Source organism: Amblyomma mixtum, chromosome 8 (genome assembly GCF_055824585.1).
Source record: "Amblyomma mixtum isolate Tamu chromosome 8, ASM5582458v1, whole genome shotgun sequence".
Taxonomy (NCBI): Eukaryota; Metazoa; Arthropoda; class Arachnida; order Ixodida; family Ixodidae; genus Amblyomma; species Amblyomma mixtum.
Window position 1 is genome coordinate 123,753,065 of NC_143019.1, and position 144,179 is coordinate 123,897,243.

General features: G+C 47.0%; 1 protein-coding gene and 2 pseudogenes across 2 annotated transcripts; all 3 read right to left on the reverse strand.

Moving 5' to 3' along the window:
- Positions 1-5,926: 5,926 nt before the first annotated feature.
- Positions 5,927-26,019, reverse strand: LOC149334206 (uncharacterized). Its single transcript, XM_089555078.1, has 6 exons — positions 25,590-26,019; positions 16,282-16,429; positions 13,052-13,185; positions 10,461-10,569; positions 7,959-8,087; positions 5,927-6,343 (listed from the first exon to the last, which is right to left on the reverse strand). The coding sequence occupies exons 1-6, from the start codon at positions 25,678-25,680 to the stop codon at positions 6,025-6,027; spliced, it is 930 nt and encodes a 309-aa protein (XP_089411204.1). The 5' UTR covers positions 25,681-26,019; the 3' UTR covers positions 5,927-6,024.
- Positions 26,020-33,618: 7,599 nt separating this feature from the next.
- LOC149334207 (cytochrome P450 4c3-like) lies at positions 33,619-111,973 on the reverse strand (annotated as a pseudogene). The gene is made up of 12 exons (XR_016284731.1): positions 111,788-111,973; positions 109,807-110,095; positions 88,856-88,968; positions 84,469-84,554; positions 73,752-73,945; positions 73,613-73,682; positions 71,287-71,413; positions 57,952-58,140; positions 51,152-51,325; positions 48,181-48,247; positions 37,809-37,988; positions 33,619-33,912 (listed from the first exon to the last, which is right to left on the reverse strand). The product of XR_016284731.1 is annotated as a cytochrome P450 4c3-like (transcript).
- LOC149334208 (uncharacterized) lies at positions 40,294-41,827 on the reverse strand (annotated as a pseudogene).
- Positions 111,974-144,179: the final 32,206 nt, after the last annotated feature.

Genomic DNA, 144,179 nt, shown 5'->3' on the forward strand with positions numbered 1-144,179 from the left:
GAAGAGAACCACGAGTGCGGCCGAAAGCTTGAGCGAAACAGTTCTGTTCCGAACCCACTGTGTAGGACGAACGTGGAAGTATAGGCGAAAGTATGCCTCATAATTGTGTGAATCCTGTTTCTAATGTTGTGTTAATGTACTGCCCAATCGCGGTGTGTTTTTATGTGCATTGTGAACATTTCATTGAGTTTCGTATGTGGAAACATCATTGCATTTATATATATATCTGGGCATTCGCCATTGCAATTGTGAGCGCATGCATGTGCGCGTGAATTGTACCGCCGAACTGCGGCGTGTTTTGAAGTGCAGTCTGCCCATTGCACTGTGTTATGTATGTGAAAAGCATCATGGTATTGTAGTATGTATTTTGGCATTCGCCACGAACTTTGTGAGCGCATGCATGAGCGCGCGAATTTTGTGATTTGTGAATATTGTTAAACAATATTTTTAAAGGAAGGGGCAGTGTCACAAAATTCGGCGAATTTTAGAAACAAAGAAAAACCGCCGCGCACACGGCGTCTCGCCGGCGCGAGCCGAACGGGAGAGAAGGAAAACCCCCGCTCTGCGCGTGGCTACCTCTCCCCTCCACCACCGCTTACCGACACGGCGTGCGCCGAGGGAATGAGTCATCCATGCCGAAGATTTCTCTGGAACATCCGAGTTGCTTCTACAGCTCACGGGGGGAAAAGGGCGTAGCCTTGCGTGCGCTAAGACACGTCGCTCTCGCCCGTCGGCGACGGCGCCACGCCAGAACACGCTAGAAACTTCGAGATGCGACCCCCGTACTCTGACCAATAGGGACGCGCGGCCGGTGAGAAGAGGGAAGGGAGACTGCTCAGGCGATGCTGAGTGTATGTGCGCGCCTACTCTGGCGCGTAGAACAAACAGACGTGGAAGCGAGCCTATAAAAGAAGGCGTTGACCGGTATCAGATTAGTCAGTCCGGACCGCCGTTTAAGCTTCATCGAAGCGCGCCCGTTCGACTCCCGGGAAAATACCACTCGGCCAGCATCGGACCAACGAGGCAACGTTCGCCAGTCTGCGGGACGGCATCGTCGTGGAACTCTGGTCGTCGGACTGCCACAGTGCCCGGTGAACAAATTATGTTTTGCTTGTTTAGCTCTCTCTCGTGTGTCAGTGCACTTTAGGTGCAATATTGCCTTTGTATTGCATTCTCTCTCGAGTTTAACCTGGCACGAGTTGCATTGATTTGTTAATCACTTAGTATGTATTTGTACTAGTGATTGTGTAATCCTCTGTATCGTCTCATTGCTGTATAATCATTGTTTTGTTTGTGAACCTTTGGCTCCGACCAATTCTCTGGCTTGCGACCAGTGAAAGCTGGGCACCGAACGCCCAAAAACCTCTTGTCACTTGGTGGCTGGTCTCCGCTGAGTTTGCAACGCTGAGTAGAGGGCATCTCCTTCGAGTCCGAGATTGCTACCCCCACACGCTCTAAGGGTGTCTGGGAGCTTCCCACGTAAAAGTGCGCGAAGTGTGGGTGACACTTGGCCAGCTTCAATTCTTCGGACAGGCAGCAAGAGCGCTTTCAATGTTTCCCTTTCAGTTGCATTCATAGGCACAGAATTGCTTTCGATGTCACGCGACGGTGAGAGCAGCATACCGTAAAAGATATGTAAAGGCGAGAAGCCAAAGACAATACACGCTTCAGTGCATCAATACACTCTCCAGGGCACGACACCGTAAATAGGCAATAATCACTGCTCTTCACACAGGCAGCGCCTTCCAAATAACTAACCCGCAAAATCCGCAACGGTGAGATTTCCATGGCGTTCACGTTGCTGTGCATGAGGTAGGCGTTTGCAGGCTTGCTCTTATATGCGTCGCCGATGTCGGAGATAGTAGCTGAAGACCCATGTTGCCAGATGAAAAATCGGTCGCCAACTACGTATGGCCAAAAAGCAGGCGAGAGCGAAGGTCGCTCAGTGGCACCGGATGGCGATGAAGCAGCGGGATCCGGGAAACAACAGGAACTTCATAAGAACGCGGCCTGCAAAATCCGCACCAGTAGGATTTCTAGGGCGTTCACGGTGCCGTGCTCCTAATATTTAATAATTACCGTTTAACTATTAGAGCAAGGTGCCTAGTTGCATTTAGATATTTGTAACCGATGGTTGTTAATAGTTATATCAGGTTTAGAATTTCAAAAACTCTATTATCCTTGGCGCTGTGGTTTGACAAAATTTGGCTTCTTCGACTAGTTACGTGCAATGGAGGGGTTGCTTTGCCAGCATGCTTTCGATAGCGCAAGTATCTTTCACAACATGCAGCCAGATTTTGTCGAGCTGCAGCAGCGAGAATAATAGCGTTTCCGAAATTCTAAAAGCAGACATGGCTCTTACCAATGACCGGCTACAAATGTCTAATTGCAACTAAGCGCCGAACTGTAGTCGTTAAATACTTCATTATTAAAAATTACTTAACCAGCTTGCCACTTAAGACGATTCACCTGTTTTCTCGTGTCCGCCAACAGCAGTAATGTTAGGCTGCAAATGCCGTATTTTTACTCCAAAAAGCATATTCTTGAAAATTTTGGGAAACTGTTCGCTGAAACACCCGGTACATGACCGTCAGTATGCCCGGTTTTCGCACGCATCATAATATCCTCTCAGAGCACAGGGCGCAGGCGGACGGTGCACTGATATTTTTTCTTTCACACGGAACGCAGCTTCATTACCCAACGCTGGACAACGCATTTTTTTCTGGACAAAATCAGCCCAGCATGTATAGTTCGTGGAGCGCGAAGAGATGGCGCTGCGCTTAACGCGCATCATCTTTTGGGCGACGTTTTCTCTCTAGTTTCACCCTTGTTTGCGAGACGGCAGTCAGTGAACGACGATAAAGCGGAACTTGCTCAGGCAGCAGAAAATAAACTGTCGAGGTAAAGCCACTCAAGCCAACACTAGCCGACCATGTGCGCGCAAGTTCTACGCTTCATACACAGCAGACAGCGCAACGCCGCACTCCAGCGACGCTTAAAGTCATCAACGCAGCACTATCAACCGCAAAGTAGTGACTTCAGGGCGATCGATCTGTGCACTCTCCAGAAGCCGTTCGACACGACTTTTCCGGGCGCATCGAGGGCGTGTCTCCTCTTTCTGGTCCTATCTATCTTTCCACATTCGAAGGTGAGCAGTGCGCAACCGGTGCACTCGTGTTTCAACTCTTTCTCATGTTTAGAATACGTTAAAAGATAGCATATACCATCAGTAACCATTCGTTTATTCGCGTTGTGTTTTTAAGTTTGAAAGCAATAAAGCTTTGGTGAAGAGCGCAGCTAGAAGCAATTACCCAAAACTTTGATACCTTTTGCCGCGAGTGGTGACAGTGAGGCAGCGCTTCGCAGAATGGCTTGCAGCCTTGCAGATGGACGAGCCGAACACAGCAGGGGTCAGATACACTGAAATGCCTCCGGAGGCGCTGTTGTGCCATTATATGTTCGATCAAGAAAACATTTTCAGACTGAATCGTTAGCTCTTTCGCCGCGAAGCTGCACACACAATTGGAATTGAGTCGAGAGAATTATTTGTTAACACGTTTTGTGTAACAGTTGCCTCAGGTTTCTGCAATTCAGCCTGTTTTCCCATGTCGGCTTGTGAGTAAAAAGAGAAAAACAGGCAAGTACTGCACGACAACGTGTTAAGTAAGCATTCTAACGACTCAGTTATAGCTATGTACCTATTTTGACGCAAACAGGCGTGTGTTTTAGGCAGAAAATAGCTTTAGATCGAAAGTATGTCGATGCTTCTAAAAGTATAACTGCGTTGACAGTTATCCATCTACGAACAAGACGACGGAAGAAGCGCCGAAATACAAAGAATTGTATAAAGAATGTAATTATCGCGTTGTATTGCAAAATACAAAAAGTCGCCTCCTAGCTTGCATAACGCACAAACAATAAAAATTGAACTGCGTAGGAGACACCCACCAGTTCTCGCGCGCCCTTCCCCCGCGGCTACTACAGCGCTGCATCACGGCTTCCCACCGCAGAACCTTCAGATGGAATCCACCGCAGCTACGGCCGCTACCGCACGCCGCTATTGCTTACAGTTACTTTTAGGACGCTCTCGGTCACATTACTTTGACTTGGAGATAGGAGCAATGGCTTTTCAAGCGGCTGCAGAATACCGCTGCGGTGAGAACAAATTTAGCTGTTTGTATCAAATAACTCAATAAACGTGTCTTAAATATGCATTAAATATGCACTCAACGCACTGCGGAAAAAAGAGCCTGCTGCCCAGCGGGGCAACTAATGTGTTGTCTTCAAACGCTGACGTAAAACAGTAAATGTGCTGCTCTGCGTTTCTCACGAGGTATTTGTTTGAGTTGCACACTTCAAGGCTCTTGTAGGGTGCTTCTGCCGCTGGCTAACAGTGATCGTAGGCGGATATTGTAGTAAGGGCGCCTGTTTGTAAAGATGATATTCGACCTCGAATAGAGGAAGGTGTTGCGGCTGTAAGTGCGCAGTGTTTGTGCGATGAAAACTGGAAACTCGCATTGCACTGGGTCTAGAGAAGCGACCGCTTGTCGACGCCGTATGCGTTTGAAACACTGGTGCTCAGAATCATCATCGATGACAGAACAGCAAGATCAACTGCAGGTGTGATGTGATAATGTTGGAGAATGGCGCGTGATCTATCGCACCGCTTCGTCGGCCTCCCTGGCTACCGCCTTTGAAACAGCCTACTGTAGCTTTAGTCCTGGATAATATTTCAGTTACATATTGGCCTGTGTTTGTTTTGCATGTATCTACAGCGGCACAAACTGCTTTCGGTGCCGCTCTTGCAGCTGAGCCTAATACGCTGCATCTACTCTCTGAAAAAAGTAGTTTTAACCAGCATGCGCCTAAATCAACAAAATTACTCTAATGTAAAATCCCACGAATTACATTCTCCACTTCGTCATAATGCCATATGATGTGGCTCCACTTTCGCTGCCTTTCCCTCAGTTCCTTCTCTTCAAGATGCACTTTCTTCTGAACAGCATGGTACTAATAAAAAAAAAGAGTAGGTGTCATGAGGCTTATTCTCTGCTTCTTTCGGAGGAGACCAAAAGAAGGGATTGGACAATGCTCCGTTCCATCCACAACTTTACAGTCTTCTTCTTCACTACTCCGCCGTACATCACGGCGCTGCTAACTTAAAATCCGAGAACTTGGTCCTCCTTGTTTGCTGAAGTGATTTGCTGTGCACTTCTTTCCTCCGACTGTTACAGCAAAGTCCCTTCTACGGTGGTGTTCGGAGCCCTGGTGCACTGGCTTGACAAAGGAAGACGCTGGGGATTCTCGGCGATGGGGAGAATCGAGGTTGGTCACCGCTATTTACACACGTACACACAACTGTCGGCAAAAGAAAAGATCTGCAGCCGGTCTAGCAGACCGCCTTCAACTTCACGCCTGGGACGCCATGTCTCCACCACGGAGCCTAGCACTCCTTGCTTGCGCCAGCCCTCGGCAAGCAAGGGAATCCCCGCGCTCGGGCTTACCGAACGCGTGACAGTGAGATAGCCTTCCTCGAAATTGCGCGGAGCTTAAATAGCCTCCCGACCCTCTCGGGAAAATAACATAAACCAAAAGAGAAAACAGAGCGGTTCTTTCGATTGGCGAGTCTTGAGCTGATCGGAGACCGCTGGGTTTTCAGAAATAAGTATGTGCGTTTCAAATGAGCGCGCTGACGAGCGTGGTAAACAGAGACTATGAGGCATGCTCTGCGCTCTTTCACCTCAGCATACTAACATTACATTTACTTCTAGCCGGAGCTGCCACAGCGTCCAATGGAATCCCGGAAGAGGGCGTCCGACCACTAAAGTCCCCTTCAATAAAAGGCTTTCTTTTCCGCTACCTCCACTTGTGGTCGGAGAAACGCAAAACTGCTTATCAGAAAAGTAGGGTGAGAGACAAAAGGATTTCAGACAGCACTGTTTATTAGTAAAATGTTCAGCTGTCAAGCAGATGGTTGAAGAACATCGGCCTGTGCGCCTCTGCTACCTAAGTCAGACAGGCGTTTCAAAAGAGTCCACGCGATTTCTCGTCGGGCGACTCAGACTTGCATCGCTGAGCGAAGTCTTTCTGCAGTCCCTGTACAACTCCTTCGAGAGCTTGGATGGACTTCAATTGCTGATGGACAACGTGGGCATTTTCAATCCGCTCTCGTTTTCCTGCCTCCTCCATGCTCTCCACCTTCTCTAAGAGGGTATAAAGTGTCTGAAGTGCCTTCCGCTGAAGAGTTCGCAGCTCGGCTACCTCGGCACCAAGTTTTTCAAGGGCTGCAGGATCGCCAGTGGTGATATTGCTATGGTGTATCATCGGTGCGCGCTGATACATCCTGCAAAACACGCGTGGAAGTGCAAGTGAAAACAACTCTTCGAAGTCGTTCATATTGGTTTCTATGGGCTACGATTCTCACATTGAAAAATCATTAACTTCTCTGAAGAGGATGGGGAGGGAGAGGCTTCTGGGTTCAAAGCATCATTGCCAATGAACCACTGCGCCACTGAAGCGCGTGAAAGCAACTCTCTCTCCGATACGCCCTTTAGCAGCCGCGACAGATAGAGATGCTGAAATTAATAACGAAAATATTAGTCCTAAAAGTAGCTTCTGGCTACATTTGATTGCACTAAAACAAGACACATTTTCAAGGAACTGGTCAGCTTCGCTAGGAACTGCACGAAATGAAATTGGTTGGTTTTTGGACAGAAGGAAATGAGCAGTAACAGTCTGACTTATTTTGGTGGACACCCGAACCCCCCTGTAAAGGAATGAATGGTAAAGGAAGGGGTGAAAGAAGAAAGAGGTTGTGTAGTGGAGGTTTCCTGAACAATTTCGATCCCCTGGGGATCTTTAACGTGCTCTGACATCGCACTGCACACGGGCGTCTTTTGCGAATTCGGTCTGCATCAAAACGAGGCCGCCGCGGGGTGGTGGTGGTGAAAACCTTCTTAATAGTTAAAGAGAGTTCGGGGGTCAGAAGACCCCGCTACATGGTTGGTATCCCTAGTCCCGGAGATCGCACGATGAGGCCGTGTCTCACGCCCGCTTTAGTAGAGCCCTTTGGGACTCCAGCGTGGAGCAGTTGAGGAGGGCAGTCTCCCATGCCTCTAGGGTTCGAACGGGGGAAGAGAGAAGGTGAGGATTCTGAGAAAAAGCCCACACCATATGAAAGATCGCAGCTCTCTCAACAGTACGGGCAGCGCTCATCTGCGTTTGGATCAAAGTGTTTGGCTCAGATCGAACCCGGATTCTCCTGCCAAGTAGACGAGCAACCACTGCACGAAAACTCTATAGCATCTCCGTAGCCGATCAGGCCTCATCTTAAACTGCTCGAGCTGCATTGTACGTTATCGTCTTCGTCAACGTTCAGTTCTGCGCAAGTCACAAGAGGAAAGGAAACGAGCTTTCTATCGCGCTTTCAGGTATATAGCGTTGGCGCCCACCTGCAAAACCCTGCTTTCGCACATTATTTCGTGATTAGCAACGCTAAACCGCCAGCAGATTTTCATCTTGTCGCCAAGTGAAACACATACTAATATACTAGGGGACAGTTTAATGCTGCTGTGAAGCAGAAGTTACGAGCCTGACACGCTGGTTTGCAAGAGGGCGCGGTTTTCTGACGCGCTCATGAGCCAGCGATGCAAGTCTGCGAGAAGGCGGCGCCCCCTCATCGCTTCCACTGCAAAACCCCAGAAAGGTGTCCCCGAGTTTAGCCAGCTGCGCTCTGATGCTCCAGTCAAAGAGGCTGACTTTTTGGTTAAAAGCCGTCTCAATTAAAAAGTCAGCTGTACTTGATCATTTTTTGTTTCCTGCCTACACGAAAAAACTGAAGCTCTAGTTTAAATATATGTGCAACAAGGACCGAAGGAAATTCATTTCTTTGGTGAAACATAACAAGATGGACAGTAGCCCCAACAGCCATTGCAGAAAACCGCGGACAGTGTTCATACCTTCCGCAGTCGTGTATCAACTCTGCAGCGGCCGTAATTCTGGTAACAGCTCTTTGTCTGGACTCTGGAGACAATGGACATGATGAATTCCATGTCTTATCAAAGCACATCTTCTGGGTCGGACCGTATCTGGAACAATAACAGTCGGCAGTTTTTCTTGAGCAAGCATACAAAGCTTGCGGAGTAGCAATCGCGATGTAGAAGCCACGCTCTCATCTGCGTCATATTTTTGCGAAATCATAGTTACTTTCTGGTTCATTTCGGTGTCACAGCACCTCCGAAATTATCGTATACCTATTCCAAAACTGCCGCTAGCACCAAACACGAAACCGGCATGGCAGCATTCCATTTATCGCACTCAGTTTAGCAGTAACTGTTTTAGCCTGACGCAAACGTATGGCGCTGAAGAGAGGCCTTCGTGGCCAGCACGAAGCCCACGGACCCGTGCGGAGGACTATGACACGCAAGGCAAAGCTGTAACGCACTTCACTGGTGCTTTTTATACAGGGCGTTTCGCCAACCCACTTTACTCAATTTTGAAAAAGAGGCTTTTTGAGACGGAAAAGCGTTTTCACCGGCCCCGTTTATTCCAGGCGTTCGCGAGGACGACGAAGTTGGCTCTGCCGACCACGAATGGATTACCGATCCACCTTTAACAATGGCTATGCAATGGAAGATCAGCAGGAGGCCAACAAGGTGACTTCTGTGCTGGCAACGGTACGCAGCGACAGCCTCATACTTTCTAAATATGGACGCGTCGAGAAGAGGAATTTAATGCTCTCAAATTTTATTTTCAGCTCACTGTATCGCGTCCAGCCAACGAAGCAAGAGTCTAAAAAGGGCAAGCATCGAGGCAAACACGGTATCTGCCGTGAAGCACTGCTCTACACGGATCACCGTCACTAAAACACGTGAAGGCGAGGGTAGCGTATGTAGGGTTCTTTGCTTCGAGCTGCTCGGATTGTGCGCTTGTTCTAGCATCGAACTACATACGCAACATCCTTGGACATGAACTTTGATTCCTGGAATATATTCATGTAATGTTATGAAAATACTCCATGTGATAGTGCATTCTTCTGTTGCGTAGCAAAACCATTCTTTTAAAGTTTCTCCGCCGATCGCATTGAGCAGTTGAGATTGCCATAGAAAACTAATGGGAAGCTACTTTTAAATTGGTGCCAATTGGTTCATACTACTCACCAGTAGCGCAACATGTCAAGCGAGACGGTGTGTGTTTACTCGTTCGCCGATCCCTTATCTTGCTGCGCTACTAGCCAGAAGTAATGGGGAGTGTTTTTGCCGATAACAAAAACGTTACTAACAAACATACACGAGATCTGCAGATATATTGTTTGTTATAGTGAAGTTTTAAAATGTGCAAAAAAATTGCATTCACAAACTATTTCCTACTGATTAATTCTTTTATCCAGAATTTTTGGGTAAGCGTGCATAGGGGGCTTACACGCCAGCGCAATTTTGCCCTAACGGGAGAGAACGGCAATGTTCACAGTACCGCTGCTGCATTGTTCGACTGACTATTGTCCCTGTTGTGTCGTTGCTAGATATTAACCCTCAGTAAAGCGGTAAATCAGCTCATTTCCGAGAGTGTCACTTGTGAGGCTCGTCCGCGATTCGCGAGCCTCCTCAACTCAAACTACGAAGTAAAGGCTTAAGTTATCATTACGCAGAATCAGGCCTCCTCGATGTTACTGCAACGATAATATGTGTAATATTTTCTAGCAACGAACTTTACCGTGCCATTCTAGATGACACTGCTATTTTATTGGCTGCAACCATTCGAAATCTGCAAAACAACAGAGGACAGGCTCCTACGCTGAACATCAATGGGACTGGCCGAAATTTTGCAACAACTCTTTGAAGGTAACCGGCTTGAGCATCATAACAGATGCATTGAGTATAGGAACGTCAAGTGGTTACCGCCAGGAATGAGAACGTGAAAGTAAGAACAGTTGCAGAATCCCTAAAGAAAGACATTGTAAAAACAGCACAACTTAGCGTAAATTTTACGGCTGTCTTGTGATAAGTCGTGTGAAATGTTTTCAGTTTCTTGGCTTGCACTTCAGACACTGCAACAACTGGTTTCCGCACACTTCACTAAGATATAGCCCCTCATAATTTGCTTTTATAGATTATATATCGGTGCGGGACTCTCTTATTGTTTGGGGCTAACTTCGAGAAATCTTTCTTGCGTTTTTGGCAGTTTTTTTATGATCATGACCACTTCATGAAGCTATATCCTCTTCATCAAACTTCGAGGAGCTGAGTGCCATGCATATGACATTGTACATTTATAAATGCTACCCGAGAAGTTTCACCAAATCGCTCTTGTCGCCGGATAATTACGGATAATTATCGCCTTGTGCACTCCGCTGCTCTAAACACTGAAAACTACTCTGCAAATGCCAGACTAAGAAAAAACGATATCATTGGAGAAATGAGGTCCTTAAAACTTGTTTTCGTGAAGTTCGTTGCAGTACTCACCTACAGAAAACTTTCTCGTAGTCTCTGTCAAGCTCAAGTTCTCCATGTTCTTCCTCTAAGCAGCCACGCATTTTCCGCGGGTCAGAACATTCCATTATTGTGATCGCACCTGCAAACATGAATTAAAATAAATCTTTTGGGTTATTTATGATGCGAGAAGGACACTATCAATGCTGCGATGGAGACAGCGTTGCAATATTAGATAGAGAGGTTTCGCAAGTCCTGTAAAATGGACCACTCCACAAAGCGCGGAATGCGAATGCAACTTAGTAGAAAGCAATAAGTGCCGCCACGCTTTCCGTGATGCAATTTCATTTTACCGTTTGTGTTAGAGATTTGCCCAGAGGTAGCGCCCTCTCAAGGGTGCACGAAAATTATCCGTCTGCTACAGGGTAAGTTGGTTGAAAACACAAACAGCGATTCGATACCATGACCACGGCATCGGCAGTAGAATTCGTCACCGTGGCAGGTTGAAAGCAATTCCCGGTCTCTCAAGCTGCATGACTCAATAAAGCTAGCATCCTGACTCGAACCCGAACCTTGCCACTGCACTCCCACGCTCTAATGCACACGTTGTCCGCATTCTTTATAACCGCGATGACAGCCACTGCCGTAATTCCACTGCATAGCCGGCCATTTCACCGTAGAGAAAATACAGTGTGTACTAATCTGGCAGCAATCTTCTTGCACCACGTGGTCCTAACCTGCCCCATGACAGCCGCTGCAAACAGCATTACCGCGAAGATTTTATGAGGCCAGAGTGCGCACAAGTAGAAACATTTCTTCGTTAAACAGATTTCGACAGTTGCTCTGCAATGGGTCGTTCAATTTTGGCCTCTTTTTCTGCAAATAATCTTGGAAGTGTGTGGATGACCCGATTGGGCCCTTAAGAATCACAATTTTTTTAGAGGAGGACGTAACTCCTTCCTTTTACTCGGGATTAGCGCGGGAAAATATTCAGTCGGATATTTAGTGCAGTGGCAGTCAAACATATTTCCCCAATTTTGAAATTATTGTTTGAGAAAGGAAGTTTCTCGAGCAAGAGGCTTATCTCTAGCATATAAGCTGTAGATTTAGAATGAGGATAAAAAGTTGGAACGGGCACCCGTCATTTGCCGCCATTTAATCCTTCTGTGCATGTTACAGAGTAAACCACCTCAGATAGTACCGAATGCTCTCAATAACAGTGTGAATTGTTTTTAAAGAGAATCAGAGCATCAGCTAAATTTTGAAGCCCGTCAGCTGTCTTTTTTGACTGCTGGTTACACTGACATTAAGGAAACCTACAATTTGGCAAGCATGCGTGCGATTTTCTCGGCGGATGCATGTGCGCACAAAAGCAGCTGGCACGCAAACTTCAAAATCATTTTCAAACACAGGCCGTCGTTTCATTGATGATTAAAAAAATTCACCACTCATTTAAATACCCGCGTTTACTGCTACACCCTCATGCCGAAAACCTGTTTTTTTTTTAGCACAAAGCCCAGTCGCGAGCGACATTGCAACGGACGCTCCAAGAGGTGGCTCAATCATTGCACAGTTATCACATTTCCAAAGAAAACTTTCATCGCACCTTGGCCTACAAAATTCACCGTGATATTTTCAGTATTGTCGAAGAATTAAGTCTTATACGCCCATTTGTGACGGAACAGCTCAACCTATGTATCTCAACCTATGTATCTTTCAGCGACAGCAGTGATGTGTACATGCAATTTGTATATATAGTTATTCTTTGTATTTGTTAACCACTGTGTGCCAGTAATCTGTATTGTGTTGTTTTTATGCCCTCCCCCCCTATGTAATGCCCACTCGGGCCTTTAGGGTATTTAAATGAAGTAAAAATAAATAAATACCCTTCACCGTGTCCTTACCTTTACGTTTAGCAGTTTTTCAACCTTCAAAAAGAGCTGTATTGAAGTTTACACTTTCTTAAAACCAGCATGCATTGCACTTAGGCTGCAGCTTCTGAGTTTGACGGCTAACCTTCTGTATTCAATCTCCGGCTCTGGTTTTATGCCATTAGTATCGGCAGCCGCACTCGAACATAATGGACGGTGCATATCCCTACCTGCGCCAACGCCATTCGCACAGCATACGCCTCGACCTCCGCACTGCGCACTTTGCAGCGAAACGCTATTGTTGGAAATACCATCCCGGAAAAGTAGGCGTGGAATGAGCTTCAACAATTACGGCATCAAAACTAAAATGAGCCGCCGACGGTGAAGCGGCCAGTTGAGAGGGAACCGATGTGCGGCGCGCGTGAGGTAGGAGCGCAGATACAGCGACTTTTTGGAGAACTACAGAGAGTGTACTAAACGCTCGCCTTGAAGCTAGGCGTGGTTTACCAGACGGCGGAAGCTTCGTGTAATGTACTTCGAATGCAAGATAATAGCAAACATCAGAACGCAGACAAATCATATAAAACGTTTGTTTCTGCTGGCAATACTTGAAATAAATTTTGGGCATTATCCAAGCGTCGGGGCCCGACGATAAGGCAAAGTCGCTATGCAGTCCGGTTGTCGACCAGGCCCAGCACTCGTGCATGGAGCAAACGTGGTAAGAATTATGCGGCAATGTCGCCTTATTCTCACCTTTATACGCCTCTTTATCACAGGCCACAGCGCGATAGGCTCTGTAACCTTCCTCTCTTCGAGTGAAGTTGGCTTTCATAGAGTCGGGACAACGGTCGAAACCAATGTAGCATGAAGATGTCTCGTTGAAGGCACTGTAATCGCACAAGATGCAACTATAAAGTCGTGCACTTTTCAAGCCGGCTTCACGATCATCACATTACAAGTGAGATGCAGTGAGAAAAAAGGACCTCGATAGTTATCTGTCATCAGCCCTTTATTCCACAAGCGATAATATTCTCGGAACTCTTACAGTCATCTCAATCCATGACACCTCCAACAACCCATAATGGGATCACTAGCTGACTAAGTTCGCACAAATCGCGCGTTACCCTTGCAGGCTGTCATATTGAACCGTCAGATGCAGGTATTCTTCTAATAATCTGGACCGAAAACGAAATGTTCACTGTTTTAACCAGGAACGCTGGTAATTGCTTGGCGTATAGACATCTACGTCTATTGCGCGTAGCACACCGTGCAGCTGGGCGACACATGTTGCACGCTGTCCTCCCCGGGTGTCACCCATTGGAACACATAACACTTACGCCGCCGAGCGACGTGATCTCTTGTGCGTACTTTGTACCCCCCTTCGGCCGCTCAGCTTTTGTTTTCGACCAGCACAGTCCACCCCACACGTACGTATTCTAACAAACTAGCACCATTCCGGAAATGTGTAGCGGGTGATGACTATTGCGTCTAGACCCGCCGGTCCTCAATCCTAAGCACGTACCACCTTGGAGCGACATTCTTGATAACTTTTTCTATGCGCGACCAGTTTTTTCTCTGGAACATGAACCGTCATCACCCTTAGAGCCTAGGCTGTTGGCAACGAGCGTGAGACTCCCTCGCCCTGGCGACAATTTCAAGGGCAGCGGGGCATTGATGAAGCTACGTCGCTAGGTAATCCGGTTGTCGAACGGGCTCGGTGTTCGTGCTTTGAGCACACAGGATTTGTGCTTCAGATCTATATTTTTTTGACGCTACTTTTGCTACTTCCTTTTTTCTTGCTTTTGTGTTGCGCTTCTGAATCCCACCTTGTTCTGAATTTATACAGGGTCTGTTCTGAAAGTAGTAGGACTCAATTTTTTTAATACAATTTATTCATGAGAGTAGTAAATACGATTAGAATTTTTCAACGGAGCACCCTTCCAAACCTACACGCTGCTGCTAATGAGTTTTCGAGTTTTCATACGCCTTCAGGAACGCCTTGACCGGAATGCTGTTTAGCTCCCTCGTCACGACCTGTTGAACCGCCTCTACCGATCCGTGATGTTTCCCCTTGAGCGTCGATTTTATTTTCGGGAATAGAAAAAAGTCTGGCGGGGCCAAGTCGGGGCTGTAGTGGGGCTGAGGCAGCGTTACCGCCTTGTGCTGGGCAAAAAATCGGGGTCCTCATTCCCATGACCAAGAAGATCTTGGCAGATCGCTTTCCGGTTGGCCTTTTTCTCCTCTGACAACACTCCCGGCACCAACTTCGCGCACACTTTCCTCATGCCTATGTTTTCTGTCACGATCTCAAAAACTCGGGTTTGAGGAATGCTCAAGTCATCAGCAATCATTCTGATACTCATCCTACAATCACTGTACAATAAATGTTTCACTCGCTACGCATTTTCGATGGTCTTGCTGGTCGAAAGGCGTCCGGAGCGGTCGTCGTCTTCAACTCTTTCCTTACTTTCTCGGAGCAGCTTGCGCCACTCAAAAAACACCTGGTCTACCCATGGCGGCGTTACCGTAGGCCTCCTTAATCATGCCGTGAGTCTATTTGCCCATTTTACCAAGGTTTACACAGAATTTGATCGCGTATAGCTGATCCGGTAAATGCTCCATGATTCTACGCGACGAGACGTTTCGACGGGGGTTCACAGTACAAGCGACCTGCTCTCTTCAAAGGCCGAGAGCCGCCTGGCGATTTTTCCCAGCATTCCCAATATCCCCCTTCAACGATCCTGCACGCGCAGACCGCCTCTCGTCCGCCCGTTCGCCCAGGAAAAAACCAGTCCTACTGCTTTCAGAATAGACTCTATAAATACTATCGGCTTTATGCTCGTCGTGATTAGTGTTTATTTGTTTACGAAATATTTTATGTGTTCTTGTTAGTTCGCTATGACTACAGTTTTCATGTACTGATTTCATATTTCTTCTGTGTTTAGTACTCATCCGTTTTTTAGTGTATTAATCTCTTGTGGCCTTCGTTTTGCTTACTGACTGTTGTACTTGTATTTTGATTTCTGCATTGCCACGGAGCGCTAATCTCCTCTTGGAATTAAATATATCAGCATGCAAAGCCAATAGGGAGCCATTTCCATGATATTTTCCACAGCTCACATTACAACCTGAAGCTGGAAGCGTTGAGATTTTGGCTGTTCTCCAAGGTGAATAAACACTCTTCGTAGCAGAACGTTCTTGGGGGCTAGTTGATTTTTTTCATTAAAAGGTAGGGCTGCGCGAATACGACATGGGCAGCTGACATATAAGCGAAAACGGCACCACAGGCGCACACTTCCAGAAAAGTCTGAGAGGCTGCAATTACAATTAGCCCTTGCAGGTGCAATGTGACAACGCTGTGTACATAGCGAATTCACACCTCTTCCGGGGCCGGAAGGGGGAAGAGGAGGGAAAAAGTTTATTTGGGCCACCTCTGAGGCGCAGTAAAGAGCGCCTACTCCGCCAGGCCCGCTGATCATCTGTCGAGCCCGAGTGAAGCTTAGCGCTCAAGGAAGGAGGGGAGGCTAAAGATTGTGCTGCACCTAGCAGTGATGTCGTCGAGGAGAGTTGCGCACAATCTGCGCAAAAAAGTCTGAGTTCGCTACTTACAAAACGCTCACATTGCGGCGGCAAGGTTAAACCAGACACGAACAGCGTTCCGTCACCTAGTGGAACAGTCTCTATGGCACCTTTTGAGGGTGCTTACGTCACCGAGACCAAGGTTACATAGATAATATAAACAGCAAGCAAATAGGCGCATAACCCGGCAGTAATAGCGAATAGGTAAATAGGCAAATAAATAATACTTGTATTTGTCAACAGAGTGAAATTGGGAGTGACGGCACTACCGTACAGTGTGTTTTTTCAATCGTTTCCGTGACTCAAAGTTGGTTCATTATGCGGGTATGGCAAGAGAGACTAAATTTTTATGCACTTTTAACTCATAGGCAACAATGGAGGCCAAAGTGAAGAGGAAGGCTCACCTGCAGACCCTGTTGTATACGTCGTCGCTCCATGCGCTCCCACTGCCATACGGAGGCGCGTAGCGGGAGAAAATCTCGACGTACTCTGTGTAGCAGAGGGTAATTCCTCTTTGTGTGCATTCTGTCAGCTCCGGAGTGCCTGGGATGCCTGCAGGAATCAATTATTGTTGGTGTACGTCGCCATTCGCAGTAAATATTTTCAAGTATGCAAGACGTTAGTAGAGGTATGTTTGTGTGACGGCCGAAGGAGCGGCCGGCACTTTGTTTGAAAAAAACGCTCTCGCGTGTTACCAACACATAACTTGTATTGCGAAATTGTGCTGCTATGCTGGCGAATTTTCCTAGTGTTTGCACGAGCCGATATATTTTGTCATAATCATACATTATGCGGCGTAATTGTTTTTTTTTTAACTTTTCTGTTGTTCCTAAATAATAGCTAGATTTTACTGAAGCATTACGATATGCATATACCTGGTGCCCCTTGCCGAAAAAGGGAATAAGTTGTCTTTGATAGCATGTCCCATTCTCCCTTCGGTGCATATGTGTTGTGCATCGCGTATCTGCCAAGCTGTACACCCCCCTTTCCCCTGTTTGCGTTTCGTCGATGGCTCTAGCGATAGCCATTCTACTCTCCTCTTTCCCCGAAACCCCATTTCCACCTTTCGCTATATATTGGCCAGTGCTCCCAGAATAAACGGCTCATTTCCCGCCAGCCGTGTCTGCGTCTGCTTGCCTCCGGCTGGGCGCTGGCGGTATAACAATATGTATAACCGATTTCATGAGGTCTAAAATTATCTGCATGATGAATATATTTTCTGCCACAAACAAAATTTACTTCGTATCCTTACTCATCCACCGGAAACCAATTTGTGATAACGTTCGTGGTTTCGGAGTTTTTAAAGCCTGTCTGGCTTTCGCCGTTCATGAAACGAATAAAAATGTGCTAGGTGCAAGCTGTATTATACAAATATTAATCTATACACTCTTAAAAGGCACATCATCGCTTTAATTTGGTTAAACAAGGCGTAGCAAAAGGACTCTTCGGAACTTCTGATTCATACTGGCGCGCAAGCGCTGTTTCACTTTATTTCGAAGACATCGATTAAAGGTGCACTGAAGAGGAATCTGAACTCTTCTTTTTGCCACGGGAACTCAATCTACACGTTCCGAGCATTCTTAGAAACTTCGATTTATTGCCCTGTGTGGCCGATTTCCCTAATTAAATCGAATTAACGTCCGGCTCCCGCCTTTTTTTTTAATTCTCCCTCGTACGGTGGGCGGAGTCGACCAATGCGGGGAGTGCCTTTCACCCAGTCCCGTGGCGGCATGGAGGAAAAAAAAGCTAAGGAGGGAGCGTGACGTCACGCGGCCAGTGTTCGCAAGCCGAGTGTTTACGAAGCCGTTTTGTCCCTCTGTTTTTCGCTCTCCGAGTTTGTCCTTTATGTTTTGATTCTGGTATGTTTTAGTGCGCGCGTATGTGCGACCCGCGGCGCGGGCGTCTACAGCAAGGAGGTTGATCTACAGTCAGTCTGCCGCGCTGATCTGCGCATGCGCGCGCGCAGCGGGGCTAGATTTTACCGCACGCTATCACGTGGTGTGATCACGGGGGGACACACTCTCTCTTTTTTTACTATATCTTTACTTGTTAAGACTAGGCTTCAAGGTTGTCGCCGGCCGCTCCCTCCTCAGTTTTTTTTCCTCCATGCGTGGCGGCTTGCCGCTCTGCCATCGGCGGAGTAATGCGTAGTAGTCCATAGAAGCAAATAGTCCGCGCGTATTTTTATTTTTGCGGGATTATTTTGCAGTTATATTATCTGCAAATGAAACTTTATTCATGGAAACCTAAAAAACAAAATGAAGCGAAAGCCATCCTCCACAGAGCTGGCTGAAAGGCACCACGCGTTGGTCGACTCCGCCCACCGTACGAGGGAGAATTAAAAAAAAAAGGCGGGAGCCGGACGTTAATTCGATTTAATTAGGGAAATCGGCCACACAGGGCAAGAAGTCGCAGTTTCTAAGAACACTAGGAACGTGTAGATCGAGTTCCCGCGGCAAAAAGACGGGTTGAGATTCCTCTTCAGTGCACCTTTAAACGAAAAAAAATTATTATAGCCGAACGGCAAGGAAACATCAAATATGGGCATATGATTACCAGGCGTTACAACGGTACAGTTGCACTGATTCAATTTCGTACAGAGGCTACATTACTGGACACTTTCGATCTGTTCTTGAGGTCAAACAAACACAAGCTTCATGCCAACATTCAGGCAGTCATGGATTTAAAACTCTGTATTGATAGCACTAATAGATTCAAGGTTTAAAGAGCAGTGCAGCTTCTCAAACCTCCGAAATTCTGTCTCCTAGCTACACACCACTCCAATCCTCATCAACTGAAGGCCGCCATCCACGGAATCATATTCGAACACTAGGCACATCACTCACGTATTACAGATACATAGGTGATTTGATATGTTATAAAATAAATAAATTCAAAGGGTGCCCGTACGTGCTATGTGTTACTAAACTTTTAGCAAGAACGATGAAGCGTTATCAGCTGAGCTTAATTATTAAACAAATCGCTGTTTCAACAAAGAAGGTTTTCAGAATGCATTTAAACTTTGCCTTATTTAAGGATGTGATCTTGAGCAGTTTACACAGACTAGTACAATTTTTTTTCTACACTCAGACATTATATCCTTTTTCGGCCGGCTAATAGACCTGGCAATGCAACCTAGAGGTAAATATAAGCCATTTTCACTAACCACTGCTGTATCTCGCCACAGAAAATGAAGAACCGGAGCACATAATTCATGCAATCCTGCTACGAAGATTTCTTCAGATTAATGTAGAGAGGCTACCCCTTAAACCAAGTAGGAAGAAAGTGAATAAGACATGATGCACCTCTTCTTTTTTGATTATTCCTCGTTTGAAGCGCTATTATTTTATGCGATATTTAACCAATGACTAGACCACTCAATTGCGCAGCGTTGTAAAAACAAGTCTTGGCTTGTTTGTACAATGCTTCGCAACTGGGTTTCTTTAAGAATATCTTGTTCTCGTAGATTCCCGTGAGTATTTAACTAATGTATTTCAGAATATTATGCATTACTTCGCACGTGTATTGACCTCAAAAATTCATTCCTCAGCAATGACCATGGTGTATAAGTTAATTCTTCTTGGTATTCTTGGTTTCCTGCTCTGCAAGTAGGGCTTTCTTGCAGCGCCCTTCGGGAGCCTTGTGTATTAAGAAAAACAAAGCTCTTGATAGCCCGCTTTACAAATGATTTCCAGGCAAACAGCAAAAGGCAGCTTTCGAAAATTCATCATTTGAGACCATAACAAATATTGCTGTGGCACTCTTCTACAGTTACTGGTGACCGCTTCAGGGAGGAGTTAATCACTTGTTCCTACCGCTAGACGCTGGTAGAGCAGCCTGCATCGGTATTGAGCATGCGCAGCTGTTTGTATGATGTTCTAGATTCGTTCCGGAGTTTCTTTAAGTTGCTTCACATGAAACTTCGCTGCCACCGTTAAATTCAGCACGGGAGAGAACCTCAGGTATTGTCACCTCTGCGACCGACATCTCCCTTGGCCGCAAGTTTGACCGATAAGCAGAGTGAGTTTTACGCTATGTTCCAGGGTTTGAAAAAGGGGGGGGGGGTGAGGAGGGGCCCATGTTGCAGCGCGATCTCCTCATAGAATTTGTGGAGGGATCAAACGAACAAATAATAACTGCATTGCCATTGACAATGCCATTGTGTATTAGATAACGCTGCGCAGTGTCTAGACAAGTGAAATATGTATTTTTAAAATATGTCTTAAAAATCATGGCAGATAACTGATACCAGTGGCTCCATGTTTTTGTGTATATAATTTGTAAAGAAAATATCGCACGAAGTCTACAACTATCTGTATGTCAGTCGGAAACCAGCAAAGCAGTGCATGCCGCTGATAACAAAAACGTACAGGCCATGAAATGAATCTTTGTCGGTCAAGAACCTTTACATTTTTGTACATATGCAACGGCCAGGGAAAAATCTCTTTGACGCTGTCCTTCATTCCAGCGTGCTGCGCAGCAGCAGCTGTCACCGGTCATGCATTGCAAGTAATTGCTCCGAAATTTTAGTCGCAACAAGAGCACATGTGGAGTTCAGCAAAATATAGATTAGAAATGCGCAGATAAAATGGATAATAATCTCCTGGACTCCTCGGCCGCCACAAAACGCCGCGGTGAGCCCGCTTGCCGTTGATAGGTCCTTGACAGTTTGTGCTGGGATGGGGCTGCTTGCGTTACGTGACTCCAGGTGCAAGGGCGTTGCCACGAAATCCAATTCGAGTTTGCAGTGTTCGCGCCAAAATGTATTTTCTAGTCAGAAAAACACATTGTAGGTGGCAAAATCCAGAATGACTTCCGGCGCCAGTATCGTGAGAAGATCTTGTTGGAGAGTCCTGAATACGGCTAATTTCTTTTGCCCTCAAGACCACTTGAGTGCACGAAACATGCAATTCCCCTTGCCCTAAATCCTTAAAGCCAGCCCTAAACTGCCAGCAAACACGTTAAAGAAAATTGTAGTCTCGAAGTCCCCTACACATTAATTCGCTTTCAGACAAGGCTTCGTGGTAACATCACCATCATCATTCGAATAATCTTGATTTTATTTAGCCCACGGCATGGAAAAGACCTCTTCCAGATCTCTCCCATGAAACACGTCGAGTGCAAGCTGCGGCCACTTTACCCCCACAACCTTTTTAATCTCATCTAACCTCGTGACTTTTGGCCGCCCCTGATACGCTTGCCTTCTCTTGGAATCCAGCCTGTTAGCCATTGCGGAGCCCTTGCGCCTTGTTGTTGCCTTGCGGACGAGTTGGTTGTATCGTTTGCAATTATATGTAAATTCATTAAAAGTGCGGGTAGGATCATTGGCCTTCGCGAAAACCTGATTGACTACTTGACTGATTGAAGTCCGCAGCTATCCTGATTCTAGTAGGCATTACCTTACAAATGCTTTGTAGGATACGGACAGTAACCTGACCGGTAAGCAATTTTTACTCCTTGACGTCCCCATTCCTCAGCTTAATATAACGTTGGCGTTATTCCAAGGTTCCTGGAAATCCAAGGTCAGCCGACAATGCGTGTCCAGGGAGGCTAGTTTTTGCACCACAGTTTTCTCGATGTACAAAAAATCTGTTGCCTGTTCTTCACCACCTGCTTGCCTTGTGTGCATTGATTGGCAATTCTGAGTTTTTTCAGTGGCGGGATTCCAATCCTTCTGCACTCGTACCTCCGTCAGTATCGTCTTCATTATCTTGGATTCTGTATAAATTGGTGAAAAAATTTCCGGCTACCTTATTATCTGATCAGTATGAATAATGACATTGCCCTCCTCCTTTTTTAGCCCATACATCTTACTTTATCTGTTCCTAATTACCTGTTCACCATACTAAGGCCTCGCCCATTCTTTAGCGCATGCTCGGTGCTCTGCCTTTTATACTTCCTAATGAAGGTTATTTATTCTGGCAGTGCTTGTCGGTACCCTGTGTAGCTACCCTACCTCCAAAGTACAGTGTGCACTCGGTAATGGTATCTATAAACTTCAGACGTCAAGAACGTTAACGAAATTTCTGCAGTCTAGCAGAGTCATGGCCTCTTATTTTGACGAAGACCTCTTCAATAACGTTACAAGTAGGAGCAATTATCCCCTTCATCGAACACTTTCATCGTACCTTTATTGCGCAAAACCTTACAAACTAAACTGAAGAAATCGAAAGGAATCTGCGAAAAGTCAAATGTCGCTTTGACATTTTTGGCTTCACAGGGGCAGGGTACAAATCTGATACACATATCAGGCACCTTTTGAATACAGCATTTTGGTGAACCGTGAGAATGAACGTGGAGGCGCTGTCGCTCTCGATATAAAGAACCTAGTTTTTGAACTTATTCATGTGTACGCACTTGTAAATAAGGCCTTCAAAGCTCTCTGTCTTGTCACCGAAAAAGTTACTGTTCCTTGGTTATATTGTCACCCCCCCCCCCCCCACAGCACGACCAGTTTTTTATTTGTTGATTCTTTTCTCGAATTTGCCACTCTCAGCAGATGACATGCAGAATATTTGGTGATCTAAATATAGATCACTTTGCAAGTAGGAACATAAAGAGAAATCTAATTGATGCAATGTCGTCATATTGGTGTGAAAATATCGTTGATCAACCCACCAGGGCAACAGAACACCCTCAAACTTTAATTAATGAATCCTTCGGAAGTGTTCGTTCTCAAAATATTCATCGGAGAGTGTTTTCTTCTGCAATATGTGACCGTATGCCTTTTTTGCTCTATTCCCATTTAAAAAAAAAGAAGTCTAAGAATAGCTGATTGTAAATTCTGACAGCATTGACCGCTTTTGCTCCTTAAGGAGTGAAGCTGATTTGGAGGAGCTGTATCACGAGACCGATCCTTCAAAAGCGTATGATAATTCTGAGAATTCAGAATTACAATTGTGCATTGCCTTATGTTACAGATTAAGAAGCACAGGAAGAAAAAGAAGAGAATGGATCACACCATCACTGTTCAAACGAATTATAGGAAAAAAAGCGCGTGTTCTCCCGATTGCTAGAAACAAAGAATTAGGCTTACATAAGAGGATTTACGAGGTATAGAAACAAATTAAGCCTGGACCTCCAGATTCCTAATGCATATTATGGAAACGAAGTCACTTCTATAATTAATAACTCGAAACTTCCTTGGGGAACTCCTAACAAAATTATGGGAAGTGAACAACCACGTATACCTACCGAGCTAGACATATATGGACCAATCCACCCCGGCACTTTGGCATGACCTCTCTTTATTGGCACACGAACAGCAGAAGGATCAAAATCTGCTATTTCATAATTCCGTCGGCTTACAGCGATTCTTTGTTCTTGGCGCGAAGAAATAGCATTGATTCTAAAAGCGTTGAAAGAAACGTGTTACCCGGCAACTATGAAATGAACGTTCTTCTTGTCGAGGCAGTTATCTCTGCTTTAAATCCGGCCCCAAAAATTGCCTCAATAACTACAGACGAATATCAGTATTCCCGCTTCCTTATAAAGAGCAAAGCCTGTTATTTATAAAAAAAGTTGTAGCACTTTATACAAGCTAAAAACAATCTCTAAACAACAGTGTGGATTTCAGTCCGTGAAATCGACTGTATCGGCATTAGAGCAAATTAAAAACTTTGCAACATTCTTCGGCCGCCAGCAAAGCCCTGGACTAGGGGCCCCGAACACCCGGCTCCTGTGAATCAATCTATGACTTCAATCGATCGACTTCTCTTTCTCTTGCCCCCCCCCCCCCCCCCCCCCCCCGCTCCTAAAAAGCCCCAACCACATCCCCTGACGACAAGAACAAGACACTGATGGACCACAGAGACCAGGTATTGACGCGACGTCCACACGGACTATGATGGTACCCACGCTCTGCCGTTGGGATCCTCAACGGGCCTCGGCGTTCGATTCTGGCGACCGGCTGCGCGGCTAGTTTCGTAGACCAAGGTTCATCTGCTGAGCTCTTTCATGGTGGCGGCAAGCGGTTCTCCTTTTCCTCTTTTACAAGCAGGGAGTCACACCCATCTTCACGCTTTCCATCTCATCGGCTGTGAAATTCTTTCTAGGTTTCGATCGGGCCGATCATTCTCTGGTCCCGGGTCGCGTTGCCAGCAGTGCGCCGGCAGTGCCAGCAGTACGCCAGCAGTGCGCTGGCGTAGCGCTCGCGCAACGAAAGCAGCCAATAAGTCATCTAAATCAACTTATAGCCATTTGTCATCATGTCTCTCTCGTCCTTCTGCTTGCCTTCACGTAACAATATCTTCGACGAAGAAGCCCTCTATGAAGCGCGAACATCCCAAAACAATGAGATTCCAGACCCATAATCCAATTTCCGCCAACGGTGATACAAAAGAAAAAAAAACACCATGACGATATTGCCACAAATATTTGTACTGTTGGTGTCTTTCATAGCCAGAGTCGCTTTGGGACGTTAAACTCCATCAACCAAACCAAACCTTTGTACTCTTCGTTCACGCTCAAAGCCCGTTCGTTCGTTCACGCGCACCTGCTTCCAATTTGACACCGATTGTTACAGTTCCTCTGGGGCCTTGTCTCGATGGTTCCTTGTCCCTCTTCAATTCAGCGCGGCACAGAGCGACTGGCGTTCTGTTCGGCGACCGCAGAGTGCGCGTGTGGCTCTCGCCGCCGCCGAGTTATTCAACCCTTTTTTGGCGGTGTTCAATGGAATAAAGTTTCTTTGGGAAGCCCTTTTGGCTGTCTTCTTGACTGTACAACTGCCGTCACCGCTATGTGGCGATATTACTACAGCGCTTGACTCTGCACGAATCCGCAGGCTAGTCCAGAACTGATCTAACCACGAAACAATAGGGTGTGCGAAAATAAGTACCACCTAAAGCAGAGTTAATATCTTTAAATAGGATATATTTGATAGCAGCAGACGACAGAAAGTTAGGTGAGCGGGTGAGATTAAGAAGTCTACAGGGATACAGTGGCCGCAGGTGGTAAAAGAGAGGGGTAATTGAAGAGTCTTGGGAGAGGCCTTTGCCCTGCAGTGAGCGTAGTTAGGCTGATCATGGTAAGATGACGGTTTGGTAATCCCTTACTTCACTTGCCTTTTTATACCCTTTCATCCTGTCCTGAAAGCCATTGAGCGGACAGTGTGGAAGGTCGTGAATGCTGATATCGTTTAGGTTTCTTTCAGCGCGTCAGCGTGGCCACCATTTCCTATGGAGTGCACGTTGCTCAGTGTTTGTTAACTAACTCACCATTGCCGTTGCACGCACTTTTTCTTTAACAAGGAACCGTAAACTCTGGCTTGATATTTGCCATTAATTGTTTTGGGTGCTCGTCAAACCCATATTTCATTCCAACTTGCGATTCAATACTCCGAATTTGAACAAATCCCAAATCGATGTTTTCCGCCTGTTTTGATATTGAATACTGGAAACAGAAAAATGCTCATCAGACCTAGCTTGTGACTCTTCTCGAACGCACTCATACAATAGCGCGGATTTCTTAGAACATGTAAAATATGAGTTATCATGCTCACGTCAGTTTTTGATACCGGTTATTATGTTTTCATACTGTGAAGAATAAACGGCAGGTTATATTGTTTTGTCGCGCCTTTTTTCGTTATCGTCGTTCGACTTAGCTGCATCAGGTTCTTGTCCCAAAAAACGTTCTCCGCTGTTAGAATAAAACAGCTCCTGAACCAAACTGCAGTACACAGCCGTCTCACGCCAGTCCTTTCAAAAGCACTTACCTTCGTGAGAAGCGATGACGATATGGAAGCTCTGCACCAGAGCAGCGGCAAAAAATATCGCCTTGAAGCTGACGAACTCCCCTGCAGACATGTCTATTTGCTGAGCGAAGAGCTTTCCAGGGTCGAAATGTACTGCTTTAGTAACAGCAGCTTGGAAGCAACGAGTGACGAGAATGTTCTACTGCGCACACTCTTCGCAAGTTTTCCCGAAGCCTTGAAGGCGCCCCTCGCTATCATCAGCACCTCAAGCTTGTTACGGGTGCCGCCCACATCCGCCTAGGCGAGCGGTATCATTTTGTGTCCCCGCACTTGCGTGTGCTTTTAGCCGAAAAATAATGAGCATCCCTGAACCAAGGGAAAACGCAGAATCCAATACGCTGTGCCCTTGCGATAGAGATATAAGGACTAATATTTCCGACGAAGAATAAGAAAAGATTGCGCATTGTTGATTCGTATGGAAAGGCGTACGCAGTTGTATGAAAATCGTAAACAACTCAGCCAAGGAAATCACAACCTAAGGCCCAATTAAGCGCGGTTTGCAAGAGGCCGTGAGGCCATTTCCGGCAGGGTGCGCGGAACGAGTGGCTTTCTTAGAAAAGAAATTACCTTCCGTACTTTCCGCCCAGATAATGGCCACACATCCTCCTACAAGTGAACCTTAACTGTGACTTTAATTCTCAGACTTCGCCATTCGCTGCTAAATTAATGAGAGCTCCTCTTTGCGGCCGGTCTGTGTTCTTGAACAATACGGGCGAACGCTAGCTAGAGAAAATTATCTGATCTGTTTTGTCTTTGAAGTTGATGTCGACATAATCACGTCCGACTGACTATGCGCGACCGCAGAGTTGTTAGATGCACGAAATCGGCTCCTCAATATGCTCTCAGACAATAAAGAGTCCTGGACATCTTAATATGAAAACAAATCACCTCTCAAGCTTAAAATCAGCGCAGAAACCGAAAGCTGCAAACGTGTAATTTGGATTAAATTTGAACAAATACCTCAGATTGCAATTGTATTATCAAAACATTTCCTCAAAAAAAAAAGAAAGTTAAGGCGCACTTATATAAACCATGTTGTGTATGCGATAGCATGCACGACGTTTTCTCACTAGTTTCCCCAGAGTTTGCGAGACGGCAGTCAGAGAACGATGATAGCGCGGAACGTGCGTTGGCTGCAAACAGTAAACTGTCGAGAGAGAGACGCGCGCAAGTCGACACGAGCCTACCATGTTCGCGCCAGTTCTACGCTGCGAACAGAGCAGACAGCGCAATGCCGTGCCACAGCTATGTTTAAAGTCATAAACGCAGTATTATTAACCGCAACGTACTGACTTCTCGGCTACCTATCTGTACACTCACCGGAAGCCGTTTGACTTGATCTTTCGGGCACATCAAGGGCGTGTCTCGTCTTTCTGGTTTTATCTATCTATCCAAATGCCAAGGCGAACAGTGTGCAATCGTGCGCTCTTGAATCAACAATTTCTCATCTTGCGATTACGTTAAAAAGTAGCATATAACATCATTGGCAGCAGCAGTCACGGCGGCTCACTTGGCAGCAGCAGTCACGGCGATCGCACTGTTTTTCTAAGCGCCTACGTATACTTTCACAGGTTGCTGTCCGTACATATCAACGCAGCACATATCATCGAGTGGTGTGATCTTGGCAGCCGCTGAAAACGACGAACATCACCTGTAGCAGCGTGCTTCGCCAGCATTCGTCGGCAGCGAGCACTGCGCCTGCGTGGATTCCTGGCTGAAGAACTTAAAAGCCCACGGAGACCCCATCGCTGCCTCACTTGGCAGCAGCAGTCACGGCGATCGCACTGTTTTTCTAAGCGCCTACGTATACTTTCACAGGTTGCTGTCCGTACATATCAACGCAGCACATATCATCGAGTGGTGTGATCTTGGCAGCCGCTGAAAACGACGAACATCACCTGTAGCAGCGTGCTTCGCCAGCATTCGTCGGCAGCGAGCACTGCGCCTGCGTGGATTCCTGGCTGAAGAACTTAAAAGCCCACGGAGACCCCATCGCTGCCTCACTTGGCAGCAGCAGTCACGGCGATCGCACTGTTTTTCTAAGCGCCTACGTATACTTTCACAGGTTAGTGAAATGTTTCACTACTAGTGGCATTGATTTCACTTTCGCTGTGACTGCTGCTGCTACACACTGTGATCTGTTGATTGCGCTTGTTTTCACTGGGGCTGTTCTTGCTGTAGCGCGATTTCAAACTGCATGTTTTTTTTTTTCTTTCTTCTTCATAAGTGGCAATGTCGAAAGAACTTATTAAACTATTTGATGAGCTGAAACGAGAACTTAAACAAGAGTTCCGTGAACTACGCGAAAGTCTCGAACGGGACTTAAGAAAGGACATACGCGAGATAAAAGCTAGCCTAGCATTTATAAATGACAACTACGAAGAAATGAAAACGTCTGTGAACCGCGTTGAGACAGAGAATGAGGAACTGAAGGCATCTGTAAACGAACTACAGGAGGAACGCGACGCTTTACGAGCGGAGCTGAAAGATCATGAAGTAAGACTTTTACAAAACGAGCAACACACGCGATGTCACAACGTTGAATTGAAGGGTGTACCAATGAAGCAGACTGAAGACATCACAGAGATTGCCGATAGGATAGCTAGAGCGGTTGAGTTTCCACTTGAAAGGGGAGACATTGAGGTTTGTCACCGCGTTCGAACTGCGGGAAATGCAGATGCTCCAAACATAGTGTTGCAATTTGCCCGCAGATCCGTTCGTGATGCCTTCCTTGAGAAAGCTCGAAAGCAGAGGATAACGTCAGAGGACATTGAACTTGAACCGAAGACACAAATCTTCATCAATGAGCACTTGAGTCCTTCAATGAAAAAACTGTTTGGTGCAGCAAATGCTAAAAAGAAAGAACTGAAGTGGAAGTATGCATGGACTCGGAATGGCAAAATATATGTGCGCAAAACTGACACGTCAAATGTCATTGCGATCACCCACCAGGATGATCTGCGCAAAATTGCGTAGTTGTACCTGCTGGCATCCAACCTAAGTACTAGTTCCGTGACATGGGTTATGAGCCACATGAGGTTACGCATTTGGTTAAACCTCAAACTACTGCTTTGTCTTTTTTCCACTTAAACATTAGATCCTTAATAAACAAAGAAGATGAATTAACTATTCTACTGGATACTCTCGAAGTTCCACTCACAGCAATAATGTTGACTGAAACATGGTACACTTCAGCATCGAATGTGTATCACCGTCCTGGATATCAGTGCTTTTATCAAAACCGAAACGATAAAAGAGGAGGCGGCGTCGCGCTTCTACTTAAAGATACAATATCGTGTGAAATGGTCGAGGAATACACGGCAACAACTGCTGATTACGAAGTGCTCACTCTGCGAAGCTCAAACCAACTTTTTTGTGTCATGTACAGGCCACCGTCTGGCGCCATAAGTCATTTCTTAGCATTTCTCGGAAATATCTTTAGCTATGCATCATACGAATCTATAGATATGGTTTTAGGTGGTGACATCAACATAAATATGCTTTCAACTTCACAATCACAAAAAGAACTCCATTCTTTAATTGCAGTGAATGGATTCTTTAGCTTAATAACAAAGCCCACACGAGTGACTTTAGAAAGTACGTCTTTATTAGATGTCTTCATTACAAATATTGACACTAACTTAATAACCGCAGACGTTGTTTACACAGATATTAGTGATCACCTTGGAATCTTTATGCTAGTTAACAAGCCCGTGCGTTTTAATAAAAGGAAAAAGCGAATAATTTATACACAGTCTATAACTAACAAAAACCTTGATTCCTTTTGTCATGCTATTAGCCAACAGACTTGGAATAATGTTTTTGAGGCGGATAGTAGCGATACTGCTTACTACAATTTCATCACATCATTTAAAACTGTATATGACGCGCACTTTCCACTAAAAAAAGTAAACGCGCCATCTAGGGCTAGGAAACCTTGGGTAACGTCTGAGTTGCTCCAAATGATAAAACATAAAAATAAGTTGTACGCACAGTTTGTAAAAACTAAAGATGCAAATTTGTTTAGCCAATTCAAGAAGTACAGAAATAATCTTACATCAAAACTGAAGATCGCTCGAGAAGCTTATTTTACAAATATATTTTGGAGCTCGACTGAACAAAGATCGGATCTTATGTGGAGGAAATTAAATTCCTTATTACGGCCATCTAACCCTGATCTTCCTGATAACTTTCAGCATGAGGGAAAGCGTATTTGTGACACTGGCTTAGCTGATACTTTTAACAACTTTTTTATCCAGCAAGCTTCTCAGAATCAAATGGGCAGCAGTCAAGATTACACTGCATTCTTGAAAGGATGCAACAGTTCATCATCACTTTTCTTTGCTCCGACAAACTGCGCAGAAGTTTTCTCGTGTATAAGCACAATTAAAAATAGCAAGTCAGTGGACACAAATGGCCTCCAAATAGCGCCCGTTAAACATGTTCTTCACCTTATATGCCCAGCCATTACGCACATTTACAATTTAATATTATCTACCGCTGTATTTCCGAAAGAACTCCAAACTGCTCGAGTGATACCGGTTTTTAAAAGTGGCGACAAATCTTTGATCCAAAATTACCGCCCTATATCTATATTACCGGTATTCTCTAAAGGTATAGAGAAGTTACTACATGGCAGAGTCCTGTCATTTTTTAACAAGCATGATCTCCTCCTTGACTTTCAGCACGGTTTTCGAAAGAATCGATCCACAGAAACAGCGCTACTTACACAAAAAGAAATAATAATAGATAAATTTCAAAATAAGGAAATAGTTGCAGGTATCTACATAGATTTCACAAAAGCGTTTGATTTATTAAGTCACAAAATTCTCTTACATAAAATGGAAACCTACGGTATCCGTGGAAAAGCACTAGACTTAATGGAATCATACCTCTCCCATAGAACACAGTATGTAGACTTTAAAAGCTCCTTGTCCTCAGTACAGAATATCTGCACAGGAGTTCCCCAGGGAAGCATATTGGGTCCGCTTTTATTTTTAATTTATCTAAATGATATTGTGCATTGTGAACCTGATAGTACATTTGTATCTTACGCCGATGATACTTCAGTGTTCATTTCTGGGAAATCAGAAGATGATATTGAAGAAAAAGCAGGTAGAACAATTAATGCATTAAATACATGGGCACAAGCAAATTTTTTGAAGATTAATCCTAAAAAGACTAAAATAGTGTTGTACTTGCCGAAAGGGAAGGTATTGTTTAGGCCACTCAATGTATGTTTAAACCATGATCCTGTGGAGATAGTGGATTCTGTCAAAATCCTTGGTGTCGTGTTTTCAAAACACTTGACTTGGAATGATCATGTGGATTATATCAGATCCAAAATATCTTCAACTGTCGGAGTTTTGTCGCGCCTGCGCACCATTCTTCCTGTCAAAATTAGGCTGTTGCTGTATAACTCCTTAATTCTATCTCTCTTACAATACTGCATTATCGTTTGGGGTACCACTGGTATCACGAACATGACCAAGTTACATCTTCTCCAAAAAAGAGCTGTGAGATGCATTGCTGGTGTTCCGTATTGTTTCCCTACGAGTGACCTCTTTTTAAAATATGAAATCCTGCCAGTCTTAGCTTTACACGAACACAGACTTTTAATGAGTTTCAAAAGTGCTTCGCGGAGCAATGAAAATTATGTTGGTAATTTGGCAGAACTTGCAAAAAACACCCATATTCCACAAACCAGAAATAAAGAAATGTGGCTAGTTCCTACACCTAGAGCATATTACTCACAACAATCTATCTCGTATACGCTGCCAGTGCTATTAAATAACTTAAACAAAGAAATGTTTGACCCTTTCCAGCATTCAAATATCGTTATTAAGAAATTTTTTCTGAACAAGTTTGTGTCATGACGCTGCATGTATTTTTATGTCGGTACTTTTTGCTTTTTTTTCAAGGTGTGTTATTTTCTTTTGTGCTATAATGTATAGCGCAGAATTTATTGCCGCTTGTCTGTTGCAATGCCAGCGTGAAAAAAGGGGGCAGGACCTCTGTCAAGCTTTCGAGCTTTTAGTCCTGTCTCCTTCTCTAATATAGAGAAAATAAAAGGCTGATTGATTGATTGATTAACCCTTGGCTTATTCGCATCCTGTTTTTAAGTTTGAAAGCAATAAAGCTTCGATGTAAAGCGCAGCTTAAAGCAATTACTAAAAATTTGACATTTTCTGCTGCGAGTGGCGGCAGTGAGGCCACTGTTTCGAGTATGGATTGCAGATGGACCAGAGCAAAGATGAAAGTGCAGAACACAGTAGGGGTCACCTACACTGAAATGCCTCCGGAGGCGCTGTGGTGCCATTATACGCTCGATCGAGAAAACACTTTCAGACTGAATCGTTAGCTCTTTCGCCTCGAAGCTGCACACACAGTTGGAATTGAGTCGTCAGAATTATCGTGTAGCACTTGCCCCTGGTTACTGCAATCCAGCCTAGTTGCCCATTTCGGCTTTAGTGTAAAAAGAGAAAAGCATGAAAACTGCATGAAAACGTGCTAATTAAGCATTTTGACGACCCAGTTCTACATATGTACCTATTTTAATGCGAACAAGTGTGTGGTTTAGGCAGGAAATAGTTTTAGATCGAACGTATCGCGAGTCTGTACTAATGCACTCCATCTCTGTACTCCATGAAGCAAATTAAGAAGCCTGAAATGCGCTGATCTCTTTACATCACTTCTTACAAATGAACTCAGTCCCAAAATTTCTATTCCAGATCCTCAAAGCAGTTTTTTTTTACGGTATGGATACACGAGCACCAGACAAAAAAATTTGTATTCTTCTATAAAAAAATTGGTACTTTGCGGTTTCGGTTGAAATGTAGGAATGCCTAACGTTGCTACAATTAAGGCGCAGCAACGAAAAAAAATGGGTCAAGAACGAGGATGAAAGAGGAAAAACATGGACGTAACCTGGCTCCAGAAACTTTTATTCAGCGTTAATGCATACACGACCACGTGTCTCGTGCGGCCGCCAATCAGCTTCTGCCTACTCTGGCAAGCAGTGCTTATGAAGTGGGTCTCAACACAATACGTACCGTATGCAGGCTGGTTTTTTTTGGCTTCCTTTTCCCTCCCTCTCCCTCTGCCATTGGTTTGGTTTGGTTTATGGGGTTTAATGTCCCAAAGCGACTGAGGCTATGCGAGACGCCATAGCGAAGGGCTCCGTAAACTTCAACTACCTGGTTCTTTAACGTGCACCGACATCACACAGTACACGGGCCTTCGGAATTTTGCCTCCCTCGAAGTTCGGCAGCCGCGGCCGAGATCGAACCCGCGTCTTTTGGGTCAGCAGCCGAGCACCATAACCACTGAGCCACCGCGGCGGCTGCCTCCCCCTGCCATTGCCGCTGCATTAAATACCAGCTTGTCCTAATATTATACCCTTAGTTTCGAGGTGGAGGTGAAAAAAAAGCTTCGCCTGTAAGCATTCAGGCATGAACCACGAGCGCAGTTGTTAAGTGCCTCTTAGAATCTGTTGCCGGGTCCCGATGTCGAGCAGCAAAGTATCTGCATTTCCTTGAGGCAAGATAATAACGGACAGCCGCGGCTCCTCGACACGAAAAGCTGGTGTCGGTCAAAAAGTGGCGACGTTATAAAACATGCGACTCTTCAAAACGGTATGACTTCGTCAAAAGTCTGAAAAAGAAATGTTACCTTGCAATAGTTTATTCTAGTGCTTACAACTGCGCAAACTACAATGGAATAGAATAGGATCTTTATCGAATTTGAATAGGCTGAGACTTCAATCAAAACGAAATAGCGGCAATGCTTTCCAATAGCTCGCATGTTCCTTAGGTCGTTCTTTGATTATCTAAACCATACGTTCTTTCAGGGTGTCTCGTGCACATGGTGCACCAGTTTTCAACCCCGAAAAGAAAGGAGCTGCAGTATAGCTGCAAACGATTTGCTTACGAAGCAGTAACAAGATAGTTAACAATTCAGGCCTAGTCGTGATTTCCGAACACAAAGCAGCTGAGGATAAGGCACCATGTTTATTGTCTTCTTTCATGCTACTCTTCCGTTCCTCCAAAACAGTTCTCGAACTGATGCATCTACTAAGTCAGGAGTAAGTTCAAGACGCGCTTCCAAGTGCTGCTTCCGCTGTTGCGTCACCGCGGCGTGAATTTGATCCTGAGGCCCGTGCGAGGCCGCAGGACAATTTCGGAGACGAGCGCCACCTGGTCCCGCTGATCAAGGGACTGTACACTAAAGCGACGGAGGATGTTGGCCACCACGATCTTCTCCTCGGCCAGCGCGAACCTCTGACCTGGAACACGGAACGCATGAAAAAATTCACAGACAAACAATGTAAACCAAATATTTTAGGGGAATCCCCCAAGGTGGAGTAGATTTGTAATAAGGGAGTAATTACTCATTGACGTCCACCCGAGCGCAGCCATACGGCCACTAAGGAAAGCTATACAGCTTTCACAGAAACTTCGTAGTTAAAGAAAAATTCGTCCTGGTCCGGGGTTCGAACCCGGGACCACCCCCACACCGGAGCAGTCGCTCTACCAATTGAGCTAACCGGGACGGCAAGCTTATGGTAGGGCGAGAGCGAATTGATCTATAACTCGAAGTGGGAACAGTGTTGACCAAATATTTTAGGGGAATCCCCCCCAAGGTGGAGTAGATTTGTAATAAGGGAGTAATTACTCATTGACGTCCACCCGAGCGCAGCCATACGGCCACAAATGAAAGCTATACAGCTTTCATAGAAACTTCGTAGTTAAAGAAAAATTCGTCCTGGTTCGGGGTTCGAACCCGGGACCACCGCCACACCGGAGCAGTCGCTCTACCAATTGAGCTAACCGGGACGGCAAGCTTATGGTAGGGCGAGAGCGAATTGATCTATAACTAGTTATAGGTCCCGGGTTCGAACCCCGGACCAGGACGAATTTTTCTTTAACTACGAAGTTTCTGTGAAAGCTGTATAGCTTTCCTTTGTGGCCGTATGGCTGCGCTCGGGTGGACGTCAATGAGTAATTACTCCCTTATTACAAACAATGTAAGTGATGCTGTAAAGCATGCGCTAGAATTAGTGACCCCACTGTTCACTCTTAGAAAAAAAGGTAGTGAAACGCAGTAACGGCTGCTGATACACCATTTTTTTAGCCCTTACTAACTGTGTACTCTGTTCCTACGAGCTTGTTATACCTCAAGAGAAAATTAAGTAGTAACAAGGTAGTGACTTCTGCGGTTGCTACGTTTTTGGCAGTTACTACACTTTTACTACCTCATTGTAACCCTGGTAGTAACCATTACTACCTTGATCTGGATATGGATGATCGTAATATGCAAATGCATGTATACTAACATTCCTGGTGACACTCCTACTGAATGGCCCATGTTTTTATATAATGAAAAAGGTTTCCTGAATGGCAGCAAATCTAACAATCTAGGACATCTAGCAAATGTCCCGGCAGGTAGTTACTGTTGCTACCTCTCTAGTGGTAGTAAACGTTACTACCTTGCCGTTACTACGTACAGTTACTACATAGTTAGTCATATATGTGATGGTTGTTGCTACCCCAAAATGTAGTAACCTCAACTACTTTCTTTTAGCGTGTGGGGAAGATTTGTGTGGATCGGCGGACTGCCGTACCGCCGATCGAAGGGGCAGAATCTGTGAGTGGCTGCCTGCATATTGCTGCTGGTTTCAACTAGGAACAATCAGTGGACACATTTGCAACCACTCGGGAGGCGGGAGGAGGGCACTGAGTACACGACCGACAGCTTCAAGGAGCAATTGATAATGGAAGGTGTTACATTAACACGCATGAAATTTTGTTTTGACCAAAATTTGGCACACCAGCATTATGCCGATATCTTCGGTTAAAGTACACGAGTTCAACGTTCTGTGGTTTGAAATGGGCTGAGAGGTGCTCTTAGGAGCCAGTAAAATACTCGCGATCTGTATCAACCTTAGCGCGGCCATATGGTAGACAAGTAAAGCTGTGCAGTTTCGTGCTACTACTGCGCTGACAGTTTGATGTTTGGTTCCAGCCATGGAGGACGACGATTTTTATTTTTATTGAAGGAAACCAGCAGACCTTTCTGGGGTTCCTGTATATACGTGGTCACGTGGCACTAATCATTTACCTCATGACAATTTTTTAAGACAAAGGAGATTTCACCAGATGCGTTTGTCTTCCCGCCATGCTTTTACGTAGACAGGATATTACGTCCGGCTCGAAAAATCTATTCACGTAAAGAAAAATATTTGTCCTGGTGAGAACAAGGCGATTTACGCTCCATTTTATTTTCCACATACGTTTTGCACGAAAAACATACTTTTGTCACGTCTCCGATAATAATGTTTTTGTGTTCATTTCTTGGTTCACTAAACTAAAATTCAAGCCAAATGTATTTCTATCGTCTACAGCATAGAAAGCTAGCTAGTCAGTATCCCATTTCTCAAAGACGATCACTCATTAGAACTGTGTGTTATTAGTGTGCGCTTAGCCGACACGTCTGCCTCTGACGCGTTCGTAGTGACCAGTCATTGTACACAAAATGCTTGAACACTTCGGCTCCCGCTTTGCTAAAGGAAGCTGTTGTTCCCCTTTAGCGCCAAGAAAGTCTAGTGGAGAGCAGAGATTTCTGAGAGTCTTCTTTCTCTAAACACAACTCATGTTGCGACTTAAAAAAACCACAAACACTGTTGGAACACATCAGTAACATTGATAACAGATACAGACACAGGAAAACATTTCCGCATAGAAAACGTCACTGAGTGCCTGCTGCTGGGAGGGCATAAAGCCAATTCAGTGGCGAATCACTAACTGCGGCAGCGTACAAAAATCCTTTAAAACGGTGTGACACATGTACTTAGAAAAACAATAAAAAGAGAAATACACGCAAACAGAGAAATATAGCAATTAATTAAGCCCACTAGAGCTACAAAACGTGCGCGCCTGTATTTAAATTAAGCTTTATTTGGAAATTCTGGTGACTAAGTACAGTTCAAGGGGAAAAATATAACCAGCAGTTCTTGCATTGTAATTTGTATTCAAGCATTTAGGTCTTTTGTATACATGTTCGACTGTACATACGTCAGGCGACGAATATATTTATTCTTGAATTGATTTGTAATACGTTTCCGAGCCTTTGTATAATACACCAGCCACAAGAAGTGTCAAAACACACGTTAGAGCTAACATATATAGTTAGTGAATGATCATGGGAAGAAGATGCAGAAAAATTTGAACTCCGCTCCGATGCCCCTTGAATGTAGGCTGTTTTTCATAGAAGCCCGTATGGCTTTTTCTGAACACTAAATTTCTGGCGACATCTTCTTAATGCATTGTGAAGTAAGCATCGAGAATCCGGCAAGCGGGATGAAGGATGTGAAAAATTTCGACCTGTTTTTGATAAAGTTTTCCACCCGATTATATTCTTCCGCGGGCGGCATACGCCAGGTAGAGCGATGGACGCATATTTGGTGGAAAGAACACCGGTGCTCTTTGAACGCCGCGCTTTCCCGCACTTCGGGAGGACCGGAATGTCTCCGCCTCAATTTGGTTTATTGGTTTATTGGGGTTTAACGTGCCAAAGCGACTAAGGCTATCAGGGACGCCGTAGTCAAGGGCTCCGGAAATTTCGACCACCTGGGGTTCTTTAACGTGCACTGACATCTCACAGTGCACGGGCCTCTAGAATTTCACCTCCATCGAAATTCGGCCGCCGCAGCCAGGATCGAACCCGCGTCTTTCGGGCCACCGGCCGAGCGCCGTAACCATTTAGCCACCGCGGCGGGGTGAATTTAAACCTTCAATAGAACATATTTCCTTCTCAAACAGGAGGGTGAAAAGACGAGGAAGATAATTCCAGATAGGGAAGCAAGAGCCACGTGAAAGTAGGCGCAATCTCGGTTTTTCTGAAGCAGTATTGTTTTGTCTGTGAGAAAATTCCGCAGTGTTTCGTTGTGTAAAGAAAGCGCACGTGCCTCAAGCGTTAATACAAAGTACGCATCCAATAAATGGTAGTCTGCGCTGGTGTCCATTTCTCGCCTTCCCTGAAAAAAAGAAACCTGGCAGTTTTGCACCGCTACTGCAGATTGTAGCGCTTACCGGTATCTAAAGTGCCAGCTCTAGTTCAGAGTGAAGAGCCCCACAAATGCGCTTCAGCTGAGAAAGCCAACGACTGGAGTGCCCCACCTACCGATGCAATTCCTCGGACCGGCCGAGAAAGGGATGTAGGCGTACGGGTGGCGTCCCTTGGCGCTCTCCGGGAAGAAGCGTTCAGGGTGGAACTCCTCGGGCTTCGGAAATACTTCAGGGTCCCGGTGCAAAAAGTACGTATCTACGTTGATGATGGAGCCCTTGGGCAGCGTTGTTCCGCCTGGAAACACGAAAGCAGCGACTTTGGGGTCATATAGTTCAAACAGAAAGTATAAGGAAGCAAGTGCGGAGGCAATAATATATGCGGCCCTGTGTATGCCGTGACGATAGCCATATTAGCCTCGAGAATAGATTTAAAAAGACTGCAAGCATATCTGTACAAGGTAAATGAACTCGCTTTAAGCAGTACTGTTTACCAATTATATTTTACAGCGACAGGTGTTAAACGCACATTTCTCAGCTTCTGCGTCGTCGCAGTTGTACTAGTTAGCATTGCCGGAGGCTGAAGACCTAGGGAAAGGAGGAGAAGGAATTCTATGGAAAGAAAAGGCGATCGCAAGAGTTCAGGATTGCGCAACTGGAAGGCGGTTTATACGGGAACGATAGGAACGTAGGTTCCCGTGTAAGATTGAGTTAGAAGGTTGCCGCAGAAAGAGAGCACAGAGAGGGCGGAAGAATGCGTAACCGGAAGATGGCTGCGCCGGCTGGTAACGCGGAAGCCACCTTTGTTATTAGCTAGTTATCTCTAGTGTACGAAATTTTAGGTTCGTTCTAGGTGTATTGCGTATGAGTGCTAGGAATTCTGCACCACTGCACGAGGCGGCAGTATCATTAATCGCTTGCTTGTTCGGCACGATGTAGCCCTTTCGACCCCGGTCGCAGTGGCCGAATGTCTAGAAAGGTAAATATAAAAACTCTCATGCACTGAGATTTCTATGTGTCTCCTCTATCTTGCAGGCTGGCAAAAGCGACGTGAATCAACTTCGCCGAGTCTCCTGTGGTTTGGCGTTGCTTTCAGAAACCACGGAGCATCTCGCTCAGATTTATTCAGTGCTTCAGTGCTTGTTCCTCAGAGGTACGGCTGACACCCCTGCCCACACCAGCTGCGGCTGCGATGAATTGATGAAACAATATGTGCGTACGTTTGTAGTTAGCCCTCAGAAAGAATGAGTACGCTGTACATGAAACCCTTACGATCTCTGCCACCTGAATAGACATGAAATTATTTTAAAGGCGGCTTCAAAGACTGTGAAATTGAAAAGATTCCGGGTGCCAGTTCACTTCCAGAAGTCGTCTTGCTGTGCGATAGGTTACAACTTTGCTACCCACACATTCTCAACAGCCGCTCTTCGTTTTCCATTCTCCGCTCTATCAGTACATATGCCCTGTTGTCTCTGTCTCACTAGAGGGTGCATAACCGATACGTGATTTCGTTAAACGGCTAATTTAGTTAAAACCCTCATGGAATAAATACAAGTAACAAGTGGAAATGAGGAATACAACAGAAATGCAGACGTCATACTCTACAAAAAAATTATTCCCTTGAAATTGCGAAGCATAAAATTTTGAATGAAACTACAATAAGCAAAAACACAACAAATAGAACAATGCAGCTCACTGCTGTCTAAAAGACAATGCACAAAAATAGTTATAGAAACAGTCATCGTGGATCTCAACTCCACCGAATGTAACCATGCTGTGTAATGATATCCTAAAGCTGGCAACACTACTTAAGCCAGACAGTGGCGCGTGCAAATCATTAAATTGCAGCTACGCCGGAAAACAGTAGTCCACTGAGTCCGTGGCAACCGGAATCTTCAGGGACCATTAAGAGCGCCGCTGTAGCACGGCAAAGATTGATCCTCATTGAGAGGTGAGCATGCGTCATGCGATCGAAAGGGTTTCGTTTCCGACAGAGGCCAGCGCGTGATCCGACAGATGGCGTTAGGCGTGGCAACATTTAGTACAAAAAGTTTGGCTGCAGCATGAAGCCAAACTATCATATTGAAGTTGCCGTCATTTTCAAGTAAACCGCGATTGGGAAACACTTATCCAGCACATTCCAATTTACTACAACACTTAGAAAATGAGCGTGAAGCGGCGATAGGCCACGGCTGCTGCCTATCAGAAGCCACCTTCATAACTGCCTTCGCATTCACGTCAGGCATTAGCGCAGTCTACTATGTTATTTTATACATTATGGTTTGGGATCTTCATAGAACATATCGACTGCCCCGTGGCCAATGTCAGGTCAGAGGCCTGGGATATTTCTCGCTGGCATCTTTTATTAATCTTAATAGCTATAATTGCCATTTATTTGCCATTGCTGAAGAATTCGTTGCTGTCATTTATGATATCCTTAATAACAAGGTAACCTGCATCTATTTCTTCCCTCTTTCGTAATCCAAAATATTGCAGTATGTACCCGCCCTTGGCGTGCTACTTATATGTGCTCCTTCTATGATCCTAGGCGTGGGAAGCTCTATGATATCTAATATTACTCCATCTATTCTCCAAAAGCGCTGCTATACGGTACTTCACTTGCGGATCCTTTGAGATTTCATGAAAAACATTGTGCTAACAAAACGGGCACAAAATGGAGTAGAGACATGGACGTACGCTCGTCCGTGTCCCTCCTTCTCCATTTTGTTCGAGTAAAATTTTCTTAGAACTAGTCCATCATGTTGCAACCCGCTAGGGAGCTTCAAACCGGGAAATTCGGCGAGGATGGCGTGGTACGGTGATTGATTTTCGACACCGAGTACTTTGATGCTTGGCTGGTGGGTAGTAGTTCGCTGTCCTGGTGAAGAATGCCCTGTTGTCGCGTCGATGAGATGGTCGTGGAGACAGTCCGGAAGGAGGTTGTAGTGCGCCAAAAAGTATGAGCCGATGACTAGCTCGATGACGTCGGCGATGACAAAATTCCAATGAAGGCCACGGCATAGGTTTTTAAACTGGACGTGCAGGTGGAGCGAGCCGTAAATCTTGATTGTGGACTGGTTTGCTGCGTTGAGCTCGAAAGACGTAGGAGGACGGGTACCTTGAAGGTGGGCTTGTAGGTAGCAGCAGATGTCGGAACCGCTGTCTATAAGGAATCGCTGCTTTGTAATTTGGTCGGTGACGAAGATGCGACGGCCTCCAGGCTGGCAGCTCGCAGCCGTGTCTGGGAGCTGCCGTTGGCGTTTCCCTGATGTCCAGCGGAGCAGGGTGGTCGACATTGTCCTGCTCTGTCCCCGAAGCGTCGATGATAGTAGCACCAGTCGTCGTCACCAGGCTGCTGCGACGGGGTGGTGTCACGGCTTTGCGGGGGCGCGTCGGCAAGTGTTGATCTAGGCGTCGTTGAAGGGAGCTGAGCTGTCGATTGATATTGTCGATGCGGGGCGTACGCTGTCTGGTTTTCAGCGGTTGGGCGACATCCTGGACGGCGGGCGACAACAAGTTGGTGGAGAGGTAGCGTCAGAATTGCCTGGACGTGCGGTACTCGCAGTGCTCGCAGTAACAAAATCTGGACTGCTACGTTGCCCGCGGGAGCACGCATGTGGCGGAGGAGCTGCGAAGGCTACCCTTCGGCAAGTTCTGCGGACTGTAGTTGTCACACCTTCTGGTCTTCCGAAAGTGACAGGCGGCGGATGAGTTCCCTGTTTACGTGTCGGTAAAGGTTGGCCGTTGGTGGGTTGCCAAGGATATCCCGGACCTCATCTGCGTAGCGGGCATCGAGGTGGGGACGACATGATTGCAGCGGGTCCGGTCTTGCGTGGCGTGTGCGAGGGAGAACTGGGCCTCGACTTGGGCGAACCATACCTCGGGCGAGTCAGCCCAAAACGGCGGAAGCTTGACAGCGACCTACCAGACGCCGTGCGGGGCAGCGTGCAGGATGCCGTCTACCGAGGTTGTGACGTCCTCGGCGGAGCCGGCGGAATGCTGCTGCACGGCATCATTGATTTGGCCATGCCGTTCCGGAAGCTGTTGCTCTTGCACGTTCATGGCGATGCGTTCTTGTTCGTTGTCCGGGTCATCAGATGTGGGATGTCGTTTCTGCTGAAGGACGAATCCCAACATAAAAACGTAAAAACTGTTTATTCGATTTGTGGTGGCAGCGGAGGAGCCTACCAACGCTACTCTCGTCTCGTTAGCGGAAGGAAAAATCCGCCCTTCCCAGCCGGGCAGCCTGTTTTGTACCCACTGTCAGCAGCCTGTTTTTGTAGACTCGGGTGACGCAGCAGTGACACTGTGTTTTATCGGTAACGCGCTCCGGCCTGTAGCCGTGTTATGCTGGGCCGGATGATAACAAAGCGGAGTCTGCGCGGAAATATGCGCGGAGTGTGTCGCCACATACTCATGAAACAAGCAAAAAATGATTATTCATTTGCGTAGTGAGGCCAAATGCGAAGTGCGCTTGCTAGGGTTGGGATAGCGATGACAGGTTAATATTTATATATGCGGGATTGGTCATTCCCTCCTTTACCTTTACCGATCCCTGGGAGTCATCATACCACTTGCCACCATGCTCAGCTTTTCTTTCTTTATTATTTTTGTTTACTGTGTTGGCAATTCTCATTAAGATTCTCCATCACCTTTGCCTACGGTTTCCTACAATTCTAACCTTATGCCACATCTCTGCTTTTCAGCCACCGATCCTCCAATCGCTTTTTGCTCACCTCCACTGCAGATTTATTTACATGACCATTGTTATCTTTAAACCCTAGGGCCTCAGAAAGAGTGACTGTGCCTGCATCGACATCCGGATGGATACCATCACATTTGATTATGAGGTGTTCAATTGTTTCCACAGATCTACCACGCACTGCACATGTGTCATCTTCTTCGTTAAATTTCTTTTTGTAGCTGCGCGTTCTAAGACACCCTGATCTAGCTTCAAAAAGTAGGGCACTACCTCTTGAGTTATCACAGAAAAATTCTTTCCTGGTCTGCCTTTTCCAGAATCGATATAGTTCTACACTATGTTTTTTTTCCATTGAATTTATCCAATTTCGAACTTCCGCGTTTTTAACCTTTCGTTTAATGCTCTTTCTTTCTCCGTCCTCATGACCGGCATACTTACTGGTTAGTTTTCTAGTTCTTTTCCGCCACTGTGAGTCAACGTTCTTTCTGTATAAATATTTAAATACCTTAGCTGCCCATCTGTTATCGTCCAATTTCCTCAGGCGTTCTTCATATAGTATTTTACTCTTAGCATCGCGTGCTTCGAACGATGCCCAACCCAGATAAATGTAGTAAGTAGCGCCATCTACACACATGCCCGTGTACTAAATAATCACAGTTAAAAAAAATAACGAGTGTGGCGCTGCTAAATATTTACAATCAGGAGGTGTTCACGAGAGGGAACGATAGATCTACGATGTTTGCACGGTTCCCTTGATTTTGCCCTATGTAGTGTGTGTCGAACTTCCAAGCAGATTTCCGCCATATTGCTTTGCTGGATTGTTTTGTAGCGTAAAGCTAGTAAAGCCACACTACGCGGGTCAGAGCCGAGTTTTGCGCGAGTGTGCGCCGCCTGTTATGCGCATGCGCGAGAACCGCGTGACGCCACGAGAGGCGCAGGTCCGCAGGTGCGTCGCCTCCTTGCCACAGCCGGTGCGAGCTCCTCGCTGCCGGCGCCGCAGGCGTGCGCTCCTCTCCGACGCGTGACCTCGTGTTTACGACAGTTGCGCCGCGCGCTACTGCGCATGCGCGAGGAGGGTGCGCGGAGAAATGACGGTTGCGCTCAACATCTAAGCTCTGGTAAGCTAAGGAGAGTCGAGCCGCTGCCAAACGCCGCAGAAAACTGGAAAATGTAAATTCTTCCGATCCCGAGGTTGTCGCCTGGCAGTTCGCCGTTGAGCAGCCAAGGCGAGACGTGCGGCCGAAACACCGGAGCGCTTTACACTACGTATATCCAGGCATAGCAGAGCTAAGCCACTGGCAATTTTTTTCACCTGACGCTACGAAACGCATTCTGGGCGTCGTATTATTTTTCGAGGACAGCTTTGGGATTGCTAAAGCGACAGGAAAGGGAAGAGACAGGCTTTCGCTTCGTGCTGCCGGTTGTTCGTTGTTCCGGCTAGCGCTGTGGAGCGGAAGTTGGAGAGCGCTCGATTCGCCTGTACTCAATGCACCAGTTCGGCAAAGTTCTGCGGCAGCGGCGGTGCGGCGGGTGTGTACCTCTAGTTCCGGCCCTTTGAACGCAGTTTGGCACTGTTTGCTTCCAAAACGGATGGTCGATTGCAGGCCTGGTCGTCGCTAGGCTTTGCGATGCCAATGAATTGCAGCCAACTGTTTACAGCCTACATCAGCGGCAGCCAACATCTCGTATCTCATGAAGAAATGTGCAAACAGCACACCAAAATAACATGTTGCCATGAACCAGCCTCGATCCGTTTCTTTGGAGAACTCGAGCAGCGTTCTAGCTTGTCGACGAGTGAAAGTTACTTGAGTCTCCGCCGTTTATCACAACCCGCAAACCATCATCTGCTTCCATGGCGGCTGCAGCTGCACTATTTCAGCACTAACCATGGAGCAGGTGCAGTTTTCCTGAACTAGACTCGCACTTCTTTCAAACGAATGCCGTGGTTCAGAGGGCGCCATGTTCCACCGCTGAAACGAATCCATGTGGTATATAAGTCGGGTAGAACTCAAGAACGAAACAGCACATGCCCTTCAAAGGAGACCACCCAGCCAAGCGCGTCGACCGAGAAGTTTTCTGTTCGGTCTCCAAAGGTGCGCCGCGACAGCACCGGTGGAGACCGAACAGCACCGGTGGAGACTGATGCTGCCACGACCGTCTGTTGCCGAATATGACCCCACCTGTAACATTCAGCGCTTTTGCGCAAAAGACGCTCTTGCGCGGACATATGCGAAAGGTGAGCAGCCCAGCCCTCTCCCCCCACCCTTCCCCTTTAGTGGCCAGTGCAGCTGAGACAATAAACGGGGGCACCACACCGACTAGTACCTTCGCCTTTCTCCCTGTCTTTTCCCCTGCTCCAGCTCAGGTGCTCCTAGAGACGATGGCGGATGCCGGGGCAGCAAAATCTTTTCCTTTCTTTTTGCGTTATTATTCTTTTAGCCTTATCCCGAACAAAGGACATCCACCCTCGGCGACACGGGGACAAAGCGCCGACTCCTTCGCACTCTTTCGCAGGCTTGGCTGCATGCACAGCCACACAAATCGACGTGATTGGCTGGAGAGCTCCCTTTGAGTTGCGTGTGCCGCTTCGTTCTTTAGTTGTAACCGACTATAGTGCTGAGAAGTCCCCTTTTCGGGAACTGGCACAAAGGACCGCCCGCTCCCCTTGCTGCGCGCCCCTCCTGCAGGCGGGGTAGACTACCGCCGCAGGAAAAGGAATTCTCGGAAAATGATTACAAGCACGTTATAAGCGCTGTTTACATGACGGGTTGAGTTGAAGATTTGAGCTGAAAACCGGTTACTGGGTTCATGTAAACACCTAAGAGTCGGGTCCGGGAGTCGAGGGAGCGAGTCAACTCCGCTGCAGGGGGTGGGTTGACTCACTCGACCCCAACAGCAGATAGCAAGTAAACCGGTCTGAGTCGAGTTAGTGGAAGGAGAGGTGATAAATGCGAACTAGGGGTGTGCGAATATTCGAAATTTTCGAATATAATTCGAATATTATATTTTTAGTATTCGTATTCGATTCGAAATCCAGGTATTCGTGTTGTCTCGAATATTCGACCCGACGCGAATAATCGTATCTAGCCGAATATTAATTGTGAGCACCGGCGTTCATTTCGGTCCGCAAGCCCTATTGACAGAGACATAACAACAAGGCGGCGCCCACAGCAATGCGCATTCCTTCCTCCAAGGGCCATGCCGTAGCTGACTGCGCTGGTGAGCTTCTTTGTGGCTATACCTGCGAAGCTGGTATAGCCAGAGCTGTGCACGAAGTACCTTGCAATACGTGCCAGTTCAGTGCCATGTGAGAGGGCATTTTCTGTGGCTGGAGGAGTCGTTTCAGCTAGAAGGGAACTACTTCTGCCTGACCATGTGGAGCAGCGGGTTTTCCTTCACGACAACCTTTTATGTTCATCCCAGCAACGCGCGTTCGTGCTGATGGCAAGCTAGCCTTAATCAATGCTGTGTACCAGCCATCTTCTCTGATACTTCCACTCTTCTAAGAATAATGTTCGAGACTGATACTTTTGTGCAGCCACACGTACCTTTTGTGTTCATTTAATTATCGATAGTTTAACTGTGATGTTCTTGAGTGCTCAAATAAATGTTTTGTAGTGGTTAAATGTGTCTGTCCTTGATTATTCGATATTCGATTCGATATTCGGAGCCAAGTATTCGTATTCGATTCGTATTCGAAGAAATTGATATTCGCACACCCCTAATGCGAACGTGTTATTCGCTTGCGCCGTAGCGCCTCCGAGGCAGCCGTGCATGCCGCAATCTTCCAAGCTGCCACTGCCCTTTCCCGCTGCGCCGCTCTACGCTTTGTGCCGCTGCTGTTGAAGCGGTCGCGACTCGCTAAAATCGAGTTCATGTAAACATGCAGTCAAGTTGGGCTGACCTTGCTCAACTCGATCTCCTGGCTCGACCCGCCGAAGTCGGGTTCATGTAAACGAGCCTATAGTTTCCTGACAATAGACGGTGTGAAAATAGCAGCTGTTCCTTCAGTTTCCAGGTACGCGCGCGTGGACACGCACGCATACACACACACATACGCGGGCGCACTTTTTCAATCTTTGATCCAACCAAATCGAGGCAAATCGACGCAAGGCAAGAAAGATATACATTTCAGCACGCGATGGAAAATTCTGGAGGGTATAAGCAACCTAATGATGCAAACTGGATGCAAGAAAGACGTACGTCTAAAATGAATAAGAGCACGCAGTTGAGGGTCCAAACGAGAGAGGAGAAGGGGTCGCCCTAAGTGCCTACAGAACTATCGCTTTGTAGCCGACCCCTTTTTTTTTGGCAGCGTTCCTGCACACCTCGCCCCCCCCCCCCCCCCCCGTCCCCCCCCGCTTCTTCTTCGTACAATGTCTATAAAAAAGTCTCGAGTCCGCCTCGTGAATGGTATGCCTCTGTATACTGCATTTTTGTGAACCTTGGCAAAATTCCGTCTAAGTTGATCGGAATTGGTGGCAAGGTGCCGCCGCATGTACAACGAATATTCTGAGCTAAACACGTTTCGACACCCTGCAATGCTAACCCTCTCAATAACAATTTCACGTCTCTTGCGCAATGTCGATTCATCTCAAGGGTAAACAGAAATTGACAATTGCCCAGTTCTCTCTGCCTTTTTCTTTACAAACCATAGTTTATAAAGTTGTACAGGCATCCGCTGAGCGTTGACGAAATTGTATAGCTGTCTTTGTTATAATTTTCTTAACATAGATCAATACCATTTGATAAAAAAATATTTTTTTTCAGCGCTAGAGTTTGCAGGTTACACTCTAGACCAGGAGTGTTCCGACTACTACTAATATTACTATGCATCAACAGTGACGAAATGATTGCACGCGCACAAGACGAGGGCAGAAGGAAGGACACAAGAAAGGCACCGATTTCAACTATAAGGTTCATTGAAAAAAAAAAACACTAGAAATATATACATGGGACATAAACATAAATAATTTGCTTTATATCACACCTTCCTTGTTTTTGTAATTTGCGCTGTGCAATTATGTCGACCATTATCACTAACTCTCCCAAGTTTCCACTGTATTGACGTTGTGTCTTTTGCGATGCGGACTGGGCGGCATTATTTTTTTTCTTTTTCTTTGCTCCCACTAATATAAGCCACGACATTGAAAACAGTAAAGTCTGTAGTCGGGTAAAAGTCAAGAACGAAACGGCACATTCCCTCAAAGGAGGCCGTCCAGATAGTAACATCGACGGTACAGCTTTCTGTGGCTACTCAGCCAAGGCTAAACAAGAGATGGAAGGAAACGGTCCTCTGTTCCCGTGCTGGGCATCCTTATTCGGAACAAGGATCATTCCACCTCTGACGCCGTTTGGACAAAGACGGTACCTTTTTGCCCCGGCTCTCCTACTTTTTCCCTTCACCCTTCCGGAACCATAGACCGAATAAAGGAAGCCCCACTCTCTTTGGCTTTGGCAAGGGACAGGCAGAGAAAGAAGCATGCGGAACCACCCCAGCCAACACCTCCCCCCACGCACGACGGGGACTAGCAGCCGGATTTGCCCTGGTTCGTTTGTAGTCCTCTTAAGGCAGGCGCAGGAGCTAAAGAAAAGCCTTCACGCAGCACGGGTCAAGAAAGGACCGGACACGTATCTCAACATCTCAACCAAAACCAGTCTCGGGTCGCTGGGGGCAAGACGGGTAGACACTTTCTCAGTGATGGATCAGTGTCGTAGCCTGGTGGCAGAATATGAACTAATTGCAAGATGGCACTAAAAATATGAATGGCAGAAATACGTCTCTTACCCACTGTGAAAGGTTGTTTGCAGGCTCTAGTAATGAGCGGCACGGACGGGTAAATGCGCTGGCATTCCTGCGAGGAGAACGGGCATAAATGAAGAAAAACACAGGAGATTAACAAGATCATTGGGTGAGATGGACGTATTAACTGCCTGGAAGAAAGCAAGGTTCACGCTGAGCAGAGCAAAATATGGTGTCTTCGACAGATGAAGAAACCTATTAACAACACGAAGATACGAGAAATTGCTGAGCAACGGCAGAGCGCTATTTCGAAGTCGGCAGCCAACCTGAACAGTCAAGGGTACTGGCTCAGATGTGAAGCCAACGTTCGCCACCAGGTTGGGCGGAAGCTGGCCACCACACACGGCTTAATCGCGTGCTTAAGACTGAGCGCATACTGTTCTCTAAATGCGGCTTCGGAAATGGGCAGATACAACGTGAAGTCCTTCTCAGGAGAAATCAGGCCATAGCTGAAGGCTGCACGAAAATTCAGCGTTAACAGCCCGTCTGTGTCTACTGTAGGATATGGGCCTCTCCCATATCCCTCCAATTAACTCTGTCCTGTGCCAGTTGCGCCGCATATCATCGCGGCAAACTTCCTAATCTCCTCTGTCCACATCACATTCTGCCGTGTACTGCCAGCGCTTTTCAGCAAGGATAGGTGGCTGCGTTGCTGAGAAAATCGAGAGTGAAACTCGCGGTGTGCCCTCATATTCCCGGACCCCCGAACCCAGTGAGGGTAACATCATGATTGTAAATCGTGTATCCAGAGCTTTCGGCCAGTTAGAGGCACCGTTTCCGAGCATGAAAGCCATTCAGAGCTTCCGGGTCGCAGCCTTCTGCGTACAACGACTACACGCGGGCTTAATGGAGAAAAAATTAACGAGAGCACCTGACTACTTGCGTGCTCTGAAAGCGATAACATTGTTTATTTATTTCCTTTTATTTTATTTTTATTTAAACGTTTTACTCTTGCTTTCTAATCACACACATACTCATTAGCATACAGTCGTAAGGCAAATCATATACCATGTTAACCATTGTTTCCCATGAAGCAAAGCAGTTTTGTGGCCTGCTTGCTTCGGAGACTGAAAGTTCTGCGATGACTTCCCCGCACCCCCAAAGAAATTTCATTTTTCTTTGATACCGCTGTGACGTCAACTGGGATTCCTCTGGCTCCTGCTGCCAGTTCACGCCAACGCCGTTCCGTTGCCGATGAGAAATATAATGATTTCGCACTTTTATAAAATACAAGACCAAATTCTGTGCACTGACTGGCAGAACCACACGCCCTTGCCAGTTATGGCCCAAGTCACCCCACTGGGCGACGCCGGCTCCAATCTCATCGGCGCTCCAATTTCAATGGACACGAAATTCTACACGCCCGTACTGTGCCATGTCAGTGCACGCTAAAGAACCTCAGGTGGTCGAAATTTCTGCAGCCCTTCACTACGGCGTCTCTCATAGCCTTAGTCGCTTTGGGACGTTAAACCTCATAAACGAAACGAAATAAATCCAAACCAATGTCATTGGCAGCTAAAGCGTGCAAGTTATCCCTTGTCGCCAGCGATCAGCTAAGACCTCTTTCTGCCATTTATGTCCAACACTGGCCCTCTAGCAATTAGCAAGTTCTCGTCATTCAGTGCTTTCAAGCATTTAGGCCCATAACGGGAACGCTAGCCCAAGCAGGATCAGTTCCCGAGCTCTCTGCTTCCGTCGTGTTCCTCACGCGGTTAATAAATTTCGGCGCAAGGAGGATTGTCAGTAGAAGTAATGTTCCAGTCGTAGCTGGGGATCGAGCCTACTGAGGTAGGCTAGGCCCGACGCAACTTTCCCAATACATCCAGTGCAGCACTTGTGGAGAACCTCTGATGGCGGGCCAATTAGGTAGCTCACCAGCGTCAAGTTGCCTTCACGTGCGTCGAGTGGTGGTGCAGTTAGGTGTAGCTCCAGATGTGAGCGTTTGGAATTGTTTAGGTTAATTTCTTTTTAGTCCCTCATTTATGTTCCCATCATTTAATAAATCATTTTATGTGTTAGGGCTCTTTGACGGTCATTTCTGTCAACTAAAAATCATTTTCTGCGCTGTTAAACTGTATTTTGCGTTGCTCCTAGCAACGTTATAATGCACACAAGGTTTTTCTATAATTAACGCTCCCGAACAATCTCTGCATGCACATGAGCATTTAAGGCACGAATAAAAATATAGTTGAGTACGGCAGTTTGAAGACAGTGTGTCTCCGTGTGCTCGCGCAATTCCTGAACACACTGTGTACGTGCGATTATATACCACTGTGGTTTAACATGATATCATAAAACATTATTTATTTCTGTTTTCGAACATCTAGTACTAAAGTTATATATCTTACACACTTCATTAACCAGTCTGCGTTGCCGCATTGCACTGTCTTTCGTACATTTTAGTGGTCAAGAAATTCTACCAAAGAAATGACGCCATTCAACCTGTTTCATCTAAAGCCACTGACATGCTAAGACACCTACGCCAAAACTAATTTTTTCTTTGTACCAGTATTAAGACTAGGGCCTCTGCACACAAGCTACCTCCGTTCATATCTTGAATACGCATCAGCAGCATAAGACCCTCATCATTCAATACAAAGTGTTGCTTTAAAGCCAGGCGTTGAAATGCTGTACGGCGTCGCAGCATCAGCGCAAGTAGGCGAACCCGACGCTAATAAAAATTAGCAACAACGCGAAAGAAGAATAGCTGCCAGTTACTTGAGATCTGAAGACGAAGGAATTGATTTTTCCTGGTAAATGTAGCAGGAGAGTCACACTATTCAAGAAATGAAGGCCCTCGGAAGTGGCTCAGAGCCTCGCGAGGAAGAGCCAACTTACCCACATCACAACGCCCGCTATTTTCACCCTTTCTTGTTTATATTTTTGAGAATCTCTCTTCGGCGCACTCTGAACATTATTGTCTTTTTAGAATTCATCTGGAACCGCAATCTCTCACCTTGAGCGCGCACTCGAGGTACGTCATCTGCTTCAGGTCCTCGGAGGTGACGTGGCGCTCTCTGTCCTCTCCGAAGATTAGGTCCAGCTCCTCGTGTATGAGTTGCTGCTCCTTCGGATGGTGTCCAATGAGGAACAGCGCCCAGCTGATTCCCATCGCAGTCGTGTCGTGGCCCTGGAACGGGAGGTGCAGAGAACTGTTACGGCTGCCTCATAATCATGTTTATTATCATAAGCTTAACTACTCCCATTGAAGAACAAAGGCCTCGCACAGATCTCTAAAATTATCCTGGTGAATTTCTAGCTGCGGCCCGCAAACATTCTGTCGCCACCTGCTACGCTTTCCTTTTCGGCTACATTGCCTTCGCCTTGCATGCCCTGCCCATTTTTTTTTATTTTGACATGAATTGCATGAACTTGCGTTTCTTCTCAGACGCACCCCGCTCACTTCATGTGTCCTAACGCTGCATCAGTCTCTTTCCTCTCCATAGGTCGCTCCTTTGTCCTGAATTGAATGGCAAGCCTCTTCGTTAGCCTCCGCATTTCACCCCATTCCTCAGTACCGGTAGTATATCTTGCAATAAACAAGTGAAAAGCTAAAAAAATAACAATGTATTCATCGAAGGATAACAATAATTTCGCAATAGAAATTGTAGACTTTAAAATAGTTGGTGTCGACTTCAGAAAAAAATTTTCATGGGAGGCCCAAGTTGATGGTATCATAGAGAAATTTTTCTCGAGTCGCTGACTTCCCTAATATAAAGAAACATATAATCCCTACCAAGATTAAAATCCGCACACACTATCCACTGTTCCACTCACACATAAAATACTGTTACTTGGACTGGAAAACGACCATCCTAAATAAAATGCATCAAATATATCCAAAGCAGAAAAAAAAAGCTAAGAAATATTGCTAACGTGCTTTAGTATAACCGTACGCCGCTTCCGCTTTTTCAGAAACATAACGTAATGGCCATATACGATACGTGCACTTACCACTTAGGTACAGCCTATAAAAAGGAAATAAAAACAATGACAGTTTCTTCAGCGAACCAGCTTCCGTATAGAAAATAGTAGCACATCAATCTGCCCTTAACTCACACATGTGGAATCCGGTGCTCTGTAGCGCAAATTATGGCAGGCAAATGATACTGTATCACCTTTCAAAGTTGTTGAATTCACTTAATAGGCATGGCCTTCAACTCGCATGAACATTGAAAGATGATATCAGAGTAGTTTGATCCGCGACTGAACATCTTTCTTCTTGATACGCTCTTTTTCAGGCTGCATTTTCGCACTCTTGATATATTTACTCTCTACGAGGAAATGCTTTGTTCGTTTTACTTGCCGTGATCGTGATTCTTTTCCCTTTCTGTCAAACCTGAATTTTATTGCTTAATATGTGGCATTTTGTTGTATTTTCTTATTTTCTGATTGCAAACATTTCCCACGTGTTCAGAGCTTTGCACTTTTACCTTAAGTCTCCATATTTTGCTGCAGCTAGGAACAAAATCGTTTTTTTTTTCCGCAAAGAAAGTGTGATTTCAATTTCTCTTTAAACTGGCAAATTTCTGCGCTTGTTCATGGCCAATGTTGCCGTTTTGGTCTGTGATTGTTGAAGGCCCATGATTGTGATCTGTCGTTAAGTGCACCTTTATCTTCCACCGGTGCTACGCTGTTCTGCTGATGGGGGGAGGCAGCTCGTCAAGCCCATCACTCGGCTTTTCTCCCTGCCTTCCCCAATCAATAAGACAGAGAAAAATTATTGATGTTGTTGTTATAATTATTATTATTATTATTATTATTATTATTATTATTATTATTATTATTATTATTATTATTATTATTATTATTATTCATGATGGTTTTATGATTCCAGAAATGACTCTGCTAAAACGTGGCAGCTGGTAAATGAACTGCGCGGTTACAAGCCTCGTGACACACAAGGGATTATCGAGCGAAATTTTGGCCCTGTAAGCAAGGATCTTGCAGATGGATTTAACCTGCATTTTTCATCCGTGCGTACTCTTGAATCCCTGAGTGTTTCTTCATCGGCGCGCATGCGTAATGTCGCAATCTCTGAGTCAGCTTTTCTGCCTGAAATGAGCGAAACTGATATGCGGGAAATTTTGATGTCGTTCAAAAAAAGAAAGTCCGCTGGCATCGACGGCATTCGTATGGATGATATTGTTAGAAATTTCGAGGTCCTGAAAAACGTGCTTCTCTGTACGTTAAACACTATCATTGCGACCGGCAAAGTCCCCGACTCTATGAAACGTGCAAGAGTTATCCCTGTGCCTAAAAAGGGTGATTCATCAGAAATTAAAAACTATCGTCCGATATCTGTGTTGCCTTGTTTAGCGCAAATTTTAGAAAAACATGCGTCCAGAGTTATGCACAGTTTCCTGGATTCACATCAAACGATTGCAGACAATCAGTACGGATTTGTGGCAGGAAAGGGCACACTGAGCCTGCTGGAAGACGTCTCGGACCTGTTGCACTCTACTCTTGAACTGAATCAGGTTGCCTGTGGTCTGTTCTTAGATGTGTCCAAAGCATTCGATTCAATAGACCATCAAATACTGCTTCAAAAATTGCATATTTATGGTTTCCGTGGTCATTTCCTTGACTTTTTGAAGAGTTACTTGTGTCATCGTACTCAACTTGTTTGTATAGGAAAAAAGAGGAGCTCCCCCGTAGAACTTAGGTGGGGTGTTCCGCAGGGGTCTATTCTATCACCTTTGTTATTCAATATTTTTGTGAATGACTTGAAACAAAGCATTACTTCATCTAACCCGTACCAATATGCAGACGACACACTTCTTATTTCTCGCCACAAAGACTATTACGCCTGTGTTGAGCTGCTCCAAAAAGATGCGACTGCCGTATTAGACTGGTATGACTCAAACCTAATCAGTATAAATAACACAAAGACCCAACTAGTATGTTTTAGAAGCCCTCCGAAGATTCTCAACTTAGATGCTCCTCTAAGGCTACATTCCTCTAACTGCTGTTCCTGTCAATGTTCACCGGTTCCCTATGAAGAAATGGTAAAGTACATGGGTATTTATCTAGACTGTGACTTAAGTTGGCGCTCTCACCTATCTTATGTTTGTAAACAGCTGAGAAGTGTGTCTTGCCTTTTATACAATGTCAAATTATACACGCCTGTCTCGGTTAGAAGGGTGATACTTCACTCATTAGGCTACTCAGTGTTGCGATATGGTATTTGCTGTTTTTTTAACTGTGCGGAATTTTGGAAAACGCGGGTAAATAATTTGTTAAAGAGTGCGTTAAAAAGTGTAGCGTACAACACTTCTGTGCCTAAGGAGGATTTGGTCCTTAGCTTTAGTTTCCCAAAATTTAACAATGTCTTTCTTCAGTATGCTGCCGTCAGACATATGTGGACTAACGAATTCAAAGTTGCTCGGTCATCTGGTCATAACCTCCGTTCTGTCTCCACCTATGAACTACCAATTACTAGAACTAAATACGGAGAAAGCCAGCGCTGCTTTTATGTCCCCGCAATATTTAACAGTCTACCTAATGAAATAAAGGTACTGAAGAATAAGAAGGCAATAAAGAAAGCCCTCATAACCTACACTGTCTTAAAGGAAAAGACAGTATAAAGGAAGAAGTGCTCCAGATTTGTTTTCTTGTGTTCTTAGGGTATAACGCTCTCATCACCTTCTTTTTTTTTTTTCGGTTTTAGTAAGTAACCTAAAGCAAACCACTTGATCATTTCCTGTTGTTAATGACTTTATTGTGTTTCCTTGAAGTGTTTTTTTCTTTTCCTTGTGCATTGTCAATTTGAAATGTTTTTCCTGAGTAGGAAAAAAAGAGATTTGCCGCCTGCTGCCGGGTTTTGCCCAACAAGCCACTGATGGCTTTGGCATGCCCGGAATTGTATTGTATTGCCTGACAGGAAATAAAATTATTATTATTATTATTATTATTATTATGATTAATATTATTATTATTATTATTATTATTATTATTATTATTATATAGCTGTTATTTTCTTCGTGAAGGGTACTGGTAAGTTGCTTTTTCTTCCCGTTACTGTTGAACTTTACTTTGGCTTCCTGCATAATGTTTCAGCCCCACCGTGCTGCATTCCCTGCCTAGGTCACTGGTCATGCTGTAAGGCCGCCGCTCATTTCCAGCTACAACCACTTTGCAGGGCGCTGCCCCCGCGGAAGTGGCGGTCCATTATAAACGGCAGCCGTCCCAAGCACAGTGCAGGTGGGGAGTTAGACATGCTCTTTTGAGGCACCGCACCGCTGCTATCTTCACGTGGCGGCCCCCTCACGCCGGAGGTCATTGTCAGAAAGGCACCCAAGGTCGCACAAGTGCCTACGCTGCCGCGGGGCCTAGCCGAGGAGTCTTTGAGGGACGGTGATTCCAACTACGGTGTCTCTATCAATGTGTGGGGAAAACAGGAACCCTTCGGTAGCTGGTTTGCCGAGCCGACAAAGAGCGCCCAGGAAAGGACGATGAGAGCGTTTTTTTTGGCGATATGGGGAACGATATCCACTCCTCACTCTTATCCGCCCGCTCATCGATCACTCTTGTCCGAGCGTCCCACCGTTTGTGCCGTACCGGCTTCTCTCTCATCTATTGTTTGCATATGACACGCACTGATGACAGGGGGTACGCATCTGTGCCAAGAACTTAACTTGCAGTGCGAATGGAGAGGGGGGCGGCGGTGTGCCTGGGACAGGTCGGAAGGAGAGACCCAACGGGAGAGGATGTGCATGCTCTTACCGAAGAGAGAGTGGTGTTGAGTTTGTTTTTGATATTGTTTTCTTAGCGAGACCCTGGGTTTGAGGCTGATCCCAACCCATGGGGTAGGTCTCTGTTTGATTGGAGAATTGATGCTTGGGGCGGGCCACTGGAAATGACCGCCCCTATTTCTTTGTTTGTTACGGTTATAAAAGCCGAACCGAACGAATGGAGTCCAGCCTGAGCTGGGGCTCCGTGCTTAGCATGTAACATTCTGCTACTTAGGCTCTAACCTGTAGTAAAGTAGCGCAAAGTTTGTATTTCTTGTAAATTCATTTCTGCTGTTCCCAGTTTTAATCTCTGTACCTGTTTGTTGTAAATATATGCTCTTCTATCTGTCATCATCCACAAGAATGTCTCCTGGTCTTCCCCAACGCCCAATTCACTAGAGGAAGGATCTGGGAACCTTCCTTCGAAGTAACGAACAAAAGAAGATCTATAAAATCTTTACTCGTGCTTCGCAACTCGTCCCTGCAGATACTTAGTGGGGCAGTACTTAGGAAAGCGAAAGAATATTGACAAGGCAGTCACCGCTAACTTTCTGTATACTACCTTTCGCCATGTGATCAAAAGTGCCAGCGAGATCGTGTCTCTCTGCTCGATATCCTTCATGAGTGGAATTTTGCCGCTTTTTCTATGAATACTATTTTGCTGTGCTGCCTCTGTAGATATTTTCCAGTACATTGACTCTTCTGCACCGCGTTTCCCCAATGCCTGCATGATTTCCTGCCATTTCGACTCAGTCAAATGCTTTTTCGTAATCTATGGTTATAGGGGTAATTATGTATGGTTTGCTTAACCGAGGCGTATTTCTCAATCACTGGATTAATGGTGTGGATACTGACGCAATATCGTTAAAGGCCCCGTTACGCAGAAAATCCGGCGTCGGCGTGAAAAACCACGACCACTACTCTGGCTGTTGGTGTCCAGAAAGCAACATGTGAGAGAGTTGGGCCACCAAGGTCACTGGACAACACGGCATCATCACAACCTGCCCTCCGGATAGAAACAAACCGCCCACCGTGGCAGGTGGCAGTTAAATTAATGACTGGTCGCTCGGGAAGAGCAACCCGGGTTGCACAAGGCCGCAAAAGGGTGCCGCTACCTGCGCATTATCATGAAAGCACGTCTTCTGCGAATACCGTTGCAAGAGCGGGCCTTCAAGAAACACACACACACAAAAAGACTACACAGATAATGGCGAAGACTATGGCGCAGAGAATAGAAGTAATGCTTATACAAGAAAACGCAACCTGGTTGATGCTCGCCGCGTTGCGTGTGAATAGTGCTCGTTTTCCTCCGTTGCTGTAATGTCATAATGTCATAGCTACCACCATGACCTGTGGGCTGGTTGTTCATTGCGCCATTTAATTTGAAGTCTCGTGAGATTACGGAAAAACAAAGAAACCACACTAAATTTATTTAAAAGCAAAACTTGAAGCGGACATTTTTCAGCACGTGGTTTCAATATCTGCATGAACACTTTGCATTAAACTGAATGATAAAAATCTAGTTCACATATCCTGCGATCTAAATCGGGTACGATCTTTGGACAACGGTGTTTTTTTATAGCATGGCCGTACTCAGCTCGAACACCCCTTATTAGCACTAAGGTGCTGGCGGTGCGCCTGTACAGCCGTACTACAGACAATGAATACTATTTTCAGCATTTGCGGTACATGTGCACGTTCTCAACTGGCAGAGTAAAGTAAACAGCCGGCTCGCAGTTCACTCCTTTCCAAAATGTTCTTCGCGGTAGGCAGCCATGCAAGCATGATGCAAATTTCAAAAACCGACAAAATGCAGGTTATACCTGAAACCGAAATACAGTTAAAACTACTAAGGGCTGCCTTGATTCTTTGGCACGCTGCTTTTGTTCCCATACACTGGAAACCTAATGCATAAAATGCAAGAAATATAGTCGTAACACCTCGCAGCACTTCTGCTTAGCTGCACGAAACTGACGGACTACTTCGCGCTTCTAGTGTGCAGTTCGCAAGCATAAGAGCGCACCCCGAACATGAAGGTGTCGACCTCTTCTCTGATGCCTTCCTCAGTGAAGTTGTTCTTGAAGTGTTCCAGCAGAAGCAGATCCATGAAGGGACGGGCTTTCTTGCGTGCCCCTTCCGAGCTGTCGTCTTCGAGGCTGATCAGGCCACTGTCCACTTCCTTGCGGAGCTCTTGCTTACGCTCGGCTATCACCTGCAGCAGGGCACCGGGAAAATCGATATACAGGCAGAAATTGAACTGTAGACATATATGTACTCCACTCAGAGGGCATTCTTTATTACATAATTTGAAGACGCCGAGAAAAAGGGTTCTCTGCAGATATTTAATGTATCTTTTACAACGATAGGTGTTATACGAAGCCCTCCCCTTCAGATAAGGTCGTGAACCACCAACAACAGCCACGTGAAATCAGGTATTATCACGCGAACAGCGCCGCCCAGGTGACTAGAGCCAGACACGTAACCGTTCGTCTATTTCGGTTGTTGTGGTCGCGAATGCTGACACAAAGTCAGTGGGTTTTGGCTCCGCTGTTCGTCTCAGCCTTTAGCATACGCCACGCAGCAGCACATCGGCAGGTTCCTCTGAGCTTAGCGCTTTGAGTATTGGAGCGTAAACACGTTATTTTTCTGAATTTTCAACCTTAAAGAATCAGAATGTGTTTCATGGGCCAGATTTTTTTTTTCGTTCCGCTGGAGTGTCGACTACGCAGAAAGCGCTGTTTCCTTTCCTTGCAACGCGCGAAGCTACACACGGATAGACATTTCGGCTAGTTGGTGCGTGTTCATGCTGAAAAAACATCGCTAAGGACGGGACAAGAAAGCGACAATAGGACGACTGTTCTTCGCGTTGTTTCTTTCTTGCCCCGTCCTTTGCGATGTTTTTTTTTTAAGCAGCGCGCGAAGCTAAGCTGCTGCAGCGTCTTCGAAACCATACAGCGGGAATACCTGAAAGAGACGCGAAAGCCAGGAATTCGTGCTTAGTTCCCTGAAGGATGCAGTAGGAACATGGTCGGTGTCGTGCGGAATGTTATAATATGAAAATAATATATCATAAGGTTAAATATTTAACATCAATAATTAAAATAACAACAAATGCTGGCGACAGTGCAGCCGATAATAGATAATCGCATCTGATGCTTTTATTATTAGCTGAAAGTCTTCCTGGCCTCTCAATACTCTTTTATTCATTTTGAGAATGAGAGAATTTCCAGCGCAAAATGGTTGGGAGGTTGTGGTTCAAGTGTAAATCGGAGCGACAGTGCAAATGTGTGGCAGCGGTCATTCCAAAGATTGAAAAGGCAGTTATAAAGAGAGACCTAATATCTTAATCTGGTGAAGGTACCGGAGAGTGGAAGTACCGAATTACGCAAGAAAACAAAAACTAAAGGGACACTTCACCTCCGCTTTAAACGCTACGAAGCGATAGCGTTAATGGCTATCTTCAGTAGTTTCCCCTTACACATAGTCACCGTTCTTCACGCATAGTCACAGGTAAGATTACTCAAAACATTGGTAAGGCCAAAATTACAATATGCAGCACCCATCCGGAGCCCCCACTAAGCATATCTAATCGATGCTCTTGAGCCGTCCAAAATTGCGCCGCACAATTGATTCACTCCCACTATTCATACTGGGACAGTGCGCCGCGCGTCTCCGGAGGGTCGCTATCTCCGGCGACATCTTCCCTTTGTGGGACCCCGGAGGCGCTTGAACAACAGACTGCATGGCGGCAGCAATTGTCGTGTGTCGAGGTTCAAGTCTCATTAGGGGTTTGAAGGCGGACAGCCCGGCCGTCGGCTTTATTCGCGCGCCGACACGAATTAAACTGGTCAAGCACAACCCGCAAAAGTAACAGAGGCGCCGAGGCTGCGAGGAGGGCTAGAGAGACACCCCAGCCTGGAAAGAAGGATCACCAGAATGGACAGAAAATAAAACAAAATGATAAAAGCTGGTCAGTGGGGTGACGAGCAATGCCCGAGACGGCACCAGCGGCTGTCGGTCCTCCGGCGCCCCAAACGAAAGCTGAGCCTTAGCGAACGAACAAGGGCCACAGTCCCTCCTTTCCTTTTGACGATGACTCCGGCGCCAACGCAGCGGCATGTAAGCTTGGGAACCCCAGCATCTGCATCGCCTACTCGATAACATGTATATCTTGAATATACCGGCTTTGTTCCAACTAGGTTAAAAAGGGTCTCTTTGCGTCTCCGTCCTTCGTGTACCCGAGCAATATGTTCGGTCATCACAATACGAAGTCAGTGTGTCATCCTTGAAATCACATCCCCACTTACGAAGCCTTTCTCGCCGTGGCCGCGCCGCTATCCTATCTTTTTTTTCGCAAATTTTATTACAACTTATTCGGTCATGCATCATACATCTGCGCACCTCCACCACGCATATCTCATCCCACTGGTCATCCCATTCAAATTACTTGTCCGCGCGCTCGAACCGTAAGTTTCTCCACCTCCTTCTTGCCAGAAGGCTGTGCCAGCCTAGAACGCTCCAACTTTTATGTGATATCCCGAAAGAGGCCTTTAAAATGGGTAAGTGAAATGAAACACTCATGTATTTATCACAACACAGTTTCCACATTCTTTTCTTTGAATTCTCCCAACTTGCAGTTTACGCATGTAACATTCCTTCTATATACACACGCAATGATTAGTACTCACTGCACTACCCACTATCACGTGGCCACAAAGGAGCGCTGCATCTGAAAGCAGGTTCCGCACTGAGGAAACTTCGTACTGCTCGCGCCAGCTGTTGAGGCGGCGGAGTACATAAGAACGCGGAGCTTTTTCCCCCAAAGGATTTTCCTCCCCTCTACTAGCGCGCCGCTGAGCGACCAAGCCTACCATTGGACGAGGCGCCGTGGTCCCATGATAGCGCGCGGTTTTTGAAACGAAAAGCTTCACTAGGCTAGTCAACACCGGGTCTGGCGTGCGCCGTGATCAATTTTAGCCACAGCGGCGCATGCGCGAGTTCGCCGCGCGATGTCGCTGAAGAGGCGCACGTGGTCGGCGGAGCCGCCGCCGAGCGCGAACCGGAACAGGAGTCGAACCCGAAACCGGAACTGAACCCGAATTTTTACCCGGAACCGGAGCCGAACCGAACTCATAATTTTTTCGCCATCTTGGAACTGAACCCGAACCGGAACAATTCAAAGGAACCGCTCCGAACCGGTTCGGGACTCGGTTCAGCCCTACTTTTTCAACCGGGCATACATTTTTTTTTCAGACAAAAATATATTGGTTTGGTTTGATTTATGGGGTTTAACGTCCCAAAGCGACTCAGACTATGAGAGACGCCGTAGTGGCGGGCTCCGGAATTTCGACCACCTGGGGTTCCTTAACATGCACTGATATCGCTCAGTACACGGTCCTCTAGAATTTCTCCTCCAAAGAAATTCCAGCCGCCGCGGCCGGGATCGAACCCGCGTCTTTTGGGTCAGCAGCCGAGCACCATAACCACTGAGCCAGCGTGGCGACCCGACAAAAATATATGGTTGGTTTATGGGGTTTAACGTCCCAAAGTGACTAAGGCTATGAGAGACGCCGTAGTGGAGGGCTCCGCAAATTTCGACCACCTGAGGTTCTTTAGCGTGCACTGACATAGCACAGTACATGGGCCTCTAGAATTTCTCCTCCTAAGAAATTCAACCGCCGCGGCCGGGATCGAACCCGCGTCTTTCGGGTCAGCAGCCGAGCACCATAACCACTGAGCCACCGCGGCGGCGACAAAAATATATAGTCTAGCGCGTAGGTTTACCTATCCGAAGCTGTCTGCGCTAGAAAGTGCGAAAATGGCACCCAGTATATGCGACCACACAATTGAATGAAGTGTGGTTTCTGGGAAGAAACCTAATTGACGCTTGTATAATATACTGGCATCACTTCTAAAGCATTAATTAAATAATTTATTTATTTATTTGCAGGGCCGGAGCATTACAAAGAGGAGTGGGTAGTAATAAGAAATATAGAAGAACAATATTGGTGCAGCGAAATTACAATATATAATCGCTCACAACATTTTTAAGTAACTCGGGAATTTGTAACGCATGCGAAGGAACCGGGAGGGTGGTTACATTCTTTAGCTGTTTTGGAGATGAATGAGAAAAAAAATTTGTATGCTTATCAAGGTTAAGCCCAGTGGATGGGAAGCATGTCCTTAGCGTTTGGAGGCGTCTTGACCGCATACACGCCCGGCGCAAAGACGCTGGCGCGGTTGCGGGCACAGAGACTGACGCGACGGCGGGCGCGCGCCGCCTCATCCCTGGCGTTACGTCACATATCACGTGGTGCAGCGGTGGTGGCGCCGCCGCTGCGTCGCGCGCGACGGCGCGAACCGAAGCGTGGAGGCCTCCGCCGGGCGACGTCCGAGAGCGCGATATGAGGCCCCATCTGCAGCCGGTGTGACGTCATCACGTGACGTCACATCATGTGATCTCCCTTCAAGGTCAATGGTGGCCACCGCCGGGAGGCGACCGACGGCGCGATATGAGGCCCCATCTGCAGCCCGTGTGACGTCATCACGTGACGACATGTCACGTGACCTACTTGAAGGTCAATGGTGGCCACCGCCGGGCGTCGCGCGAAGGCCCGAAACCTACGTTAATATGCTTCGCATAAAAATGAATGTTGGTGCGACTGCTTGGCTCTTCAACCTTGAACTGATGGTCGCTGTGTGAAGAAATATAGGAAGGCGGCAGAAGTAGCGAGTCTCTGAGATGAGGGTTATAAAAGTAGATTTTAAGAAACAGACGTAAACAACGTAAACGTAAATAGATATAGACATAAACAGATATTGCACGTCAGGTTTAAATGAAAACTTGAGTTATTACTTCTACCCATTCATATGTTTGTGCATGGTTGTAATCAAATTGTTAGCACTGATCTAACTTAATTAAAGTTTATAGACACCACTTTTTTGCTTGCATGTTTCCTTTCAAACGACGCTTTCGACATTGGTGCTCATGGAGCACCCCGTGGTTTCGCCTACGGCCAACAAATAAATTATATTTGAATTTCTTCTTGACGCTGCTCTGGTTTTATCAACAGAACGATGGCTCTGACGTGTAGTGTAATTCAGGTCACATTAAGCACGAAAAAAACGGTAATATTACTGCTAATATGTAGTTTGTTGTAATACTAGCCTATGAAGCGCGATGGTTTAAGTGCAGTAGTGGCTCAAAAAAACGCATCAGCGTTTATATCACATTTGTTTCGCGCCTTACGTGACCTAAAGTTCAACTACACGTTATAGCATCGTTCGGTTGATGAAACCAAGACCGAAACAGCATAGGAAAATAAATTCTTTTCTGAATTATTCAGCAGCCATAGGCGAATGCCTCACGGTGATACAGGTATTCTATTATCTAGTTCATCATTATAAAGAATAAAAGACGCAACAAATATAGTTGTGCATGGTACTTTAAACACCTACTGAGAATACCTTCCCGTTCTTTGCGTCATTTACCACAAATTTATGAAACAGCGCGACGACCCAACAACGTTGTGGTGATAGATTTTGAAGAAAGGAATTGGCGCAGTAACTGACTCACTTTTCGATGGACACCTCAACCGCGCCGTAAGGGAAGGGAGGAAGGTGGGAGTCAAAGAGCAGAGCTCCTTAATAATTTGGACCAATTAGAGACCGTTAACCTGCACTGACACCCCACAGCACACGGGCACCTTGTGCGTTTCGCCCCCTTCGAAATCCGCCGGGTTCGAACCCGGGTACATCGAATAAGTAGCCAAGTGCCCTAAAGTCTGAGCCACTTCAGTAGGTAATGCAACATTCACTTTTTAAGCGCTCGTTGTCTCAGACAGCTGACGACACTGAGACTAGGGCGACAGAAAGGTAGTCCCAACAATCTGCCTCACATGTGGGCGATGGGGGGAGGGGGGACGGTGAAGGTTGTTGAAAGTGCATTTCTGCCAGTCAGTGCCCGGATGTGCGCCCACCGGGGTGTGGTGTCCTTCAAGGGTGGAGGCTGCGCGCACGCACGCGCACACACGCACCCCCCCCCCCCCCCCCCCAAACTCAGTGTGGTTATTTTTGGTAAAGGAGGCTATAATGCTAACGGAGTGAAAAAAACTAAAGCAGTATTCATACTTCAAGTTGGATTCGTACTAGCGGCGGCGCAACAGAAAAGCTCCGTTTAGAGATGCCTTAGGCTACTCGGCCATGTCCTAGGCTTCTTGTTATCTTGGTTGCGTGACATATTATGAACCTTTCTGACCCTCCTTGTGCTTCGCTTGATCTCGTCGAATTCAAAGATCTCGGTAGAAGTCCTTGCACCACCAAGACTCCCTTACTCCGGCCGCACATCAAAATTCCGGAACCAGTGAGGAGGCCGAACTAGCACAGCATATTCCTCCTGCGGTAAAGAGCCCTGTTCTCTGAACAGTGACTTCGTTGAACGCGGCAGTTTTGCGTGTTCATACATCATGCGGGTTTTCCACGCGCTAAGTGGTCCTTAAACACAGAGTTCGCACCGAATTCCGAAGCCTTCCATCGCAGACAGAAATGTTGTAGTGAAGTGCATGATCTGAATGTATTCTTTAACAGACTGCTGAATAATGTGAAAAAAAGCACATCATCACGACAAAAAAAAAATCATTTTGTGGCTCAATGATTTCTCGTTGCTCGCACAGGTAGCAGTTCAGTGACCAAGGCACAAACGTCTCCTTGGTGCGAAGGTGCGGCCTAACGCGTAATGCCCATGTTTGAAGCGTAAAAAAGGTTTTACCGGCCATCTGAATCTACATTCGAACCCATTTATAACGAACCTGACGGTCACGTGGACTCCGTTCGTTATATCCGATGCTCGTAGTAAGTTGACTCTCCGTATAACAGCCAAAAATACTAAGACTGCTAAAAGTGCCTTTACTTCTTATAGAACTGCGTTCTGCGCGCCTGCTTGTGCAAAGCAGAGCCTGCAGCGGCTCTTTGCAGGCTATCTGGGGCAGTCATTTAATCCTCGTCAAGACCCTTACTGTAAACTATCAAATTTAGGGACTGTGCTTAACTAGTTGTGGTTGAAGTATCCACGGCAGCTCGTGGCACGTCGGCCACATAAATAAAATTCCTTTCAGTACTGGAGGGCTCGTACTTGGTGTTCACGTCTCTGTCAGGACACGCGCTTCTGCGCTTTTCTGGTCCGCAGGAACTTAGTTATCCGAGGAAACATCTGGCCAGCTATGGGTCAACGAAGCGTTTTCACAAATCTACATGCCTCTGGCCACGTGTGCTTCGACCTTCTTGCTTCGTTCCTGGGCTCATGCAGCGACGAAAGTAGCACAGCGCTCCTGGCGCCGAGTGCATGAGTTGCAGCGCCCGCTCTGTGATGCTGCCTGAACTTGGTAGCAGAGCAAAAGATGGAGCCGACTGGGCAGGCAATGCATACCACGTGACCAGCATGGCTGTAAGGCTTTCAAAATTCTCAAATCACTGCTGTTAGTTGATCCATGACCATGGTCAGTAGCCCCGCTTTCGGCGATGTCCCTTTACGACGCGCACCGCGCTTCTTCTTCCACCTGGGATGCTTTGGCCAGGCAACGAACACGCAGGAAATGATTGCCCTTGTAGGCCATCGACGCGGGCTTGGCCGGCGGTTACTTACTGCTTCAATACAGTTATACCATACCGTTAACGCGTTTACGCTACCGTTTACAGTGTTTCCAGGCGCCGGACTTTCCGGTTAGCGCTGCGCACTGCAGTGCCCCCTTTTATTGCATTTTCGGGTCGACATATTCTTTCCTGGGCAGTGTCGTGAAGGTTGAGAGACGCTCTGTCATATCCGCGCTTACTGGAAGCACAACCTCTTCAACTCCAGGGGTAGTTTACGGCGTCTCCTCGTTCGCTATAACCGAGTGGTGTGGCCAAAGGTTTTGGTTGTATATGTGACGAATTGCCATTGCCCTTATGCATATTTTGACGGTAACACCGTACCCGTTCGTAATAAGCAAGCGTATATCTGCGGCCGTTATAAGTGGGCTCGACTACATCCGCTGAATTCGCTTTAATACACATGTGTAAAAAACGCTAGGTAAGGCTGCAGTATGGGTAGAGGAAGCAATGACCCATCACAACCTTAGTAATTTGCCATGTGGAGGGGTCGTACAGGTATCCGAAGGAAAAGTGAATAGTGAGAAACCCGAATGTATTAGCAGAAAGTTCTCTCACGACTATGTCGAGAAAAGACAGACGAGCACTTATTCGCCTATTTAGCACAGTGGCCAGAAAGGGGTTGTTTTCTAGTTTTGAAAATAAATCCCCTTAAACAAGTTGGTGGACAAATGGTGCACGCCTGATTCACCAGACTCTATTAAGGGCCCAAAAGATCTGTAGACACAAAGGCTCTCTTTGATAGCGCCCCATAAAAAGTTAAAAAAAAATTCTATGTAATGCAAGCATACCTTCTTAGAAGCAGAATGCTGTATTTACAAGTATGATGCAACGCAATATCCCAACGAAGATGTCACCAATTTGCATCCGTGCAGAAAAGAAGCGTTGTCAACCCATCCAAGAGTGTATTTTTTATCACACTCTTTTTGTCAGAACAAAAGATGTCGGCGTCATCATAACAAGCTAAAGTTGTAATTTATCCCTGTACTAGTGAGAAGCCACAATTAGCTGCGTTTTTGAAGATACTGGGCTAAAGGGGCTCGAGATGTATAACACGACTAACAAAGGCGATATCGAAGAGATGATTTTAAAAAAAAATGTTTGGTAAGCTCTGGATAGGGACAGCCAGTGCTCCCAAAAGGCTCTCGTTGGGTGGGGGATGAGCGGTTGAAGGGTTCTCGCATATTTCCGTACCATGTAGGAAAGGAGGGGGTGGAGGGGGTGCGCACGAGAAATTCCCGTCTGACACCAGTTTCAGGATGACCAATTACTCGCACGACGGTGTCTCCGGAACTGCTCAAGCTGGTGGGTTTTGTTCCACCGGCTTTTCGCCTTATACCTAATCAGACGGATTGTAGCTTATACAGCCGATATGTTTTAATTTCGATTTCAGTGCATTTTGCGGCTCTTGCCGTAAATATGTCTTTTTACCTCAGACAATAAACAGTGGGCAAAATGAGAGCATATCTCATTACAGAAACTTTTGCATTTTTTATTTTATATACCGATGCGCCAGAAAAAACTAAACAGCATAAAAAGGTTGACTAAAACCATCTACGTTCTTAATTTTTTTGTCCTGAACCCGTTTGAACCGCTTCAATGTGGTCCGAACCGGTTTGAACCGGAACGGAATGTCGCTCTGGAGCCGAACCCGGAACTGAACCCGAAAGGTGTAAACCCGAACCTGAACCGAACCCGAAAATTTCCGGTTCGACATACCGAGTGTGCATCGGCGCACGCTCGGCTTCCCCGTATGACACTACTTGCAGCCGCGTGTTTACCACAGTTGCTACGCATGCGGAAGGATGGCTATATAACGCGCTTGCCTACACCGTTATCGTGGTGCTCCCAGTGCATTGTGCGCGAACTCCGACAGCCATGATGTCACACAAAGCATAACTGCAGCTTTTCGCTTGTATACCCAGGCTTAACCAGAGCTAAGCCACTTACAATTTCTCGCTCCGCAAAGGAAAAAATGCTGTGGCTTAGCTTGGTTAAGCCCGGTAATTGCGAAAGCAATATCCGTAGCTGCGCCATGGTTCAGCTGGTAGTGTAGCTGGTGGTGGTGCTTGTGGTTAGACTTGTGGTGATGCATCGGTTATACAATCCAATCCAATCAAATCCAATCCAATACAATATGCTAATATGGTAGCTACCGGCCTCGCTATGCGACGGGCTGAAAGTGCAACTAGTATTGCTTTCGCAATAATATCCGTAGCTACGCCATGGTTCAGCTGGTAGTGTAGCTGGTGGTGGTGCTTGTGGTTAGACTTGTGGTGATGCATCGGTTATACAATTCAATCCAATCCAAACCAATTCAATCCAATTCAATCCAATCGAATCCAATCGAATCCAATATGCTGATATGGTAGCTACCGGCCTCGCTACGCGACAGGCTGAAAGTGCGAGTAGTATTGCTTTCGCAATAAGAAGGAAAGAACTCAGGAGTGGCGGTTACGTCACATTTTTTGAAGCCTGCTCTCCCCTGCGTGCCCGCTACTTGGCCGCCATCTCAGTGCGCTTGCGCATGCGCAGCAGGCATGTTCAGACGACGACGCTACGCTCAGCGTTACTATTGGCTTCGCCGTCGGCCGAAGTCTCCGAGTAGTCCTTGCGAAAGCGTGTGACTTCCAGCGCACTTTTTGGCGTGCAGCTGGGATAGTGAGAGCCTGTCCTGAGTTTTCCTTCCTCCATGTCGGGAGCGGATGCCAGCGCCATTCCCCGGTATAAAAGCATGACTCGTTTTGTTTTGGTCAACAGACATTTTGGCGAAGGAGTTTCGCCACCATTTACGGCGTTTACGATTTGCTGCGATGCTGATGTTGTGTTGTGTTCAGGGGTTCAGCAGCAGAAAAGGCAACAGGAGAAGACTTTTTGGTATTCCACCCGGGAAAACCAACGCAGCGCGAGGAAAGGTTTGTCTGCACGGTATAGGCTGTGCAAACTTCGATAGTGTGCTAGGCCCATCCCTTTATAGGGTATATGGCAGTTCTCGAGCAGTAAGTCGTGCTTTTTTAGGTAGATTTGGTGTGAAGCGCGCGCAACTACAGCCTTTAATTGAGTAAACTGCGTTCTGCATGGTTGTAGTTGCACTCGTTCGTCTGCATGATACGAAAGCCGAACTCTGTTGTCTGAGGCCCACCGTACACGCTGCTTCTCTGTAGGTCTAGCTTTGATGTTGCGCGCATCACACGGCGTATTCGGTTTGTTGTAGTTGGTCTTGTTCACAGGCTCAGCTCGAAAGTTGCGCTTCATGTTGCTTGAGTCCCGTCGTTCACACTGCTCGCTATACAAGTGTATCTTTGACCTTGCCCGCATTACTGCACGTATTTGGTTTTCAGCAGCTGAACATCTTTGCTCCCGACCTCGAAATTAAAGCTGTATTTCTGGCTGCTTCAGCCGCCGCTGTTCATACTGGTTGCGGTGCAGGTATAGATTTGATGTTGGGGTATTGCTGAACGTATTTCTTCTGGCGGTGTTGTCATCAATGTAGGCCGTTACTGTCCCTAGGCACGATATAACGGCCGCTACCTATACGGTGCGCCGCATCTGCCTGCACAGTATTTGAGAATGCAAACGAGAACCTCCGCTAAACATATTCACAAACTGTGTTCAAGGCCGTCATCGCTGCCGCTTAATACGCGTGCAAATATGCCTAGTTGTAACTTTTGTAACATGAATAGGTGGCGCAAAAATACGCCCTATGGGCGCGCGCAGTCACCGAAACCACTGTCAACATTTTTAAAGCTGTTATTGCTGTGTGTACGGCGTACTGGCGTGTTAACAGCTGTGCATGTTAACAGTGTGCATGTTGTCGGGTCATTTCAACGTTAGCCTCTGACGTACCCGCGCTATAGCTACTTCTGTACAATCGCCAAGCTTTCCTGAGAAGAAAATAAATTTGAGACGAGTGGCAGCTGCGGACTTAATAGAATGACCGGTTGAACTAGCAAATGCACCGTTCAGGAAAGAATAATTTGTGAAAACATCAACCCTCCACCCGTTCGAATAACGCCATGCAGTCTAGCACGTCTGTCTCTAACAAAAGCAAACGATAAAAGTCCGCATCCAGCGCTTATGTCCCGCCACTTCTTTTTGGCGACGTTAAACACAGAATGATATTCGGCAAAAGGTGCCGTAAAAATAAACAGCACTCCTACAATATCCACTATAGTAGAATTTACATTTGAGCTAGTTGGTATAGCATCATGAAAAAAATAGTGCACTCAGGACCACAGACAAGATTGGTTGGTTGGTTTATAGGGTTTAACGTCCCAAAGCGACTAAGGCTATGAGAGACGCCGTAGTGGAGGGCTCCGGAAATTTCGACCACCTGGGGTTCTTTGACGTGCACTGACATCGCACAGTACACGGGCCTCGAATTTCTCCTCCAAAGAAATTCAGCCGCCGCGGCCGGGATCGAACCCGCGTCTTTCGGGCCAGCAGCCGAGCACCATAGCCACTGAGCCACCGCGACGGCACCCCACAGACAAGAAAGACGAAACAACACAAGCGCTTGTGTTGTTTGGTATTTCTTGTCTGCCTTCCTGCGTGCGCTGTTTTTTCCATTAGAATGTCCACTATACTGTGGCGATCTCCCTCGCGCAGGCCACTGCCACAGTGTACGCCGCAAACGAAACGACCGCAGTGCAAACAGATTCTATGCGCAGTGCAACGTAGGCAGGTGCCGTTATTAGATTACAAATTTTTTTCACCTCCGTGGCCATCACCTCGCTTCATCCGACCAAACGAAGGCATAAAGTGATAACGCAATATGGCGCGCGGTCTACTGCGCGCCAAAGGGCTTGCTCTGCGAGCTTCCGCTAGCTAAACCTTGCCTAGCTGCCACTACCGTCAACGCCCGGCACGAGCATGTCTTTCCTGAATCATTCAAAACAGACTGCATTGTCCTCATTTGCAAAACGTGCCCTTTGACGACATGTCCAGCACATTGGCGCCCTATAATTCTATTAAATTCCGATCACAGCCTATTAGCAAAGTTACTAGTTCGTCGTCTACGGGCTCTCCTCCCGTCTGTCATTTCCTGACGTCAGGTTTGCTCCATCCAAGGTCTTGATATACATAGCGTTGCATCAATACACGTTTGAAAGAGCATGCAAATAATCTGGAAGCTAACAAATCTAATAATCGAGTTGACCATGTTCGAGACTGCCAATCTTGTTTTCCCTCATAATGGCCTCATTGCCTTACTGTGATATCCTCTACAAACACCCGTCCCGATTAACACGTGAGATTATGGAAGCATATCACATGAGGAAAAAAACAAGTTTATGCGTCAGTAAGCTATCTCATTCATTATATGACAGTGAGGTTGCATACCTCGATGCCACGTAGAAACATGGGTTTTGTCTGTGTACTAGCTGATAAGTTGGCCACTTTTTCTATGAAATCGTACTGCTTTCCTTGAGTAAATTTCAGTTGTGAGTCAGCGCTTGTCCTGTGTTTTCTTCTACTTTGTCTGCGTCGTTGCGCTGTTGGCCTTCAAGATATACATAGTTTATCATGTGTAACGGGAGATATTCTACAGTATACTATCTCGCTTCAACAAGGGTTCTTACAGGAGCAATCAGCGATGAGGAGAAACTCCGCACAGAGTTCAAGTTGAGCAGTGCTCTGGGATTCCACTCTGATGAGAAGATTCTTGTGGTTCTATAAGCGTCTGTAAGGCTCTTGCGCGGGAGTACTACCGTACCTTGCGCGTGAAACCGTGCAGCGTGTTGAGGCACTTTGCGGACTCCCTGCCCATGGGGGTCAACCTCTATATGAAGTCCACCTGGAGGACAGGCCTGAAGATGCGTTCCACGATCAGCTCACCAATTCTGGAAGAGACAGAGGAGGGCGCTATGAATAGGGAGTAAAGCAAAATAAAAGCGCAACGGCGAAGTGCTGCGCCAGCGGCTATGAAGCCTGCCTTGCTGACCCGTGTCAATTACATGCAACGTCAAAACGGCTGCTGGAGAAAATTTTACATATAAAGGCACCGCAGCAACCAACAGGTCTTGGATGTGAATGAAAACATGGCCGTTCCGAAACGGCCTTATCTTCTTGTAACAATGGCCAAAAGGAAAGTGCCTCTACTTATTTGTGCGACTAAATATTTACTTTCTGGACTCACTGCCGTGCTTTGCAAACAGAGGTCGACGGGTGACAACATAACGGCCTCTTTGATTACGTGTCATGATGCCGGGCAGACCTCAAGAAGGAAATTGTAATTCAAGAGCTCCGCTCTAACTTTAACAGCTGGAACCACCCCATTTCGTCACTCCAAACAAGGCAGGTAAGCCAGGACTGCCTATCAATATTTTTAAATCGTAAACTCGACTTCTCGGAGTTCAATTTTTGCATAGAAATGGAGCCATTTTAGTACTCTCTGTTGTTTACCATTTGTTAACACTATTGAGAAGTTGCTACACCTTTTGCTGGGTTCACAATGTTAAGCTTGCTGGGTTTACAAGTACCCACTGAGAATGGCGCCTTTTTTCTCGACTCTCCGAGAGGGCTGGATTTCCTTTCGGGAATTTGAGCGTCCGTGAAAGCCAGATGACTTCAAAATTTAATGTTGCTGCAGTAAGGGTTTATAACGTAGATGCAGAACACGTCGAAATGATAGAGATGAGCCACGGGCAGTGTGAGAGGGATCATGTAATTGGAAAAAAAACTGCAAAGCGGCCAGAAGGAATCGTCGAGACTGCAGAGATTGAATGTCGAGCATGGGATCTTGCTACATTTTTTTCCGCTGCCCATTGCTTCACACGCGCTAGCAGCGACGAAGAAGCACTTGAGTGAAGTCAGAGTCTGTGAAAGAGTCTGTATATAAAATAACTGCCCAATCTTCTCTCCAAACAATGAATGTCCTGTGCTTCCTTCTCTTATTGTGTGCCAGGGCGTCCTCTGAAACCGGCGCTTACCGATGGAAGGACGAAACGAAAGCAAGAAAAGAAGTTGTTGGTACGCGTAAGTACACTTAAGTATGAAGCGGAAGAGTTCTGCGACTGACGTTTATGATGCAGAATGTAGCTCAAAGAAAACGCGATAGACATAACGAGGAAGACAGGTGCTAACTTGCAACTGAGGTTTATTGCTGAATGCACGCAATTATACGATGAAAAACATGAAACAAACGAGTCCTCTCGGGAGCCGAGTCAAAGGATAAACAGGTTCTTTGAAACCGAAGCAGTGACCAAGTGGTACAGCATTCGCCTCACAATCGGGAGGTGCTGGGTTCGATCCTAAAGGCCGCCAGGTACCCACCGTTTTTCTGATGGGTCCAATATTTCTACCGGCCAGGTGCTCAGCTCTTCTGGGGTGAAATGCTTGAGACGTGTCTTCGTCCAAACCGTAAAAAAAGCTCTTTTTAACCTTTTACTCGGCTCCCGAGGGTGCCTGTTGTTTCATTGTTTTTCATCGTGCCATTTATAAATTGCGTACATAAAGCCATAAACCTCAGTGTCGAGTTAGTCCTTGTCACTGTCAGCCTGTCTTTAATTCGTGTTTCCTTTGTCCTATATTTTACATCATGAAATTTTAACAGCTCGCTCAACTATCGGCTTTACTAATTCTGAGACTGGCGTTTGATCCTGAACACATTACGCTAACCTGCCGGCCTTCATGGCTTAAGCGTTCACCGTGCTCTCGTTTTCTTAGGTGACACACTGTGCGATGTTGCAAAATATTCTCGCTTAGGACACAAATGTCTTGTTACTAAAAGCGCTTAAATTATAAGTGCGTCGGAATGCTCCAGCGGAATTTGCACAAAATTAATCTTGTGGTAGGTCATGGTGCCTGTAGCCGTAACCAGCCAGCGATAATTGAAAACCTTTTTTGGAATTATCGGGGAAAAAATTTGCGAAGAAAAAGTAGCATGCAACAGTGTTTTTGCAATGGTAAGTGGAAGAAAGTGCAAGTGTTTTGATGTCAAGATCGAGTTATTAGCTGAGCTGAGCACAGGTTTCTCACCAGATGCTTCGAATTCACTCTTTCTTCGAGTGGATCACTTTTAGCTCTCACCTAAGCCTTACCTGTTCACCGCTGCGACGTAAGGGCTGTGCTCGTTGCTCTGAGCAGATATTGTCGTCCCCATGATTGTCTCTGCAATCAGCAAAGGATGGCATTCGTACTACACATTCCGCGAAATAGCATTCGTGCGAAATAACTGACCGCATATGATGTCTAATGTGCAGAGGGTGATCAGAGGCACGACGTCAAACGTCTTCTTCGCGCGAGACAGTTCCGCCAGCTTCGCAACGAGTACCATGGACTCGGAGTTGATGGTGGGCATGAAGTCCTCTAAGATTCGGAAGTGGAAGGACGGCGTGAAGAGACGTCTCCTCGACCGCCATTTTTCTCCGGTGCTGAAAGTAAACGACGACGGTCAACAGATTGTGCACTGTTGCAGCTTTGGGCCAGCTGTCTTCGTGATCGGGACGATCACTCAGTGGCCCGGAAATAAAGTACAAAATCACTAAACTTAAAAATAAACAAATCAACAGAAAACCAAGAAAAACTTAACCGCGTTTGATATTTTTATGTTAAACTAAGCACTTACAGCTTGCATCAAGATTTATTTCCGCTTGAAACGTTTAAACCACGTTGAGAGACTGTAGACTGCATCGCCACCGTGCCGAGCGACACCAAGCAGCAAGCTGCGGCGGGACGCAATAAAGATTATGGCCTCCGAGATCACCCTCTCGCGCGAGCAACAGGTAATCTCGGAGGCCATGGAAAAAGTGCGCGATCGGGCTCGGCGAAGGTGGCGAAGGCGGCGGTAAGCCGAGTGCAAAGACTGAGCGGTCTTTGCACCGGCTCGCCTGCTCTTCGAAACGTCAAGCACGAACATCGGAATAACGCAGAACCATCTATGCGCCGTGATTTACAACATGTTTATTCCGCGGCGGCAACTCTCTACTGATTGCTAGGCGCGTCTCCTTGACGTTGTCTTAAGCTCAGCGTGTTAGAAGCAGTTCTAGAAAACATCTTTCTACAGATGCTTCACAGAAGCTTCTCAACAAACGCCTTACTGCAGATGTTTAAGAGACGTCACAGAGGAAACGTCTTGTTCTCGACATCTATGAGAAGTTTGAATGCAGCGCAAGATGTTTGTAGGCATTTAGAGCTGTTCCGAGACGTTTGTAAGACGTTTTGTGTTTGGTGGGAAGGGCTAGAAAAACGAAGTTACAGGCAGTGAAAAGGACGAAGCGCTCACGCTAATACAGCACCCTTCAAATCAAGCCATCACCATCCGCCGTATCCTGTATTCATCTACTGAAAATCACAACGTTCTCAAGGATGTCACTTCGATGCAGCATGCTATCTCGCAGGAAGTTTTTTATTGTTGCATTTGGATGCACTTCTAGAGCTGCTTCGCCAAAGCCCTTTTGACAATGACCTCTCTGCAGATTATTCTGCACGTAAGAATAAGTTTGTTCCAAGCACATCTAGGAGGACAAACACCCCCTTCAGCAAAAATTTCATGCTTATAAGTGTCCCTAATGGCGCTTAATTACGCCATTAGGCAGGGTTAGGTGAGCCGAAGAGGAAGAGCACCCAGTGGAAGAGTACCCAGTTTCGTCACCAAAGCTTGACTCGTTTTCATGCCACAAAGATATCTTACTATCGAAGCCTAAAACTAATTACGGTAATTATTCACGTATCTCCCTCGACTCAAATAAGCTTAATGCTGCTGACCACGCAATGTTTCTTCGAGTAGAACTTAACTGCCATTGAAAATTCTACAGACATACTAACAAGAAGCCACATGCGACATAAAAGTGCCATATAATAATATGCCACTGTTTTAGTTTACACACGCTCGTCTCGCTCTGCTGTGTTTTCATCCAGAGCCATATATCTATTGCATTTCGTATTCGGTAAACACTTACAGAGCACAATTATCGCATTTTCAACACAAGCAGAATGAAGCCATACGTATTATTACCTTCAACAACTTCTTATGGAGTGCTGCTCCCTTACTGCATGCTCATAATATCGTAGAAATCACATCCACAGTTCTTTAGTAGTGCAAAAGCCCTATTCCGATCGGCAAACCCGGAACAATACCTTGCGATGTTCGTATGCTTGCGGTGTTTGTGGGTTTGTGCCAAGTTAAATAAAGAAATAAAAATGAATCACAAAAACACCGGCGACTCGGATTCGAAACCAAGGCGGCGCGAACAGGTCACGTTTGCTCGGCACTGCGCGAGAGGAGAGCACGAGGATATCGCCCAAGCCGAATGCGCCTCATGTTAAACTGCAGCAGACTCTTGCGCTCTGCATTCCACCTCTCGTTTTTTGTAAACTAATATTGCTGTCAAACTATTCCTCGCGCTTTCAGCTGTGTCGCCGCAGTGACAGGGAGAGGTTGCTGCATGCTTTCCCTTGGACAATGTTGTGGCAGAAACACGGCACTGGAGCATAGGCCGCCGGTGTACATTGAATAAATCGGCAGTGACAATGAAAAACTTTAGGAGGCGCATAGATGGCTCTCTGTGTCAGTGGACACCTAAATCGCGCCCTGAGGGTCGTCGCGGTGGTGTCCAAATTCAAAAACTTTGGTTTCGCGCTACATTTCGTGTTTAGCAATGCTAAACTACCGGCCGCTTTTTTCTTGCAATTCCCGGGTACAGTTTAACAAGGATCACTTCCCATTGCGGTAACTAAACGTGTCAGTTTCCTTACCACTCGATCCTCACGCCACAATTTCTTGCTTTCGAAGCAAAAGTCAGTTGCGCAAATCTATGTTTATTTTTCTGTCACTTTTATGTAGAATTAATTTCAACTTAGTTTGAAGCAATCGTCTACTACTAATTCTTTTCAATTTAATTTTCGTCTTTGTGTGCAGTTTAGGAAAATAATTTCTTTCAACTGATGAGTACACAGACAGCATTCACTTGAAATATTTCCCTTTACCTATATGTTTATATCAGAATTACCGCAATTTATTTCGTTGATAGTTGCGGCCGTCGTGTATTTTTGCATGCATTCAAACTTTTTTATGTAGGTGTTTAAAGTGTTTTCTGCTGTTTGTAGTTTCAAATTTTCATGCTGTCTTCTAATGGGGGTCCCCTGTGCAGCCGTTCGTTTTGGGACCTCCTTATGTATTTGCCAAATGTGCGTGTACATTTATTTATATATTTATTTTGCCGTCAGGGCCTTGCAGACATTGCAGATGGGAGTGGGCAGAAAATATAGAAGAAACAATGGAGAAAAATGAAACGGGTACATAACAGAATAATCCTCTGTATACAATGTTAGCTAAGACAAAAATCCATTAGTGCAGTACAAGATCGTCAGAGTTTACAGAACACCAGCTAAAGCTTTGCGAAAGTTATTTAGGTCAGTAATAGATACAATTTCATCAGGAAGATCGTTCCATTCCTTAGAAGTACGGGGAACAAATGAGCGTAAGAAAGATGATAGATTATAATAAATTACCCTGAAACGCTATTCATGGTGATGAAATCAAATATTGACACTGAAGAGAAGCGCAAGAAATAGCTAATGAAAAAGTGGCATAGCCATCATAATGATCATCCTCAGCCAGATTACTTCCACATTAGGACGAATTGGATGACTTTTCCGAATATCTTCAGTTATTGATAGCTTGTGCTGGAGGCACTCAAAATTTCCTAATCTTTGTACGATTGACCTCCTCTAAGCTGCGTCTGTTATGTTGCCCTCGTAATTTATTTATTATCCTTTTATTTGCCCCGCATTGCATTTTTCACACTCGTAAATTTCTTTCCCTTCATTTCTCTCAGAGATCATCTTATAATTTTTTTTTTTCTCATGTGTGATTCTCAAGTTCTCTCACTGCAACCATTAACCGTTTTTCTTTTCTTTTCATATATCTGATGCGCGGTACTTCATCTAAATGCGATCCCTTTTGTTAGGCTTCAACTTTCCCGGTCAAAGCTGGTACTCATAGTGCGCGATATTTATACTTAATGTGCGTTCTTCAGGGACACTACTATGCTGCAGTTTACATATTCACTGTCCCCGCAATTCCTGCTACAACGCATTCGCATCATGTACAGTTTTCTTTGAGCCGTCCAGACCTGCGGCTACCACTTTGTACCGCCAGTGCTCAACTTTCAATCGTATGCTGTTCTCCCTGGTGTGGCGATATCCCTATTTTCACACACACCCAACTACTTAAAGCCGCCCAACGCTGGGGCAGTGTAGCTGGCGGCACCTTGGAAGACCACAAGGAGCTAGTCGCCATCGCCAAAGCGTATGCAAAAGGTACTTTTTACTTAAAAAGTTTATTCTCTCTCTCTCCTCTTCCGAACTACTGGACAGTGTACATTACATCTCCTTATATTATATTTAAACCAGCGGTTTCACTCTGCCTGTTTATGTCCTCAAACATAGCCTGTAATGAATGCTGCAGGAGATGTTTGCGACATGGCCTCAACTGCCGCGATTACGTAGCCAGCCTGAAACAGTTGAGCACTGATTCGTAGTTCATCAGAGCCGCGTGGTAATGCAACATTGCCGAGTGCACTCAAAAGAACATGTAATCGCGCCATATCCACGTAAGGCCCGGCAATTTAAAACTTGCGCAATGCAGCTAATAAAGGTAGAGCACTTCCTAACACCCATTAACACTTGTGAGCTGCAATCAACAGATTGCAGCTCTTAAGTGCGACACTTAAGTGCGATCGGAGCTGTAAATTTATTCTGGGCTTTGGCGACTAAATAGCAAAGCGCCGCAAACGAGCTCTTAATTATGTTTACTGATATGCTGACTTTGTTAACAAAATTAATGACACAATTTACACTGCGGATCTCAAGAGGATATAGCATTCAGTTCTTTCTATAGTGATTCATAAGTTTTCTTGCACTGGCCCTCAGCGGCCTCTGAAGCTAATATCGGACCTGTCCGGCTGAGGGCCGTTTCTTGTAAATCGCTGGGAAGAAAAAACATTGATTCATTTATAAAAAACTAATGAAATATCTGTGCGCCGTCTGCATTGTTCGTCTTGACTGGGATGTTCAGTCTATCGAAGAGCCGCATGTTGGACCAACGTATAAAACCCATACGTTTGAGAACGCCTGTTTTCTGTGAGCACTATGCGCTGCTGAGTGGCATGCGCAGAGAGTAAAGGGACCATGCTGAAGGAAATGCGAAGATATGTTTCAATATTTGCGTGGATGTGCACGAACTGGGGATTGCTGTCGATTGTGCCCATTCCTTGATTCAAGCAGTGACTGGAAACATAAGCTATCGTGGCGAATTTTGTTGTTTCTTGTTACAAAGACGGAATAATGTCTCTGTAAAGGTGTTTATTCGAAGCGCAGGACGGTGGGTGCTGGTCGAAGAGCATCACAGCATACACACTCATAGGCGTCACTCAAGATAACGACTGTACTTCATCTACCTCTTCTCTGCGCTGCTTGAACTGCTGCCGGCCGGTTTCATTAGATCTTTGTTATCTCAATTTTTTAGAATGTCTGCACTCTGACACACATGGAAGCTATTACTTTAAAAGAAGAGACTTCGAGAAGGACGCGCTCCTTCTGTTGGCAGCTCTAAGCCTGCTCCAGGAAAAAAAAATTGACTAACAAGTGCCGTCGTGCTCAATTAATCGAGCGAAAATGCGCTAGAGTACACCTATTTTTCTGTGTAATTAGCTTCCCTTTTGGCACCAGTTTTAGCGCAGTGATTACTAGAATTACGAGTTGCTTATTGACTAATTATCACCCATAATGACATATTCCAGTTTAGCATTCCGACCTAAGAACAATATAGTGTGACTGATTCTCATTAGATGTGAGCATATCTATTCTAAACGCAAGCGCGAGTATATGAGACGCTTTCGAGAGAAAGCAACGTATCCCTGTCTTCACATTCCACTTTTACTGGGCGACCTTGCGTATACGACACTTATCTCTCAAGGCTGTAAAATTTTAATCCCAATAGCCGGCTCACATAAAAAAGTTGTGGCTATAATGGTTATGATATGGTATCTGTGGTTAAACGTCCCAAAGCTGCATATCTGGTATGACAGACATCATAGCGCAGAACACCAGATTAATTTCGGCCTCCTGGGCCTCGATAATTATGGTGCAAGATGTGGCACTGTGCCTAGGGCTTTAGAATTCTTCTTTCTCGTGCGCTGTGCCCACCTTCAGCAGAAACGCTTTGAGTTCGCTTACTCATACCAGAACAGGCAGAGAGGATGTACCCGATGAGAATGCGGCTTTATTAAGTAAACCACCTGCAAGGTTGCGATGCGAAATCAGTTATTGTCATGTGGGCCTTGGGGTTAAATTCAAAATATTAAAGGGACTATGAATAAATTAACAGACATTACGTAAAGCAGATGAGAGATAGGCATTTTATCACTCGTCACCCCAGCGCAAGAATTTTTGAGCTAGCATCAATAGCAACCAAATTATAGACGATTAAAAACTACGCTCCTCCTCTCCCCCTTCAACTCGTATTCGAGAAATGACCGCCAAGTGCACTTGTCTAAGACAGTTCTCGCGGCGAGGACGAAAATAGCCTTGAACTCGGCGCGCGCAGCACCGCCGCTCCTCTCTGGTATGCCCCGGCGGCAGTGCCACCAAGGCATGGTACGCAAAATACATGTGTGCTACGCAATCTTTCGTGCGCCGAAGTGGTTGGAGGACGCTAGCTCTGCGCCTAGATATCGCCACGAATTGCCACCGTGTTGTTTTCGGCCGTAGCAGCAACTATCTGAAAGGTGAAAATGACCTCCAGAACAGCACGAAGAGCATAGACAGCCGCGGCATGTGTGGGCTGTTTCATTTGCACCGCTTCGCAGATAAGGTGTGTTTTTTGGATTGCGAGCATCAACCAAAGCGGTTTGATCCTGACGGTCGCGTTTCACGCGTGCTCTGAACAATTTCTTGGTGACAGCTGATGGTCAGTAACTTAACTGCGCGGAAGGTACTATTGGCAGCAAATATTTACGGGATGAGGGTGAGCGGAAAAAAAAAATTTCCGTGCACATAATCCGATCGCCCTAGAATTTACTTAGGTGTAAGAGAACATGAAAATTCCACTGCTGTTAATAATACTAGGCGACTTTTATTTATTTATTTATTTCAAAATACTGCAGGCCAGTAGATTGGCCCATGCAGGAGGGGCTTACAAGGCATTGAAAATGACAAATACTAAGAAAATAGATGGGGTTACAAACTATGAGCAGAATAACGAAATGCAACGCTCATTCACTCGAGAAAATGCTTCTCAAGAGCTTCACTAAAATTTGAGGACTGGAAAATGGCCTCGGGAAAAGAGTTCCAGTCAGAAACAGTCCGTGGAAAAAAACTGTGCTTCAATGAGTCAGTCTTTGCAAAAATGGGTTCCAGCAAATGAATTCGTGAATGGTGTGTTCGGCGCGACAATTGTTTGAGAATTACAGGGCGGTGTATGTTTAGTTTACGTGTTAAAAGGTTATGCATAAACAACAGACGGGAAATTTTTCTGCATACTTCAAGTAATGGAATATGGTTGGTTTTCATTAGTGTTGTAGATTAGTCTAACCTCCTGCATTTGTTATAAATAAACCTAACCGCTTTCCTTTGCACCATCTCTATCTTGTATATGTCTTTCTTTATGAATGGATCCCATAATACCGAAGCGAACTCTAATTTGAACCTAATGAATGTTGAGTATGCAAGGAGTTTAACTTAAAGAAAAAGACGAGGAGCAAATGTCTGCAATGTGTGAAGTCCATGTTAAGTAATGTGTTAGCGTTACCCCTAAATATTTATATTGTGTAACCTCGTAGATTACATGATCTTGCAAGGTGTAAGAGAAAGAACTAAAATGTTTTTTGCGCGAAATGCGTAAGAGAACCGTTTTATCAACGTTTAGTTGCATATCCCATTTTACGCACCACTGATGAACACCTAGAAGCGCATTTTGCAAGATGTAGTGATCGCTCTGGTTATTTATGGTCTTAAAAAGTATGCAATCATCTCCAAAAAAAGCTTTATAGAGACATTTCCGGGGATCGAAGCAGACAGATCGTTTATATAGATTAGGAAAAGCAGTGGCCCTAAGACGCTGCCTTGAGGTACACCTGAAGTAATTAGAAGACCGTTAGATCAGCAGCCATTAACGTCTATGTATTGTTTCCTATGTTTAAAATAAGCATGAATCCAGATGACAAGATAAGTAGGGACGCCAATACTATCTAATTTAGAAATGAGTTTGCCATGAGAAACAGTGTCATAAGCTTTGCGTAAGTCTAAAAAAAATAACATCAACCTACCCGGATTTATCAAGAACAACTTGGAATTCATTAACCGTAGAAACCAACTGCATCACGGTGGACATACCCTTTCTGAAGCCGTGTTGCAAAGGGGATAAAATGTTATTTTCAGCTTGAAACGAATTAAAGGGACTGTGAGGAGAGCTCTATTGATATTTTTTTTTATAGCAAAATCTGATAGTTCGGCATTTCATGGCTTTGTTGCCACTTGGCCGGCCGCGAAAGATGCATTTATTTCTAAGAAATTTGGATTCGAAGTTGAAGAAGTTTTTCCCGATGCTCTGATTCAAACTTGGGATTCTCCTATGACGACACAGGACTAAGTGACGTGAAACATGACGGACACATGACGTAACGCAGACTCCGTGATTACTGACGGCCAGCAGAGCGGCCTAGCAGCAGCCGAAACGAAAGCTACCGCCGGCCGCACGTTTAACGCATCTATCGGCTATTGCGGCCGTCGCTACCGTCGCTTCGTTTGCGTTTGCACCGGCGTTTTGCCAGCGTTACGATGGACCCAGTTCTCGAAGTCGTCAACGAAGTTCTCGCAAATAGAGACCTTTAGCATACCGTGTACCTTGTTACCGTTAGCGGAATACCGGGAGCCCGCCTACTGCCGTTGAGCAGGCGCTGATTGGTCTCGATGCTGCAGGCGTGCGCTTAGCTGCCGGGTACGTGGCGTCATCTGGCGACGTCAATGAGATTCGCGCATGCATTGGCTGCGCCTCAAAGATTTGTAGTTTCTCGTGTCCCAGTGTTACTAGAAACAATGGTTCTAGCAACACTGTTTTGTCCTATGACGTCATCACGCTGTGGCGGCGATACCTGTATTTTGATTCTTGCACTTTTCTACGTTACAAGAGCTTTGTTGTCAGCATGAGTGGCGTTTTTGTAATCAGGAGCTGGTATTCTGTCGATACAAGCCAACTTCAATTTCTCCTCAGTGTCCCTTTAAGGCACCCAGAGAATATGTGTTCTATTAACTTACAACAAAAAGAAGTAATTGAAACCGGTCTGTAGTTAGAAATACTTAGCTTATCTCCTTTTTGATGGATTGGCACAATACATAAAAAAGTCGCACGGCAGCGATAATTTATTTTTTTCCGAGAACACACCCGCCTCTCTTCATTTCTACTGCCGATAGTACGCGCGCATATGTGGCTATGAGAAAAAAAACGCCATTCTTGCCCACATACGGGAATTTTGTCCGCATCAAATGCCCTAGAAAATCACCGTGCATGAAGGCAACTTTCACACATTTCAAAATTGGCTGGAGGCGTAGCGCGAGGGCCGACTACATGCGGACAAAAAAAAATGGAGGGGGAGTTAATCTTTACGCACACGTGACCGGACCTCGTTTTGGTTTACGCATGAGAAAGCATCCTGTTTTTAATAAAGTTTTGCATGAAAGATTTTGATGCGCTTTTTCGCCACTTTAAAATTCTGCAGAAATGTTCAGTCCACAAAAGCACACGGCTAGAGCTCACTGCCCCGCATTGTCTGTCGCTGGTACATTTGAAAGAACACAGTTGTATCCCCTGCTTATACCTAGACCTAGATTCCCGTCATTCGGCGCGTGACGATCTATTCGTCACCTCAAGATGTTCCATTGTAAGAATGACGGCAAGGGCGAAAAATTCGCTTCTCACATACCCACGTCGGCCTTCACGAAACAAACTCATTGCTGCAGCTTTTAGGACAGTAGGTTTAGTGCAAACACGCTAAACCTATTCGACAAATAAATTCGACTAACATGATACTTAAAAAAGTCGCCAAGAAGTGACTAGCATCGCTAGCTTCCGACATTAATCCTAGCTGGTTACCGTAGTCTATCTCTCAAACTGAGTCAAATATCACGGAAAGTTGCTGGAGGGTTTCCTTCGACCGCCGTCACATCCAGCACTACGCCAACGCCGTTTTTCGCCACGTAAGTTACGCCAAACTCTTCAAATTTTCTTGAGCTATGTCAGTCATCATCACAACGGTGGAAAATCCTGCGGCGCCATAATCCGCCAGTGTTCCGACCATTTCTTGACTGAACGTCTTCACTTCTGCTTGAAAACCTTTTTCTTTTAGTACGCAATTTTGAGAACGCGAAAAAGTCAATGCGGAAGTTCCAAGCAGCCTATTTCTGCCACCTGCTTCCGGTTTAGTGTGTGGACCGCGAATGCGATCGCGCATACAAGCGTGGCGGTCATTTCCAGCCTAGACACATGATAAAATGATGCATATATAACATCTATATATATGCCATCTAACATCTATTTATATAACATATATATGCCCTCCTCCGAACCATCCTATGGGGGCGCCTTATCCAATTGGCCGACTCCTCTCATCCTCTACTTGACTCCGCCCACCTGCAGTCGGGCGCCTTGGCTCCGCCCACCTGCGCCTGGATCCCGCTCTCCCTTTCCCCACAATGCTGCACCTGTGCTTGGCGTTGGCTTTCCCCTCGATAGGCTAAGCCTTCTCCACATCACTCCACCCGCGTTACCACGCCTAGTCCCATGAAAAGCGCGACCAAAAGTAGCTTCGCTGTCAAAATATTTTGTTGTTTTAATGATCTCCCACCAAAAATGCGCACCGCCCTTAAAACAGAAACCTTCGCAGTCAGTCCACCATACCTGGTGAGTAGTCCCGTTCCTAGCCAGTCATGAAGCAAGTGGTACTGGTTTCCCTTTGTCAAAATCTTGCTGCTTGACAAAACTTCCTGAAACATAACATTCACTGTTAGGATTATTGCAATGCTCAATACAACTCTTTGCATTCTTGAAGGAGCGAAACATGGCTTCATACCATGAGGCCTTCATTGCACTCTTTGTCAGTATTGCCGGAACTTGCATGTGACATATAACTAAGCCTCCACAATGTAAAATATTTCTTAGTAGACCGCTTCACGGAAGATGTAATAAAAAGTAATCATTACGGCAACAAGATCGGTATAGGCGTCAGCTTACCTTGTTACACTCGGGAAATTAAATGGCCGCTCATGATTGAAATCGAAGGAAAGAAGCGCTTCTGTTATAATTATTCCTGAATGTGCTGACACAAAAGCCCCCCCCCCCCCCCCCCCCCTTTTTAAAGCGACCGGGAAAGAATCGAACTGCTATGATTCAATCCTTATCCGTCATACTGGAGGGTGCTTTTTCGTGTCAGTATCGAATAGTGCGCAATATGTTTTAATTACCTGACAATATGTTTTAATTTTGATGGTTTGGTTTGGTTTATGGGGTTTAACGTCCCAAAGCGACTAAGGCTATGAGAGACGCCGTAGTGGAGGGCTCCGGAAATTTCGACCACCTGGGGTTCTTTAACGTGCACTGACATCGCACAGTACACGGGCCTCTAGAATTTCTCCCCCAAAGAAATTCTAGCCGCCGCGGCCGGGATCGAACCCGCGTCTTTTGGGTCAGCAGCCGAGCACCATAACCGCTAAGCCACCGCGGCGGCGTTTTAATTTTGACTACTGGCACACAGCAGCTGACATTTCTAGTGACTGTATTCATGCACTGAACACATTACAGGATGGATCGCAGTGCACTGTAAGAAACAGTTATAATGCGGCGCGTCGTAACAACTGGTGCGTGCAACTGTGAGTAAATGGGGCGGATGTGCCTAGATCATTCGCACCAGGGAAAAATGCATTACCGTCCTTGAACGAAAATTCTCGAAGTGCGCGAAATTTCCTGCAAAAAAAAAGAGCTTGAATATTTTGTTTCTGGGAAGGGGTGCTTTATTGAAGACTGTTTGAAAAACAAAGAAATCCAACCTCGCTTTTTTTCCAGGCTACGAGTGAATAACGTGCTAGAAAAATGTTCTGCATAACCGCACAGCCAGTGCATACCAACAGCTGTCACGTTACTAAACTATCAACAGTTAGAGGCGATTTACTGACATGCCTACCACTTTTTCCAAGTCACTGGCAGAAGGAGGATCTGCCATCTAAAGCAGTGTCGTAAGGTTTCTGTTCCATGTGTTTCCAAAAGTTTGGTTACGTTGCCTCTGAGGACGGTAAACTTGTATCTGAGGCATTCCAGAATTGGTCACGATTTGCAGAATGCGTGTGTTCAATGACACCTTCCACATGGTGTTCTCGGCGCCTGAAACTAATGTGTTCCTATTGCCACGTATCATTGTAGTGTTTGTTCGTTCACTGTCAAGGCTGCAGGAAAGGGTTGTTATCACTTTTGTTCGTGACGCGAAAAGCGACCGGACTAATCTCGATTGTTCACAGCCATGAACAGCTGCATCTACTTGTTTCTAGATTACTCTAGATGATCTCGACCTGTTATCTCGAAGTTTCCTTGCCGGCTTTAAATTGAACGATGCCGCGAGCAGCGGGCATTCGTAGATCGACGATTGACGAGCACGCTTGTTGCTTACGCCGAGTGATTCAGTTCTTTTGCGGGCGCAAGTCAGCCCTAATAAAGAGCTTCGTTTGCAAGTATTTCTGATGTCTTCCTGACCGCTGGACTGCCGTCACTAAAACGTGACATCTGGTGGAGGTGCTGGGTAGCCTTCCATGTACCGGACACCCCCAGCAAGTCGCGACGCCAGCCCTTCGAGTCATTCACCGGAGGACTTGACTCCAGTCTACCACGCAGCCTCTTGGAGCCTCCAGCCATGACTTACGCCGCAGCAGTGCGCCATCCTGCACCTCGACGACGGCACCTAAGCCCCTATCGCCATTAGCCAGCTGCGCTGGAGCGCCGCCCTCTCGCCCCAACCTGCCCGTCCTACGAGCGTCGCACACGGCCTAGGAAATGGGACGAGTGGAGAACACCCGACCAGCGCCGCCAACTATGCTTCCACTGTGGAGAAGCCGGTGACATTCTCCGGTACTGTCCATACAGGAGAATGGGCATCCGAGGATTTTCTTACGACGCCCCACGACCCCGACCTGGCCTGCGACCAGCCGCAATCGAAGAGTTCTTGCGTCGAAGAATACTCATCGCCGAGCCGCCCATCTCGTTCTCCGTCGCCATCGTCACCGCGCTATGTATCTCCTAGCCGAGGCTACGCAGTGCGTGGACGCTCCCCCGGCCCCCCGAAGGTTAAACTGAATAAAGCAGCCTCTGGAGGTGAGGTTGCTTCTGAGCGCAAGAACTAAGACCGTCCATCGACGAAAACACAAGACTATGCCTCAACTACGACGACGACCCCTACGGCGACGACACCTACGACGACGGCCTCTACGACGACGGCCCCTACGACGACGACGACTCCTACGACGACGACGACTCCTACGACGACGACGACTCCTACGACGACGACGACTCCTACGACGACGACGACCCCTACGACGCCGACGACCCCTACGACGCCGACGACCCCTACGACGCCGACGACCCCTACGACGCCGACGACACCTACGACGCCGACGACAACTACGACGCCGACGACAACTACAACGCCGACGACGACGACACAGCCAGACTTGAAGCTTTTACCGCTGCCCTTAAACTTTATTACGAACGCTAAAGGACTCGAAGTTCGCATTCTCCGCGTTTATTTTCATTTTAAAGCATCGAGACGATGCTTCTTTGCGAGGGGGGTAATGCCACGTATCATTGTAGTGTTTGTTCGTTCACTGTCAAGGCTGCAGGAAAGGGTTGTTATCACTTTTGTTCGTGACGCGAGAAGCGACCGGACTAATCTCGATTGTTCACAGCCATGAACAGCTGCATCTACTTGTTTCTAGATTACTCTAGATGATCTCGACCTGTTATCTCGAAGTTTCCTTGCCGGCTTTAAATTGAACGATGCCGCGAGCAGCGGGCATTCGTAGATCGACGATTGACGAGCACGCTTGTTGCTTACGCCGAGTGATTCAGTTCTTTTGCGGGCGCAAGTCAGCCCTAATAAAGAGCTTCGTTTGCAAGTATTTCTGATGTCTTCCTGACCGCTGGACTGCCGTCACTAAAACGTGACACTATGTTCCCCAGGTCGACCATCTTGCATCAAAACATCAGTTGCTACTTTACCGCTGACCTGTGAATTTCTCTCCTATAGGTCCCGTTTCAACGCGACAGCGTTAAGGTCCCCGTGTCGCAGAAAAGCCGATGTCGTCGGCGGCGTTGGCCGTGAGCGATAAACACCAGCAGCATTAATAAATAACAGCGAGGAGTTGGGGAATCGAACCAGGGCCACCTCGGAGTGCGAGATGAGCATGGTAACCACACCGCCACGCCAGCTCGATGGTCTGGAACGAACCAAGGCGCGTCTAGTGAATACGGTGTTGTCTTAGAAGGGTGCTTTAGGGACATGTACTGTGCTGTATATTAGTAATTTCGAGCATGGAAATTACAGAAGTCTCAGTTAAGCGAGTAGGAAAGTACGTTTCCGCTACTTTTCCTCTTCGCTTGGGGTACACGTAGCGCCATCAGGCGGCGCCCACTAAAACCACTCCCTCCTCCTCATCCTTCTCGCAATGTACGCCACTGCCCCAACAGATAGCGCTAAAGCCCCTGATAGCGCGCGACGGCAGCGCCTCCCGCTCGTCTCGTTCGGGCGCAGAGGGGCCGTGCGGGGACGCAGGAATCGCGCGTTGAGCGGCGAACTCAGCGCTCATCCAAGGCGCGTTCACCACGAAGCTTGCGGCTTGCTGCCCGTTCGTTCGGCGCGGAAGCTATGCTGGCGTTTGTGGCATCGGGTTTGTCGAGTGGCCTCCTAGAGACTCCGAGCGATTGGTCCAACAGGCAAGGCGTCGCGCCGAACCGGCCATGGGGTTCCACGGACTACCTGGCGGGCTGCGACACGCTGTCGCGTTCCAGTCTTAAATGTGAAGCTTAAGCGTCCTCCAACTTTTTTATTGCTGGTTTCATCACGTTTGTAGACTTGACAGCAGTTCTCTGTTATATGTGGGCGTTTTTTCCCCTGTCACAAGGAAATCCCAGTGTTTAGTTCATACTATATAAAAGATTGTACCTGAAAAAGCAACCTAGGAACAAAAACACTTTCTTCTGTTCCAAGAAGCTCAACATGCACTACGATATTTAGTGACTACTTTACCTCAACGTACTGAGCCTTGTAGAGGGCCAACAATGGCGTGAATCCTAAGTACACCAGATAACGCCCGTACTTCTGAAACCTGGCATGGAATCCACACATTAGAGCAAATGTCTCTGAAAAGAAAAGCAGACAAAGACCAAATAAGCGCAAAAGCGAGTGAAGCGTGGAATAAAATGATGTAAAAATTGAACCTTGTAGTCAACTGCACAAAACAGCCACATAAGTTCTAGCTTGTGTTGGTAATTTTCCCCATTTGGAGGAGCAAGTAAACGATCAATTTCGCCGACACCTTACCCTGATGCGCAGAGAGCGCAGATGTCAGGGGAGGCTAAAAATATTGGCAACTACTTCTTATTAGAGCCTTGCTCGGGCTCAGATTGAGTCGCATGCTGGCACTGTTTGGGCATCAGACTGAGGCTGGTGCTGTGATCTAAAGAGAGGTAGCTGTAAAGGCCGAGCCCAAGGCGGAAATCCTCAGCTTGTACTAGGCGCGCTTCATCAAGCTCCGGCCCGGCTTGGGCCTGCAACACATCCTTCCACTGACCCCGGCCCGGGCCGCAAAGTTCGGCGTGAATCCCGGCTTGGCACCAGCCAGCGGCAGCGTCACACGTAAATATCTCATTATGTGGAACTACACTCCCAATACGCAAGGAAAGATGCAGCCGGCAAAGGCACGGACATCGCATACTCAGCAAAAAAACTAATTGTTTGGTAAGCAGAAAAGTATAAAAGGTGAGGGGTGTTCTTACGGTGGTTTATTGTTAACGGTGGTTTCGCCCGTGAAAATAATTCCGAAAGCCAAATCAAAAGGGTGCTACACGGGTAACAGACTACTTTGCGTCGACTCTTGCTTTTTAATCGAAGCCTGTTTTTGCCTGGAATGTCTGAATGCAAAACTTTCCTCGTACCTGCATCGATCATATTTCATTGTTTTTATTTGAAACACCATTTTGTGGGCTGAATTATTGCCACACTGAGCGCGTGTCAATGAAGGCCAACATCAAAAGCTCCTGTTTTTGAAGTTTGTAATACGGGAGTAATTACTCATTGAGTTTAGCCCGCATTAAGAAACCCGAACTGGCCCGAAACTATAAGCTGTTCCCCAAAACAGTTTCTCATATCATAGCGTTTTTGGGAGGTGAAGTCACACACTCAAGACAAGCAGGATGCTCGTTGAGCAACCGAGCGAATGTTCTGCTCCATCGGATTCTAGGTCAATACAAAACCAAGCCAACGATGTTTGCAGTTTATATGAGAATGAACTTGCGAGACGAGCCGTGTGTGTGTCGCGAATCGGGTGGACGCGTCCCCGACTGGTGAAGGGGAACGCTTTCGCGTGCAGGTTCGAAGAAAGGAACAAAGAAATCAAACAAAACAAAACGAAGCCGTGTTTATATTTTAAAGGAAAGGAGCCAATAAAAGATACGAAAACATCAAGGAAAACACACACTAGAAACGCGTACAACACTAGAGACAAAAAGGAGAGAGTTCACCGGATACAAAGCGTCCCAGTTGGAGCGGGAAGGCCTTGCAGGTGACACAGACGCGGGTTGGCGAGTTGCGATGCGTCGCCGGCGTTGCGTCCAGGGAGGCGGTGGTAGAGAGCCAGGAGAGGAGGAACGGAGATGACACGGAAGACGCTGACGAACTCTTGTCAGTCGCCCCAAGAACTGGGCAGCAGCAGCAGGAAAACCGTGGCCAGGTCTTGTCGATGGCGTTCCAAAACGCCGTAGACTTGTGCAGCCTATCCAAGGAAGCCTTTACAGCAAAATGGCAATTGCAGTAGGCCTGCGTCGTATATTCAAGGGAAGTTGACGGCAGCACAGACCCGTAGTCTGACGGCTGCCATCCCCACGCTTGAATGAGGCTTAATGATCTTGAGTCGATGATTCAAGGGAAGCCACCGGCAGCTCGGATCCAACATCCGACAGCTGCCACTTCCACGCTTGAACGGCCAGACTTGTGCTATGGTGTCTTCGTCAACACCTCGGTTTGCTGACACGTAGCTCTACGCTCCTCGTGCCTGCCTCGCACACACCACTCGCACGAGCCCACGCGCAACGCGGTGCTGGCACGTACGGCGCTCCGCTGTCCGACGCACCACTGCCGACACGCCGCGTTCCAAAAATCCCTCACCAGTGTGGTGTGGAGAGCGGTCGGTTGCGGCCGCTGTTCAATTATTCAAAAATAGTATTAAACTTAATTCCCCGCATCGTTCAACCTCGCCGAAAGTGCGCATGAATAGTTACAAAGACATTGGAAGTGCACCGAGTGACGCCGGAAAACTCGGTACCAAACGACATGTCTGCGTCAACAAAGAAGTGTAGAGACGTCTCAGAGTAGGATTCTTTCCTTGCTGAAACGATTCGGCTATCATAAAACACACACACACATGCTCTTTCTTTTGCAATTGTTCTCGTGCAAGAAAAATTCATCTACAGCCAACAACAAAAATAAGCGCTTAGTTACACACTACGGGCCCGTTTCCCCTTGTCGCTGCTAGAACGCGACAAGTGTGCGTCACTGCGCAATAATAAATCCAACTCAGGACACAGACCCTCAATGTACGACCCAGTCCAAGCCAGGCTCGCAAATTGGAGCTCTGGCCAAACTGAGGCCTGGCTAAACAGCGCATTTCCTGGCCCGTCCCTACCCACGGGAGGCCCGAGCCCGGATTATGCTCTACTTGCCATTACTTCGGCTGCCTCCTACATTAAGATGTCAGCCGGATAAAGTTTTTTTTCATAATATGCGATTCTACTGAAATTTGTGGCAACGTTTGGAAAATTTTCAGTTATAGCTCCATGACAGCTATTTGGCTTGGCAGCCATTTCACCAAGGCTTAGCGAGTGTAAATCAAACTTGGCGGCCATGAGACAGAGGCGATGCTCTCAGCGGTTTTACAAACGCGTCAGTACTTATTGAAGAGCACAACAGTTTGAACTTGGGGATTTATCGCATTCAACGGGTCGTCTTCATTCCTGTGAATACGACAGCAATGCTTCAAAGTACTACTGGGCGCGTAGCACCCATAGATAGAAAGCTAAGATAAGGCTCCCTTTCTTTTTAATCTGTTTTCACATAATGGAGCCTCACATAAAGCTAACACAAGGAGAGATAAGATATATAGGAAACGCAGTTTAGAGTGTATCAATTGAATAGCAATGATCCTGACATGGTATGCCGTGGAATACCGGCTTTCCAAGATTCAGGGGCAAATAACAGCTCCTATTATATGCGAACATCTCTTGGGTATTCACAAGGTAATTCCAGGACAGTAACTTCTCAGCTAAGAAAAAGAAGGTTGTAATTTCTCTGAATGTGTTTCATAATTTAAAAAATCGATAGCCTTTGAAGTTACCGAAAATTTCCAGAATTAGTTCCTTTCCTTCAAATTATTTAAGTGTTATTTATTTTTGGATCACTAAATGAAGCTCAGTCGACATTTAAATTCGAAAACAAAACTTGGATGAAGATATTGAGCTACGTCTCCCGCAAGAGTAATTTATTCGTGTCGAAATGTACTTTTTTTAACCCTGTTAAAACGACACAATTGAATAAAAATGGCCTCTATAGTTTCAAATTTCATTATTTTTGCTGAATTCATGTATTACCACAGCTTTTCGCGCACTTCGTACTTTCCAGGAATATACCGGACGTTATTTAAACGCTATCGATGCAGGAGCATACAAAGTATTTTCAAAAATGAACTTTATTGGTTCTATTTCAAAGAAATAAGTGTCTCTAGCTTTGCTGTTTTTCAGTCCCGGAAACTCTGAACAAACGTGTCTATTCTTCGTTGGCGCCACGAACATGGTACTCACTGTTAGAATCGGAGAAGTGAGCTACATAATATGTTTTCTATTAGGAGGTTTACAAACTTCTTTGCCTTGTATATAAATTTCCTTTTAGCAGTTTACAGTTTTGTCTTTATGCTTTGTTATATTATGTTTGTGACGTTCATGCATCTTTTAACTAGGTACTTTGTGGTGTTTCTTTGTATTACTCTGTTCTTGTAACCTAGACTCATCTCCATGGATGTCACCAATTTTGCATTTTGATTCATTTCTTTTGCTCTTTTGCAGTCTCTTTTTCAATGTAACCCACTCCCTTATGAAATACCCTCCGCCCCTGAGCTTAACGAATAAAATTAAGACAAAGAATTGAAAGCTGCGGTTCAAGGTTTTCCCGTAAGAGTTCCGCCATGACAAGAGTTCTAGAACTGATGTCCAGACTAGATTCACCGTCGTCTCTTATTGCTGCAAAATACTGTAACGGCACACGACCTACGCTAACCAAGAGTGCGCTGCGGTATACAAATAAAGAAGAGGCGCGGGGCGAGAGGTAGAGAACGAAAGAGAACCGCCGCGGCCGGTTGTGTCTGGGTCTCCTGCGTCTCTCTGCCTTTTGCTGCGCGGGCCCGCCGTCCCGTAACATTTGGTGGCAGCGGTGGGATCATGCCGCTCACCCGCTCCCAGGATCAAGTACCCGACGTGTCAGTCGACAGGATTCCGCCACCAGCCGACGGCGCCGAGGACGCAGCGGCCGGCACCGCTAGACCTGGGCGCTTGGAGGGGCTCGGTTCTCCGCAGCGGCTGGACGCCGGTATTGAGCACCTCCTGGATATTGTCACTCAGCGGATGGACGCGTGGGAGGCCCGTCTGACTGCCCAGGCTGGGGAGATGGAGGCGATCCAGCGCGACTTCCGTCGCCTTCTGCCAGTCGAGCCGAACACGGGTCCGGTGCCTCTGGACGTGCCCGCCGCCGCTGTACCCGGCTCTGCCGTCGCTGTACCTGCGGTCGTAGCAGCCAATAGCGTGCTCGGCGCGGGCGCATCATTGGACGTTCGACGGCACCATTTCGTGGGATGCTTACCGCATCCAGCTGAACAGTATTGCGGCGGCGAGAGGCTGGGACGAGCAGATGAAGGCACGGATGCCCGTCGCCAAACTGAGAGGCCGCGCGACTGAGCTGCTGCAGAACGTGCCGCCCGACCAACTGGGCTCTTATACTGGCCTGGCGGGCCTCCTCGCCGACCACTACAGTGCCTCGGGTCACCCCCGTGTGCAGTACCACCGCCTGCGAGCCCGCCGTCAAGAGCCCGGGGAGACATACCAGGACCTCGCCGCCGCCATTGAAAGCCTGGCTCTGCAGTCGATGCCGGGGGCGCCTCAGAACGCCGTGGCCCTGGTTGGCACCGAGGCGTTCGTCGACGCCATCCGACTCCCTGAGGTGCAGCGCTTGGTCCGCTCTGGGCGTCCTGAGTCCGTCCGCGCCGCCATGGCGCTCGCCGTCGAGGTGGAATTGACTTTGCTGGCCACGCGGGGGTCGCCACCGTCTTCCGAGCACAGCGTCCCGGTGCAGGCTCCTCGGTTCTCAGTCCCCACAGCGGCCTCTACCCGACGCAGGCGTAATGACACCCGCACGACCTGCTTCCGCTGCGGCCTGAGGGGACACTACGCGAGGGACTGTGCTGGCCCTCCGACGTCGGAAAACGACTCGGTGGAACGGTGCCCCCGGATAAAGTCCGTCCCCGCACTCCTTAGTTCGCCGCGTCCCCTTCTTTCGTCGGCTTCAATGACAACTGAAGCTCCCTACGTGCTCGTTGACGTCGCCCTGCTTGATCGGCACGTAGCGGCCTTGGTCGACACCGGAGCGGTTGTCAATGTGCTCGAAAAATCGCTTATTGTCAACGCGCCCCACCTGCTTCTTCCAGCCGCCAAAACCCGGCTCGTAGCTTTTAACGGCGCCCCGGTGGAGCAAGTCGGACGTGTTACCGTCAACTTGACAGCACTCGGAAAGACCATCTCCACCGAGTTTGTTGTCGCGGACAGCCCTATTTGGCCAGTGGTCCTCGGGTGCGGGTGGTGCCAGCAAGCCGGAGTCGTTCTCAATTTTACCACCACAGAACCACGTGCGAGCCAAACTCTGTTTAGGCCGGGTTGGCTTAGCTGGATTTCCAGCATCGGTGTCACCCTGTGGCAGTCCCTGGTGTCGGCGACCAAGCGTGCTTCAGGATCTGTGCACTACCTCGGAACGAAGTGGCCACGTCGAGTCAAGCCAGTCGACGTCACTACCGTGACTGCGGCGACCGCCGTGACTCTGCCACCGGGTGCGGCAACTTGGGTCCATGCCAAGTCTGACAATCCAATCACAGCGGATGTGATTTTCGAACCTACCCGGTGTTCGGCTCCAGCCCGAGAGATGACCTCCCCTCGAAGACTTCTGTCTGTGCTCAATGGTGAGGCCCACATGCTAATGCTTAATATCAGCCGCGCACCGCTCGTTCTGACTCCCGGCACGCAATTGGGTGCAGCGTCAGTCTTGGACTCGGAATCACCGGTTGCGTCTTTGCAGCATGAAAAACCATCTCACCACACTCCAGCTCCGGCGGTCCTATCATGGGACGCATTTAACTTTGGGCCCACCCTGACCTGCGCGGAGCTCGCCTCTCTGAAGGACTTGCTGCTCGAGCATCGCAGTTGCCTTGCTCTAAGCGCCGGTGAACTCGGGTGCACTTCCTGGGCCCAACACCGGATCAACACCGAAAACCGTGGGCCTATTCATCACCAACCTCGCCGTGTAGCGCCAGCTGAACGGAGAGTCATCCAGCAGCACGTATGCGACATGCTTGACCAGGGAATCATCTCCCCTTCTTGTAGCCCTTGGTCCTCCCCTGTCGTCCTTGTGCGCAAGAAGGATGGAACACTCCGCTTCTGCGTTGATTACCGCAAGTTGAACGCTATCACTCGTCTCGACGTGTACCCGCTGCCCTGCCTCGACGATGCACTTGACCGCCTGAAGGGGGCCCGTTATTTTTCCACCTTAGATCTGCTCTCGGGCTACTGGCAGGTGCCCGTTCACCCCGATGATGTGGAAAAGACAGAATTCGTGACTCCCGACGGCCTCTAACAATTCAACCGTATGCCCTTCGGTCTCTCAAATGCTCCAGCCACCTTTCAGCGCCCCATGGACCGAGTCTTAGGCCATATGAAGTGGACTATGGCGCTGGTCTACCTGGACGACGTCATTGTCTATGCAGCCACGTTTGATGAACACCAAAGACGACTCAAACTCGTCCTCGAAGCCCTTACCTCTGCTGGGCTTCGCTTAAAACCAAAGAAATATTTCTTCGGTTTCGCAGAGGTCACGTACATGGGTCACGTTGTCAGCCGGCATGGCATCCGCCCCGACCCGGAGAAGCTAAAAGCGCTTACGGCTTACGAAGCTCCCACCACTGCCAAGGAGCTTAAAAGTTTCCTCGGATTCGCTTCGTACTTCCGTCGTTTTATACCTGACTTTGCCAAGCGAAGCGCTCCGTTGACCGCCCTACTGAAGAAGAATGCAGCGTGGAGTTGGACACAGGCCCAACAGCTCGCGTTCCTTGACGTCAAGCACGCCCTCCTCGAGCCTCCTACGTTGGCCCATTATAACGAATCGGCCCCCATCGTCCTCCACACGGATGCCAGCCAAGATGGGCTCGGCGCTGTCCTTCTGCAGGAAGACGAGTCTGGTGACCATAAAGTCCTAGCTTATGCCAGCCGCCAGCTTTCCGACGTTGAGCGCCGCCGCCACTCTTCAGAACTCGAGTGCCTCGCCGTTGCCTGGGCCGTCGAGAAGTTCCGTCCCTACTTGTACGGCCGTCACTTTACCATCGTCACGGACAATAGTGCTCTCACTTGGCTGCAGTCTGCCAAACACTTAAATGCCAAGATTGCACGCTGGTCCCTGCAACTTCAAGAGTATGATTTCACCATAGTGCATCGGCGCGGCTCTGCACATCAGGATGCCGATTTCCTTTCTCGCCACCCTTGTCCCGTGACGGCTTTGACGGATCTCAGGACTGCGCAAGCGCAAGATCCCGACGTTGCTTCCATAATCCTCTCCCTAGGCACCGCCGTCGGCGCGGGCCTCCGCAAACTGCGCCGGGTATATCAAATGAAGGATAACCTATTGTGTCATGTGAAGTGGTTCCGTGGTCGACCACCCGTGTGGTTGCCTGTGGTGCCGGCAGCACTGCGGTCGCAAATCTTGCGCGGCCTACACGACGCTCCCACGGCTGGCCACCTTGGTCGTAGCAAAACCTACGCACGAGTGTCAGAGCGCTTTTGGTGGCCTAATATGTCCAGAGACGTCAAGGAACGCGTGGCGTCCTGCCAGACGTGCCAGTTCAGGAAGTCATCCACACGAGCAACCAAGCCACCCCCGCAGGCGTTTTCGCCGCCGAGTTCACCTTTTGAACTGGTTGGACTGGATCATTTGGGCCCGTTCCCGAAGACACGCGCCGGCAACCGGTATATTCTGGTTGCGGTCGACTACTTCTCCAAGTGGGTCGAAGCACTGCCCGTTCCCGACACGTCGTCCGCTCATGCCGTGTTGTTTGTGGAACAACATCTTGTTCTTCGGCATGGTGTGCCACAACGCCTCATCACGGACCGCGGGAGCTGCTTTATGTCCCAAGAATTTGAGCGTGCCCTCCGCTCCTTCGGCATTGCGCATTCCACTACATCCGTCAATCATCCCCAGTGCAATGGCCTCGTGGTGCGTGTCAACCGCACCCTTACGGATGTACTCGCCTCCTACGTCGCTCCGTCCCACACAAACTTCGATCGTTTTGTTTCTACTGCAGCTTTTACACTCAACACTGCGGCTCAAGAAACAACGCATGTCACGCCGTTCTCAGTCGTCTATGGCAGAACGCCCTCCATCCCTCTCGACGCGCAGTTGGGCCTTCGCCATCCTACTGCGTCACCGACTGACTGCGCCCAACGACTTCGTTCCGCCCGCCTCGACGCTCAGCGCAACCTTCACACGGCCCATGCGCGTGCGCAGGTGGCGAATGCTGCAGCACCACTACTTCCCTCCTTCCGGTCCGGTGACTTGGTCCTCGTTCGCTGCACCATCCGCGCGACTGGCCGTGCCGCGAAGCTCTTGATCCGATACCGCGGCCCTTACCGTGTCGTTGGACGGCTCGGCCCCGTTACGTACCGCCTAGAAGACCTCCCCGAGCTTCGACCACGCGGTGTGCACCACATTTTTTCCGAACATGTCTCCAACATGAAGCGCTATGTCTCCGGCACCCACCGTGATCCCGACTTGGCTCCCACGTCCTCCCTAGTGCCGCCCTCCCGTACCTGCACCAGGCCTCCCTTCCGGAATGCCGCCCCATAAGTGGAGCGCTGTGCCGTGAACGCAATCCCAAGTCCCGCGGTGTGCCCGTCCTGACTGGGCACATCGAAGCCACACCATCGCCTACAGGACGACTAGACGAGGGCAAGCGCGGCGCTGCGCTTCCACGGGCTGACACGAAGCCGCAAACTCGAATACAAATGCCGTCGCCCGACTGTGCCGTAGGAACTGAACGTCGTGCTAAGTTTGAGTTTAACGGCTTACTGGAACCACTTTCCGAAGGCGGGCAGAGGCCCTCGCAGTTTTCGTACGGCGAGGAGTCGCCTACAAGCAGCCCCGGGATCTACCGGGACCATTTGGTGTCAGACGACAGTCATCACAACGTGACGATGCCTCCTGCGCACCAAGCTGCGCCGGTGCGAAGAACCTCAGCCCGGGCTCATCGGGACGAGTTCGATGCCGCCTGCAAAGCGAAGCACGAGCTAGGGGACACCAGCGGTGTCTTCACCCTCTTATCTTCCCCCTCCCCCCCCCCCCCCCCCCCGGTGGAAAGATGTAACGGCACACGACCTACGCTTACCAAGAGTGCGCTGCGGTATACAAATAAAGAAGAGGCGCGGGGCGAGCGCGAGGGGAGAGCGCGCGGCGCTAGCGCGAGAGGTAGAGAACGAAAGAGAACCGCCGCGGCCGGTTCTGTATGGGTCTCCTGCGTCTCTGTGCCTTTTTCTGCGCGGGCCCGCCGTCCCGTAACAATACACTGCGACATTTAAAGCACAAGCATGCTTGACACGCTGCAATTACTGTTCCTGCTGTACGATCACTAGCTAAGTATCTATTCAGGATTCTTCATTCGTGAACCCGTTGTTGGTCGAAATCGGTGCACCGATCTTTATAGTTTGGAGTTGCATTTTGCACGTAATCGTATTTACTCGCATAATGCTCGCACCCCCCACATTGCCTATCGAAAATTAAAATTTTTTTTTCCTCGCATAATCATCGCATCCCCAACATCACTCGACAGAACTAAGGAAAAGTGCATGCACTATCAAAATATAGCATTACCAAACTAATGATAAAAGGACTAACCGATACAAAGGAGCGGATGGCCCAGCTACAGCCTAAGACAACTACAGTTCAAGAAAACTGGCATTTCCAACGCCCTGGACGCGACAGAAGACCACTTGGTGTGGGACGAAGATGAAGAGGGTGAAGCTGAGGAAGCCGACGAAGCAGCGACCAGCGATAGCGATGGCAATGTCGACGTGGACTCCGCGGACTCTGAGTGATGGTGATGTTGCGGGCGGCCAGCCTTCGCAAATAAAGTGTTTCTGCAGCTAGTGTTTGTCGTCTCTGTGGTTTTATTACAAACGTAAGTCCTGCTTGCAATTGAAGTTTTGGTTAAATTTACAATAGCTGGCTTGAGAACCCCGGTTCACAGCCTATTTACATTTGCTTTCAGCACTCCAAAGCATTGTTCAAAAATTTTCCCCGCGTAATTATCGCACCCCCTAACTTCGCACCGATTTTCTGCGAAAAAAAGTGCGAGGATTATGCGAGTAAATACGGTAACAGTTTTCAGAACTCAATCTTCAAGCGCACTCACTTCCCGAAGAATGCACTTCCAATAGATGTATTTGATTTGGTTGATTGTCTTTGATTCTAATAGATGTGTTGATTGTCCTCTTTTGCTGGTGGCTGCTTGATTGCCCGTTTTTTTTGCTATATAATTTGTTTTTAATAGACTGCTAAACTTTCTAAATGTTTTGTTGCTAGCTCATGCTGGCGCTGCATTGCATTCCTAATTTTCTGCATTTTTGACATGCTTCCTCTTCGCACACTCCAGCATATTTTTTTTAAAAATCAAACAACAGCATCTGATTCAGCAAACTCGAGACTCATAATAACCTTACGTGACGGCAAGCTGATGAAGACAGTACTGCATGACAAATTGCTGTGGCACGATCTAGTGTATCTGGGCCTAGCACTAGTGCTCCATGACTCGCCTCTGCTCACTTTGTCGCCCAGAGCCAAAAGGGCGATGCGGAAGAGAACGCGGAGGAACAATAAAAATAATCGCGACCGCGTGCCCTTTCGGCCCTGTCTGGCGACATCCTCATTGCTTAAGTCGTGCTCAGTCTGATTCTGAGGATGGCACAAGGAATGCTTATAAAAACAACTGCACAGGAGCCATTGTCATACGTGTGGGCTTCGGCCGCTTATCTCTTTTTTCAACAGTGTCTGTTTCGGCGGACGCGGTTGTTGCTGCGACGCGCGTCTTTTCTTTTCGTTTTCTCCCTCTCCTGACCTTTTAATTCTCCTCTATCTGCACGCGGCAGCGGTGGTGGCTCGGCTCGAGCCAGTAGGCAGACCCGTGCAATATCCTTTTCATTCTTCTCCCAGTCACAACAACGACACCCATTATCATCATCATCATCAGCCTGACTACGTCCACTGCAGGACAAAGGTCTCTCCCATATCTCTCCTATTAATTCTGCACAATTTTATGCATACTGCTAATAATACTGTAGCACCACTATATCGGCACGCGGAAGAAGACGAAGCGGTGGGCACGCGGAGGAGAGCGCTGGCTCGCGCAGAGAACGCTCTAGACTTCAGCCTCGGCCGGACGCTGCCGCCGCTGCTCTGCCGCTACCTCTTCTTAGGCAGCCCTCAAATAAACGTGGCCGCGGTCGCCTCCTGGGTGACCTCCACAGCGACCTGTACAAGTGGTGACCCGGCGAGCCGCGCCTTCTATCCCAGCGACGTCCCTGCATGGCAGGCTGGCAAGACCTGGATTTCAACCCCCGCTCCCAGCGTTCCGGCCTGCAGGCATCGGCGGGTGGTTCGCCCAAATGGAGGCTGCGATGTGCTTGAACGGCGTTACCATCCAGCGGTTTAAACACGCAATCCTTTGCGACATTCTCCCGCCCGACCTCCTCTGCGACTCGCCAGCCCTGCCTCGGGATGCTGGCCCTACGAGTTGCGCGCTGCCGTCCTCGTCTACTTCGGCGCATCATACTACCCGCCGCCGCTCTATGATGAGGCGGACCCGCTTTCGCCACCGCCTCCGCCCGCACCAGCATCGCACTCGTCTCCGGCTGCATCCTCGAGAAACAGCACACCGCAACCGTCACTGGCCAGTACTCGGCCGCTCCAGTCCAGCGTATCCGGCCCGGCTGCTTTAACACCGACCGCACCCTCGAATTCCTGCCCTCTCGCCAAGGACCTGGCTCAAGACTAGTGGCAGCCACCTGAACTTCACGACCCTTCGCGTCTGCGGCTGTGGCCATTTCGCCCGCACAGCCCTGTCGTTTGGTTTGTGCAGGTGGACGCTCAGCTACACGTGAACGGCGTCCGATCACAGATCTGGCGGTACCTCCGCGTGAAAAGGGAGTTGCCCGCCGATCTCTTTTCCTAACTTGACCTTCCGCCGCCGGGTGAACACCTTTACGATGACTTGAAGGACGCCTTCTTCAAGTTTTTGGCCGCAAACCTTCCCCGCCCTCCATCTCGCACGGTACAACCTGCTTCTGGTATAGACGCCCATCCACGTGCGAGCACCCGTCCCACGGCTCCTGCGCAGCCCTGCTTGCCAGCTGTGGTGCCTGCCCTGGGACCATCGCCAGAAGAGCTCTCTCTCGACACGTGCCCCACCTCTTCGGAAAGTAACCCGACCTGCGGCGCAGCCCCGCTCCTCGTCACGTGTTCGCCTGTACCCTCCTGCCCATTTACGGTGAGCCCATCTCTCCTTCCTGTCGCGAGGCACGCATGCACGCCTCACCAGAGCCCTGTCGCTCATAATGCGCAACGCGCACCGCTTACCACGGTTCCCCGGGCATCTGTCGGCTTCGCTAGTGACTCTGCCTCTGCGATCGGCAAGACAGCCGCCGAATGTGGTCGCATGCTGGCGACAAGGACGCGTCTAAGCGGGCCCCATACAGCACCGCCTGTGGCCTCAGCACCAGCGCATCCCGTTCCTTCCGACGCTCACGTGACGTACTTGCGCGCTACTCCTCCAACCACCGCTGCCAGTACCAAAGCCGCCCGTTTCTCGCTCCGCCTTCGCCTGCCTTGCCGTTGCCTCGCCGCCTCGCCGCCTCGAGCGCTTGCGCCATCGCCCCCGCTTCTACCACTGCTGCTGTAGCAGGCGGCACCTTCTACCACACCGGCTGGGGCGACGCACTTCACACGCTCGCAAATCTGGACGCTGGTCCATCTTGAGGCCATCCTCGAGCACAATCTCAACTCTACCAGTTGCCCTCAAGATTGGATTACGACCATCTCGTCGCCGTTTTCTGGGTGAATTTTCACGCCTGCTGCCTCTGTTCTCACCGTCGCCTCTCTGCATCCCTCGCCCGTTGCGTAGCAGCCAGGCTCGACTGCCTTAGATTGGTTCTCCTGCCCGATGGCCTGCCTGGACTACCGACCTGAACTTACTGGCCTTTACTTCCCAGCTCATTATTTTCTGTTTCTTCCGCGCCCTCTCTTAGAGCTTTCCCTCCTTTTCGCACAAACTAGTCGTTAGTGCTGGGTGCGGGCCTCTGTAGCGCCACCGTATCGGCACGCGGAAGAAGACGAAGCGGTGGGCACGCGGAGGAGAGCGCTGGCTCGCGCAGAGAACGCTCTAGACTTCGGCCTCGGCCGGGCGCTGCCGCCGCTCCTCTGCCGCTACCTCTTCTTAGGCAGCCCTCAAATAAACGTAGCCGCGGTCGCCTCCTGGGCGACGTCCACAGCGACCTGTACAATACTTCCCATTTTGTCTATTAACGCGTACATTTGACTTTTGTCCATGCCTGGTCTTGACCGCTTGAGGCTACCTGCTTTCTTCGGAGTATGTTTGATTCTTTCCGTATTAAACTTCCATATATATTTACCTTGCGTTTAGCGATTAGCTTTGACAGCCAGTTTTGTTCTGTTTAATTATTCACTTTAATTATTCACAACAGTGCAAGAAACGCGAACAAAAGTCGGAGAATCGACAACACAAGCGCTGACTTCAACTGAAATTTATTACGGGAAGGGAAGAGTATATATACATCTTCGAAAAAAGAAACAAACATAAACGGAACCGTCATACAAGATGTGAACTAATAACCCGTGTCCAACAACAAAAACAAAAACACACTCCGGCCAGAGGAAGATGACACTGGACGCGTCCTTAATCGCGCTACTGTCCTTTTGTCCATGTTTCTTGCGCTGTTGGGAATAATGAATATGTACCAACTCGCCCAACTTTCTTCACTCATTAAAGGCTTTCATGCTTTGGCTTTTCTTAATCAGATCATTTAATTGGCTGTCGCCTGACATATCTTGCCGATAACCGGTCTAGACGTCCTACCGCCTACTTCTGCTACTAACTGTGTAATGATTTCCGTGAGATTACCGCTCACTGCTTGAACATTAGTGCCGTAGTCATCTGTTAAAGCCGATTATGTCTTCTGCAGTGACATCGGAAACTCCTCTTGGCTCCCTCCTACTGCTAACTCAGGCATTGGCTTCGTACTTCATAGTTTGTTCCTTTCCCTCTTCAAGTCTAGGATAATTGCGGACCTTGTCATCCTAATTTGACTACATAGCACTTTCCGAAGACCTCCACAACCTGTACGATGCTACGACAATCCCCACAATCTCGCCGCTCTTGAAGTCCGCTAACCACGTTCTCTGCTGCGTAATACCGCGCGTTTGGTCAGTCTGCACGTATTGCCTTGTCGGAATCACTTCCAGAGCCATACTTTTCATCGCTCTTCTCCAATACGCCATCGGTGAGGTGCCGCATGTCATATTTGTATGTCTTGTTGCAATCGTCAACCACCCCATGGTGAACGTCCTTTTTATCCTGCACCACCGGGTGATAGCTTATTCGACAATGCTTCGCACTGGTCATCTGCTTCGAGTGACCCTTGCTGGAACCACGCACAACGCAGCCGCACCCCGGCTCGAAGTGAAGCCTGAAAGCACCACTTTTTGCAAATGTGTCTTTACACTGTCGACATTCGACCGGGAGAGCTCAGTGTTGGTAGTGTCTTCCGTATGACTTCTTTGCGGAGCTCTGGGAGATCTGTTTTATATGTCAGATGATACCGTCACGTCTACGCTATACATAATTCCAATCCCAGTGTCGTGCTCCCGCCGTACTCGAAATGCATTTGATGCTACAACGGATTAAGTGCACTCGAACTGCCTGTAGGACGCTAGATTTACTCGTGATATCTTTGCGTCGTTCTGCTACGGTTTCAGGCGACTATAGACCATTTATCTGCTGGTTGTAACCGGTGCTTTTCTCAAAATCCATGGAGTTGGTTTTTTGCAGCGATAGCATACTGGAGTTAGTGGCTTTGGTTACGTATGCGCATGGCAATGTGGTTGCTGCCTCCACTGCCGACTTGACAGTTCTTCAAATAATTAACAGCTCGCTTGACACAGAGGACCTTGATATTTCTGTGCAGTTGCAGCTGAAATGTACATCCCTTTAGAGTTTTTCAGCCTGACGCCTCACGCCCCTACACGGTGACAGACACTCGTCATCATAATGACACTGGACATGTACAATGAAGACCGTCAAAGTACGAGTGCAAGGTCATGAATTACAATTCCAGGGCGCGTTACAAAACGGAGTTTTTCAGCATTTCTGTAACCGTTGTAGTCCAGCGATTCTAGTTAAGAACGAAGACAGCCCATGGCACTTTTCCGAGGATTACACCTGTCCGCGCGCTGTCACCAAGAAGCACGCACACTAACTCCCACGGATTGATAACGCAGTCAACTCTTCTCAGCCTCGTACTTTTCATATGTTCACTTGAGAGCGGGCTACTGCAGATACCAATGCACACAGCACACAAGGAGAAAATTGTTTTTATTACGCCTAATGGCTTATTTGAATTTCGAGTAATGCACTTATTTCTATGCGCTCTGCTGGAAACTTTCGATAGATACATGAATGCCGTCTTTCGGGCTTAAAAACTGGTCATTTGCTTGCGTTACCTCGACGACGTCGTTATCTTTGCACGGACATTCCGTGAGCACAATGAATGCCTAGCTCTTGTCCTGGACAGGCTCAAGACAGATAGTCTTGTTCTAAATGTTGAAAGGTGCCGTATCAGTGAACGTCAGGCGTTGGTGTGGTCACCTCGTCAGCCGTGAAGGTGCCCATCCTGAAGCACGTAAAGCAGCGGCTGCTGCGGAGTTTAATCATCAGGAGACTGCGAGTTGCCTATTACTTGAGGTTCCATAGAGCACAACAAGGACAGGACACAACACGCGCACTAAACCCGGCAAACGGCTTTGGCGATTAATGTCACAAGTAGTGAAGTTTGAAAAAACAAATGAGAGGTACAGGTTCCCGTTGAACTTGAAAATAACTTAGAAGGGTCCGCTAGCCCGAACCCTTAATCCTTCTGAATTGCCTTCGTAGCATCTTACTGCTGTGTTCGTACTTTCGCCGTTTGCTGAGACCGTGCGCCCGCTTATTGCCTTTTGCAGAGAGTAGCTATATACAGGGTCTGTTCTGAAAGTAGTAGGACTGGTTTTTTCCTGGGCGAACGGGCGGACGAGAGGTGGCCTGCGCGTACAGGACCGTTGAAGGGGGACATTGGGAATGCTGGGGAAAATCGGCAGTCGGCTCTCGGCCGTTGAAGAGAGGAGGTCGCTTATACTGTGAACCCCTGTCGAAACGTCTCGTCACGCAGAATCGTCGAGCGTTTACTGGATCAGCAATACGCGATCAAATTTTGAGTAAATCTTGATAAAACGGGTAAAGAGACTCACAACATAATTAAGGAGGCCTACGGTGAAGCTTCCATGAGTAGATAAGATGTTTTTTGAGTGGTACAAGCTTTTCCGAGAAGGTAAGGAAAGAGTGGAGGAAGACGACCGCTCCAGACGCCCTTCGACCAGCAAGACCAACGAAAATGTGTAGCGAGTGAAACATTTACTTAACAGTGATCGTAGAATGAGTATCAGAATGATTGCTGTAGACTTGAGCATTCCTCAAACACAAGTTTTTGAGATCGTGACAGAAAACTTATCCATGAGGAAAGCGTGCGCGAAGTTGGTGCCGGGAGTGTTGTCAGAGGAGGAAAAGGCCAACCGGTAGGATCTTCTTCATCATGTGAATGAGGACCCAGATTTTTTGCCCAGCACAAGGCGGCAACGCTGCCTCAGCCCCCCTACAGCCTCGACTTGGCCCCGCCAGACTTTATTCTATTCCCGAGAATAAAATCGACGCTCGAGGGGAAACATTACGGATCGGTAGAGGTGGTTCAACAGGCCGTGACGAGGGAGCTAAACAGCATTCCGGTCCAGACGTTCCTGGAGGCGTACGAAAACTGTAAAACTCATTGGCAGCCGCGTGTACGTGCGGAAGGGGGCTTCCTTGAAAAATTGTAATCGTTTTTCTATTCGCTTGAATAATTTTTATTTAAAAAAATGAGTCCTACTACTTTCAGAACAGACCATGTAAGTACGTTTGGTATATCCGTCAACTAAAGCTCTTAGCGTCGCATCCTATTCTCTGACGTTTCAGAACTATAGTTTCGACGGAGCTGTATACTGACGCAAGTGGTGTTGGCATCGGTGCTGTTCTCGCTAAGCGTTATTATAAGACAGAACATGTTAATGTTTACGCGAATCGGTCCTATAACAAGCCTGAACAAGATAACACCACCACCACCCAGCTGGAATGCTTAGCCGGGAAGCATATGCCAGTACCGACGACCGATCACCATTCTCTCTGTTGGCTTCTCAATCTCCGTGGTCCGTCTGGTCACGTTAGCCCTCCGTCTGCCATAGCCGGGAAGCATATGCAATGTCGTTTGTACCGACGACCGATCACTTCCCCTCTGTTGGCTTCTCAAACTCCGTGGTCTGTCTAGTTGACTTACACGTTAGCCCTCCGTCCGCCAGAGAACGACTGGGCCATTTCGTACTAGGGTCGTCGCCGGCACGCTCATGCAGGCTTCCTCTCGGCGTTACCCCCTGCCATGACAGAACGTGATGTAGGTAATTTAGCATCTGAGCGTCGCTTCTGTGTCACCTGAATTTCCCCATGCTGGTTTCCCCCTGAGTGAACAAAGGACAAGCGTCTAGCCACTTCTTACATCTTTCAAGGACACTAACGCAGCATGGAGACGTTGTTTAAGTGAGGGCCTCTTCTATACTAAGACTTATTCTGCTATCGGCCTGCGGTTTCTTCTGGTTGTTCCCGAATGCCTTCGCTCCTCTGTTTTGCGCGCCATGCATAACGACATAACTGCTGCCCATCTGGAACCCTGAAGCGTACTGAATTCTACTCAGAAATGATTATACTGGCTGCGGATGCCTGAGACGGCCGGGAAGTGTGTACAGGGTTGTCCACTTCCATCTTGAACACCGCTCCGAGTGTCCAGTGCTCCGCGGAGCGCCTCTCTCGGGCGCCTGAGGTTACTATCGCGCAGGCGCAGTGACAGCTGTAGTTAGGGCCTCGCCGCGTCGTCTGCTATATAGCGGAGGTTCCGCCGAGCTCGCCGAACTACGCTAGCTTTGCGGTGAAGTTACCTTTAGGTTTACTATACGCACGCAAATCGAGCGTCGACAACTGTGCTTGACTGCCCGTGGCTCTGTGCAGCATGTAACGGAGCGGTGGCTTCTGTGCCTCGAGTTTTCGTTGTTTTTTCCTTGCGATCAAGCAAGTAAAAAAAAAGGCTCTCATGGGGAAGACTTTCTCTATGCGTAAGTCAACGCTCTTTGCTGTACCCGCACTCCCTCAACTTAATTGCTCAGCTGCCTCGTGCTGAACAGCCGATTATTCCAGCAATACACGCGATTCTTTTGAGGTTATGTGCGCCCATCTCTGAGCTGACGAGCTCGAAGTTTGCGCTGAAAAGTCAATGGTACGTTGCTGAAGTCGTCACCCTTAGATACCGGTGGACGACCCTGTACGTAGCCATGTACGGTGCCAGAGTCACTTCAACGCCTACTCTCAGGTGGTACAGAAAATCCCAGCAGTGGCGAACAAAAAAGCGTGATGAGTCAAGTTGGGCGATTTGATACATATTCTTCTGCAAAAGCGTAGATTGTTGGGCCAGTTGGTTCATGATTATAGCAAAGAAGCAGCGTGAAGAACGGAAATGAAGACAAGAAGCTACCGACACAGCGCCGATCTTTGCGCTGTGTCCGTCGCTTCTAAAGGCGTTCGCTTCTAAAGACCTAACGTCGGATATTTCATCCCTTGCGGTTGCTAAGCGTTGTCAAACCACGAAACAGTCGCATGCTTAAAACTGAAGGGTAATTTCTTTGATTAAAAAATGAAACCCCTCCTGATCCTGATCCTTGATCCACGTAGCTTCTTTTACTTAATACACAGGAAGTTGACGCCTTTCACACACCCCCAAAAAGAACGCCATTGTGATTGATCCCGCTGCCCCTTTTTTGTAATTATCTGGCTTCTGCCCCCGCCGCAGAGACAAAATTTCTTCAATGCATCCCGCATAGCAATATGAGTTTAAGACCCCTGGGGTATACGTTTTGATTTTGAAGATATATAGTAATTATTTTAATGTGAAACAGCTGTAGCACAAGAGTACCTTGAATTTATCCACACATATTAAGCATAAAGTGTAATGTGTTGCGCAGCTACGGATTCTGTTCTTTTGTACTCGCACAGGAACTTCAAAAACAAGCTTTATGTATAATTCTGTTCCTACGTTCTAATGCTTCATCAGTGAGCTCGGCGCTAAAAGCATTATTTCATCATTGGTGTACTGTTTACCACAGCACGTGCTTCATCTCAATATTATTGCGCAGTATGCGCTTTTCAACATTAATCCTAGACGTTTTGCATCTCGCCGTATACTTGTTCAGCATAGCACACATATCAGTTATGAAAAATTCAGATTGCAGCTCTCAGCGATAATACTTTTAGAACAAGTTGATTAATGAAATAGAGGTCACATTTTACTATCGCGATGGAAAGAAACGCGTGCAAATCGGCGTCTACGCACACTGATGTTCGAACTTCTTTCGATCGCGCTTTTACCAGGTTGGAAAGAAGACGTTATCGTAAACTTGGAATGGATCACGCATGACTTTAGCTTATTTTTGCTACCACCGAAGTAAAAGCGTGATGAAAAGAAATGCGAACAGCGTAGCGCCTAGGCTTCACTCTGTGCGCTTTTCTTTGCATCGCGGCTGTCGAACTTTGGAAAGACATACCGTATTTACTCGCATATAGGTCGACCTTTTTTTTTTCAAAAATGTTGCCCATAATTAGTTATCTACCTATATTCGTAACCAAAGAACCTCGACCTATATTCGTGACGCTGGTCTTCATCATCATCATGCTGGTGCACACAGTGAATTACTATGTGTACCCGCATTGCTCTTTCGCTCATTTCTGTTGTCTTATCATGGTAGACATCTTAGAAAGCAGTATATTTTGGCGTTCTGGGAAGGAGCGGTGATAGTAAAGGAGCGGGAGGTTTTGGAGGCGTACCACATAAGAAAAAGAGGAAAAAGTTGTGTCAGCGCTACATCTGCGAACCTTTTTAAGGCTGAGATTTCATATCATGACCGGTTCTATTGATTGCACATCAGGTTTGTTTCTGCGCATGCCTAGGCTTCTGTATATTTGCTCGCTTTTCAGAGATTAAAGTTAGATGAAGTGTGTGCTAGTCCTCCGTCGTCTGTGCACGTTTTAAAAAGATATGGATCGACTTATATTAGAATTATTTTTTTATTTCTCGCCGAGCACAATTTATATAGTTCGACCTATATTCGTGGTCGACCTATATGCGAATAAATACGGTAAACATCTCTGTATTAGATCGGAATGCACAGTTTCGACTCACGGGTGTTGAATCCGACTGGGGAGTCTGGCTGATTGCAGGCCTTTTTCCAGATCCATTGCTGTTGGAAAGGGAAGTGCTCTCGTACCTGCGGCAGGTCTTTCAGCTGCTTGGTATTCCTCGCGCGGATCCTTCGGGCTGTCCACAAAAGAACGGCGGCAAGCAATGACACAGCTGCCACTGCCAGCGCTGTCATCTTGACGAAGGCAAGCGCTGCTTGAGCCCAACATCCGGCAGATAAGAGGGGCTCCATATGGCCCACCGATAACTGCGGCATTCTGGGAAGTGTTGGCTGGAAGCAGATTGCACCAAACGTGTTATGCCGGAAAAAAAAATAATTCCAGTTTTCATGGAAGGAAAGGTGGAAATACACAGCACTTTCTCAGCCTCAAGTCGTATTTCCTTGCCCTCTCCGTCGGGCTCAGTTAACCGTGTCTCATCGTGTTGTTGGTTGTGCGTTCAAGGCACCGTTGGCAGTTTTGTGACATGCATTGATGCGCAGATGCTCTTCCGCGCTATTTGTTTTTTTTTTTCATTTTGTTTTTTTTTGTGAGTGTCAGCAAGCTGACACATTTGGATACATAGTTCGGTCGCCTGTGGGTTTTTCTTTCCTCTTTCCCTTTGGTGCCGTTCATTAATTTCTATCCTGTAAAAATGATAAGCTCTTGTTGTTGTTTTTAGAACTTAATTATACATCCTCCGCCCATCTCCAAGAACTATGGCTTCATGACGTTGAAGAATTGTGAATAAGTAAACAAATAAAACATACACCTTTCGAAAGCCTGGCACTGGTCTGAAATGAAAGGCTCCAACTTTTACTAAACCAGAAAAAGCCCAGGGGAGAAATCTTTCTTCGTAATTCGTCGTGTTGATGGGTAGAAAATTACTACTGAAATAATTTCTTTCCCTGGAACGTAACTGATTAGAAAGTAGAAGACAAATAATCACATCTCAGTTGTGGAATTCAAATCACATCCTTGGTGATTCATACGGTGCTCTATCAACAGAGTTATGGGAGCGGAATGTCTTTCAGGCCCAAAATAATGCCACGTACAATTTTCTGTGATGAACGCGCACACACAAAAAGGAAATCCTCTATTTTTTCCTTCATTTCGGTGGCTGTAGAACTCCTTCATATGCATGTCATAACAAGCCTCTCATTTCGTTGCACACTCTAGTAAATGCTTTAATAAATTAATTGCAGCGATAATCTACTGAGGCGTTTCTCCTGGTCAAAACTGTGACGTTTCCTCTGCGTTCATGATCAGCGATATTTTCGCAGCCTTGTTGTTTACTGCTAAACGTGCCTGATGTCTGCAAAGCAAAGGAGCGCTGCCTTTTGTTTCTTTCTGTATCTCCGACGCTAACCTCCCCGTCAGCTCGTTTCCTCTACGCACTTGCACACGTCACCAATGTAAACTTAGATATGGGCACTAGACCATTAGTATCATGGCCCTGTTATTTTTCAGGACAAGACAGTGCGGAAAGCAGCCGGATCCGAGGGTTAGCTGCGATTTTGAGACCACTGGTGTGTCTAGGCGAGAGCGGATAGGCATGCTTTTTTTTCATATAATGTGAGCTGTCTGCACAGAACTAGAACAGAAAAACTGTGCCATTACCATTTCAATGTCCTGCTTAGTCACTGAGGCATTCGGACATAAGAAAAGCAAACTGAAAACGTAATGACTGCCTTAGAAAATTGATATATTCAATATAATGAGTTTACGCAGGATACAGTAGTACCGTTACTTTAGTCGGAAACAGCCGTACACTAGGCACATATTCGTGCGTTAGCCCCAAAAGAAAGGATGCGGCCGAGAGACTACAACAGCGGAAATAAGCACCAGTCAAACCTACTGTCGTACCGTCTGCAGGGGAGCATCCAAAAGCGCTACCAGAGACCGGGTACACAATATAGAATTATAAAGATAACTCAACAGCGATTCGGTGTGGCGGGGAGAAAAGCAGCCATAAATATTCTTACCTTGCCACGTTTGAAAAGGGGCAAACAAGACAAGCCAATGGTCGGAAGCGCGCGCTTGAGACGCTATTCCAATCTGTGGGTACACAAGGCACCAACCGAACCAGTCAGTCTTGGCGTGCCTGTCAGCGCCGAATGGCTGCACGCCCAGCAAGCTGTCTACAGATGGCCCAACAACCGACAATAAGCGGGCGCCGTCGGCGTTTTCAATGTCGAAATTCAGCCTTGAGCTGCGCTCGGAGTAAAAGAGATAACGATGGTGGCGACTCGCATTAGTGACGCACGACCCGCCCAGCAGAGTTGCGCACGTGTCCCGGAAGATTGCAGAAGAGGAACTCGTCCCGTAGTATGAGCGCCGCGAAGCGTATTATTACATCAGGCCAAAAACAAACCTGTTTTGAGCTATACCGTTCAACCTTGCGTCCAGCTTTCGAAATGGACGAAAACGGTAGTTTTGTGTTTTGCCCTGGGAAAGTTCCAAGAAATATCGCCGACACGCTGCAGCAATGAACATTACACGGCGTGCTTGCAATGAGTTGCGCGTGTTGCACCATCGGAAGCGGGTGCATATCTTCACAATGCTTCAGGCCCCTCATATTTTGATCTTTCCGCGGCGTTCACTGTGTGAACAGAAATGCTAATAGCGCTGCAGCAAGACGTACACAAGGAAACCATTTCATTACCATTGCCATTTCTGTCTCAAATAACGCACCATCTAGCCCAAATTGACGTTCTTCTAAACCACTGCGTGTAATATATTGCGAACAGAACGATTCCAACGAGTACATGACAGCAGCCTTCATTTTGAAGCCAATTTATTTATTTATTTATTTATTTATTTATTTATTTATTTATTTATTTATTTATTTATTTATTTATTTATTTATTTATTTATTACCTATTCAAATACCTCACGGGCTCCGACTGGAGTATTATGTAAGGGGGGTTACATAACTTGGGTGACAAAAAGAAGCAAGTAGAAGATGGTTATTCTGACATCGTTTACAACAGCGAAAAACCAACCAGAAAATAGAACTAAATTGAAAAACACACTACAGAACACGCTTCAGAAAAAAACACTTCAGAAGAAAATGCTGCTTATTTTTTCTTTGCAAAATAACATAATTTGAGATGTGAACAATGTTGTCAGGAAGACTATTCCAATAAATGATTGCACGGGGCATGGCTGATGAGTTGAATGCAGTGGTCCTTCCCGAAAGGCGTTTAAAACAGAGGTGATTATGCAATTATGTAATACGTATGCAATTATGTAATAGGTAGTGAGAAGGAATGATGGCTGTAAACAATTTTATGGAAGAGGCAGATAAGTGCTATTGTTCTGCGAGATTCTAAGAGATAACGAACCCTTAATGTTAGTTATACTGAAATGTCGGCAATAGTGGCCAGTAGTGAAGCGTGCGGCGCAATCTTTTACGCGCTCTAGGGGATGAATTAAGTAGTGTTGGTGTGGTGACCAAATGGAAGATGCGTATTGAAGTTGAGGGCGGACAAATGTCTGATATGCCAGCTGCCATGTGGAAGAAGATGCACCTCTGAGGTTACGTTTTAAATAACCTATTGTACAGTCTTTGTCAAAAATATACGGCCCAAAGGCTTTGCTTCTCAACCGTATTGCGGGCCTCATAATCACATTTGGCATTCCTAAGCTTTTGAGGTTCGAGGACTACAATTCCTTCCGACTTCTTGACATTAGGGTCACTGAGTATGCAAGAGGAGCTGCGGTGCAGGGCACAGAAGCAGACCCCTTGGGCCGTACACTTTTGACAAAGACTGTACGGCTGGCTTTGGCAGTAATTTTTTCTATGTGGGCTTTCCATGAGAGATTAGCTAAAAAGTGGACGACAAGATATTTGTATGACGGCGCGAGAGTGACTGGACTGTGGTTAAGCGAGGCGAGTAAGTGAAAAGGTAATTAGACCATTTACGGCTAAATGTCAATAATTGACATTTATCAGTGTTAAGGGGCATTTGCCATGATGCGCACCAGTTATTAATGCAATGAAGATGTTATTGAAAAGGTATGTTGTCATTAAGGACGCGGATTTTGCGATGAATAACGCAATGTCAGAAAACATTCCGAGTGTTGAGGTAATGCCTAACGGTAGGTCATTGATGTAAATCAGAAACAGTAACGGGCCTATTACGCTACCTTGCGGTACTCCTGATGTTACATCAATTAAAGGGCATGAATGGTTTTCAATAGAAGTGAATTGCTTACGAAATGATGAAAAGTTTCTTATCCAAGAAATTGTTAAAGAATCGTGGCGCAAGGATGAGAGTTTCGCTATTAAACAACAGTGCGGAACGCGGTCGAAGGCTTTAGCATAGTCGGGGAATATACAGTCGATTTGAAGATTTTCCTCCATACCGTGAAGCAGCTCATTAGTAAACTCGAGTAGTAGTGTTTCACATAACCTTTTTCTGAGCCCGTGTTGTTTTGAAAAGAAGAAACCGTTCCTTTCTAACTGTAGTGCCGTGTTAGATGCAATGATGTGTTCGATAAGTTTGCAAGATAAACATATCAGAGATATTGGGCGATATTTAGCAACGTTAGTCCGGTCAACAGATTTGAAAGTTGTAATAACATTTTCCAATTTTCCACACGTACGGGGTCTCGCCTATTGAAAGTGATTGCCGATATATATGAGTATGATGCTGGAATGAGACACGGTATGTTTCAAAATTTTGGGATTAAAGCTCAGAGGTAGAGCACCGGACGCGTAATTCGGAGGTCGTGGGTTCGGATCCCACCAGCGGCATGTGGTTGTTTTTTCTTCTGCTTTTCTTATCAATTATCTTTAAGCGATAACATATTCAGTAATATTCTCAATTGATCAACACCACAAAATAAATAAATTAAAAAAAAATCCCCTGTGCCCCTTGGTTTCTGTGGCTGTTGGCTTCTGTCATATTTATAACGAGCCCCTCAATTCCCCTTCCCTTGTTTGCTTGATTGCTTAGCGAGGGCCTCGATTCTGGCAGCCTTGACGCCTTAGGAAGCATAAGAGGGTTCTCACGCAGCTTCCACCCTCTCCGTTCGATGACGTTCTACGTCACACCTGCGGTAACTCAGGACGTTCTACGTCCGCCGCTTATGAACGTGGGTGGCGCTCATGAACACTCTCAAAGTTAGGTTACTTGTAAACATAAATACCCCTGAAAGCAGAAGAATTGACAGCCGTCGCCGTAGCTCAGAGGTAGAGCACCGGACGCGTAATGCGGAGGTCGTGGGTTCGGATCCCACCGGCGGCATGTGGTTGTTTTTTCTTCTGCTTTACGTATCAATTATATTTAAGCGATAACATATTCAGTAATATTCTCAATTGATCAACACCACAAAATAAATAAATTAAAAAAAAATCCCCTGTGCCCCTTGGTTTCTGTGGCTGTTGGCTTCTGTCATATTTATAACGAGCCCCTCAAATCCCCTTCCCTTGTTTGCTTGATTGCTTAGCGAGGGCCTCGATTCTGGCAGCCTTGACGCCTTAGGAAGCATAAGAGGGTTCTCACGCAGCTTCCACCCTCTCCGTTCGATGACGTTCTACGTCACACCTGCGGTAACTCAGGACGTTCTACGTCCGCCGCTTATGAACGTGGGTGGCGCTGATGAACACTCTCAAGGTTAGGTTACTTGTAAACATAAATACCCCCGAAAGCAGAAGAATTGACAGCCGTCGCCGTAGCTCAGAGGTAGAGCACCGGACGCGTAATTCGGAGGTCGTGGGTTCGGATCCCACCGGCGGCATGTGGTTGTTTTTTCTTCTGCTTTTCTTATCAATTATCTTTAAGCGATAACATATTCAGTAATATTCTCAATTGATCAACACCACAAAATAAATATATTAAAAAAAAATCCCCTTTGCCCCTTGGTTTCTGTGGCTGTTGGCTTCTGTCAATTTCACATGGTTAATCAATGTCGCAGCGCCATCAACAGTAACCTCTATTGGGCTCATGTAGTCATAGTCATATTCTGGTACCGATGGAATATTTGAACAGTCTTCCTTCGTGAACATATCGACGAAAAAGTTATTGAAAGTCGGAAGGCGTTCGTGTTGAGCAATGGGATTTCCAGCCTGATCAATCAACCTAAAATCTGAGGAAGTTTCGTGAGGTGGTAATGTTTTCCAATTTTTTTTTTTGATTGTGCTCAAGGACGGATTGCAAATCGTGAGCCATGAACTCATGCCTAGCTTTCCGTATGGCCGCGCAGTATTCTTTATCAGCGTTTTTATGTTTTTCCCATGATGCGGGTGTTATAAGCCATTTAGCTGTTTTGAAAAATCGTTTTTGTTTTGTTCATCAGCGTACGAAGGTTCTTGTGGTACCCCACCTTAGATGAGTTAGCACGGAAGGATATGCGGGGTATATAGGTGTGTGTTAATTAACTGCGTGAGTTTATCTTTGAACTGACGCCAGTTTTCGTTGACAGATTGATTAGGAAAGGATTGCAGAAAGGAATCGCAGAAAGTTTCTAAGCCGAGTTTAATGGCACCGTAGTTTGCTCTGTTATAGTCGAAGATGTATTTCTGAGGTGGTCTGCGTTAGAGTGACGGCATTTTTAGAGTGAAATGGAGCAGTTTGTGATCACTGAAACCATCCGTGAGGGAGATCGGGCTTACATTTTCTGGAGCCGATATGAGAACAAGGTCGTATATCTTATGGCCGCGCGTAAGTTGAGAAACGAGTTCAGCTAAAGAAAAGTCTAATGTTATTTCAACGAAATTAAGCGAGTCCTGTGCCGATGCAGTTAAGGTATTCCATTTGATATTCGGGTAATTAAAATCACCGAATAAATCAATGTCGGCCTTTGGGAAGTTGCTTCTTATATCTGAGAGGTTGGCGTGCAGATTTGTTACAAAAGTTTCTGAACTATCTGGTGGTCGATAACATATACCAAGAAGCGACTTAAGAGATGAGGACGTGATGCACACCCATAAAATTTCTAGAGGGGACGAAATGCTGACACGAAAGGACGGATTCTATTTTTCTATGGCTATCATCCCGCTACCTCCACTTTTATTTGGTCAGTCATTCCGGTAAATAACAAAATCGCGAGAATCAGGTAAGATTTCGTCGTCAGTTATATCCGAGTGCAGCCACGTTGCTGTTAAAGTTAAGATGTCAGAGTTACTATCCTCTAGATATGAGTGGAGTTCGGCGCGCTTTGGAAGGATGCTACGTATGTTAGTGAATGATACGGAAAGCGAAGGGTGGGCGGTGCCGCCGTATGAAAGCTGTGGCTGATAGTCTGCTTTGTACAACCGTTCTTCGTTTTTGCTATCGGGTGCATTGTTTGACAGTGTCGTAAGTAGCGTCGTGCATATATACAGTGTCGTTCATGAGCAGTTTATCGACTCTAAGCTTAAACGATCCGCCCTCCGACTTCGCGAAATCTATCGGTTTTTCCTGGTCACGCATGTTGGGGAAGAAAAATCTTCGCGAACGACATACTGTGTGTCTTTAAAATTGTGGCCTTTATCTATGATCGGCTGTTTGTCCTTGTAGTGCGCGAACTTGACGATGATCGGTCTACATTTCTCTGGTTCACATCAACCAAGCCGACGGGCCCTTTCAGTTTGTGTTGGCTCAAGTGTGCAAGATGTTCCTTACACAGCTCCAACACCTTTGTTTCCGAGCTAGACCATGTTTCGGAATCGCCGTCAGGTATACCGAAGAAAAGTAGGTTGGAGCGGCGAAGTCTGTTTTCTGTGTCGTTGCACCGTGAGATAATTATCTTCAATTGCTCGGTTATATTTCATTTTATTTTATTACTCTCAAGGGCGGTCAGGCGTTACAGAGCAAAAAAATAAATACAAAGAAACAAACAAATAAACAGTTACAATTCATAAGCATTAACAGTATCCTTGAATTTCGGAGAATCCTTGATGACGACGACATCCCGGTGCACATATCCGGGACGATATGTGCACCGGAGGAGTAAACAAGCACTGCTTTAAGGTTTCGTTGCCGTAATATATTTTATGAAATGTGCAGAGGCGCGCAATGCGGCGCCGTATGGCAAGATCCGAAAGATTAAGCGTTCTTTTCATTCCTGAGACACTGGCATGGCGGGAGTAATTTGACATTATGAACCTTGCAGAGCGATTTTGGATGGATTCAAGCAACCCAATGAGAGAGTTAGTATATGGGTTCCACACTGGAGCAGCATACTCAATTTTTGAACGGACGAGTGTTTTGTAGAGCAGTAGTTTCACAGGGATAGGGGCAAGGGAAAAGTTACGATGGATGAAGCCGAGCATGCGGTTAGCCTCGTTAGTAATATATTCAATGTGAGCCTTCCAGGACAGATCTTGTGTTATTTGAACTCCAAGGTACTTATACTTGTTAACTTGGGTCAGTGGGGTGTCGTCGAGAGAGTATGAGCACGAAATGCTGTGTGCGTGCGCGTAATTCTCATTAATTTACATTTGTTAACGTTTAGTTTCATAAGCCAGGTATTACACCAAGTTCCAATAATGTTCACATCATTTTGAAGAGCGCATGCATCATCTTGGTTAGTAACTTCTCTGTATAAAACACAGTCATCAGCGAAAAGTCTTATTTTGGAAGTAACTGAGGAAGGAAGATCATTAATATAGATAAGGAAAAGAAGAAGTCCTAGAACTAGACCTTGCGGAACGCCAGAGGTTACGGGGGAAATGGGGGAGTCATGATCGTTAGCATTTACATACTGACTTCGATTACTTAAAAAACACTCAATCCACTTTAAAATACCATTATCAATATTTAATTTACTTAACTTATAAAGTAACAGTTGATGTGACACGGTGTCAAAAGCCTTTGCAAAGTCGATATATATACAATAAATGAGAGAAGAGTGGTCGAGAGCGAAAATCAAGTCATTAGTGAATGCAATTAGTTGAGTTTCACATGAATGATGCTTACGAAAACCATGCTGTGAATCTGTAAAAAACGAATTAGCTTCCAGATAGTCAGCAAGGTGTGAATAGATAATATGTTCAAGGAGTTTGCATGGAATAGATGTTAAGAAAATAGGCCTGTAGTTATTAGGATTTTGAACTCACCAGACTTGTGGACTGGAACCACCCTGGCGATCCTCCAGTCGTCAGGCAGTGAAGCGCTGCGGATGGACTGCGTAAAAATTTCGGACAACATCATGGATGAATATAATAAACATGTACTCTTCAAGAACTTATAACTAATACCGTACACCCCTGCAGCTGAAGCAAGCTTTCCTTTCTGAATAAGCCTGGCAACACCTTCATCATTGATAGTTATAGGCTCCATCTGAACAGATTCTGAAACCGCAATATCGGGTAAGGTGGACACAACGGAATTATTAAATGATGAGAAAAATGTATTGTTCAAAGCAATGCAGCACTTGTGAGGGGGAACCGGGATATTATTTATGGAGCGAAGTCGGACCTCTTTTGTTTTGCGCATATTAACGACGTTCCAAAATTTTTGTGGGTTGGAAACGAGCAAATGAGGCAGTGTGTCATGATAAAAGACATGCTTAGCGCTCTGCAGCGCCTGCTTGTACTGTGACGCGACAGCACGATATAGGTTCCACTTATCAGCAATTATTGATTTTTTTCAGCTGCCGGAAAATGTGCTTTTTTATTTAGGAGGCGCTTTAGCGATACGCTGAACCAAGGTGCTTGTTTGGAGCAGGAAACGCGACGAGTGGGAATATATTCATTTATGAGATCGTTCACCTTCGTTTTAAATATGTGCCAGTTTTCTTGAGTGGAACGACTCCAGAACTGCGGGAAGAAGGTGTCGGAAAAGCGCTCGAGTTCTGCATTAATAGCTTGGAAGTCCGCCTTGTTGTAGTTCCCAAGTAGCTTGTATCTTTTTGGAGAGCGAGCCGAGCGTGAAGGCATAGTTAGGTGGATTGCACTATCGTCACTTAAGCCCGGAACAAAGCTGATTGAAGATATAGTTTCAGGAGAGGTGGTTAGCACAAGATTAAGTATGTTGGAAGATGTCTGAGTAACAAGGGTTGGTTCTTTAACGATTTGATCAAGGTTGAACGTAGAACACAATTCAATGAATGCGGAACTTTCTGAGAAAGGACGTAAGAGATGAAAAGAGGGGCTGTTCCATGAAATTGCGGGAAGGTTGAAATCACCAAAAATATAAAGAGGAGACCTCGGAAACTTAGAAAAGACCGAATTAATGGCGTCATGTAGGTCATCGCAGAAGCAAGGCAGTGAGCTAGGTGGTCGATAGCACACACAGAATAAAACGTCCTTGTGGTTAAAACGTAAGCAAGTGCAGAGAAACTCCAGTGAAGAATTCACGGGAACGCTATAGGAAGCAATTTCATCTGATACGGCAATCAAAATACCACCACCAACACGCTCGCAGCGATCAAATCTATAAATGTTATAATTTTTTTCACAAGTGAATAGTTCCCGAGAATCAACTTTTTCAGACAGCCACGTTTCGGTCAGGACAATCACATCGGCAAAACACGTCTCGGCTATAGCTGACAATGAGTCTCGTTTATTTAAAATGCTGCGAATGTTAGTGAAAAGAATCGAGTAATCTGGATTCGGTAATGCCTGAACGGCTGCGTTTTCCTATGGCGAACCTGAGGTCGAAGTTGATGCAGTATCTGATGCAGGCGGAGGAGATGCAGGCTGGGCTGTTGCGTGATTTTCAGAGGCACGCCCGTTTCGCGCTTCAACTTCGCATACGGCATCCGTGTCGGCAGAATATACGTAGCATTTTTTTGTTTACGTACAGCCTGTTGTAACGCAGGCTGTATTTATGGCCACTTTCTTTACCAAAGTCCATGAGCTTTTTCCGCGAAAGCCTAGTTGCTCTGCAAAAGTCCTCCTGTATAGACACGCCTGTATTCTTCAGTTTTGTTCTCTGAGCCCAAATGCTATCTTTAACTTTGAACGACGCGAACTTCACGACGATCGGTCGGCATTTCTTTTGAATGAAAGCTAAAAGGCGATGTGCCCTTGCAATGCCTCCATCGGTTAGTTCCAGGGAAAATGAGCTCAGAAGGCGTCTCCCTATCTTCTGCTCAGATTCCGTCCATGTTTCATCTGCTGCATCATCGACACCATAAAATATAAGATTATCTCTTCGGGAATTATCTTCAAATTCATCAAGGCGTGTCCGCAGGAGATAGCTTTCATCAAGAACAGCTTTAGTTACGAAGTGTTTCACGTCAGCCCCATCCAGAAGAGCTGTAGAATCGCTTGCCTTTGCATCGAGAGCTGCCAGTCGATGTAATGCGTCTGACACCGTGCCTTCAAGCTGCTTTTGACTAGCCTCTAGCTGTTTTTGACTCGCCTTTACCTCGCTCAAATTTGCCATTACTCCCACAAGGCGCGATTGCATAGATTTTTTGAGGTCATTAATTGCAACTAATATTGACGCATGCCTTCCTTAGAAGATGACTCCGGCACATCAGCGCCTCGGCCGCCGCCTACGTGTAGAGCCCCCGGAATTTGGACCCCTTCCGGCCGCTACCAGGACGACGCAGCCTCGGGCCCCTGTAACACCTGCGGCAATGGCATCTGAGAGTAGGCTTCCCGCAAACATCCTCTGCCATCAGCCGCGAACACCACCGTCTTTTCATGGAGACGTGTTCGAGGACGCCGAGGACTGGCTTGAGGCGTTCGAGCGTGTGGCACGTTACAACGGGTGGACCGATGAGCGTAAGCTCCACAACGTGTACTTTGCTCTTGAAGAGTCGGCGCGGACATGGTTTGAAAACCATGAGGCTTCCCTTCCATCCTAGGAAGCCTTCTGTCGTGACTTGAAGGCCACTTTTCCGAGTGCCGACCGCCGGGAGCGAGCAGAAGCTGCGCTGCACTCGCGCAACCAGCTCCAAAACGAGAGCGTGCGCAAGTTTTATGAGGACATGAGACGTCTTTTCAAGCGCCCAGAACCACAGATGCCAGAAGACAAGAAGCTGCGCCACCTGATGCGGGGTGTGAAGCAAGAACTTTTCGCAGGACTAGTGCGCAGCCCACCGCGCACTGTTGCGGAGTTCCTCAGTGAGGCTACCACCATGGAGACAACGCTGCGACACCGGGCTCGTCAATACAATCGTGACGTGAACATCATTGGGTCCGACGCACTACCTATGCAGGGCGGTAGCGATATGGATGCACTACGCAGCCTCGTCCGTTCTGTCGTGCGAGAAGAACTGCAAGCACTCCGGATGCCTTGCAACACGCCGTCCTTTCCATCTCTGGCTGAAGTCGTCCGGGACGAAGTGCGTATGGCAGCTGAGCGAGTTCCTGACGTTTCCTACCAGCTCGACGCGAGACCCACCTACGCGTCCGTCCTACGTAGGGCTCCCACGCAGGACCACAGTATCAACACTGCAGCTCCAGCAATGGCGCCGCAGGTTCCTCCTCGCTACACCCCTCCGCCAACCTATCAGCGACCCCGTACGAGTCAAGTATGGCGGGCCCGCGACCGTCGGCTCCTCTTCTTCCATTGCGGTGAAGAAGGACACCTCTACCGAGCGTGCCCGTACCGCCGCGTTGGCCTGCGGGGTTTCGCACCGGACGACCCCTGCCCTCAAAATGGCGAGCGGCCTACTGAAATCGCAAGCCACCTTGCTGCGCAACAGCATCCTGTTACGTCCGGCTACCAAGAGTGTCGGTCTACGTCCCCGACAAGCTACCGTTCCACAAGTCCGAGCTATCCCCGACGCCGACGCTCTCCCAGCCCTCGCCGGGAAAACTAATGTCAGCGGCCTTCGGAGGCAGGGTCGCTGATGTCGCGAAATGTGAAGATCCTCCGTCCTCGTCACGCCGACTCGACGAGATTTCGCTGGGGTCAGGTATCAACAGCATCCGACGGGCTACCTTCGACCGATACGACGACATTCCGCTTGGGACAGGTGGCGACAGCATCCGACACACTACCTCCGGTTTGCGCGTAAAGATTTATGGAGCCGATGTAACGGCGTTACTAGACACTGGTGCTGATTACTCGGTAATGAGCCACGGCCTCGCCCGCGAATTGAAGAAAGTTTTGACGCACTGGTCCGGCCCAAAAATTCGCACGGCGGGGAGTCACTTGATTACCCCTGTAGGCAAGTGCACAGCGCGTGTTGGCATACGGAGTTTTGTGTATGTCGGAGAATTCGTCGTACTTCGCGAGTGTTCGAAAGACTTGATCCTTGGCCTAGACTTCCTGCAGACTAACGGCGCTGTCATTGACCTGAACGAAGCGCGTGTGACGTTCTCGACGAAACGGGCCGTGGAGCGCATTGAAATCGAGGATCCGGAACTCAACGTTCTGCGTATTGTCGACGATGACGTGAGGGTGCCAGCACGGTCTAGTGTGCTTGTTCTTGTGCGTCATGACTTGTTTCACAACTACGAGGGCATCGCGGATGGGCACCTCGCCAAGGAAACGGCTGTTGCCTTCCTTCACGACGTTACTGCCTCGCCTCGTTTATGCACCGCCGGGGCCAACCCTCAAGAGGAGGCTACATCTTGCCGTCTCCTTCAAACCGTTAAAATTAGCCTGATCAAAGGAATCTTCTTTCGGCTCTTCTGACTGATTTCGCAGACTGCTTCGCCACTGGCTCCAAGGTCGGCCGTACTCCTGTCGCCAAGCATCACATCATCACCGATGAGGCCACGTTACCGGTATGCCGACGCCCGTACCGGGTTTCTCCTAGGGAACGTGAAGCCATTCAAACGCAAGTGGATGAGATGCTTGCGGACGGCGTAATCCAGCCTTCGACGAGCCCATGGGTGTCGCCAGTAGTCCGCGTCAAGAAGAAAGATGGCACCCTAATATTCTGCCTCGATTACCGGAAACTAAACAACATGACAAAAAAAGACGTCTATCCGCTCCCCAGGATTGATGATGCCCTCGACCGTCTACGCGATGCCAGGTACTTCTCCTCATTAGACCTCAAAAGCGGATACTGGCAAATCGAGGTGGATCAGAGAGACCGAGAGAAGACTGCATTTGTGACGCCCGACGGCCTATACGAGTTTAAGGTGCTTCCGTTTGGTCCTTGCTCTGCGCCGGCCACGTTCCAAGGTATGGTTGACACGGTTTTATCAGGTCTGAAGTGGCAGTCGTGCTTAGTGTACTTAGATGATGTCGTCGTTTTCTCGCCTACTTTCTAGCAACACCTCGACCGGTTGCGCATTATGCTTCAAGCACTCAAAGGCGCACAATTAACGATCAAGCCGGAGAAATGCCATTTCGCTTTCAAAGAACTTCGCTTTCTCGGCCATGTTGTCAGTGCACAGGGCGTTCTCCCTGATCCCGACAAGACTACCGCAGTGTCATGTTTTCCACGTCCCAGCGACAAAAAGGCACTTCGGCAATTTCTGGGCCTTTGCTCTTACTACCGACGCTTCGTCCAAGATTTCACCAAGATAGCTGAACTATTGACAGCACTAACCAGAGAAGACATACCCTTCCTGTGGGGAGGCGATCAAGAACAAGCTTTCCAGGAGCTCCGAAGCCGCCTCCACAGGCCCCCCATACTTGCCCATTTGGATGAAAACGCAGCAACTGACGTCCACACTGATGCCAGCAACGTTGGCCTTGGGGCTGTACTTATCCAGTGGCAAGATGGCGTAGAACGAGTAATCGCTTACGCGAGTCGAACACTATCCCGATCGGAGGCGAACTATTCAACGACGGAGAAGGAGTGTCTTGCGGTAATCTGGGCCATAAGCAAGTTTTGACCATACCTGTATGGACGACCCTTCCGTATTGTCAGCGACCATCAATCGCTGTGCTGGCTGGCCAGCCTCAAAGACCCGTCTGGACGCTTGGCTCGATGGAGCCTTCGTCTTCAAGAGTATGATGTTACCGTTGTTTATAAGTCGGGGACTTAAACACCAAGACGCAGATTACTTATCACGCGCGCCCTTAGACTCCGCTGCAGTGGAAAACGCCGACGATTTTCCCTTCATTGGGGGATTACTCAATCCCATATGGCTGACCTTCAACGCAAGGACCAGGAGCTGGCACCACTCATCCAGTATCTAGAAGGCCGCGGTGCTTGGGTACCGCCTCTTTTTCGTCGTGGCTTGCAGTCATACACTTTACGAAGTGGGGTTCTCTACAGGCGCAATTTTGAAAGATCACAAGAGACATTCCTACTCGTAGTACCTATGAACCTACGACCTGACATCTTGAGCGCTTGTCACGACGAACCATCCGCCGGCCACTTGGGAGTTAGTCGCACGTTTGCCAGAATTCGGGCGAAGTATTATTAGCCGAAATTATTACCTTCAGTACGATCTTATGTTAAAACCTGCCGTGACTGTCAACGTCGAAAATCTCCCCCCATGAAACCAGCCGGATTTCTTGAACCTATTGCTCCACCGAAAACTCCTTTCCAACAAGTGGGAATGCCCTTTGCCAAAGTCAACTAATGGAAAGCGTTGGATTGTTGTCGCGACGGATTACCTGACCCAGTGTTCTGAGACCGCGTCGCTCGCAAATGGAACTGCCACCGAAGTCGCAGCATTCTTTGTTCACGACATCGTATTGCGCCGTGGCGCCCCGGCTATTATTATTACCGACCGTGGGGCAGCTTTTACGGTCCGCTTGACTAAGGCAGTGCTGAATCTTACATACACTAGCCATAGACGGGCCACGGCGTACCACCCGCAGACTAACGGCCTGGCGGAACGGCTAAACAGAACTCTGGCCGACATGCTGTCCATGTACGTGGATATAGAGCATAAGACCTGGGATCAAATTCTCCCATAGGCCACGTTTGCATACAATACGGCACTTCAAGAGACGACGCGGCTTACTGCCTTCGAGCTTGTCTTCGGCCGCCGGGTGTCCACTCCCCTGGATACGATGTTGCCCGTATACCCCGACTGCGAAAGTGAACTTGATATGGACGTTGCTAGTTTTGCTCAGCGTGCAGAAGAAGCGCGGCAGCTGGCACGGCAGCGCATATACCTACAACAGCAACTGGACGCTGATCGCTACAACCAGAGACGGCGCTTCGTTTCCTACGAGCCTGGAGACTATGCATGGATTTGGACACCCGTTCGCCATCGCGTACTGTCTGAAAAATTACTGGGCCGGTACTTCGGACCATACCGTATCCTCCGCCGCATCAGTGACGTTACCTACGAAGTAGAATCTGCCACCCAAGACCCCTCAAGCCGCATACGACGCAAGCTCACTAACGTTGTACACGTCGTCCGAATGAAACCCTACCACGGCCGCCCTGCTGACCGATCTGGAGACTGATAGTGCCCCGTTTTGTGTTGTGCTCCTCCTGTACTAACCTAGCCCACTATCTGTCAGCCCATAGCCCACCAGTATGCTCCTAGTCGGCCGCATCGAAGCGATGCTGCAAACAATTCTGCTCTGGTTGTCTAACTCATTGATCAAGCTGAGGAGCTGATCTCCTCAGTGACCTAGTCAAGCAATGTTTTCAGTGAATCGCAGATAACTTAAATATTCTCCATTAAATCTTACCTCCAACTGCTCCCAATCCAGGCCTCGGAACACCTCCTGTAGACAGGTGGTGAAGAGCATTGGTGGGATCCGGTCTCCACGCCTGACACCCTTTGCATTTTTATTCCTGACTTTATGAAGTACTATGGTAGCTTTGCGGTTGTTATAGATATCTTCCAGTATTCGCGCGTAATACTCTTCTACATTTAAAACTTTCTTGTTTACTCTTCTACTCTACTCTTCTATTCTTTACTCTTCTACATTTTGTCTCATTTCTTCGTATGTCCGTGTTTCTTCGTGCGGTTTCTTCCTTTTAAATGCATTACCAACTAGCCCGGAACCTTACTCTTCTACACCCTGATCCCGCAATGCATGCATGACTGCTTAGGTTTCGAGTGAGTGAAATGCTTTCTCGTAATCAATAAACGCTATATATAGGGGTTGTCTATATTTTGCGCACTTCTCTATCCCCTGACTGGTAGTATGAATATTGGCTACTTTGAAGGAAAAATTTATTTCTAGCGCATGACTGCCTCCATGCGTCTCCAGCTGGGTGTTGCCCAGAAGTTTGCACGGTATCCTCTAGATCGCTAATGTACCGCCGTATGATGCCCGCCGCGGTGGCGCAGTGGTTAAGACGCTCGTCTACCCAGCCGCAGTAACCGGGTGCGAACCCGACGGCGGCGGCAGCGTTTCGATGAAGGCGAAACACAAAAGGAGCCCGTGTTCTGTGCGATGTCAGTGCACGTTAAGGATCCCCAGGTGGTCGAAATTATTCCGGAGACCTCCACTACGGCACCTCTCTCACCTTTCCTTCTAACACTCTTTCCGTTATGCCTTCCCTAACAGCGCCGTTCGGGTCTCCACCTAGACACATGGAGGAAGGAAAGAACTAATTTTCCTTCCTCCATGCTCCTATATTTTCCATGCGTAGTCAGTGACCATCGGCGCGAAGGTCAGTGTATGCCGACCATCGCACTTTTCGCAATGGCTGCGAGCGCCGCTTCTCGGCGGTCGGCAAAAGTACGCGTGCGGCGATGAATGAGGCAATCGCCACAAAGAGGCGCTCGCATCGGAAAATACCTAGGGTGCCTCAATGGCATGCTCCAAGGGCCCAACTCCAAGGGCCCTTCCTGGGCGTACGCGCTCAGCGTCGGCGCTCTTGGCGTACGCTAGAACCGGTCTGCGCATGCGCACTGCAGGAGACGCCAGCGAACCTCGGCGAGGCGCCGATATCTGTCACTGCTAGATATCTGCGCCAGCGCTCGCGCCAGCGCCGGAAGCTGCTCACCGTCACGCCTCTCATGGGCGTACCTCAGGCAGACATACACCAATGGAAGGACGCGGTTCTCGGGACATCCGGTGCGGCTTTTCGCGCGCTTTTCAAAACTTGCTGTCTACATTTTTGCTTGGTGCCGAGGCTGTTCGCGCCATGTCCCAAAATAAAATAATAAATGAAAGTCTGATCGCCGCACTAGAAAGGTGGCCGTCGCTCTGGCAGGCGAGCCATAAAAGCCATAAAAATAAGCTAATAAAGGCAGCATTGTGGCTTGAAGTGGCAGCGGAAATTCTGCCAAGCCTGCCAAGCCGATATCTTGCTTGTGACGAGTGCTGATTGAGTGAAATGTGCTCGAAAACGCTTGTGTTTCAATCGTGCAGAGGGTTCCGCTCTAGCCCAAAAGCGGTGGAAATCGCTACGAGACAAATTTTGCCGGATATATCAAGCGGCGACGGAGGCAAAGAAAAGTGGCGCCGACAGGTGGCCGACAGGTCTGGCAACCACACAGCAGCGTGAGCACAAGCGCGAGCAGCGTGCGGCAGCGCTAGCCAGCGCTACCAGCGCCTAGTAACATGTTGATGCGTACTGCTGCCAGCGCCTGTCGTTGCTCGGCGCCAAGAGCGCCGACGCTGAGCGCGTACGCCCAGGAAGTGTCGTTGGAGTTGGGGCTTTAAGCCCCAACTCCTCAGGGTGAAGCCACTCAGGGTGAAGCCAGCGCTCTCGACGGCTTAATGTTGGGTCCCACTCTCCCGTTCGGCTTCATTGAGCGCAATGCAGCGGCGGCCCGTTTGGAAAAGAAAACTACCGCTACCGCATGGAATTCCACAAATTTCATATTGTGCAAAAAAGGGTGTCCCCAATTGTTTAAACAGTGAATCCAAGTTATTTACGCTGAAGTTTATTATCTTTCGCAGCTAATCTGCCGAGGAACTAGCCGCCGTGTGAACAGTTGTTACATTCATACAACGGGCGTGGCATTCTCCAGTGCAATCTGTTGACTGAGATAGCAAGATACCCGGATCCAACAATCCAATTACTTATTCCGAGCTGAATTTGCATATTTGCCAAGGAGTGGCACTCATGTAGCGTTTCGTTCACCATCAAATGCAGCTTGAATGGCTGCTAAAATTTCAGTAATCATACGGATGCGCAAGTTAAAATAGTGCATTATTTATTTATTTATTTATTTATTTATTTATTTATTTATTTATTTATTTATTTATTTATTTATTTATTTATTTATTTTACCCTCAGGGCCTTGCAGGCATCGCAGAGGGGAGTGGGCAGAAAATATAGAACAAACAATGGAAAAAAAGGAAACGGGTACATAAAAGATTAATCCTGTGTATACAATGTTAGCTAAGACAAAAATACATTAGAGCAGAACAAAATCGTCAGAGCTTATACAACACCAACTAAAGCTTTGCGAAAGTTATTTACGTTAGTAATAGATACAATTTCATTAGGAACATTGTTCCATTACTTAGAAGTGCGGTGAACAAATGAGCGTAAGAAAGAAACTGTTTTGCATAAGGGGATGACAACTTTGTGGGGATGATCGATGCGGCCTGATAAGTAATAGGGTCTATGAAAGAAATTATTGTGTAGGCTGGAATGATAATATAACTTGTGAAATAGAGTTAGCCGGCAATTTTTTCGTCGCGAAGCCAATGACTGAAGACTAAGGTTAGCTTTCATTTCCGTTATGCTAGCTCCTCGGTTATAGTTAGAAAGAATGAAGCAAGAGGAGTTATTTTGAACGCGTTCAAGCGAAGTAATTAAGCAGTCATGGCTAGGATCCCAGACTGCTGTTGAGTATTCTAGCTTCGGACGTATTAACGTTTTATGAAGAACTGATTTCAAAGAAGAAGGTGCGCCAGAAAAATTACATCGCAGATAACCTAAAGTTTTATTAGCGTTATTGATTATGTAATCTATGTGAAGCCACCAAGATAGGCTATATGTAATGTGAATGCCTAGGTATTTATTAGAATTTACGCTTTCAAGTGGAATGCCACTCAAATAGAATACGGGAGGCGGATTAGCAGAACGGGATACAGGCAAGACCTTGAATTTGTTAAAGTTTAGTTCCATTAGCCACTTATTTCACCAATTAACTATAGCCGTAAGGTCCCGTTGTAGGATGTCAATATCACCATCGCTTTTAATCTCGCGAAAAATCACATACCTCCGATCCTAGTAAGAACAAGTATGGAATAGAAACCTTTTAGCGTCCTAACCTTGAATACCTCAGATCTATGTGTTGGTTTCCAACTGTCTTGCATAATCCGTGATCCCCGCTTCTGACACCTCCTCCAAATACATAATCACCGACTCGCGAGGGGCTTGTCGAAACGTCACGCAAGGGTAGGTTAGTCCCCTAGCTTATCGCATTTACCAAAATTGTAGCCGAGACTCGGATCCCACGCACCGATCTATCGTTTGGGCTCCAGGTCACCAAGGCGTCCACGGAAATGAGGCAGCCGACGCCGCCGCCCGCGCGCTCTCTCTCCGGGCATTTCCCACGGGACCCGACGCCGACCAGGACTTCGATTTCAATCCGATTTACACTTTTAAGGAAATATGCGATTATTACAAATCCACGCACCAAACTCTTCCCACCCCGTGCAAATGGCTGGGGAAGGTCAACGAGCGGGTACTCCTGCGCCTGATCACCAACTTGATGTTGTGCCCGGCAATTCTACAGCATTTCGATCCTAAATTCGACGGCCGGTGCTCACACTGGGGGGGGGGGGTCTGACACCTACCACATGGTGTGGGCCTGCCAGCAGAACCCATCCCTACCCCCTATCCCGAACCCCACCCGAGATGACTGGGAGGCGACCCTGTCCGGTTGCTGCACCCTCGAGGCCCAAAGGGCCTTAACGCAGCGCGCCCGGGCTGCGGCAAACGCCAATGGTGTGCCTGACTAGGCATCCCACCTAGTGGTTGTAAGGGCGTGACCCTTCAGGTCACAATCCCCGACACCTCTCCCTATGATTAAATAAATGTTTTCACCACCACCATCCCCGCTTTTTTCTGGGCGCGCTGTACCGAGCGAGGCGAAATAGCCGCTGTCCTTTTCTCCAATTACAGCCGCCTCGGTACACACAATACCTTCAACACCACGCTGTCAAAAGTCAGACGTTTTGTCCGCCAGAATCGAAGCACGTAAACAGAAAACATAGGCCAAGAAAGTTGTAATTGTCCCGCAGCTGATAGCGCTAAGAGGAGCGAGGGTTAAATCCTGCCAGGCCACATATTGTAGTTTCCCGAGTGCCTTCTTCAGAAGCCGACGACAACGAAATTTCTCACTAAGGCACCCATATTATTCAGGGTTTTAAAGCAATGACTTGAAGGCTGCCGTTAAACGTCAAATGCGGCGTCGCGCTGCAGGCGTACGGCGTTGAGTCAAGGAATCCCAAATTGGTGGAAAAGATTCCACGTTAAACGCAGAGTGGCGGAAATGGAAAGTTATTAACACATTACATAAATTTGATAACAAGGTCGTATATGGCTCAATCGCCATTACGACGTGTAAGCATACAAGGTAAATTAAGTGCGTTGAAAATAAAGTTGGGGGGGGTGATTATTGGGTAATGGAATCTCCGATCCTTGGATATCTAGTAAGATACGTTAGGCTATAGGTCATGTCGTGTGGTCTTTTACATATTGTAGTAGCTTGTGACTGTGTGCTAATGAGTGTGTGGGTGAATTGAAAGGCACTAATGAATGGAGTAATGACTAAAAGAGTAGCGGAGCGCATGTCGATGACGGTTGAGTGCACGCGAACGACTATATGTTTGCGTCACGTGATTTTGGTGTGTCATGCGATGTGGTAACATAAGTAGAGTGCGTGATCGTGCAATATGCTAATGAGATCACTTGGAGTCGCTAGCGGTACCCATTAAAGCTATCGCATCATACTTTTAAAGGTGCAGCTTAAGCATAAACAAAAAATGTTATTTTCGTGATTTGTCGAAGCACAAGTGATCGTTTTGATAAAGCAAAGATCCTTAAAGGTTTTAGCATGTGTGAGCAACGTTTTATTGCTTTCGATTCGGAACAGACAGCATTTTTTTATTTTAAAAAAGAAAGGAAGCACTAAAGTAACCAGACACGGATTTTTTTTTAATTTTTAGAGAATACAGAAAAAGGGTTACAGTTTACAGATGAGCGTGCAAAAGGTGCAATATTGCAATTTTTACACTTGCCACTTTCTGAGGCAAAATAAGATTTTGCTGGATGTACTGTCCGCATGCTCACAAATGTTATCGATCTAATCAATCGGCCCACTCTCCGACAGTGAAGCGATCCATTTTCACATCACCTATGGAAGACTCCATTGTGGAGTTTCGCTCTCATTTCAACTAAAGCGTAAAAGCTCTGAACATGAGATTGTAAGGCTCCAAAAGACAGGCTTTCCTCAGCCTTTTCTCACGGTTGTAGATAAGACCGTTCTTTATCAAAAAACGGCAGCAATAGCAAGCATAGTTATTGACGATGAAAGAGGCCATAAATCTTTGCCCACTTCTCCCGCGTAACTCACATTCTGAAAATGTACCCTCTAGAGCAAGGTTCTACGTGGTAGTGAAGACGGTGGGTGGACTCCCTCACCATTCCTCCACTCAAAGCCTTTCACAGGTGTTCACAACACTACTGAAGAACTTACCTAAGCGCAACGAGCAGGTCAACTAGTCAGACTCCGAAGCAAACACATTGGTAGGGTACTCAGAGCAGGCAGCCCTGGTCCCTACGGTCCGCGCCACCTACACCCGAGGGCACATATCGGGAGGTAGTCCGCTACATTACGAGACGAGAAGTGCTTGAATGTCTGCACATCAGGTGCCCCCACCAACCCGACGCCAGAGGAGACATGTCAGCCCCGTGGCGGTGAAAGTTTAAGACTGCTGCCAAGAAACATGCATCCCCAATTTCACCAGGAGAGAAGGCAAGGTAGAGCTAAAGCCATAGAGAAGCACTATGGAGCGGATGAAGGCGTATTTTAAGTCGATGCTACGGGAACTGAGTGAGGTATAGCAGCAGTCGCCTTAGTGCACCAAAATCAGGTCGTAGATAGATTAACGTTCATTACGATGCGACAGCAGCAGAGGCAATAGCCTTAGCGGCCACGCACCCGTAATCACAATACATGATAAGAGATTGAAACCGCGTATCATAGTTACATCAAAGGCAGGATAATGTCTCTCACGGCTAGTATGCTAATTAAGAGCCACGATAGAGGCCAGAAACTAGAAGAAAAACATTAAAAATTGGTACCAGGCTACCAGGGCATCTCAGGGTACGGGAAAGCACCCACCTTGGCCCGAGAATTTCTGCCCCGGGCACCCTACAGGGATACTGTGGAACCACTGCTCCACTGCTATTCTTCCCCAACATACTTCAACACATTAGGTTGCCCGCAGGGTAACACACCCGCCGGACAATACGTTAGATAAAGTCGAAGAGATCTCACTTAGTAAAATTCAGGCCAGCACCTTTAACACTCCATATAGGCTACGCGGCATAAACCCGGAGTCGTTCGACTTCAAATGTCAGTTCTGCGGGAAGAAGGCAGTCTTATATCACATGATATGATCCTGTCAGGAAATGAGTTGTATAGACGTCAAAAAGCAAATGCTGGAGGAATGGGAGGCACCTCTATCCAATTGAGCCCGGTATGGAAATGAAGGACCTCGTCACAACAGTCAGTGCAGCAGCCTGAGCAAACGGATTTCCAGAATAGGGACAACGCCTGTCAAAACCTCCTAAAAGTGCCAATAAAGCATTGTTACCACCAGCACGAAGCGAATGGCGTTATTATCAAGAGACATACACGTCGAACCCAATGCGGGAACGAGGACAGCTCAGTGGTAGCTTTTAGATTTCTCCTTGCTTTCTGCACCTTTTACGATATTGTGCGAAAACTGATTCGCAAAAATCGCTACAAACGATGAAGTGCATTGTTCGATCTGGAGGCCATTTTTGAGCAAAAATTGGTGAACAATTTTTTATTTCTCCAGGAAATAATGTTTTCGACGATAAAAAGTGTACAGGTAGTGATTTTAAGTACAGGATGACCCGGCTATCTTATCCGCAAGAAATTATCCTTTGATCTACTGGCCTGTATATCTTATGTGATTAAGTGGTTGTTTATCGATCGAGAGCAACTTTCTATTCGTAATTTGTGGCTCATTTTGGAGAAACTGAGTCAGAAAGTAAATTCATTTACTGTGGATTCCTAATTGCTACCACTCCGTGTAAGTTTTCTAAGTGATATGTTTTCCTTAGTTATTTTCAGTCATATGTTTAATCTTTAGTGAATACGGGTAGGTAGACAATTGTGTAATTTGACGAAGTGTGAATTTTAGAGCGTTGCTGTTTTTTGTTCTTCAGTAAAGCTTACCAATTCCTCCTATAATGTGAACTTTCACTTTACATTCAATGTTTGTTAGTTTGATGGACCGCTATTAACCTTAAAAAGTATGTCTATAATTCAATGTATACGTTCTATATTTTATGAATCGCAACTGTATACGGTTTTCTGCTGCTTTTAAATGTGTACTGTTCCCTGCTTGTGCTCCAAGTTTTGGCTGTCGCTGGTGGCCTAGTCCGGCGACCTTTTTTACTGCCTTTTGCCACTGTTTCATGACAATACTTATGTGATGTCAGAAGTAAAAGAAAGAAACCTTAGGGTTCCCCGCCAGGTTCTTCTCGAAGGCTGCATCGAACGCCATGTTTGGCTCGAGGTTCCAGGACTCGGCGGGACGTTTCACGAACTTCAGCTTGGGTCCGTATGCGGCGCCCACTTACAACATGCGCACAGCACCACGCGACCTTAGCGCCGTGTTGGCGACGCCAGAGTGTCAGTTCGAGAAAGAAGGGTTTGTCGCACTACATTGAGGCTACTGTCCCACACTCTCTACCCCGGCCTGTAGATGGTGGCGAAGGCCTCTTGAAACTTGCGGCTAGCGAGCAAACCAGGCAGAAGCGCCAGGCTAGTGAGGGCGCTCAAAGCCATGAAGACCTGAGAGAGAAAAACGGATCCGCTTGTGCATGGCTAAACTTTGCGGAAGGCCTTATCTCCCGCGCCTGTCTTCTTAATATCCTTTGCGACCTAATTTGCGGTGGCTCACATCAGCCCCTTCGTTTCACGTACCGTTTCCGCGACTGTTGACGCGATTGGGTCTGTTCTCTTCGTCCCAATGCTGTAACGTCACTTTTTGCAGTACTTACTTTTCCCTGTATATCCAGACAGGAAGCTGTGATCGGCGCTGTATTGCATGTGCTGATTTTGGTAGTTTCGGACCTCTCGGAAGTGGTTGCTATACTGGCGTTTTGCTGCTACCAGGATGTTTCTGTCACCTTGAAAGTTTATTCTCCTGGAAAAGGAAAAATTTGGGAAAGATAATAAATGCTGCAGTCACGAATCTTTCACTCAATTTACTGCTACAAATTCTGGCATTATAATTGGTCCCCTGTAGGCTCAGTTTTCCAGAATTCTTTTTTGTTCTGCCTATGGTGAAGTTTGGTTTCTAGGAGCCAATATGCACACCTGATATTTACAAATATAAGTCTGCCACGATCACGATTTTTGTCAAGAATGCCAGGCAGTAGCCGCATCGCCGCAGTGTGATCGCTAGGTGTTTTTAAATGATAAAAAGTACTGCATCAGCATGAAAATTAGAATGAGAGGTTTTTACTGATAAATAAAAATTAAAGCCCGCATCTTAAAAACAGCTCTCTGGTCAAGGATTTCCAGGAACTGAGTAAGGTCTATGAAGGGCTCTTTCCTCGTTGGCGTTGCATAACCCTCCTCGCAGCGCCGCCCCTCCTCCTCCGCTCTAAGAGCTAGTTCGTCGTATTTTCCCGTTTTCGATTGTTTACTGTATGTTTCTATTACACTGATCTGTGCACCTTGTTTGAATTATTCGTAGCGGCGACTTCGGTTCTCTTACAATGTTTGCACTCCTTAGTTTGCACCAGAGGAAAATAAATTTGTGTGCAGTTGACCTACTGCATGCCGCATTCCTAGAAGGAATGCATCCAGCTCTCAAAAATCTACAGAGAGAATACTGATGCTGCCTCTAGCTTGTTTCCCGCTGCATTTCCTCAGAGCATAAATTAATTTATTGCCTTTTCCCTCGAATGCCAAATACAACACTTAACCGGCAATTCCTGAACGTGGTAACGTTTTCGTGGTATCTGTGTAAGTTCAACGCGGGAAAACCCAAGTCGCCGCTACGAATAATTGAAACAAGGCGCACAGATCACTGCAGGAGAAACATCCAGTCAACAAACGAAAACGGGAAAATACGACGAACACACTCTTAGAGCGGAGGAGGAGGGGCGGCGCTGCGCGGAGGGTTATGCAACGCCAACGACTTAATCACTTTTAAGCAACGACTTCAACACTTTGCTATTTTTGATCTTAGAACAAAACTCGCGACATTTAAAACATCTGACAGCTATTCGCTCCCGTGCCAATGCAGATTCAATATGCTAGCGTAGCTTCTGTGAGAAGCCCATACATTTAATAACATGGCTGTTCTTGGTGCGAGCCAGCGCCACCTTCGAATTGAACAGGTAATTAGCAATGTAGTGATAATTAGAAAAATAATACTGGACGTGATACCATGCGAGTTACTCTGCGGGGAAAAAGTGCTGGAGCATCTCGACCACAAGATCGCTAAGAGCGAACACAATTTCTAAGTGGTCAGCACTTGTTGTCTCTTCTCTCTTTTTCCTCCCCTTGAGTGTCCCACAAAGTGAAGGTGTAACAGGACCAGCTGTTTGCCTTAATTCTTGAGAGGGGCAGTTCCAGGGTCTCTGTTCTCACTCTCTTGCTCTCAGGTCGAGGAGCGGTTTTACAGCACCCGACCGGTTGGAATTTTTTTGACATGAAAAAAGCAGGTGTGCGATTTTATTTAAATCATAATTTATTATTCAAAAACGATAAAATAAAACTTAGGCTCAGAATAGTGACGCAACAAGAGGTTGCGAAACTAGCCCCCGAGATAAGCTTTAAAACGTACACGTGCAGAGTATGGTAAGCCAGATGTCTAGTGTGCATAAATAGCTTAAGATTGCAATAAACGGCGCTGGACTGTGCCTGTGATATGGGTTTGGCCTTAGAAACATACACAGGAGGGACGTTTTCATTCGTACGATCAATGGCTGCGCAGACCAAATGAACCTGCAATCAAACTCTTACAAAATGAGGAGGCAAGAGAAGATAGGAGAGAATGAGTAGATAAAAAGTAGCGAGCTTGTAGACGTACAACACGTTCCCAACAAGTGCGCCAAGAGATTACCTACCAAGATTTTAATTAAACAACTGAGCTCATTAGAGACTGCTCTGTGCCTAATGCGCATCGGGGCATCAAGGATCTACAAAGGAATAAGACTATCACAGTTTGCATGCAACATACATCGCTCTAATGAAAAATAATAACGAAGTATAAAAGCGCAGTATCACAGCAAAATATTAACAAAAGCTAGTGTATACAAAAACATTTCCAGTGGTCGGTTGCTTGTCAGTACTGTTATGATTATACTTCTGGCCACGTGGGCTCGAGCAAGCAGCAACCAAGAACTGTGGACAAAGCCGACAACCTCGCGACGGCGGCAGACAAGTGTAGTGCTTGTGATGCCCCCCCACCGCCACCCTTCCCCCCCTTAGCCTAAGTGGATTAGGGCAGTGGACTCCCTCGACGGGGGTGACCACGACGGCAGCGGCGAAGGTCGAAGACCGGCGAAGGCCGAAGATGCAAAGGGGGCTGGCGAGGGCATTAGCAGCAGCGGAAACGGCGACGGAAGCAGCGCCGACGACGGCGGCTTCAGGTGGCCGAGTCTACCCTTGGGTCGCCGAACGACGGAGAGGTGCAAGGTCAAGCTGTTGCTGTTAATTGAAAGACGGCTGTGTCCTCGACAGAGGTCTCGTGTTTTCGACAACCGGCGGGGAAGTACGAGGATGTTTGTTCACGTGCTGGTAGACTACGGGAGATACATTTAGAAGTATAGAAAGGTGGGCAAGTTGTTTATTACTATCCATGGTAAAACAGCGCGGAAAAAAAACACGAGGACGGAACAAACACGACAACACGAGCGCTGACTTTCAACTGACGATTTATTACGCACATGTGTACATATATAGCATTCCTTATATATAGCGTTTTTGTAAAAAACGAAGAATGCACGCAGGATGTCGTGAACACATTTGTCAGAAATGGTCATGGACTTGCTTTCACCATGGAGAACGTTAAACAAGGTAGGATTCAGTTCTTGGATGTGGAGCTGAGACTTGAGCCCGGACACGTTTGCTGGTTGTATTCGCCTCGCTCCGTAAAGCCCTTACTCAGTTTTCAGTCCGGGCATTCCAAGCTGGTAAAGGAAGGCATCGCCTTGTTTTGTGTTCGTGCCGCTCTGACCAAGTCGTGTGTCCATCGCATTGAGGAAGGAGTGCAAGGCCAAATTTCCAGGCTTAAGCACGCTGGTTTTCCTGAGGCAACTATTGGAAGGTTATGCGAAAGGTTGGTGGCCAAAACCAAATCGGACCATAAGCGTGTTCCTCAGGCGAATGAAGTCTCTAAGCGCCGGAAGATAGCTGTCATCCCATACGTCCACGCATTTTCACACCGTCTGAAGAAAGGGGGGCAAAAATTTCAAATTGATGTGGTATTTTCGTCTCGCAGAAAATTAAGCAACATTTGCCGAGCTGTGCAGCGGAAGCTAGAGGCCCTACTAGGAAGGAGGATCGGTGGTGGTTGTACCACAGCACACGTAGAGAGGAGGCTTGTGTGCATCGAGGGTGTTGTTTATAAGATTCCCCTTTCTTGCGGTGGGTGGTATGTTGGCCAGACTGGGAGATGTCTAAACGAACGCCTGAGGGAGCACCATAATTCTTTGGACAAGGCAGCCGGTTCGAATTTGGCGCTTCACTGCAGGCAACCTGAGCACACGTGCGCCCTATTGCTTCATCAGACATCCGTCATCTTCAAATATAAGGATCAGATAGTAAGGGAAATAGTAGAGGCATATCACATTAACAAAGGGGGTACAGCATGCATTAGTAAGCCCTCATTATCACTGGCTAACCGCGAAATCACCTTTTTGGAGCATGCATTTGTAGATATGTAGATTTAATATTTTCAGTGATGATGCAGTGTTTTTTTTTTGTTCTGTTTAGTGTTTGGCGGGAATGCTATATATGTACACATGTGCGTAATAAATCGTCAGTTGAAAGTCAGCGCTCGTGTTGTCGTGTTTGTTCCGTCCTCGTGTTTTTTTCCGCGCTGTTTTACCATGGGAGATACATTTCCGGAAGTGTTTGATCACTCAGAAACTACCCCTTCCCATCGACCGAGCTGCGAGAGAACGGGACAGCCCAGCACCGACCCTGCCGTGGGTGTTACCACCGGCGTCCACATCTGCCCATGCGATTGGACATCATTCTTCGAACTTCATTCCCCAGTCAGGGATCTGGGGAATCCGAACCCTATTTAACTCGCCGCCGCGGTGGCTCAGTGGCTATGGTACTCGGCTGCTGTCCCGAAAGACGCGGGTTCGATCCCGGCCGTGGCGGCTGAATTTCTTTGGAGGAGAAATTCGAGGCCCGTGTACTGTGCGATGTCAGTGCACGTTAAAGAACCCCAGGTGGTCGAAATTTCCGGAGCCCTCCACTACGGCGTCTCTCATAGCCTTAGTCGCTTTGGGACGTTAAACCCCATAAACCAAACCAAACCTATTTAACTCGGCTGTGAGTGTGGCCGAGAGTCGCCCGTTAACTCCCGTAGACTCGGGTTGGCGAAGAAGTTCCCTTCCACTCTGAGTCACTATCAGTCGCTCTTTTGTAAATAATGTAAATGACTGTATAAAGTTTTCTTTGCCTTCCTCCTAACCCAGACTCCCATCCTCCTCGTCCAATACCGGTCAGGCCATGCTACCCGGGTCGTAACAGCACCGTAACCGTTCACGGCGGCGTTCACTTGGCGTGTGGGAGGAATAGAGCAACAGATTTTACCAGAGCGTTCCAGAACATTCAGATAGCAACTTACGTGCACTTCCAATTAACTGAGTTCAACAGCAATTTAGCCCTGTGCTTCACACATATTTTAAATATTAAAATGCTAGCTGGTGCCTCATGACTGCCGTGTTGCATCACAATAAATGCAAATAATTTTCCGGCACAACGTGTAAGCATTCAGTCCTCCTGCAGGTGCAAGAAATTCAACAAAATTCTAAATGGAACATACTCTTTCGCACAAGCTACCAAGCGATCAAGCGATCACCGGAAAGTTTTATTTGACACCTCCCACACCGACGGTATATGACACCTTTCTGGCTCCTGTATACGCACTCACTGAAAACGGCATCCCAAAGTGACTTCAATACCCTACCGTTGCCGTGTAATGCTAGCAGAGCAGTTGTTCTTACTCTAAAATTGTTCAGTGTAGCAAGAGTTCATGGGCTGTGGGACTTTTGTCTCGAAACACACCGTCTTTCCGAGTGCAGTAGCACCAAAAGCAAAGACTGGAAATGTGCCCGACATGGTAAAAACTACAGAAAACGTGTACTACATTCGAATCGGAGCGAAAGCACATATTTGTGCTGCGTAGAAGACGACGGTGAGCAAGCAATGCCGCGGGACAGAGCAGATGGAAGTTGATGAAGACAACGCTGTCCAATCCAAAGAGCGAGAGTGTGGTGCTGTTTAACACGAGGCGTGTTGGAATGCTTAGATTTTTCTTTTCGACACTATTTCCATGCCACAAAGAAAAAAAATGCGGCGATCGATAGCCTAGTGGTCTCGCTGAGGGGCCCTGAAAGGAGGTCGGTTCGCGCACCCGCGGGTTAGACTCTCAGTCATGAATATTGATTCAATTTTGTTTTCTCTTTTTCATGGTTTGACCTCTAACTAGACTGAAGGTCAAATTTACACGGTCCGCAATTGAAGCCGGAGGTCCCGTAGTGAAGCCTTCGCTTCAAAAAACAAGCACACACACGTCGCCGTCCAGAGGGTAGCCGGAAGACAAAAAGTAACTAAGCTTGAAGTTGGCGCTCGTAAAATCGATCAGCCGCATGCAACCAAGTCACGGCACTACAAGTCCTATATAGGCCTGTAATGGCAGACAGCTGACGGCGTAACCATGGCGGTCTTGAGCGCACATTATTAAAAACAATTATATTTTCGAAGAAAAACAGTGCTTGTATTGGAGTTTATAGGATTAAAATCCCAGTTCCCAGTTCCCCACTGCAGTTCCTACAATCAAAGATTTTCTTTGTGACAGAGTTATACCAAACACGCACATGATTATCGCAGGAGACTTTAATCTCCCTAATATTCGTTGGAACGATTATGACGTGGGTACTACAGATGCTAAACATGCCGAGGTATTGCTAGACATTGCATTTAATCGTGATTTAAAGCAAGTAGTACATCAAGCTACCCGCATTGGATCAAACACACAGTCATTGCTTGACTTGATATTTGTGGATAGTAGGATTTCTAATTATGATGTTTGTGTTTCTGATGGGCTGTCCGATCACAGGCTCATATCGCTTTGTGTGAAAAACGTCTTACCACGGAAGGAAAGAAAGAGAAATTGTGTACATTAGAGATTTCTTGAGAGCTGATGATGTCAGCATTCTGGATTACTTAGAAATGTCACTGTACCGTTTTGACGGAGCTTATGACGTTAATGCACTGTGGGAGGAATTTAAGAATATAGTTAGTTATTGCATAGAAAACTTCATTCCGAAAAAAATAGAGAGTTAGGAAAAGTAATCCTTGGGTAAACAGAGAAATCATTCAGCTCAAGTGAAGAATTAGACGTAGGAGGCGAAACAAATTCAGAAATAACGCTGAGATATCATCATTGTCCGGGATTCTTAAGGAGAAGTTAAAGAGTGCAAAAGAGAATTATTACTGCAATACACTAACAAACTTTATGAAGCAAGCACCGTAGCGGTTTTGGCGTCATCTTGCTCCGTCAAAAGAAACAATTGATTATATTTTAGATGATGGATGCGTGATTAGTGATCCTTGTGCTATAGCCCATAAGTGTAATACATTTTTCCATTCCGTATTCGACCGACCACAAACATTGACTGTAAATTTGAATGAACTTGATGTTTAAAGACACGTGACTATGGAAGACGTTATTCTTTCCGAAGAAGGAGTTCTTTCACTTTTACTGAATTTAGACACGAAAAAGTCAGCTGGTCCAGATGGCATTCCTAACGAATTTTTGAAACGCTATGCGGAAAGGATCGCGAAGTACCTTGTTGTCATCTTTCAAGCATCTCTAAAACAGCACAGTTTGCCTGCTGACTGGTTACGGGCAAGAGTTGTCCCAATCCACAAATCTGGGAGCAAATACAATGTTGGAAATTATAGGCCGATTTCAATAACTTGCACATGTCGTAAAATCCTGGAGCATATCTTATCAAAAAGCATGTTTCACTACTTCGAGAATTCTGATATCTTCACTGCAAATCAGCATGGCTTCAGACAACGCCTGTCAACAGTTACGCAGCTCACTGAAACATTTCATGATTTCGCATACGCGATTGACAATAGAAGCCAGATTGACGCTATATGCCTAGACTTGTCAAAAGCGTTTGACCGGGTTGCGCATTCTGAGCTGCTCACAAAACTTTGTTATCATGGCGTTAACAAAAACATTGTTATGTGGATAAACCTGGCAGAAATAACGCAGTTCGTAGAAGTACGTGGCGCAAAATCTTGTATGTTGCCAGTCAATTCGGGAGTTCCCCAGGGATCTGTTCTGGGTTCGGTTTTATTCTTAAGTTATATTAATGACATTGTCGAAAGTCTGAACACAAAAATTACAGTCCGTCTATTTGCAGATGATTGCCTCATTTATTCAACAATTTCAAGTGCAGAAGATCAGGTATTGTTGAACCAGGGTTTAAACAGTATACAAGAGTGGTGTACCAGATGGAAAATGAAAATAAATCATGATAAAACTGTTTTTGCAAGGTAACTAGGAACACTAAAAATATTTTCCCTTTCGACTACCAGATAGACGGCAAGCCTGTAACACGTGTCAGGCGTTTCAAATATTTAGGCGTGATCATATGTGAGGATTTGAATTGGAAATTGCATGTCAATAACATATGTGCATCAGCTGAGAAAAAACTGATATTTGAAACACAAACTTCGACTTGCACCAGCAGATGTCCGACTCACTGCATACGTGACTTTAATACGCCCCAAGTTAGAATATGCAAGTGTTGTATGGAATCCTTTTAGAAAAAACCAAATAGATAAAATTGAAAAGGTTCAGCGACGGGCTGCAAGGTTCATACTCTCAAAATACAGGTCAACAGACTCAGTCACGGAAATGCTTGATAAATTGAACTTGCTGCAACTTTCCCAACGACGACAAATAGCCAGACTAAAGTTCATGTATCTAACAAGTAAAGCCCAATTCAATTTCAACACAGAACGGTACCTTCAAACACGATCATCACGTCCTGCACGCGGTAGCCATCCTAGGCAGTCCCTTCCTCTACAGGTAAGAACAGATACGTTTAAGTTTTCGTTTTTTCCAAGAACAATTGAACTTTGGAATTCTATACCATACGACATAATAGAAATCAATTCCCTTGAGCAATTTGAACACTCTATCCTCCACCACTTCGCAGCTGATACATTAACAGTATAGCAGTCAGACAAGTACCCCTTCCTCCCCTTTATTGTTATTTTTATTTACGAAGTGCGCTGTAACCTGAAATGTAGCACCTTTGATAGCCCTGTAACCCCAATTTTTGATGTTACCTTTCTACTATTGTGTTCTTGTACGGCGAGCTGACTGGAAGTGTATCCATTAAGAAAATTGTGTATATAGAAAACTGGCGCTGGCTTGAATTGTGCACTTATGTCGTATTTACTGCACTGTGTTTGTGTTGTATAAAAAAAACAAGTCATTGAATTCCCACCCTGTATCGGCCCAAAAAGGGCTAAAAGTATCAATAAATAAATAAATAAATAAATAAATAAAATCCTTTTAAATTAAAGGAACAAGTTCTAGGTTTAGACCGCAAATATATACTCAACCCCCACCGTGCCTCCATGGTTATGGTGCTGGGCTGCTGAACCGAAAGACACATGTTCGATCCCGGCCGCGGCAATCGGATTTCGATGGAGGCGAAATGCTACAGACCTGTGCGCTGTGCGATATCAGTGCACGTTAAAGAACCTCAGATGGTCGAAATTATCCGGAGCCCTTCACTACGGGAAAAGCGGAACACTGGGCTAGTTGGTTCCCCCTCGGGTCCCTCATAACCTGAATTGCTTTGGGACGTTAAACCTATAAATAACGAAACCAAACCAGGCACCGTAACTGTCTCGAAAATCTTACTGAGCACTACGAGTTTTGTACGCCGCATTCCTACGCAGTGGAGCCTCGAGGGCTGACCGGCTGATGGCCGAAATCACACTGGGCGACGAGTTTGAAATAGCTATGGGGGTGTGGGCTGGTGCAGAAAGAGATTTTTTTAAAAACTCATGACGAACATGTGTAGGCGAAAAGAAGCAGGAACACGGCCATAATGAAGCATAGATCACTATAGGGATAGAATAGATCTGAAGTAAAGCGATGATTGTGGAGGTGAGTAATGGTTTCGGGACTGACATTTGCG

Bases quoted from the DNA above. Each gene is read 5' to 3' on its own strand.
- LOC149334206 (XM_089555078.1), bottom strand. From the start codon at position 25,680: ATGTCTGCAGGGGAGTTCGTCAGCTTCAAGGCGATATTTTTTGCCGCT. The intron at 16,430-25,589 runs GTAAGTGCTTTT...TGATTCCTGCAG, and splicing joins CGTCATCGCTTCTCACGAAG to GCATCCCAGGCACTCCGGAG. The intron at 13,186-16,281 runs GTGAGCCTTCCT...GTGCGATTACAG, and splicing joins GTATACAACAGGGTCTGCAG to TGCCTTCAACGAGACATCTT.